This window comes from Cinclus cinclus, chromosome 2 (genome assembly GCF_963662255.1).
Source record: "Cinclus cinclus chromosome 2, bCinCin1.1, whole genome shotgun sequence".
Classification (NCBI taxonomy): Eukaryota; Metazoa; Chordata; class Aves; order Passeriformes; family Cinclidae; genus Cinclus; species Cinclus cinclus.
The window spans coordinates 69,472,686-69,616,864 of record NC_085047.1 but is presented as its reverse complement, the minus strand read 5'-3'; the positions used below and the strand labels follow the sequence as shown (position 1 = coordinate 69,616,864).

Here is a 144,179-nt window from a genome sequence, read left to right as displayed (position 1 = left end):
AGTTTTTACGTGTAACTCATACACCAGATTACCCTGAAGAAACAGATCAATGGTGAAAACAAGGGAGTTGGACAATGGCTCTCATTTGAAGTTATCAGGAAAAAGAATAATAACAAATCCCAAATCCCTCACATATTCCCCAGATAAATGGGTTCAACACATGCAGCCTTTGCAGAAGCAGGAGAGAAAAATGGCAAGTTAACAAAACCAAAACTAGTGAATTTGATAAATTTTCATGGGAGTTGCAAGTGAAATGGCAGATTTTGAGCAAACTGGAGTTTTTTTTAAAAATTAAACTGGAACAAGTATCATAATTGCTAACAGGTGTTCACAGGACCAGAGGAAGCTTCTTCCTGGAATGCACGTACAGCAGGTAGCACATCCTACAAATTTGGCCCCACTGATCTCGAGGAACTAGCATAGATATAGCATGAAAGTTTCATATCTGCTGTAGTCAGATATTCAACGCGTGCAGTAACCATGTGCATACACTTTTGATGTGTATTTTTATGAGTACATAGATAAGAATACATATGTGTTTATATATTTATACCTGTACATATACAAATGAAATATATTTCATATTATGTAGTATAAATTGTGTGGTATACAGAATGCTTTTCATTACTTTTACCTGAAAAAGTTTTCAATTAAATAAAAGATTTTTAAAAACCATATCAGTCTGAACAAAACATAGCCCACTGTCTTTAAAATAACCACAAATACACCACCTGTAATGTGTTTTATCACTTTAATCTCATATTTTGAATTTTAAGGGGGCTTAAATATATTTGGAGACAATCTTATATTAATTCATGCCATAATATGAGTAATACAAGCTATATATGTCACTCATGCAAACTATGAATGTCTGCCAAACCATTGGACTTGTCTATTGCATTTTTAACCTTCGTGTTCATTAGCATGAATAAGAAAGACTGCTGAACAGCAATGGAAATATTTTTATCATTTTCTGATGTGGATATCAGTTTATATTAATAAAAATTTGAAATGCTGATAAATCATGGACTATTCATACTGAATTGCTAAACTATGAAATGTAATGAAAATATGTGTAAACATTTATTAAGTGATATTCATAAATTCCAAAGAGATTTGGTTAGGAATATTTTTATAATTTTGTCTTTTTAATAATTTATATTTTAAATAATTCATAGAATCAAATTTGTAACATTTTTTGCCATTAAATGGCAACAGAAAAGATACTTTTCCAAAAAATTCAGAACTTTATAGTTCTTTATAGGAGATGGAAACAGGTTGTGAAATGACCCATGACATTAATGCTCTGCGTTGAGCACCTCCACATAGGATATGAAGACACTTCCTGTCAAACTAACTACTAAAATTCTCTTGTTAAATTTGTTTGCCCAAATTTCACATTAAAGAAAAAATAGACAAAAAATATGGCAAGCTTATTAATATTTGCAACTCATTATTTAGTATCTTGGAATTATTTGACCTCTATAACAGTGTTTATACTGAAGGTGAGATATATCACATACAAATGTCTTCAGAGGAAAAACAGTATGTCACAAATAGGTGAGGCCATGTAATATTTGTTTACATATGCACTCAGTTTATGTAAGAATTCAACAAATTATTTTTAGTTGACTGAAAAATAATAAATGGATATTGTAATAATGTGCAAGTCAAGTGCCTTTAAATTACTTTATAAGCATATCCATGCATATATGCATTTTTACTTCTGTGTGTGTGTAAATACCTACACAAATATACATAAATTACGTAAGTTAGGATAATGGTCACAATATAAAAGACTCAGAAAAAACTAGAGAAGAAATAGCTGGCGGTAAAAATACAAGAAACAAATAATGTGTGATTTGCTGAGACTTTTACTGTGCTTTTGCATTAACAGAAGCTAGAAGTAACCAAATTTTCCAGCTCTTCAAGGTTTGACCATCCTTACTCCAGCCTTCCCAATGAGTTGCAAAACCTGCAGTAGAATGACATTTCATGGCACTCTTACAAGAAAGCAGGAATGCCAGCCACAGTGTCTTGGCCAAATTCCAAATTAAATAATTACAATCTGTTTCCTCTGTTCCTCTCTTTTCCTGCCAATTGCAGCATAGGTTAGCAGAGCATCCTGCCCCACTCTTCAGTTTCACACTCTGCATGGAGACATCTGCTCTGTCACGTGCTGGAGGTGACCATATTTCCCTGCTAGAAAGTGGGAGTTTCCCAAATCTGTTGACAATTTGTACAGTATCTGGGAGTGTTTCAGAATGAAAAGTGAAATTTAAATGTAAAATCACTATCTCAGAGTTTTTTTAAGCATATACCAACTCAAGGTTAAATCAATCTAAATCACCCCTTTTTTACTGACTTTGATATGTTTTATAAACTTGTCTTAGAAGGCTTTTAAAACCTTTTGTATCATTCATTTGTATTGTTGGAGAGATTTATTATGATCTGGAATTTGTTAAATAGTGTTCAAATATTTGAAAATGTGTTAAGGGTGTCTACAAGGTTGAGCGTAAAAAGCCATGAACTGCAGAGATCAGTGTTCTCCAAGCTCAGGCTGAAGTAGTTGCACTGCTTCCAGAGTAAATCAGACTAACTTCTATTCAAATCAGATCTTAGGTAGACTGAGCTAGCGTCAGTCTGCTGTTGTGCAGGTGGATCCTAAGTGGGGGTTAACTACTTAAAAAGGCAAGACTAAGTGTTTGAACCATTAGACTGTAAAAGTATAACGAGGTCATCATCTATTGCCTGTTTTGGTTGTTTTCTTTTTTTGTTTGTTTGTTTGTTTGTTTGGGTTTTTTTTAAGAGCTGCTTGCTTATATACAGAAATTTTATAGACCGGTTTGGGTTGGAAGGAAACAGCATTAGTCATCAAAGCTCCATCCAGCCTGGCCTGGAACTCCTTGAGGGATGGGGCATCCAGAACTTCCCTCAGCAAACTGTTACAGTGCCTCACCATTCTCATGGTAAAGGAATTTCTTCCTAATATCCAGTCCAAACCTGTTTCAGTTTAAAGCTGTACTCCCTGCTTCTATCACTATATGTGTAAATAGTCCCTCTCCAGGGCCTCTCCAATATATTTGATTGCATTTGTTTGAAGCAATCATAAAAGAACTGGCAATATTTGCTTTAAGGTATCTAATTAAATGTGCTTACTTAAATGTGCTTTTGGAGGATTTGACAGATAAAGAGAGGCTGAGAGAAATGGGACTCCATACCCTGGAGAAAAGAGGGCTCAGGAAGATAATAACTGATGTGTACAAATACCTGCAGTATTCAGTGGATATTTTGGAAAGCTTTTCTTATAACGCACCAAAACTGACTTCACAGTGACATAGCTGGACAGCTGAAATCAACAGACATCTGGCAGACAAAGATGTGTTGAACTTCCTTAGATAATAGTTTAGTTTAGTTCAGTTCAGTTTAGTTTAATTTGGTTTAGTTTAGTTCAGTGTGGTCAAATGCATATCACGTATAAGCAAGTATGATTACTTTTTAGCTAAATATTCAAAATCTGCATGTCTTCTTTCTGTGGACTACCTGGGGTTTGTTTACCCTTTTATATCCTTCAGCAGGGATTAAGGTATGATGGTGCCTCTCACTACATTGTTATTTCATTGTGTAGGAAATATAAAGCCCTGGTCTCTCAAGAATTTCTTTTTCTGGATAGCTTTTTTTTTCTATAATTTGATCAAATAAGATGAACCTACTGCATCTTTTGGAGGGTGAGAAGCAAAGGCATAACGTATTTTTAAGGCAGTGATAGTGTATACACTCTCCTCCATTTTGTTCCATAAACAATTCTATGGATTTCAAGTGACGTAGAAGTACTAATTCTGTTGTTCAGAAACCTTTGATTTTGTTGCACTCGAAAAGCAGGAAGGAAATTGTGAAACACACATCACATACTTGACATAGATGTCAAGTACAGTTAATGAAGAGAAGCAGATGCATTCCTTAATAGCAATTAAACAGGAGGAGGGAACATGCTGTCCGTTTCAATTAGGAATTTTCTCTTCAAGGTTCCTTACTTGACAAGGCTTGTCAACTCCTTCACCTCATTTATATCAATATTCTTTCACATTACTCCTGAAAATATACACCACATTGAAAAAAAACCCCACCAGACTTCCATGTAAGACAGGGTTGTAGAACTGCAGCTGCAACTGCAGTGTAAGTACTTAAAATTGTCACATTTTGTTGTAACAGGTACCTGATGGACACTGACAAACTACTACACAATATTTAAAAGATATTAGTATCAAAGTTATCTTACACTGGAACTTTATCATACTTATGATTGTCCTTTCAGTATTCAGTTCAGAATGAGATTTTTGTCATTTTACAATGATAAAAAACTTCAAGCTATCTTTATGCATTGGTCTGATCTTTGCTTCTTGTATCAATGTATACTACTCATCTTTACAAAGTTTCACATTGATGGTTGCAGACCACCTTAGGTCTCTGATTCATCAAGACGGTTTTGAATTCTAGAACCATCTCCCAGACTGTTTCCAGAGTCTATTTTATACTCAATTTCTTAAGTGTGCACCGTGTATAAACAGCCCAAAACTGCAAAAGTGCTGAACAGAACCACACACACAAATTATTCTTGCAAGTCTTGCTTGAAATTATCTACTAGTTTTACAGAGATAGCTCCTGCTTGAGGATGTTTTTAGAACATTATGAGCTCAGAACAACCTTGGAGTTATTACTTTTTAGATAAATCTTGTTCAGGGTGTTCACAAGGACATTACATGAGACAAGGTCAAGGAAAGTTGAAGTCCAGCCTCTAAGCTAGTCATTATTTCTATCTCACGTAAATCAAACACATCACTTCTCGAACCACCATGGAATATACAGGTCTCTTGAGCAGACCCTTCCTTCTGTTCCTGTTCATGCTGTATCCAAGTGATTCTGTGGTGCCTTTTGTTGAAACTACCTTCCCACTCTGAGTTTGGACAACATGGATTGTGAGACACAGTAAGGAAGAACTGAAAACAATCCTATTACCACTATGACTATTCCAGAAAGACACCTCTTTTAAAGAGCTGTTTTCAGTGGTATCCCTTTCTCTGAGGCAGAAGATAACCAGAACTGGTATCCCTGCCATGGCTACTACTTTGAGCACAGTCAGCTGGAGGTTCTGGACCTGAAGAAATGGCTTCTTGTTTGTGTGTGAGGGACAGGATTCTCAGTACTGAATGGAATAGTATTCAAAGGGGGAAGGGAAGGGAAGGGAAGGGAAGGGAAGGGAAGGGAAGGGAAGGGAAGGGAAGGGAAGGGAAGGGAAGGGAAGGGAAGGGAAGGGAAGGGAAGGGAAGGGAAGGGAAGGGAAGGGAAGGGAAGGGAAGGGAAGGGAAGGGAAGGGAAGGGAAGGGAAGGGAAGGGAAGGGAAGGGAAGGGAAGGGAAGGGAAGGGAAGGGAAGGGAAGGGAAGGGAAGGGAAGGGAATTTTCATCATATATTTGTTTACTGGCATTGTTTAGGGAAGCCTTTCTAGAAAGATTTTTTACAGTTCTGAGTGATTGTAACACGTAGGAAAACCTTGTTAAAGGCAGAGTATATAATATACTCCCCTAGCCCACACAGGTATCACGGAATCAGAGAACATCTCTGGAAAATTCCAGGGATGAGACCCATTAATACAAATAATTACTTGCACTTTGCAAATATTTATCTGGAGTAAATAAAGAGGAAGAGAGGTTCTGGTGCAATGACTCACCTACTGACTGATACGATAAACAGTTACAAACAACTGTAAAAATGTCTCCATTAGATTTTTGTCATTTCACAGTTTTTCACAGCAGAGTTATTCATTTCCTCATCATCTATTTCCTCTTCTGAGTATGAATAATGTCACAATAAATCCTCTGATCAATGTTTCTCATTAAATGATAAAAGTAGGAACATCAGAGCCAAAAGAACAGCTAAGAAAACCAGGAATAATGTGTCATGATGTGGCTAATATGCAGAGGGAACCAGACACCCTGTAATGTCTCAGCTATTTCTGGGTACATAAAAGACTTCAAAATACCACAATACAAGTTACAGTAATGACTCTACCTTCATTAAAAAGAGAAGCACTTTATACTGCTTTATAGATCTTTTTTTTAATACATGAGAACAAACTTGCTTAGGGTCTATATTGAACTGTACATACATCAAACAGCTGCACAACCCTGGACTGTGTAGAGTCAGCTCCACAAAGGGAAGCAGCAGAGTCACATTACCACAGATGATTGACTGGCCCTTGTGCGTGACACAGTTAATTAGCCAGAGCTCATCACCAGAATAACTCTGCTATACTGCTCATCAGATCTAAGGTAGCATCATTCCCATGTCATCACATACAGATAACCAGCTCCCTCAGAGTACATATCCATACTGTCACAGATAAAGAGCAGCAAATACCCAGTCTGATCCCATCAATGACAGAGTCCGCAGACTCTCACAGGGTTTGTTCTGATTCAGGATACTTGCCTTTTGAGGCATGCCCAATCTAGATTTAAAAGCTGCCAGTGATACCACACTTCTTCAGTGGGTGAATATAGCCATTAATTTAATGGATTGCTTAAAAAAAAAAAAAAAAAGGGTGCCTTATTTTGTGTTTGAGTTTTAACTTCACCATTTTGACAGAGAAGTTTGTCAGACCTCTGACTGCGGGACTGAACAGTTCTTTGCTATTTGTCCTGTTTTGTGTACCATGACCAGTTATCCATAAGTCATCATGTTGATAAGCTGAGTAGATTGAACTGCTGGAGATTTTCCAGGTCCTTAATATTCCCATGGCTTTTTGTTGACCCTTCTCCAAATTATTCACATCCATCATGAATTCTGAGCACTAGAACTGGACACTCTATTCCAGTAGCAATTGCTTCTCTGCCAAGTGTGGCAACCCTGTAACCTTCCACTTCTGTCTGGTGGATATACCTAAGGATAGTATTAGTCAATTTTTTTTCCATGTGGTCAAAATAACATGTCCTCTTCAGAATCTCTATTTCACAGGAATGTCCTCTTTCTTGCTTTTATGGCTTACTTTTCTGTTCCTGATCTATTGCTCTGACAAGAGACCCCCTATTTGGCTGTACAGAAATGTCTCTTTTGCAGAAGAGACATTTTTTTCAGAAATGTCTCTTTTTTTAAATAATCTTGCTTACACAGTGTCCCTGGATACTCTTTGTTGCTGATCCATCTCTTCTTAATTTTTCACTCCTGTTATTCTGTGTCATCATAATTTTTTTTCAGACAAAATGTGATGTCTTTTTGCCCAGTTATTAGTAAAAATGCTCAATTACACAGAGCAAAAATTTTCCCCCCAGCACCTCTTGGAAAGCACAATTAACCAAACAAGACAAAGGTACACTCATATTTACAATTATGTTTGGAGATTAACAGTTTTGCATCACTGTAATGTGTGCTGCATTGACCTGTTTTCTGTGGTGTTTTAGTGAAAATCTCACACAGTACCAAATCAAACCTATACCAGAAGTTCCTCAGTTCTCCAACGAAACTCAGATCTTCAGTCAAAATATTCAATAACTTTGCCAAAATATATTTCTCTCAAATATATTGACTGAAATTAATTATATTAACATATCTTAATATTTTTAAATTGTGTATGTATACTGCTCCATTATTTGTCCTAATATTGTGCTCTGACTGCCAGACCTGCATTATTTCGGTCTGGGCTTTTATCCATTTTCTGTTTTAAAATAATTGCAGTGTTATCTTCTCTGCAGTCCTCTGGAAATTCCAAGGCTTCTTGAAAAGCAACCAGAGGTTCTTTACACTAATCTCAACATTAATCTTGACAAGGGTTTTGTTGCAAGATTATTGGAACTGCTAACTTAAAATCATGTGATGTCTTGCACCTGCTAGCTGTGCTTAGTACCACTGCAGGATATTAGATCAGCACCATCCAACAAGAAGACATAATTTGTTTTTCACCCCAGTCCATAATAAAGAACTGAAGCACTTATGGAATGCTTTTGCCTTTTCTATGTCGGTCATTGCAATTCTATTAGGGTCATCCTGCCTTTATTATTGCTAGTATTGGTTTTGTTTGGATCTACTCAGAAAATACTTTAACCCAGATGATTACTCTTCTATTCCATAATATTTTTTCATTAATTTTCTTTATTTGCTGGCTTCTATGCTGTTCACTGACACCACTCATAAATATGTCTTCTTTTTATTATTTGTTCTGCTCTGATTTCTCATACATCAAAACTGCTTCTTTTCTTAGATACAGCATTGTTTTGTTTGGGATACTGTAGCTTTCTCAACCTCTAGTAACATATTTTGAAGCTAGCCTAGTTCTTCATATTTCTTTTCATGTTTTTTCTTCTAACTGGATATGTATATCATATTGAGAGATAAGAATCAGTACTGTGCATAGAGCTGAGAGATGTAGACTGAGCAGCAAATGCTGCCACTCCCAGATGAATCAGGCATCCTGCCTCTTCAGCTATCTGGCAATGGACCAGCACAGGTTTAACAAGAGAAAACCTCAGAAGGATCTAGTTACCATTGCTTTGTACAGAACGCAGTGAAAGCCTCCCCACCACCAGACAACAGTACCACCCTCACATCAGCAGAAAAAGACATATAGGAAAGCTTTGCTGACACTGAAGAATTAAAGTCATGTAGCATTCAAAAGCTACATCCTCATAAGAAGATACACAAGATCAGTGTCAGATATGAAAAAAAAAAACCTCTATTAAAAGTTGGTTGCAGTCCTTGGTAGTCTTTTTATTAATGTGTGCTGTTTGTGCATGCTTAAAATGTGTTTGTTTGGTTGGTTTTTTTTAATATGCATTGCCTACTTTGAGGCAATGAGAGGAAGCAACGAAATAAAAAGAAAAATCTCTCATACAGTATTGTTTTTTCTCTGGTTGTAGTAAGTAGAAGCTTTAGTGTGCATGTTTGGACACAAATATGAAGGCTTGCCTTACCCAGCTTACCCTGTTGTCTGATCCCAGGAAAGGGCAGAGTATCATTTCATTCTTTTTTTTGGCTCCACACATCTAGGCTGCCAGCATGAACACTTCCTGTAGAACCTCTGTGAAAACGAACTGAACGGTTACAAATCCCAGTTGTTCTTTTGATGTGTGGCTCTGGTGTTCTTCCCATTAGCCTTCCATACCAATTTGCTTTCTTCATGGCAGAGCAGCATGGTGACAGAGGCTAGGTGGAAATTAACTAAAACTACAGCTTTTGTTAAATGTGAAATATTTTATTTTGGATAAAGGATGTACCTATGCAGAAACTCTGAGATCCTTAGAACAGAATACCTCCAGTGAAAACTGTTACTGTCTACTATGATGACTTGGCAATCAGCTGGCAAGAAAATGAAGAATAAACTGAATTATAAGCACTTACTCATCACTAAATAACAAATTTAACAAACTAAAACCCTTAATGCTTTCTCATAGATTAAATCTGTCAATTAAATTATTTCATGTATTTAAAAAACAAAAAGCAGTATGTTTTAGAAAAGCTATGTAATATATTGTCTTTTGCCTTTTTATAAGTCTATTGTCTACATGCCAATACTTCCAGAGATCCCTTCAACTTTTTTCAGCATTCATTGACACCCACTGCTTTCTCTTTGACAACACATCCAGCCATTCTATTATAGAAGGCAATCAGATTTGGTTAGGCATTATTTACCCTTGGTAAATCGTATTCTTTTCCTCCATGTACCTGGAAATGGTCACCAGGAGGATTTGCTGTATAACTTCTCCACAGACTGAAGTGAAACTGACTGGCCTGTAGTCTCCCAGATCTTCTTCCTTGCACTTTCTGAAGGTGTACATGACATTTGTCTTTCTCACATCTTCAAGAACCTCCTCTACAGCACTCTCTACTGCTTTTCAAAGACCATGCTGAAGAGTATCACAATGCCATAAACCAGCTCCCTCAGCAATCTTTGAGGTTTTCTGTCCAGCCCCTTGGACAGAATGCACATCTCCAATTTGTTTAAGCAGTCTCTAATTCCAACCCACCCTACTACCCTACTATAGGCAGCAGTTCAGTCCCCCCACACTCTGCCACAGAGATTTGGGAAGCTGCAGAACAGACATTGCCAGTAATAACCAAGTCGCTCTATCAATCTGTCTTTATCCTTCATCTTTAAATCATCCATCCTATTCAGTGGAGGATTTGTATTTTTCTTGGTTTTCCTTTTGCTCCCCATGTATGCATAGAAGTCCTTCTCATTGCCTTTCCTATCACTCACCAGTTTAAACTCCAGCCCGATTTGTGTTTTCATGACTTCACCCCTTCAAGCGCAAGCTATAATTTCCATATTCCTTAGCTGATCCCCACTTCCATTTTCTGTGTATTTCCATTTTGTGCTTGAGCTTAGCCAAGAGTTCAAATTCCCTGTTCAGCTGAGTTGGCTGCCTGCCACACCTGCTGTTTCCTGCATATCCGGATGGTCCTCTGTGCTTTGAGGAGTTGCCCCTGGAGATCACTGCCCTGCCCCGCTCCTTTGAGTGAGGTCTTGCTATGGAAGTCACTGCCAAAGAGTTAAGCATTTCTACAATTCTGCTAGAAGAACAGTTTATATTAAGGTTTCCTAATCCACTTCAGACAAAACAAACCAGGTAAACTGCTTAAGCTAAAGAAGTGAATCCAGTCAATTTTTCCTGAAATGAGTTAAGTATTCACAAATTGCTTTAGGGCTGGGTATGGGGCAGTAAATATCATAGAGGTGATAACAAACAGCTGGAGGGAAATAGACCACTGTAACTTGGTGAATCTATGTCTTAGCCCAGGCTCAAATGGGCAATGCTTAGAGCAAAATTAGGAAAGGTTGATCTGGCACCAATCAAAGTGAATGTTTTTCAAGTTAGGTGGCAAAACTCCCACCCCCAGCACACAATATACATATATACATATATATATGCAATTTTTGAACAAATAATTTTAAATTAATTATGATATTTTAAATACCTTGTATACCTCTAGATACCTGGGGTATTTTGATATTTTCTTTCATTGTCTTATACTAACACTGTTTCATTTTCTCTTAAATAGTTCAATTCTTCACATGTGAGAATGAAAGGTTGTTATAATATCCCAAACATGGGGTTTCAGCCAAATGAGTGGCAGGAGTCAAGATCATCTCAGAAAAGGGTAATACACAGAAATTGCAGCTTCATGATCTGGACTACAGGATAAATTCTTAAATTTCAGGGGAAGAAAAAAAAGTAGAAGCACTTTTTATTTTTTTTTTTTCCGGATAAAGCCCTGAAAACATCTGAAAAATAAAAACTAGTCTGGCTAGTAACTGCTCTTGAACTAGTTGTATCCTCTCCTTGCAGTCCTACTGGATATCTGTACTCCTTGAGCCAAATGCACAAGCACTCCAGCAGTGATTGTGGTGATTTCTGGTTGTCCTCACCTTGCCAGCAGGCTTGGAAAGGTTGAAGAATAGTAGAGCTGGAAGAAACTCTCCGCAGTTACACATGGGCATTGTCATGGTGCAAAATCACAGCTCCTGGCCTTAAATGTGCTACTGCCTTGTTGCTATAAATGCTTTGCTGGGTGGTGTGTCCTACTGAACACAGATGCCAATTTTGTGGTTGATAACCACGTGGGAAATGGTTTCTCCCACACCCTAACCAGACATGACATAGAGCCTTTACTAAACCCTTGCTGGTGCTCCTCCATCATGGCTCTCATTTTGTTGGGATGGCACAGCAAGCAAAAGCTGGGGGAGGCTTAATTACTGGTCCTCATGTTGTGGGATATACCAGAGGCCACCTCAGCAAATGGGTCCTGTGTGATACCTCTCAAGAGATGGACGGAGTTCATCTACATGTTCCTGACTAAACAACCAAATTTTGTTAGTTGCAAATATAGGTTGAATTTACATGTTTGTTTACATTTCAATCATGTTGCTGGCAAATTAATAAGGGAAAATATTATTTAATTCCAGCCTTATATTTATTGCAACTTTTTTATAAAATTCAGTCACAAATAAATTATAAACATCAGTGCTTTGGAAAACAAAATAAGGCAGCAATTTTTCTCTTTCTTTCAAATGCATACATCTTTTTTCCCAGTTATTTCCTGGATAAAAATTCTAATGTTCCTTTTCATAAAGATTTTGCCATTGTTAAATCTCCTCCCCTTTACTGGAAATAACATTTCATTTTTCCCTCGCTTCAAACATCCTACTCTGCAGATGAGCAGGATACAGAAAAAGGCACACCTACTTACTGAATCTAAACATGCCTGAGTTATCATGACATCTTCAAAGTGCTCCTCTTCCTTCCACTCTTCCCCCCACCCTTGTTGCCACATACATATTACAATTGCTTTTGATGTCAATGTGTCTGGATTCCTGGTCCTAGTGACAACCATCATTTAGGATACTTAAAAGAAAAATTGAAAGAGGAAGAACGAGCCAGACTAGGCCTATGTATTGTTGCAGGAAACCTTCAAAGCATAAATCATTTTAGACACAGTAATAATTGGATTAAAATCAGGGGGATTTAACCCATTTGCTTTAAGAAGCTGTGAATATATGTTACAGGCTCAAGGTCTAAGGGCCAAAGTTAGATGCATGGTTTTGCAACCGCAACATAACTTCACATGTTGAGGTATGCTAGGAGCCAGGAAACAAGGAGAAGATTAATGGTATCAGCCATGCTAAGGCCTGAGCAGACGTTTTCAGATGCCTAAACACCAGTGACTAGAACACCTGGAGCTGTCCTGCCTGCTCTCCCTAGTGTCTTCTTTGTGTGGCATAGCTGATGTGCTCAGTGTAATGTGTGATGAGAAACCTCCCTGAGGTTTTTGGGTCACGTCCCACACATCCCCTCCCCAACCACCCTCCCCTCTGCAGTTATTGACCGAACAAACAACTCGACAAGGGCAATGACAGTTTGGATATGGTCCCACATCTACACCAGTGAATGTCCTGGGACAGTCTGCATCTAAGCAGGCACAACATTGCTACTATTTTGGCACAGCTGAGCAGCTCAGCTCATGTTTATACATAATTGGGATTTTAAATTATGCCTGTTTTCCGAGAAACCCAGTCTGGCAGGTATAGTACGCACATATAACATGCTTCTAAGGCATAAACTCTATGAAGAATATACCAGTCATGACCACCTTTCTACTAAAACTCAAAACCAGAGTATTTTCTATGCAAAGAAAATGTATTTATTATTTAAAAAAAAATATTCACTGTCTTATTTTTTCCTTACCCTTTACAGAGCAACTTGAGAGAGTACCTTCTAAAGAGCAGGGGATGAAAACACTGTTTTCAAATGTCACTTTGCCTTTTCTCACCTCCAAAACACATACCAAACATCAGGCTGCAGGCTGCTTATGTCAAGAAGCAAAGCTTATCCATCCCTGATGTTCATCTGTGCTACTACACATAAATCAAAAGTGCAGCAAAGACTGATTAGTCTGGAAAACAGCAGAAAATGGATTACTCTTCTCCAGCAATTAGGATACTCACTCACAAATACAGGCTTCTCATTCCTGCTCCAGTGTCTGCACTTGACACAAAACAGTCACAAGCTAGCATGAGCACCGAGTGCATTCATGATTTTCTTTTCTTGCTAAATTTTGCGAAGCCCGGAATGTAAAGAAAAAAACCCAATGAAATCTGTCTTTCTTCACCAGAAGGAATACCTCATCAACACACTTCAAAAGTCATCACAAAAAAGCTGGATTTGCTGTCTGAGACTAAATAGGATCTATTCAAATCTCTATTTAGAACAAGGATGGTAAGGTCATGGCAAGTCAGTCAGCAGAAGTATTTAATTCAGAAACCAAATTATTTTGGATTGCTATTTATATTTCTTGTAATATATGAGAAGAGAAGAACCCCATTAAGCTGCAACTTGTGAGACAGGCTAGGTATTTGCTCTAAATTCAGATTTTTTTAGGGTGGCATAGATAGTGAAGATACATCAGTGTTAACACTGACACAGACACAAACCTAAAATTCCTGGTGGAAAAAGTAATACACTTTTCTTAAAGCAAAGTGTAAATAAGACGAAATCTGCTGAACTGTCATGTGAAAGATTGCTTTACAAATCTGGGTTTCTGTCAAAGTATTTATTTTGTTTTTCTTCTGCACTTAGAAGATTTTCTAAGACACTTTGGAGGGGAGGGTGTGTGTCTAATATTGTGGGCATTTAAAAAAACATTTAAATTCAGTTTAATTTCCAGTACCATATATTATCTCTAAAGCAAAATAAACAATGAAACTTGTCTAAAATTTTAAACCTATAATTGCGTACATGGGTTCTTTTTCTTTTAATAAATTTATTTAACGTCTTAAATTTTAACAAGATCAGTGGAAATCATTATGACTTCTTGGGATACAGGTTCTTTGGGCTCTTTTAAATAGATTAATTAACTTAATTTGAGAGTATGTTATAATGGGTGTTTTCAGTCCCAAATTCCAGATTTAGTCAATCCATGTGCGCACACTTCTGCAGAACATCACACAAAACATCTGGGAAAATCCAGCCTCTGCAACCAAGGGAAACTACACTCTTATCACCTTAAAACCAGCAATGCTCTATCTGTGTCAGCATCTGGTCTTTCACTAAGGTCACGGAGAGCAGACCACAGGCAACATTCCTGCTCCACAACAGAGGACCATTGCTTCCCAAGCTATGCATTACACACAGCTTTTCCCCAGTCCAAGCAGCTAACGGAGAAGTGTGCAGGATCTTTACTGTTCCTCAGAATTTCTGAAAATACACATAGTTTTCAGTGGCCATGTTGCCTCACGTGGCTTAATTTTCTGCCCGGAAACTTCATTATGGTACATTCAAGAGAATTTTTAATGTCCATATATGATTCAGTGTGGAAATCCAGAATAATACCCTGATCTCCTGTCTACATAACCTGGATTTGTTTGCAGCGTGACTAGAGGTCATCTGCACAGGAGGTTCACTGAGAATATGTCACATTTGCAGCATGTTTCATCTTTACTTTCACATTTCAAACATCAAGAAGGTAGATTTAGATTAGATATTGGGTTTACTCTGAGTATGGTGAGGAGCTGGAATAGGTTTCTTGAAGTTGAGGATGCACCCCCCCACACACCTCTCCACCTTTCCCAAGATAAGCAACAGTCACATTCTCAGGACATTTCTTCCCAGATCAGGTATGCAAATGCTCCCTGGAGGAGTTTGTGATATGATGCATGCACCTTCTTCCACAAATTTCTCTTCTCCCAGGGATTCAGAAGAAGCACCCGGCTGACACTGCCATTACTTCCCAGACATGGCCATTCATCACAGAATAGTTAATATCGGAAGGGACACTGGAGGTGGTCTGGTCCACAGCTCCTGCTCAAGCAGAACCGCTTACAGCTGGTTGCTCAAGACCATGTCCAGACAGCTTTTCCATTGGGGAAGACTCTATAATCACTGTGGGAAGCTGGTTCCAGTGTTACAGAGGAATTTGGCGAGGGAAGAATGTAATTAATCAATCGGGACGGCGAGCTCTCCTCTACAGGGTCAGCCCAGGCACGGAGCCACTGCGTATGCCTGCATACAGTGGTCTTCAGCCCTCCGAGCGCTGCTTCTCGGAGCTTGCCCACTCTCTTACCTCCCACGGTGGGTCAAATCAAGGGTCCCTGTTCGGGCACCAAAATGTTGCGAGGAGTGACCAGAGTCAGACACGTAACACTCATAGAGTTATGTTGAATGCTCCACTTGTTATACAAGCTGTTGTCTTTTATAAAGTTCTAACATACCTGCACACGCCCATGCGCCTAATACTTATATTTATTGGCTACAAGTAACTGTTCACATGCTGCGACTACCCTACTAATTGGTTACAGCATTTTATGTTTATGCTCTATTTTCTTGCTCTTGTGATTAGCACATCCTGGCTTGCTTTCTCACTCTTGCCACCTGTTTATCTCTTATTCTCAGTCCAAGGTCAGCATGCCTTTGTTAGCACGAAAATAGCCCAATTTATCCCAACACTGTAAAGCAAAGCTCTCTGCGGCCTCACTGGCCCAAAACTCCTCCACAGTTCCAGTGCTCAGTATTTCTCACAATAAGAGTAGACTTACCTGATGTTTCAGTTTGTGCCCATTGCCTCATACCTTCATCCCTGAACAGAGATTCAGCTTTAACTGCAAATGAGGACCAACCCTGCATATTTACTTTGGCAGTGATTACATAAAATAACTACTAAGGATTCAAACCTCTTTGTAAAAAGAAGGACTCAGAAAACAAAGCTCCCATTTCCTATTTCATGAGTTCCATGTCCTATCTCCATTCATACAGTGAAGTCAACTAATTGTTTTCCAAGTACTCGGTGGAACACAGGCACCTATCAACTGCAGAGGGATTTTTCTTCATTTCTTGCAGGTAGCTAAGGACTTTCCAGAAACAGAAGGGCTTACAGTCCACAGGAAATCACAGGTACCCCAACTGGTGGGGTTATTGGAGCCCTACATGTTCTCATTGGCCTGTAAATGGATCAAATAATGCATCAATGGAAGACATAGATTCCTTGACATACCAGATGGCAAAAGCTATCATATAAAATAAATTGTTAGTAGTATCCAGCAATCACATCAGGTCTTCAACACTATCTTACTTTATTGGAATGTAACAAGGATTGGAAGACATGAAGACAAGTAGCAATTAAATTTATAATTTTGTTTATTGCTTGCTGAGTCATTTGAGTCATCCTGAAAGAGACTGAAAGACCAGTTTGGCAAGTCTCTCTGAAGAACAAGTACTTAACATTTAACAGAAGCATTATTAGTTTGCCCTTTAATACCCTCTGTACTTCAAACCTGACAGCAGTTCAGCGTTCAGCCTCCCCTGCACTCAATCTAAATCCCATTAAAGTCAATGCAAGTCTCTCCCATTTTAATGGGATTTAAATCAAGCCTTTAATCCTCAGTGTCTCTGTCCTTTGTGTCATTCACAGACAGAAAATTATGAATGTGTGTTCATGATGTAGGTATTGCTACAGTTCGAGGTGAATTATAGCAATCAGTGCAATTTAATGTGAAAAAGATACCTTTGTGTCTCTTTCCTATTGAGAACAGAGTATCTTGTACTCTTTAAGAAAAGTTAAAGAAAATATTTAAGTCGTAAAATCTTGGAGCCCTCGACTCTGCTAAATCTACACCTCTGAAGGGATTAATCTGCATTAATAAACTTGCCTAAATATTGGAATCTACTCCTTCAAGTTCCCTTTACAGTGCAAAAGAGTCACCTCCAGAGGGCAATTCATCTGATCTGTCTTACATGTATGTTTTCAGTTGAGATGAACAGCTTTCTTCTGATGCCTATGTCTTTCCATTGATCATACTGATTGAATGGATAACTCAAATATCACGTGTTTAGGTGTCTATAATTAAGGCAGATATATCTCACCACTTACTGGAGATTTTTTTAGAACAGTAAGAGGTACCCTTTAAGCCTGGAAAGTAGGTAATCCACCTTCACTGTGATGGTGTTCAGTTACATTTCTAAGACTAGATGCAAAGAGCATAACATGCTGGTTTTGAAAACTAATTTTTTCTTTAAACTCAGATGCATATTTTAGGGAAAAGCAACTCTTTTTGAACACAAATTTTGAATTACAGAGATATAATCACATGTCTTGTTAGGTTATTGCTATGATTAATTATCCTTACTGCTAAACATATTGTTCCTGCTCTGGTTAATAATTTCTTTAGTATTTGATGCAAATCATCTCTAATAATTTGGACTCCATACATGCAAGGCTTGATTTACCCTTTTAATCACAGGAGTATGTGAGGAGCACAGAGATAATTTGTTCACTGAAATTCTTTAGTGCTTCTGGCATGTTGTTTTTCAAGGCATATATCCTTGAATAGTAATATGGTCTACATTCACTTTTCCTGCAGTGAGTGATTCATAATTAGCTATACTGTCAACCTGTTTCTCTCCACTGAAGAGACTCTGCTAGCAGAGGTGTTTCAGCAAAACAAGGTGTTTTTCCACCACTGTGTCCACCACACCTGCTTTAATGATGATCGCTAAGCCAAGATTAGAGCTGCATATTGTGTGGACAGATAAATGAGTTTAGGGTGTGTGATCCTTTCCCCCCAGCTCAGATGAGACATCACACCAATAGAAAAACTTCCAGTCATAGCCCATATCCATACCTAAAATTTTGCCCACAGAGCTTTACAAATAAAATTATACTAAGGGCAAAACAGCAACCAAACAAAAAGAAAACTTAATGTATATATATAGCTTTCAGTATTAACACCAGTATAAGAAATAATGCCTCATTTCTAAGTATTCTGTTGTTACAGAAGTTCCACCCCAAAAATCTGTCCCTTGATGCTATCACAGCACTGAAAAAAGTGTGTGACACCTGTTTGAGTCTAGCATGCAACATGAGCTGCAGGAATGATCTTTCCTCCTCACAATTTAGCTATTAATTCTCTGCATTACTGACAAAATATGACTTCTATAAAAACTTACTCTTATGGGAGTTCAGTTGTGGACATTGTGATGATGTTCCTTTGTTATACACGATGCAACTACTGAACCATGAATTCTTTTGCTGTTTTCCTGACTTGTATTTGAGGGGGAAAAAACACAAAAGATTGAATAGAGGGAGGGGTGGGTTTTTTTCTGAATTTTCTGAAAGTATAAAAAATATGTAGTTAGGATTGAAACCCAGGAAAATTACTAACCTTTGAGTCACATAAAAGACATATAGCTATGAGCAAGAATGTTCTTCAAGTCACATGTAATTTTTACATACGGCACATATATTAATGGGTATGTTTTCAGCTGAGGAGAGAGTTACGGTGACATAGAAATGTAAGGATCTTGAACAAGTGAACAACTTAATATAAAGAAGTTTTTTATGAAACACAGAAAGACCTGTATGTGGTTGAAAGGCTCTCAGATTTTTCTAATAAAATCGTTATCAACCAAGCTACACTTGAGGGAAAAAAAAAAAAGAAAAAAAAAAACAAGTAGAAAGAGTGAAGTATGTAAAAAAACCTGAGCATCAGGAGTCAATTTTTAATTTGTGGGAATTCTCGAGTGCTTACAGCTCACAGCTACTGGCAGATGTAACCGCAGCAGTTGCAGTAGGTTGCTTGTGCCTTTTCTTCACAATGCTTCCTTTTGTGTGATGGCTGCAAATGTTTGACAGTCATTAGAAAGTCATCCAAGGAAATACTTCCTTTCCATGTACAAGATCCTTTTCGAGGGTTTTTAACACTGAGCATTCTCAGTAATTCAACTATCATTAGCAAAAGAATAGTTTCTTACAGCCTGCCTCTGCCCTTAAGGGTCTTTTATAAAGAGGACAGAAGTTCTTTGTTGTCACTCCTTCACACATTATTAACAGAGGTTTAACAGAAAGAAGAGGGGCTTGTTACGTGCCTGCTGCAATTTGTTCCTTTTTGGGTTCATTCAGATTTCATGATGTCCACCAGAAGATGGATTAACCCAGATCCAGGGAGACTCTTTCCATACTGAATAGAAAATGAATTCAAACGAGGCAGACAGAATAATCTCTCCCTGGAAAGAATCAAATCAGCTAACGAGATGGTGAATATTCCTGCATGCCAGACAACATTTTTGTAAAACAAACTGCTGTTCAACAAAGGAAAGTAAGCCCCAGTAAGATATATTATCTTGAGAATTTGATATGATCATCGTTTTGCCATCGTTTTTACTTTTTTGTCTCTGCTGGTTAATTCTTTCCATGCTACCTATGCACATCCGTTGCTAAGCCTCCTGACTGTTCTTCACAAAGCAGTAATTTACGGTGATTGCTTCCAATCCCATCACATTTGGGTCTGCAAACTGATAGCTGTGATGGGGCTGTCAGCTGGTATAAAACGGGAATGCTCTACTGATGACAGCAAAGTTGGGCTGACTCAACACTAGTTGAGTCACAGCTTCCTCAGTTCAGCCTTTGGTCTTCTTCAGTCCAGGCCCCCACAGTGACTTGCCACTTTTACAATTCTAGCAATATTTTGGATGAATTTTGTACCATGTCCAGTATGAATAATACACAACTCTCCAGCACTGCTGCTCAGGGCAGGAAGTTGTAGATTTTTCCACCGTGGCCAAATGAGTCATTTAGGTTTTTATGAAAATTTCTGTTGGTTCAGAATTTCATAAAGGAATGACCAAAGACACACAAATATGAAAAGGGAATTCACAACTGTCAAGCCAGTGTTACACATCATGCTGATATACTAAAAACTCTACTAAAAATCTTCTTGACAGTCAGGAGGTCTCAGCCTCAAATATTTTAAGAGTAGCTTATGAGTAAGGAAGCTTAAAGACATGATTGCTTATGTGCAGCTTATCCAGGAAAAGGTATCTAACCTATCTTTTTCTTAGAACCTCTAAATCTTCCATATCAAGAACAGTGCAGTGCAGGTCTTCTGATTTAGTTCACAGAGAACAAGTAATTAGAGGACACGCCCTCCTTACAAGTAAAGTTCTTCCACCTATTGGATGGGTTTAAGCAACCTCCTCAGTTCAAGGAGTGCAACAGTCTCAGAGCCAGCATAGATTTGGTTATGTGTGTACAGTGCAGGATGTTTTGTAAACAGCCTGGCAAAGACAGCCAACAGGGCCATGGTGAAGCCTGTGGATGAAATTAAGTCATCTGAGGTTGTGCAAGCAAAGAGAAGCATCCTGAGCAACTAAGCAACTGAGCAGTAAAATGGCAGCTGGAATTCAATGCAGATAAATGTGAAGTCATGAGGAAAACCATTTGGGAAAACAGCTTTAGTATCACATGTAAAAAGATGAGCTGATGTATGCTGCAAAAAGATTCTGCAGAAAAGCTTAGGCTATATAGCACTGTGAAAGCACCAACTCAGTGTTCTAAAATGAAGTAGAATATTAGGAAACATTAGGAAAAGATAACCAAACATAACAGGAAAACCTTTATGTCACTGTTTAAATCCATCATTCATTCACACCTTGGATAAATATTGTGTACAGTTTTGATGTCTTCATCGTAGAAGGGATTTTAGGAACTGACAACATTTTGCCCAATTTTTCCTTCCTTTCACATCCAGACATGGACATGGACATGGACACTGGTCGGGCAGGGTACTGTGCTAGACAGACTCTTTGTCTGAATCATTCCCATGCCCTTATGTGAAGATCATTTTGTGACTGAGGGGTACGGCTTACAGTTCTGAAAAATGAGTGTTGGCAGCCAGTTCCTGCTGAAAAATGCAATTTGGCAATGGTTTGCCTGTTGTATACTCAACACCATACTTCAGTGTGGGGATGAAGGGGAAGAAGACTCAATTACAAAAAGAGCGTTTGAAGCACTAAACATGTGAGTTCATCTCAAGTATAATCAGCAGTCAGAGTAAACAACTTGCTACGCCACCTATTCAGAGTGTAAATTAAATGCTTGTGCACATGGAGGTAATGCTATAGAATGCAGTAACTGCTCAGGACTGTGATCAGGGTTAAAATACCACTCAAAATCTCCAGTGTCTGTGATCAAGCCATGACAGGTACAGACACATATTACAATCACCTAAAGCAATGCTCTAACTGGGTTATAAAATAACCTCAGGCTGCTGCACAGACAGGGCTTTTGATGCCATTTTCCCTTGTCCAGTTCAAGCCCAACCCATCTTTCCCAGAGCTGCATACAGGACACCACCAATGCTGGAAATCTCACAGGCAAACTTATGTGAATTCTCTATTAATGGTTGCAAATCTCACAAGTTGATTATTCCCTCTTTATACCAGCAATATTTGTGATGTGGGAAAGTACAAGCAATTCAAAGGATAAATTTCTGCTGCAATGCCAAAATAAAATGTCGTTTTCAGAGCTCTGAAAATCTCACAGACTCTGGTAACACCAACAGTACCCTATTGTTGGTGGTAATCGCAAGTAACACACGCCCCATTCACTTGACTGCTCAGACACTAAGGGAAGTATTCTCCTCCTCATTCTGCTTCCCCTCCACTCAGCTGCTAAAATGACAAAAGGAGGGCAGCTGAACACTGTGGGCATTTTTATGGAGTATAAAGCTAATGCCTTCACACAGTCTTAGGAAAACTGTAGTGCAGACACAGCTGCTTCAGACAGACCGAATAATATGGAGATACAAGTTGGACTAAGAGAGATCAGCATCAACTCATATCAGTACTGTGCCTATGCTGCTTGCTGACAATGAAAAAAATGGAGCTGAAAACCTAGATATTGCTGACAGTCTCTTCCTCAAATTTTATTTGGATTAGGATTCACAAGCAGTTTGAATAGCTGGTCACCCCTACTACTGGTATTTCAGGTATCCGATGGGAAAAACGTGTTCAAAATCAAGCAAGACCTTGATCAAAGCAGTGGTGAGTTCTGGTGGAGGAAAGTCTAACTGGTGGGAGCAGGGAGAACAGTTTTTCTGAAATGGGACTTGTGTACAGTATTTATTTTAGAAACGAGAATGTACAACAATCACTGTGGCAGTAACCATGAAATACACCCTTAGGTATGTATTAAACAATATGGCCCACTGTAAATGAAAAGCAACATCCATAGTGCAATAGGTGTCAAAAATGAAGGATCTGGAATAATAGTAGTAAAGAGAAGGACAATTACCTCTGTAATGCCATTCACTAAACAGTCATCTTAAAAAATCTGAAAAAAGAAAAGTCTGAACAGTATGCATGTAGCTAATAAAAAAGCTGCAGTTCACCCCTATACTGGCATTTAACCCAGGATAGAACAGTGAAGGGAGAGGAAGACAGCAAAGCATAAGAAGGTGGAAGTAGTACCAATAACAGAGGACCCAAATCCCAAAGGTATCTTCAGCCTTAAACAGTATTTATGCAGTACCACCACATTTTTTTGTATGTTTTCTGGTGAAATTAGTGCTCCCCAGGTGTGCTAGCTAGCCTGAGCACGGTAAATCAGCTTCCAGGAGTTCAGGTTCCTAGAGGTCTAGATTGGGAAACTTTGGAGGTTACATGGGATCCTGAGTTTTCAGTTCTTAGGGAACCCTGCACTGCAAGTCCAATAGAATTAGAGATTTGCAAGGGCCATCAGCTATCTGTTGCAGACATCCTTAATTTTTCTTTTGAATCTTGGCATTAAAACTCAACCTGAATCCAGGTGAATACATCTCAAATCTCAGTGTGAACATTCTAATCCAATGCTGAGCATGTCTTTCTGCACCTAATCATAGTCCCAAACCATATCAGTTCTCAAAACATATTTAAAAAATTGCACAAATGTATTGCTATTGCAGATAAGGTGGCGCAAATAAAACTTCAGATGTGCTAACCTGGTGCTTTTCTCTCTTCCACATGATAGGGCTTAGAGAAACCCTCCCACAAATTATGTGATTTTACTAGATACCTGAATTTACGTAAAATAAACCCAGAACACACAGGCTGGACAAAAGGGTGTTCACAATGACCAATATCTAGGAGAAAGGTCACTTAAGTATCTCAATGAAGTCAGCTATTCATATACAATATGTATGTGAGAACGATAAATACTTTCTACAGAAGAACATTCACTGCTGCATTTCTTAAAAAAAAAAAATAACAAAGCAGATCATCCTTCCAGGCAGTGTTCAAGTTTGAACTCAGAAGGGAAAGCAGGAAAATGAAGGAAAAACAACAGCAATGACCTCCATATTATACTTTAGGAAAAACTTGTTTGCAAGAGTTGCATGAGAACATACAGAATTAATGTTTTTGGTTTCTTATCAAGCTGGACCAAGCTCAAACCAGTGACCTCAAGGTTAAAAGACCTACATGTATTTTCCATGTTTCTAAACAATCGAACCCTTCCTACTAATAAAATGCCTTATTTGGAAGTCCATACAGCTGAATTACATACAGCTTGTAAAAACAACTAAGTCTAGACAAGGATGCTGTGAGGTTATGCGGGCAGAAAATTTTAAGTCCCAAAGCTCAACTAGAACTTAATGTGGTTACTGCCATAAAAGACAAGTTAAAAGGTCCCTATAAATAGGTGGGCAAAAAAAGGAGAATCTTCATCCTTTATTGGATGGATATTCTGGCTGGCTGGATGAGCTCAGAGGGTTGTGTGAATGACGTAAAATCCAGATAGCGGTCAGTCACAAATGCTGTCCTCCAGGGTTCAGCTCCAGGGCCTGTTTAATATGTTTATCAATGATCTGAATCAGGGGATTGAGTGAACTTTCAGTGAGCTCACAAATGACATCAAGCTGGGTGGGAATCTTCATCTGCTGGAAAGTAAGAAGACTCTGCAGAGGAATCTGAACAGGCTGGATTGAGGAGCCAAGGCCAGTTGTATGGGGTTCTAAAAGGCCACGTACCAGGACTTTCACTTGGGTTATAACAATCCCTTGCAGAGCTACAGGCTCGGGGCAGAGGGTCTGGAAAGCTGTCTGGCAGAAAAGGACTTGGGAATTCCAGTGGCAGACTTGGGAATGCCTGTCAACAATCGCTGATCATCACTGTGCCCAGGAGGCCAATAAGGCCCATGACATCCATGACATCCTGGCCTGTCTCAGTGTGGCCAGCAGGACCATGGAAGAGTATTTTGGGTGATCTCAGTGCCCACGGGTATGTCAGAGATCTGTGTGAGCAGGAATTGTTTTGCCAAGAAAATGTGGCTGTGTATGCATGTATGAGCACACACATGTATGTGCGTGTGTGTGTGTACACAAGAGAGGAAATTGGCCAAAATCCATTCTGATTTTGTAGTGTAGTGGGCATAACTGGCAAGGTCTGGGGAGCAGAAGGCTACAGGAATGACTTTGCTGGGAGAAGGCCATGAGCTACCCTGTGCCATCACAGCCAGTTCCACCCAGCTCAACAACCAGTCCAAGCTGTGCCAAAACCTCAGCTGGTCAGAGGAATGTGCAGTGCCTCTGCTCAGACATATTTAGGAAAGGATAGGAGCTGCCAGATACCCAAAGTGCATGTGAGGAGACCCAACAGGAGGCACAGGACCAGACACAAGGAGATACAGGAGGAGGGACATTTTGGAGGGCACAGGGGGAGATGTGCTCGAAGGAGGCACTACTTGCCAGAGGACTGGAGCCCATGGATAAGCCTGTGCCTGTCTGGACATGCCCATCAAGGAACAGTGGCCTGTGGAGGACCCTACACCAGGGCAGAGCAACTAGAGCAAGTAAATGTTTAGGAAAAACCTGGCCTGGGTCAGTTGGTGTTTCATTGAAGGCCTAAGTGATCCCGATAGACAAGCAGTCTGCTCTCAGTAGGTGTAATTTAGACAGGGAGTATAAAGAGGCAGGTTACAAATGTCCACAGTAAACCACAACTTAGTCTGGATGAGCACAAAAGATTCAAGTTCATCAACATCAAAGAATAAGTCCACCTCATAACAACTTAGACATTTCAGAGATAGGCGCTTTAAAATGGTTGAAAGATAAATAGTCTTTTATGACTCTTTTCCATGTAGCCACACAAAAAAGCCAGACGATTTTGTTATGTGAATTAGCTTGACAACTCAACTGGATAAATTATGAAAGAAGCCTTTGCAACACATTCTGCATACCTGAATTCCTATAATAGAGTTGCTCATTAAGGCATATACTATGTCTGAAAATTTCAATTTTTTTCAGTTTAATGAAATTTTTGTTTAACTAATTCAGTTCTCTGTGTTCGGCTGTAAACACTGCATATATTAATATTGAATACAGCTTGAATCAAAATGCTGTTTAATTACGAAAATTTTACTTTATTACAAAGAAAGGTAGTTCAATATATAGGAAAATGAATGTGTAATTACTTTGATGTTACAAAGATGAATGAGTTGAGGGAATGACAATAATTTTATTGGGACACATTCCAAAAGACACTAGTTGAAAGAACTTTATGACTATAACTTTATTGGGAGCTCTTCCAAAAGATTCAAGTTGAAAGAACTCATGCCATTAATGTATTTGGGAGTCATTCCAAAAAACAGCAGGCAGAAAAATATTTTTGTAGGTTGATTTATTTGTTGGTTGAAGCAGGTAAGTTAACACTTTTTTGGTATTAGAGGCTGGATTTTGACAGAAATTCACTCTACTCTTGTAAACACAGCTAGGGTTTCCTGGACTAATATTAAATGTTGAAATTAACCACTTGAAATCAGGTAACTTTTCTCCTATCTTCTCCAAGCCCCTTTACACAAATTTTTAATGGCATGAACACATTTATTTGTTTGATTCTTCACATCTAAGCCTGTCTATATTCTCTCTGTCCTGTACTTATCACTGACATGAGTTGCTATTATTACTTTTCCATTTGAAGCATGCTTTTTCTGCCATAGCAGACAAGTTCTCAAAATTCTTAATTTACTGGCCAGTGCTTCTGCACTGATAGTAGCTTGAAATGCTCATTTGTCTTCTTCCACTTCATGACTGCCTGAAAAGAGCATATACTCTGCAGTACATAGAGTGAATCCAATGCTACAAAATTTTCTGCAGTCTCTTACACAATCAGGGAGATACATTGTGTATTTGTTATGCTGGATAATATTGTGTCATATCACCTTGTTTTCATATATTTTCATACCCCCTTTCAGTTATTTTCTCAGATAATTTTGGGACAGGATTTGTGTTTTCTGTCCTTTTTGAAAAGCATTGAATAGAGAGAAGTCCTGGGCACTGCCTAATTCCTGATAGTGTCCTATCTTTGTAGCAATGGGGAACAAAGTCTCCCACATATCTTTACTGTTGTGTTGCTATATCCCACGTTTCACATTCCAGTCTTAGTCTATTGATCTTCCTGGTCAATGCATGTTGTTTATCATCCAATATTCATTGTGGGGTTGTGTAGGAAGGGCTGAAGCCTAAGGAGTTTACTTGTGAAAAAATAAAGTGCAAGCATGAACTAGAAAACAGTGAATGCCAGATTTTTGTTCCTATATGAAACATAAAAATAGATCCTGGCAGATCTGGTTTCTTCAGCCTGAAGGCTTCATGGCCTTGTGTGCCCTTCCTGATTCTCATGCTATAGACCAAAACATGCTTTAACCTTGGCAACATGCTACAAAACATTCCTGTGTTAGATTGTGAGGCACTTGTCTTGTTTTGTCCACTGCTGAACAGAATGGTGCCAAACAGCATTTAAAGAAGTGGCAGCTGGAGCCAAGAGGAGATCAACACTCATGGTTTCACCACTTCAAACTCAGAAAACGTCATCTGAGGCCAAAAAAAGAAGATGGAATTTGAGGGAAGTTTCTGTATTTCCAAAATATGCACAACATCTCAGATGGATAGTTAGCTATGGAATATACTTATGGTGCCATGTGCTCAGGTCACACCCTATACAGAGGTGCTAGAGTCCCAGAGATATCTCTGTGTCTCAGCATCTCCCGACTAGCCAAGGCCCAGCTGTGCAACATCCCACAAGATTAGCCTCCAGATGGTGGTCACCATGGTGATGAGGGCCCCAGGGATAACTGGACGAGCACATGGCCATGACATTCATGAATCTCCTCGCTGATCATCAGTGCTCTGCAGGATCAAGAAGTGATGCCTCTACTGATTCATACAGTTTTAGGTCTTAGCACCAGGAAATCTGAGGGAAAGTGTCCCTTCAGTATCTTATATGCACAGTGGGAAGAAGATGCACGTATTGCTTCAGAAAGGCCAAGAGCCCAAATCAGAGAGGACAGGAGAAGGGTCTTGCCTTACCTTTCCTCTGAGTCAGCTGAGAGAACTTTCTCCAAACCATTGGGAGACTATTCTCCAAACCAGCTCCCCAGGGCCACTTCCTATTCATTACAGAAACGTTTTGATGATGCCATGTTGCTGCTGCAGGGCATGAATGAACTCCCCCATAAGAACTTAATATGTTTCCATTTCTAACTTCAAGTTTTGGAGGTGCTTTGAGCATTCCAAGCCTAAAATACAATGCTGCCATTAGAGTGTCTCCCCATGAAAAACTGTTCCTCAACAACAAAGTCTGTGGCTACCCTCCTGACAAAGTGAGATAAAGGTTTGTGTCACCATCAAAACAGCCTTGTCTGAGAGCACTGAAGACAAGAGGGGTCCACCTGGCCAAGGTCTGCCCATCCTCTGCTAGACATTTTTCCTCCAACAAAGGGGTGTGAACAAACCTGAAATATCCTTCCCAGTCAAAAACATAACACTATCAATAAGAAATCAGAAGCCACATCAATGGACCAATTACTTAACAGTAACCAATTACTAACAGGTCCAAAGAAGAGGCTAAGTGCCTGTCTCTGTGATACAGAGAACTGGAGATATTTAAAACCCAAGTGGACAAGATCCTAAGCAACCTGATCTAAGCTGACACTGCTTCAAGCAGAAAGTTATATCAAAGAACATCAAGAAGTCTCTTCCAGCTTAAATTACTCTTTTATTCAGTGATTCTAACATACATCTATGATAGAATATCATCACACTCATGTGTAGGAGAAAAAGTAATTGCCTAACTTAGAAGACCAATGTGCATTGCTAGTGACTGTGATACTACAGTATAAAGCTTGAAAGCTCTCCAGAGGCTGAACATAAAATCTTTCTCTCTGCCTTCACTACGTATGTGAAAAACAGAATGCATATAATAAATAGCATGGAGTAATTTTCAAATTACTTTTAATGTTCAGCATTTTCCTTTGCAGTAATTCACTCACTATGCAAGATAGACTCTGACAAATAATATGTGTAGCATGAGACTGTGATTTTTTAATGACAGTCTACATCTGGGACTAAATTTCAAAGGAGAATGCACTTATCTGTAGACTTACACATGAAACCCTGTTCTGCAGTCTGTCCTTCAAGACTAAATAGTGCAGTATAGTGTATCTAAACACAAGAACACCTATTAAAAAACCCCTAATTTTCTCTCATCCAGTACAGAGCAAAATTCTGCTTCCCTTTGTCATCACAATCTCTGACTCTGCATTCTCTCCCTCAAAGTTTGATTGTGAAATGTATATATTTGGGATGTGTATGTATATATTGTGCAGACCTAATAGAAGCTCATACTATGCCTTAAGAACCACTAAGAAACATGTGTTTTACCACACTTGTACAAATATACAATCAGAGAAAATATCAGGACCACAGGACTTAGACACGAGATAGACAAATGGCAGAGGAAACAAGGAAAATACCAGCACAGCAAACAATGTGGTAATAGCAAATTTTATCTCTGTTAGCATTGCTACTATTTGCTTTATTTGTTGCTTAAACCTCTTCAGTGGAGTTCTGAGAGGAATTAGGTAGGTGGAAAAACAAAAGGATAGGAGTAAATCTATGAGAGCAAATGGCAAATCTGTATGGACAACAGGCTATATGAAATTAAAACAGCAGAAATAAGCTTTTAAAGTCATTACAGCTTCCAGCTTCCACAGTTTCTGAATTGACTCTGTCAGCTTTACTGGTTCAGGTCTGCTGCTTATTTTGTAGATTTTAAAACCTGTATGGTGAATGAAGGAAACATTTAAGCTGTGTCCAATTTACCATCAGTGATGTACTCCCACATGTCTGTTTAAGCAGAGTAAATTCTGCTCAGTCTTCATTCCTACCTTTCATAGTAAGCCAGGAAAGCTGTGCCTCTCCATCACCTCAGTCCTAGATGCACTTTCAAGTCTGATCATCTAGACATAACCTTAGTCATCCCTAGTCCTTACTTCTCAGTTTAGAAAGCTAAACAATTTTACAGCAATCTTTAAACATCACTTGTCTCTGCGCACTATATAGCAAGGCTGAGTACTAGCTGAGGATAAGGCTTTCAACATATAAGAAATGCAATTAGCAGAAGGTGGTCTCACCAATCCCGTAAGAGGGAATTTCAGACTCAGATGGAATTTTGGACAGAAAAAGGAACATTTTTTGCACTCCTGCTTTTATAAAAGAGCATACAGGTCATTTAAGGACTGAAAAAAAAAAACTAAGAAATGCTTTATATTGGCTCAGCTGAACAGAGATACTGAGCAAACTTCCAAGATGTATTGCATATGCCAGAAGAATAAGCCAAGTTAAGCAAAAGAGCCCCTATTGGTGGCACAGGAAAAATTGTTCCCTTGGAGGAACATAGTCTGAGATTTGTTTAGATTGGCCAAAAAATTAAATGCACTTTTTTTCTAGACTAAGTTTACTAAGAAGCAGTATTTTGTAAGTTTGGGTATGGACAAGTTACTGCTAGTATGCCCTTGGTTGTAATCCAAATGAATTTAAAAAATTACAGGATATAACAACTAAATACAGGCTGTCACCTGTAGGTATTTTTTTAGTTGACAGGGAGAATTCTAACATTTTATTGATGATAGAAGTCTATGTCAGAGTTTTGTAGAAGTATAAATACAGCATATGCAATATGATCAACCACCTGACTCAAAGCATTGTACACGCACATGATGGAAATTAATGATCAGAACACTAAGGGGATGGAGGAACACAAAGCCCAAGAAAAGTGCCTCATGCCATGCACTCTAACCATTTGATGATTAATCAAATTTCCCCAATTTCCCACCTTTTCCTGCTTAAACTGTGGCTAGACAGAGATGGACTTCGATACTGTTTTTTCACATGCTTATGAGAATGACATCAGTAGACAAATGCTGTTGCCTCCAGTTTCAGGAGACGATGTAAGAGTCATTCAGTGCTTTTTTTTCCCTTTTCTAGTCATGCTTAGGCATGATAAGACATCTAAGCCCCAGGTCCTTAATACTATCTAAATAAACAACTTACAATTTCCAATTAGCAACAGTTATGATATTTCAAGAGAGACCTGTCATCTCAGAGACTAGTCAAAAATACCTCAGTGCATGATGACCAGTTTATGTAGGAGGTTCATTGCAAATATTTGGAGACAAGCCCCATACATGTAGCTTAAGGATTAATATATTAAGTGTTTTTTGTATATATTATGTGACTGTAACTGGAGTAAAAGGCCTCCTAATCCTTCATCCTAAACTGGGAGACATATTAGAGCCTTGGTCCTGACACCTGGATGGTTCCACAGTGCCTGAGATACAATCAAAAGTAAGAATCAAGTAACCAGAGCTCTGAAGTTCTCAAACTAGAAGTTGTGTACTTCCGGGGAAAAGGACGTACATGGTTTCTGCTTTTTTGTTTCCCCCTCTCCCCTTCCTCTTTCCCTCCTGTCTGCACTGTTTAATCTATTAATTTGTTTGGTTCATCACAAATATCTGGAGAACTAATTTCCCTGACAAAATATGTTTATTTTCCCAAGTTTCTAGGTGAATATTCATATCTCACTTAGTAAAGCAACTTCTAGCAGCCTTTTTTTGCTGCCAGTAAGGCCTGAGCAAAAGACTACAGTTATTAAGTTTTAGCTTGGAAAATAAACTGTGGTGTTTGAAATCTTGCCTTTAAAGCGTTAATCTTGAAAAGTGTGTCACTGATCAAAAAGGATCTCTCTCCACCACCACAAACCTTGAGGCTGCCACATTTGCCTGTTGACCACAAACTGCTCAACAAAGGAAGCCACTTTGGCTGGCACCAGCATGCTTACCTCAAACTGATTTAGGAGTAATCTCCTAGAAGCCTGTCTTGGAGATGGCTGGTTGAAGCAGTCTACAAGAAAGACAGGGAATGAACTAGGAATTAAACCATGTAGACCATGTTTGGTATAGTGCTTGAGCTCGTTCCTCAGCTCTCTTCAGCAGACAGAAGTCTGTCAGCTAGGATTGAACAGAGGGTGTATCATCTCTGCTCATTGTTTGAGGATTGCTCCTCAGAAAGCTTTGGTTATTCAAAGCCATTACCTGCACAAAGATATTTGTACATTACTTTTAACTAAGGCTGTCACACCAGCCTTGCACCACAGTTTACTCCTCTGCATGCAGTGCGCTGCCCCATTCACAGGACACTCAATAAAGTCACAGGGAATCTCCTGCAAGTAGTTCCCAGAAGCTGACAGCAACACAAAAGTTCCTGAGTCTAGCTGTTAGCAGGGAGGGTGCTGACAGCTCTTTGGAAGGGCTTTATGATTAGGAAGGCTGTCAGCCACCCTGCCCAGAGGTGGTTTGGAACCATCTCATTGCATTTGTCTTTCCAGATCCCCTTTCAGATGGATGGTTTGTTTATCCAGAAAATGTCTCTTTAAGAATCACCTCTCTTTAAGAGTCACTGTCCCCTCTGCCAAGGCAAGGAAGGGACTGAGTTGTGACCTCAAAACCTGTGCTATACTCATGCTCCTTAGGTTTAATGCAGATTTTTAAAATGCTCCAGGAACTACAGAACATCCAAAGGACTTCTGGCCTAGAAGAAGCATATTCCTGGACCAAAGCTGCTAGAGGTATTACGTTACATGAATGGTCAGCTGTCAGTTTGTATCCAGTTGTGTTTTCTTTTGGACATGGGAACATAGCCACTTAAAAAATCAAACCCAGACTGTTTCACCATGTTGGTCATACTTCTTAAAGATGTTATTAACTGCCCTCTGTGACAGAAAATAATTTTCCTCATATAACAGCCTCTTACAAACATGATCTAGAGATGATTTTAAATAATATTTTTATCACACCTTCAGGCATTACCTTTCTACAACATTTTGGCATGTATGAGGTATACTGTCTTGTCACAGAATACAATATGACTAGCAGTAAAAATAAATTGATGTATGGAGTATGTCTGTTCTGCAAAATTGCTTCAGGTACTGCATAACTGAATATAAACATCCTAAATGTATAAACATGTACTCGTTAAAACCTACCACATAAAATTAAAACAAATGAGAATGAAGTGAGCATGATAAAAAGGGTTTATGAGCTAAATAAACCCCAAGTCACTGTTATTTAGTTTTAACATAGTCTTATTTATCTAACTGGTACTGAATCAATTACTTTAACATAAGTCAACTGTACACCAATTGGAAAAGTTCTCTTAATAAATAATTCTACTGCTCTCAACTAAAATTCCACCATATGCCTGCTAATGGAATTTGGCTTCTGCAAGTCAGATTAAAACCCATTATAATCAGCAATCTATTTTTCTGAAAAATTTCAGTTAAATTTAAATAACGTCTAGGTCTTCAGACAGCACTCTAAGTAGTAATTAAACATGCTTTGATTATAAAGGGAGCTTAGACATGAATTCATTTGCAAGCATTACATTCAGGCATCTACAGTCTAAATCCCACTCCTAAATGGTTTAAGTGGTGAAAACTTGAGAATATAGGACTTGATTCAAAAGCTTAACTACAACAGGGTATCATGCTGGGCCTCCTGCCTTGTATAAGGGAGAGCATAGACCTCCCACAAATTCTGGTACTTTATCTATCAGCCTGGTGTGTATGGCTCAAGGTACCTTATGGAGCAGGCAAATATGTCTAGACAATTCAATTGGTTCCGACATTTCAGCTTCTAGAGGTCATGAACAAATGCCTGCTTCTCTCTACTGAGTATAAAGAAAGAATAGCAGGTAGCTCGGGTATCAAAGCTGAGCAGAAGAATCCCGCAGTGAATGAGATGAGTGTGATGTGATGGTGACTTAACATCAGCTGGAGAATGAACTCTTCCCACTTGAAAAATCCTAAAGAGAAGTTCAGTATGTAAAGTTCAGCCCAGCCTTTGTGCATATCCAGAGACAGATAAACTATCTTAAAAATGCATTGAATGTATCATCCTGAAGAGAAAACAAGGGAAGTAACAATGTCTTTTCCTATCTGTGGCTCATTTTGGAGAGAGAAAACTCTTTTTTAATACCAAGCTTACAGTTTCCAGCTACATTCCAGTGCTTCCATGTGTCAGTTGTTTATTGATTGATTACCAGCTCACAAAAGCTCCTGTACTGCTCTTTACCCTTCATGTTGCCCTTGGCCTTACAGCATGACTGGTGAAGGTACTCTCCAGGTATAATCTCACCCCAAAGAACCTGGTCTTGGGCCAGGGCAAGATGAAACCTGCCATTTCCAAAGCTCAAGTCTATAAATAAAGATTATGTATTTCAGAAGGAAATTAATTTTCCAGGGAATTAATGTTAAAACGCACTCAAAATAAAATCTCCACAACAACAAACAGCAAGATGTGTCATAAGAAATTTCATGTAAAGAACTCATTCTTACTAAGATGGGTTTTGTGGTGTTATATCAGAAAGGAAAGGTAAACAAGGATGAGGAAATCATGTATGTTTGTATACACTGAAAGTAGCTCAAAGCTTCTTCACCTTCATGGAAAAATACTGTGAATACTAAAGTAAATGGACTGGAAAATTGTGAGTTACACAGTAAGGATCATAGTTTTATTAAAAAAAAAACAACAAAAAAAGAAAAATCAGAGCAAAAATCACTCTTCCATTGGACAATTAACATGTTGTGTTAATCTCCAGGAAAGCTGGTATTAGACATTTCTTTTGCATCTTGACACCTCTTCCAGGCTAAGTTTTTTTGAATTTCCTTTACATAAGTACCAAGAGTTTCCATGTTCTATAGCCAGTCTCCTAGAGAAGAGTTAAAATTCCAGCACTGTCTTTGCTCTAAAAATTATAGTCCTCATTTTTTCCTACCATACTGAAAAATCAATTGTTTTTCTTTACTCCCAGTTAACTCTCAAGGGCCATTCTCCCACCTTGGAACCATTTTTGGACAGAGAATTTGATTTTACTTCTCTGCTCCTAAAAATTATTCTGTGCGATCCTCAGAGTCTTTTAATCAATGGCTCTTTCCTCTGTAGCAACATTATAGACAATGCAGAGTATTTCTGCAAGCTCTGTCTCTCTCAAATCTTACCTGCTATTGGTTGCATTGAATTCTCTGAGTTTTCAAGGCATATGATAACTCCTACTCTTTCCATTTACTCACCTGTACATCATTTGTCTGCATTGGATCCAGCACTTTTTCAGAAGGCATCATTTAACATAAAATCTGAATGTACAATAATAGAGCCAGGATTCATTCCCTGTAGTTATTAATATTTTGGTGAGGAACTGAGACAGAAGTGTAAATATCTGATGCTGTAGTCAATGGAGACAAGTAAGCATTTCAGAAAATCTGAATTACCTTCCTTCTAAGTATTTCCCTCTATTGAATATATAGGAAATGAAATTCATATTTAAGATACTGTAGTTAGATGCCTGACTTTCATGAGACTACCTCCAAGAAAAAAAGATAGAAATTATACTCCTAACACAAAGTAAAACGGCGATGTTAAAGCCAGGAATCTCCTGTGGAAGTACCTCTACTTATTTTGCATATATTACAGTAAAAAACCCAACAAAAGGGCTATCAGGCTGAGGTACCTAACTTGGTTATTGCCAAGCCTTGAATTTTAAGGTAACATCTTAAAATCCTTGAAAAAACTCCCTTTAGTAAAAACCAGAAAATTAAATAATGTGTAATTTCCGAGTATATTACTAACATCAATACAAAATCTATACCTCTTTATTGTTGTGGTTCTCCCCCAACAAAATTCTGAAATAGGTAATAGCTTTTTTGTACTAGATTCTAATAAAAAGAAAACTCAGTTCGCAGATTTTTATTTTTGAGATTGCAATAAAGACAAAAGACAGGCAATTTTACCTGATTTTCTTCTCTGTTATCTGTTAAGAGAGTACTGCTTCTTGTATGTAGCTGTTACTTTGCAAAGCCACAACACATCAGCATGAGATGATTTATTCAACATTTGTATCTGTTTAGGAATGCACTAAATGTCAATGACTCTAACCACCAGGGAAACAAGTGGTTCCTATAACTCCAGGAATCAGAAGTAAACAATTTGTGAGCAGAAACCACAGAGAAGCATACTGAAGTGGATGAGAGCAAATGTAAGTGATGACAAATTGACATTTAAGGATAAGAAACATAAGCTGAAAAGAGAAAGCAAGAAAGTGATGAAATAAAAAACTTGAGGACAAATGTCTGATTTCTACATAATTAGTGTGATGGGTGCCTCCCCTTTTGCCCATCAGAACCTTATTTATGCACAAACTCCAGTGGTTACTTGAGCAGTTACTGTTCATCATATTTGCTTTAATGTCCACAGTAACTTAGAAATCAGGATGCTTCAGACAACACATTTACTATACAAGTAGTATAAATGTTATACGTGAGTAGCTGCACAAAGAAGACAGAGAAAGTTCATTTCCAGCACCATTTAAGTCTTTCTGAAGTTTCCCATGGGCACATATCAAATGACATTGAATCACTTATTTTAAATGTGCAAATCCACCTTCAGAAGCTGTCACTGAGAAGAGAAGCAGCGTTTGGAAGAAATGCACCTTAGTTGTGTAGATGAAATAGTCTTCTAATTCATTTAGTGTCAACCCTAATGTTCTAGTGGCAGCAATCTTGAAAGCATGGGTAATACTCTTTGCAACCATCCCAGAGGCTCTAGAACATGATAGGAATGTGGTGTTAGGTTGGGGACAGGATTCCTCTCATCACAGACTGAAATCTAGATCCTAGACCCTCTCTGGTCCTCTTTGCTTTAATGAAGAGACTCTTGACACTTCCATGGGGAAGCCGACCTGAATAAAGGTCTTGGTGGAAGAAAAATTGCTCCAAAGAGAATCTTATATATATTTGTTGAATATGGGAAAATCCTGTATGGGATAGCTTGAAGGAGATAACTAACTTTGGGATGGCTAAATTTCATTTAAATATATCATCCCTTCAGAATTTTTTTTTTTTTTGCTATATATTTTTTGGCATTTCAGAAAGAGAGAAGTACAGGTGACAGAACGACATTGATGCACCTGCAATGGCACTGAAGGAGTGAGAAACACAGTGGGCCCAGCAGTGGTATGTAAAACAGAGTTGTTCTCTATCAGTTGCCCCACTTGACAGTTTTTATCTCCACTTAGGTTAATAAATCAAATAACCAAACCGCCTTTCTTGTTTTATTACTTGTTTGTACTGTTTTATGCGTTTACTGGTGCTGAACTGTGAATACATGAAAGCAACGAAAAACCAGGCATATAGAGTGGGCAAACATACAAATGAAACAAAAGAGAAAGGCCCCTTTTGTATTCAAACTAGCAAATTTCATTTTAATGCAGTCAGATCTGCAACTGGAAACTCCATCTCATACTGACTGGACAGATTATGCCATTGTACTGTTCAGATGTTACTGTTAGCTGGGAACTGCTAAAATGGGTTTGCATTTCCACCAGCAAGCTGATAATATTGACAGACTTAGGTCAAAGCACTGAGGAAGCAATTCACACCTGGTCTGGAGATCTGGACAGGCTAATACATACTGATGAAAAACTTCACTGTATTTAGACTAAGTTTTTTCAGCGCTCTTGTGGTTTGCTCACTATATTAGCAGTCATGTACAGACAAGTTACCTTCTAAAAGCTGAAAGGATTTTCCTTCCTACACTTTGTGTTTTAAAATTGGCCAATTGCCTTTGTTGGCTTTCGAGTTTCTTTTGTATTATTTAGCTACTGTTTCATGTAAAATCCTTAAAACTAGTGAAAACAAATAGTACTCAAGAAATCCTAGAAGACATGGAAGTAATGATAATAAGCACCAGGTTATCTCCACCAATGAATTTCCTCTCTTCCTGTGTTTCTCGTAAACTCTAAGCTATGCACATCCAGTAGTAGCGTGTATAGAAAGTATTGCAAATGCTGAACATTGTTGCTTGTGTTAAACCAAAATCATCTGTTATGTTATAGCAGACCTCTAATTCCTGATCATGCTTCTATGGCAAACACAGGATACAGATCCATCAGTGAGTTCCCACATTCAAAGCCTCTGTCCAGAACAGGTACAGCAGTTCAACAACTGAACAGTGCCAGCTGTGAGCAGGCAGCAGGCCATCCAAAAGACAGCCCAGACATCAGTGGGCACTTGTGTAAAGTACTTTCTTCCTCACTTCCAACCAAACTTGAAAGAACTGAGATGTGTGAACACTGTGTTAGGTCTTCCTTTAGAGGATCTTCATTCAGCAAACTGAGCAGCTGTGTTTTGCTCTAGCTGAGTTTTCCAGGTGGCTTTTTCAGTGCAACCCTAGTGAGAGAGCTTTCCAATGCCACAACCCAATAGAATAAAAAAGGACATTGCTGTGCCTGGATCATTGCTCCAAAATTAGGCACACAAGCAATCCATTGAAATCAAGAGTAGCTCCTTTGATTTTGTGGGATGAAAACATTGAGATTAGACCTGAGGCACAAAAGTAAAAAATATTTCCACAACAATTTACCATTGTTTTCGAGATTTTCAAGGGCAAATGAGACCAAATAAAACCCTTAGTAAGCCAATGCAAATAATGACCTTTTAATTTTAAGCACTTTTTCCAGCTGACTGGGTTGTATCCCTTGGTCAACAAACAACACACCCGTTTGTACCTGAATTTAGGATTGCGCCTGGATATAGGTTTCCTCAACCTGAAACCCAGTAGCTGGTACAGAGAAATGCTTATCAGGAAGAGAAATAAGCAGAAGCACCATGAACACAGGGATACAATTATTTAATGCTCAGGAGAGATGCCATGGAAAGAGAGACTGTGGAAGAGCCCCACTGCATGGGGTTGAAATGTTGACAGAATTCAGGAACGAGGAACACAGACATGACACAGGCACCTGCAATCCTTCTTCCTGCCCTGTGCTACAACTTCTCTCCAGCCTTGGAAGAGCAGTGCTCAAGGTCTCTAAGTAATTTGCACAAGACAAAACAAAAGAAAAGCTGGATTAAGAAGAAAAGAAAAATCTGCAAATAATTTTCTAAGTAACATTCTTTCTTAAAGATATGGAAGAGAATGCATTGAATGCACTAGTGTACTGTTTTGCAGTAAAGCAAAAATGAAAGGATGCAAGAGAATTTGTATAAAAACAATCCTAGAACAAATGAAAATTCTTTGTGGTATACAGTAAATGGGAAAGATACACTTGGAATTAAAAAAATGAGTTCCCTTTAATATAGTAAAGAAAAACCCTCCAAAATAATGAGCAAACAGAAAGGCAGATAAGCTTTATTAAAGATTAAACAAAAAATAAAAAACCAAAGCAAGCCCATTTTCCTTTTTCTTTTTTTTTTTTTTTAATAAGTGTACTTCTTAAGCTGGAATTAAGGGACCACACACCACGGCCTTTCTGGGTTTGAGTGTGCCTTAGTGGCACTCAGTATTGAGAAGCAATTCTTAGGTGCCTTAAAATCCATGCATACTTTGAGTTTTTCTGCTCAGGACTAACAGTGTTTAATTAGAGCCACTTGGGTGTCATTTGGATATACATAATTGTGGTTTAGTATAGTTCATTCTGCTCAGATGTTTGACAAGATACTCCCTGTCCTAAAGGAAATGTGATTTACTTCACCAAGTATGAAAGATCTACAGACATACATTGAGGCAAATTTCACCATCTGCAAAATCATTGAGGTAAGGGGAGTACCACAACCCTACAAATACTATAGCTTTTATTTTCCCTACCCCAGGAATTTACACATTCAAGGGGGAAGGACATATGTATTTTACATGTTTAGGTGCTAAAGTATCCTATTATCTCAGAGTAAGAGCTTTCAAACCTGAGCATGTTTGCTCTCCCTCCTCCAGTCCTCTGGGCAGTGCAGTTTACCAGTGCTCTCGGGGGTGTGTCTTGTACAAAGCTTTAAAAGTTCCTGTTTATTCTGAGTGGACATTTGACATCCTGGGACACAGATCATAAAACTAGGCCTTTTTTCTTTTATACTTTGCCAGCAGCAGACTGTTCACTCTTCTGTGGTAGCATACATACATATATAACAGTTTTTGCATCATCTGAAAGACCACATAAATGTAAGCCATAAGGAAGGCAGTGAAATTTGAGAATCATGTGTAGCTTGTCAGACTGGGAATTATGACAGCCATCTACTTTAAGAGTGAGACTATAAAGATCTCTTATGAGGAAATCAATTCTAATTAAAGCATCCACAGACAGCTGCTCACGTTTTCTTTTAAAAAAACACAATTACCCTGTGCAGTACTAGCAGTTCTAGTTCTAGTGAAAAAAATCCAAAAAACTCAAGCAAAACCAAAACAAACAACAAAGCTGTGCAGTATTACTGAGTCATATGTTAGTGTGACAACTCCTGTTTATCTTAACTTTCTGCAGCTTTAAACATGAAATCTAAGAGGGAGGAAGCAGGAAGACAATTTAGCGGTCAAGAATAGCTGGTGTGAAAGGAAGGGAGGGAGCTTTCCCCCTGGGCTGTGAAAGATAACTTGCAAAGTCTTGCTGTTCCTTTCAAAATCCACTTAAAACTGGGGATGGTGATTTACTGGATACACAGGTTCTGATACTTAATATAAATAATTTATGCCAACTTTTTTTTCCAAAATTATAATAATCTTCTTTTGGTCCAAAAGATTTTTTAAGAAAGAAACAGGTTCCATAAAATGAACAAGATTGTAGGTGACCTTGTGCATGTATTCATATTATTTTGTGGTATATCTTAGAAACATCAACTGGCTTGTGTTGGAAGCGACCTTAAAGATCATCTATTTCCAACCCCTTTTCCATGGGCAGGGACACCTTCCATTAGACCAGATTGCTCACAATCCCATCCAATCTTGTTTCTCTTCCTTTATTTTCTATAATGATTTTGAAATTTAATTTCTATAGCTCACAGTAGCAAAAAAAACCAAACAAAACCAACCATAAAAGACCAAAACACACACACAAAAAATCCCAAACACACCAGCCAACCAAATCAAAAAACCAAAACACAGACACAAAAAATCCCCCCCCAAAAAAAACCAAACCAAACCAAACCAAAACAACAAACACCCCAAAACAATAAAAAAACCCTGGTAAGTTCGAGAAAGTTCTTGTCATTCAAGCTAAAAATACACATTCTTTCCAGTTCTAGGTTTTAGAATGTATCTTTCAATACACTTTGATTTCCTTTGGGGAAGGGGGAAGATATTCCAGTATTTTAGACAGCTGTGAAAATGTCCCCATTTTGGGGTTTTTGCATTCACCAGTTGTAACGAGGAGCAAAACTGACTCAGCTGTGTTGCCTTGTACACTCCCCGGATGGATTTTCTCCCCACCATGAAATTAGTAACGAGTACAGAGTTAAGTTTTGGACATCAACAAACAAGAGGTTCTACAGCTCTTCACATGTCTGCATGACTTTGAGGACCTAGTCTGTATAAATCTGCAATCTTGCCACCAAGTGGAATGAACATTTAGAGGCATTCACATTCACATTTAGAGGCGTGCACATTCACATACTCAGCAGCTACAGGTGCTGCTGCCTGTGGCATCTTTTTTTTCCACCATGATAATTAAGTTATGCACACTGTTGTAGTACTTCCACTCCAAAATTCATTTCCATAGCTTCAAATCAAGACAGCATGTGATTAAGCAAACTGCTGTCTGTAAAAGAAAATTTGGGACTTCCAGAAAAATGCTCTACAATTATTTTTAGTGATGAAAAAGTCACACAATAATATAGCATACATGCAAGAGAAGACTGAACATCTCTTGAGTATTGGTTTTGGATTTACATGGAGGCTCTCAGGTAGACATTGTGATTGTTTGATGGTGACCTCTGATGTGAATGCTGCTTTTCAGAAGGCAGAGCACTTGGCATAAATCTGAAAGTCATGAGACTTGCATGAGACACAGACATTACCATCTGTACCTTAGACCTCTTTTGTAAAATCCTAAGAACTGCCACTGTTCTCCCTTGAATGGCTGCTAAAAAGCTTAACTAATCACTGTTAATAAAATACATGGAGGCTTTCTCACAGTATGAATATTTGGTTCTCTGGGACAGAAGAAGATGAAAAAAAGAGCTATCAATGCAGAGTCATAGTTCCCTCTCAGAAAATGAAATTTTATTTTAGGACCACTAAGATACACAGAATGAGATCCTCAGAATGGCAGCTTCATTGAAGCCTGCTGAACTTACTGGATGTAGCTCAGTAAAATATATGGGCCTCAGTTTTTAAGAAGTAGCATTTAAAAAATGAGAATTGAAAATTAATACATGAATGCTTTGCCTTTTCAGATTCAGAACAGCCCATATACAGTTTGCAATTAAGTGTTTATTAAATATACATTGCAATCAATGTTAGGCACCTATTTTAATACTTTGCTAATAGGAGAAAAACCAGTGTTAAGAGCTTTCTCAGTCAGTTTCTTCCAGCTGCAGTTATTAAAACAATCAGATAGATAGGGTTGTTTCTGAGGCTTCAAAACTGAACTCCATGTCCCCTGTGTGTAGTGAAACAATATCTATTTAATGTTCATTTCACAGAATACAAGCTCTCTAAAGTATTTTTGCAACTGTATTTTCACAGTGTTCATTTCCCCGGTATCTGGAAAGGTTAAAGAGCCTTGCTCATCTACAGCAAAAGCAATAATGTTTCTGCCAATACCTGGAATGAAAGCTGAAACAGCACTCAAAATACATCTTGAATAAATGTTCAAAAACATATCCTTAGGGTAGTTTCCCTTGTTACTGGCAAATCAAGTTTGCGTGTGTCTGATAAAATGGTTTGAACTACGGAAGTTTAATACTGCAAAGAATGTTTGATGATGTTAGGACATGCCATATGACAAACTCAGAGCAACTCACAATTCTCCTAGGGCACCAGTCCTTGCTACTAAAAAGAATCTATCAACTGTATTGAGCTGGACACTCACTTTCTTCATCTTTCTAGTCACTGGCATTTTACATTTAACTTCTGAAGTTTTGCTTCCTACACTTTTTTGGTAAGTTTGAGGATTTGTATTAACTTGTCTTTGTTACAGCATGACATAAAGCTCCTCAAACTATTTTTCGATGGGCATCTCCATTTTTAATTCACCGTCAAATCCTTCTTAAAAGATTTTTAAATGATCAAAATTATACTCAATTGTGACTTTTACATACCTCAAATGAGAAACAAGGTACATATTTTTGCCAGTGAGGAGGACAATCAGCAAAAGAAAACTTTATGAGGGAAAAATTCTTGTATTTTTCTCCCTCCTGAGCACTTCAAATCATTGCTAGGTAACTTTCCAGAGTTTCAGCTAAACACAGAGGTCAGTGGTGAGGTAAGTGGGTAAACTTGTAGAAAACAGGAAAGATTTTAATTAATATAAAGTCATAAAAGTAAAGCAAAGCATACTAAGCTAAGCCAAATGAAAAAAAGGCTAGAGTATTACTGCATTAAAGAAATTTATTGAATTTATTGAGTTCTAACAATTGAAATGGAGGGTTTTACTGGGTAGAGATGCTCTTCCACAACTACCTCTGTAATTGTCAACCCAGCAATATTTTATGTTCACCCCAGTACGTAAAGTGAGGAGACCAAGCCAGTTATGAAAGACACTGCAGACATTGGAGGCTCTAGGGTGGTGGGAAATACAGATCCAGTTTATATTTAGTTAATTCAAATAGGAACCCCTAGAAACTGAGGAATTATATCACACAATATTATTTTCACTTGCAACACTAATTCCATTTTCTTCTACTTGTGAAAATTCTACTTTTCAGAAATAAAAAGTTTCTCAGTGTCCTATCAACTGCTTGTCGTGGTGTCAGAACCATAGAGAACAAAAAGAGGAAAGCTTTTCAGTTCCCTTTTTGGTTTTCAGCTGTTGAAACATTTGGCTGACACAGAGCTCTGGTCAAAAGAGAGAACTGGGATGATGCTTGATGACAAACCAGTGCTCAGCAACAGCTTGATTGCATTAGGCTCGATTTGGTGGTGACTCCGCACCATTTTAGGTAGCAAAATATTCCTTGATTTCTTCCAGGACACACAAACTGCAGACTTTTTTTTTCTGGAAACTTTTCAAAACCAATGCACACTGAAAGCCTCTGAAAGCTGAGCACAATCTTTTAAAAGAGGTACTCCATAAAAGTATTTGCAAAATATTTGTGGATGGATGCATTTGCCCTTGGCTATTATGTTCCAGTTTCCATCTGCAGAGCAATAAAACGAAACATGTTTGTTTGGCTTATGGCTTTAAGTATAGCAACTAAACACTGAGGCAAATAATATAAGGATTTTAAGACTGCTAATTTTCCTTTCCCTGATCTCCCCCTCTTCTGGTCACATTGGAAATGATAATTATAACTCTTGTAAGCCATGTCCAGGAATAAAACCCAGATAGAAACCACAGGTTCTGTCTGCTGATGCTAGTTACTACCACCTGCATAAAGATTTGCAATGGTGAGTACATCTAACAGCTGCAGCCTCTTCCAGAGGAAAGCAGTGAAAGGGGCTATATTAGAACAGACACATTTCAGATTCTCCTGCTGAACACAATTCTTTCTGTGATAACATACATAGCCTGCACCTACATTTGTTATGACTGCTTTACAGTAACCTCTTAGGGGATTTTTCCAAGTCTTCTTGGGGTTTTTTTTTGTCTTTTTTTTTTGTTTGTTTTGTTATGTTTGTTTTGTTCTTGTTTTAGAAAGAGAGCCAATAAAAGACCTGTAGGCATTTAAACTGCATGGTAATTCCTGTATTTAAGACATGTTTAATCTACAGAAATAGTCCCAGGAGAAAAGCAACAAATCAAACTAAATCAAACCCACATGGTGTTTCCTTTCCCTTAAGTGTTAGCATTAAATATTATGCAAAATTATTCTCTCTTTCTGGTCTGAAGTTTCTATTCGTCTTTTCTGTCCAGTTTAACAGGAGAGGTTGAGAGAACTTCATGCCAGTGGCACTCCTTGGGAACCTTTAAAATAGTTCTACCACTTCTTCAGGAAGCATTACAACCCTTGATGGCTGCATAGAGAGGGCTACTGTCTTGGAGGCTCTTTTAAGGCTGGTAGTTCTGTCCAGGTCTCACAAGACTTGTTCTTTACTACTAAAATATGAGAGACAAGATTTAGGTAAAGCAGCAGGCCCACAAATAATGTACAATATTTAAATGTTAGTTCACACCCCGGTTCCCTTTCAGGCTGCTTCAGGTAACTCTCTCTAAATTTAGTTCCAGAAGAAGCCTCAGCTGTGCATCCATGAGCCAGTTTTTGCCATTTGGCTTTGAGGCCAGGGGTTGGCTCATGGCTCCTTTTTAATTAGCAGCATAAACACCTCTTTAAAGAACATATGTGGGTGTCAACCCTCATTAGAGGATTTGTGGTTGTGAATCCCAAGTGAGCAGTCATCTCTGTTGAAGACTTAATTCAAGCACCTGCAGTCTAGAAAAAAGGAAGGATTTAATTAGATTTTTTTTATTAGTTAGCCCTAATGGGAGCACTCCTCTGAGATGTTTCTCTTTCCCTCAGCAATTAGGATGCTTCCTTACTTTACTTAGTATTTTGGATTGCCAGCTAGATCAGGAATGCCAGAGGTAGACATCACATTTTGTATCATGTAGGCACCCACCTCCACAATCAGATCCACCCCTATGCTCTCCATGAAGAATTTTTCCTTTACACGTTTTCACCTGTAAAAGACTTAAGTCTCTGCTCATTCAGCCTCTGCTGATGCAAACTTAAATGAAGAACAGAAGCTTCCTGGTTGGAACTGCTTAGAAGTGGTTAAGAGGCCAGGCAGGACAGAACCTCACACACTAGGAAAAAAAGAGAGCACCACCACAAGATTTTATAACATCAAATAACAGAACCATACTCTTTTTTCTCTGCTTTTCTTCAAGTCATCATAGATGCTATCACTCCTGTTCTTCCTTTCCCCTTTAAGGGGTCAACATCAGCTCAGGGATAACCACAGTTGTGTGGTCTCTGGCTCAGAGTCCTTGATCTCAGAACAAATACTTCAAGATCAGTTCCTGTGGCAAATCCAAAAAAAAGGATGCCAAAGAAAGTTGCCAGAGACCTTTCCCTTTCAAGTACAAACAAACTAAACCATATCTGATTTGCCCTATAAAATTACACATGCTTTGTTTTGTTTAGTACTATTTTACTTTTTTTGTCTGTCTTTTTAGACTTTGAAACTCTTGAAGGCAGGGACCTGTTTTTGACTTGATCCAGTTTTACCTCCTCACCAACACCATGTGCACAGCAGATGAATGGTAATTCAGTTCAATTCTGCACTTTCACTGATTGCCCTGGATATCAGAAAACAGAATGGTATTTTTGTTTAGATATTGTAAACACACAAAAGACCAAAGTGTCTGGGTTGTGATGGAAAGACCAGTGCATGCATAAGTAATATATACTATCAGAACATCACATGTTCTAGCCCAGATGCTCCAGTTCACTATTACATTTGTGAGCCATCTCAATACAATGTAATATAATAACAAATACAGAGGAATCAGAATTGTCCCAGTTTTCTACCATCCTCTCTCTTTCTTCTCCTCAGTCTTGACAGCTGTATTAGCAGCAGGCACCTGTAAAGTGGACACAAGAGAACACCAATATTTCCTCAATTTTCTGCTACATGAATTCAGGTCATACCTATATCATCTTGACTCCCCAACATCCTAGGAAAATTCACTGTCCTTTGGGACATGAAATGTCTGAGATTAAGGATGAGTAGCACCTACCAATGCTTTTGATATCTCTGGAGATTTTTAAAGCCAGCTCTCTGTTTACAACTCAAAGGAAACAGCATAGGGAAAAATCAAGTGGCTCCCCATTGTGGCTTTTCAACTGTTCGTGCACATGAGAGACCACTACCTTCTATAGAAGTCTCCTTCTCTTCAAAAAAGTGCTGTTTTCAATTACCTTTATTTCTGATTTTCCTTCTCCCCTTTCCTTTCACTTGCATTTGTCCTACTTTTTGCATGATGAAAATATGAAACGTAATCAGCATACAGAACAAAAAATCCAAAATGTAGCAAGCTGTGCATGATTATTTCCTTATGGAAATTTCTTAAACTTTCTACCCAGGCTTTTCTCATTGACTAAATGCATTAATAACACAAAATAATCCCATTTACACAACATATGTCTGTACAAGATTTTATTTTCAAATTTGAATTAAAAAGTTATGCTATTCCACTTCTTTTCTTCATTGCTACCTATTCAATAGAATAAAAAAATATTTATTTCACTGTAGTTCCCATAAAACCTAAACAATAACTCTATGAGTACATGGGAAGTTTGCTAAAACAAGAACTGTATAGAGAGAAACTCAATTATGAAAGAATGCAAAACGATCAGCCTTAAAGAAAATGTATAGGAAAGTCAATCCAGTTTTTCTGATTTTCAGTTTACTGTCCTGGCTGTTCCTGTTCTGCAATTCACTTGCAGCTGGAAGAGTTTTATTCACATGACAAGGTGCACAGAGCTTAGGCAATGGCCTCACTTAGACTGCCAGCTGCTTTGGACAAGGCTTTTTGGCTTTATTCCATGAAGTCCAAGTTGCTTGCAGCCCACAGACACTACCAGAGCACAAACATTTAATCCCATTACTCAAGTGCAAGCATGTCAGGCAGGTTTTCTGGTACTACTGAGGTTTCAAGAAAACACATTCATTTCTACTGCTTTGTGATTCTATCCGCAGGCTAACACATGCCATGAGACAGTTTTTCCCATATCTGTTTTTCTACCCAGAGGAAAGGTGAAAAAAAAAAATCCAAACTATTTCACAACAAACTTAACCACTCTGTGGAATTCAGGAAAAGTTTCAAAACAGAGGGCAAAGCCACCATTTACTACTTCACAAAGGATTAAAGGAATATACAGGAGACGTACTTTGTAAGTTCTCTTCAAGGAGATGGCCAGCTTTTATGTAAACTGCCTTTCATCTTATCATATATTGTTCACACTGAGGATATAAAGTAGACAGGATATCGAGTGAGGCTATGAAATGATGCAGAAGGAAACAAGGCTCTTTTCAGCAGTTCATGTTCCGAAACACTGCTGAAACACTCCAAGATTTCCACATCTCCCTATCTTTCTTGGAAATATGCTTGTGCTTATGTAAACCCCACATGCACCTGTGATTTATATTTTGAAGCAGTACGTGAATTTCTTGAGCAAACTCTTGGTTTAATCTATATGGAGACAGGAAGTCTACTGTTGGGAATGATGCTAAGGCTTTCCATGATGGAGTCCTCCATTATGTTACTGTCCCTTAAGGGTAATTTTTTCTCTGCTACATTATAAATTTAACTTGGATTTTTATGAATACCTGATACTTTTCAATCAATATTGGCACTTACACTCAATTCCGTATAAAGAGATTGTGTGCCAAGGAAAATGATAATCCCAATTGTCTGGAATATCTTGCCAAATAAATAGCACATTTCTTCCTGTTTCCTTTGGAAAACAGATCATTGACAATGCAAAACAACCTAAACCACTATTTTTAACAGAATGTTCTGTGCAGTGAGTTTGGAATTCCACTGAAGTACAAAATATTCATGGCCAGACGGTGGATTTTATTCCAAGTCATTTTCACCCAATGCAGTTGAATAAACTGCTTTCTGAGTAAACTTTAAGATACTGACCTGTGAAAATGCAGTAATGAAACTTCATTTTAAATGGGACCTTAGTAAGACAATATCAGGAAGATAATTTTTTTTTCCCAGCACCTAATTTCAGAGGTGCTAAAAGTCTTACTGCTTGAACTAGATGCAGTTGGAGCTGCAAGTACTCAGTGCTTCAGAAAAGCATGCCCATGCTGTCAGAATGTGCATAATTACATTTGGCTCCTCATCAAAGAGAATCACTCAGCTCACACACAAACCACAGGGCTGGATAACAAAGCCACAGATTTGTAATCAGCTATCAGCTACCAGGCTGATAGTACTGAACATGGTAATGGTAAGGCAGATGCATGGTCTCCCCTCCACCCAACCCATCCAACCACAGACCTCCTCCTGCACAGGATGAGCCAAAGTAATAACACGTCTTCAGAAGCAAGATAAGCTCCACTAACACTCACACAGCTTCTGGATCAGACTGCACTTATCAAAGAGATAAGAGCATAATTAAAAGAGCTGAGCCCAGCTGCACCAACCCAAGTGGCTGCATCTGTAAATTAAGTGGGATGGGACTCATTTTGTATCATCAATGCAGTTTCTCATTGATTGAAAAGATCAGGTGCTAAAAGTGTTCCTTTTTATAAGGCAGAAGTAGGTTGTTTAATGTGAATTCAGATCCAGTGAAGAGCGAGTTGTTAATACAGCTACACATTTTTGTCTGATGCTTTTTTCCTTCTTTCATATATTCCCTTTCCTTTCCATTGAATATGTATGCCTACTTAGAGTTGCATAATTTACTGCAGTCTGACTGCCTAGATAACCATGGATTAAATCAAAACACACTTTTCTGATATTTTTTTGGCTTAAAAAAATATCAGCTCTTCTAAGTATTTTTTTCCTTCTGAGCTCCTGAATTTTCATTTCAATTATTTACATTCTACAGGAACCGAATGGGATATTAGCAACGTTATGTTAAGAAACTATACTACACCCTGATGCTAGCATTGCAATATCTCAGTTTTAAAGACAATACAAGTCTTCTAAAGAGGTCAGTATTCATGAAACACATTGCTGAAATTTAATTCAACACATTTGTATTGGCTCAATGAAATTCATGAGAAAGGAAAAAGCACGCATTAAGGGTTCAAAAAATGAAGTTAGTATAACCTCCTGCAGGAAGGGTTGAAAAGCAAAAGAAACATTAGCAGTACCTTTTCTGCTTTCTATTACTGCAGAAAAAAAAATGGTTCAAAGAATTTCAATTTAGGTGTATTGTAGTTGACATTCTCATGTTATCTGCTGCTTCTATTACTGAAAATTTCAGTCTTGGATACAGATAATATACCCTGTTTAGTAACATCTGCGTGCAGACTGCAAAGTATTAAGGGTTGGCTGGATTGCTAGAGCACAGTTTGGGAATTCGGCCACAGGCTCATTCTTTCTATATGTCTGGCCACAAAGACAAAGGAATATTTTATTTTGCTAGGGGAACAACAGAAATGTCAGGGGCAAGAAGTGAACAGAAACAAAGAAGATATATTATTTCATTTTTTTTTTAACACAGAAGAAACATTATTTTAATTCTTCTAACTAAAAAAAAAAATAGTCTAAATAGAAAAATACAGCAATAAATGCATTAGCATAGTGAAAGAACTCTACAGAGCAGAAAGATCATTTCTAAAAAGGCAAAACATTATCTTTTAGCTATGCTCATAGAACAAAAATAACTTGAGTATCACTGTCTAGTTGGACTCTGCCCGAGAAATGAGACTCTTTTAAGCACTCAATCTTAGCAAGAAATGGATGTCTACTCTCTGGGACCTTCAGGGAAGGCAGTGAGCAGCCAAGGATGCATCTGGGTGCCAGGTTTGCAGCAGGCACCTGTGCTCCTGGGAAACAAGAATTGCAGAGCAATTGATCTGCCCTGTTGATCCATACTGCATGGCCAAACCTACTCCTTGCTCAACATCCACAAGGCTTTTTACTGCCCAGCCACAAGAACAACTTGCACAGCTCAGTTGCTTTCAGCTGTTCAATCCCTCTTTAACAAGGGCTGAATTGAGTAAAGCGGTGAATACCTAACAGAGTTGCCTTCATTTTGTGTATTTGCCACATTTTTTTTTCAAGTACAAGTAACTTAGTTGTCTGTGAACATCATCTATCGTCTAACTGTAGTTTCATACAATTTTGACACCTGCATCTGGGAAATGTGCACACTTTTTGACTGTATTAGATACCAAACTTCTCTCTACTTTAAAAAGTCAAGATAGATTCACTTTTGAAGTATTTACCTTCAAAAAGTTCAAAATTCAACCACCATTCAGTGTCCAAACTTCTTACCGTGGTTCAGACAGCCAAATCTATACATTTATCCATTGTTCACAGGAACCAGTGAAAAACAAGACTACCAGCTGCTGTTACATGCATCTATGCCTGCTTTTATTCCATAACCTGCTCAAGGTAATGCATGAATTAATAAATGTGTTTACTTTTTTAAATAATGAAGCAAAAATCATACAATCATAGAATCATTAAGGTTGGAAAAGTCCTTCAAGATGACTGACTCCAACCTTTGTCCAAATAACAGAAAGTCAAACATGTCCTGGGCTGCATCCAAAGCAGGGTGAGCAGCAGGGCCAGGGAGGGGATTCCGTCCCTCTGCTCTGCTATGGTGAGACCCTACCTGCAGTGCTGCATCCAGCCCTGGGGTCTGCAGCACAGGAAGGACTTGGACCTGTTAGAATGAGTCCAGGGGAGGGCCACCAGCATTAGAGGCATCTCTTCCATGAGGAAAGGCTGAGAAAATTAGGGTTGTTTATGTTGCAGAAGAGAAGGTTTTGGGATAACCTAATTGTGACCTTCCAGTACCTGAAGGCTGTACAGGGCTCAGAGATACCTGGCCTAGTGGAAGGTGTTGGAACTAGATTATCTTTAAGGTTCCTTCCAACCTAAACCATTCCATGATAATGCCAAAAACAACATTTGGGTAACAAAAGCTTCTTGTTTGTTTATGGGTAAGGGATTCATAATGCTTAGGTCACCTAAGTAATTATGGTTTATATAAACTGGCTTATTTAAAAAAGGAATGAGGTTTCAAAAATAAGTTTATCTAATCACTCCCTTCCTTCCATGAGTTTATATAAAAGTATTGTTCAACTGCACATGTAGAAACATCATCTCTTGGACCTCTTCAGGTCAAAGATAATCCCCCGAATTCCCCTTGCAAGAACCAGGCAGCCTGGTCACATCCAAGTGCAGAGGTATGACCCATACCCACAGACATTAATTCAGATTAAGTGTAACTACTTACCCTGGCAGGTAAGAGCTGAAAGTCCTACTGATGGAGACAGAAGATACACTGAGGACCTTTTCCCCAGGCTGGAGAGTGAGGAGCAGAATAGCAGGGTGGGAATCTGCAGGTAGATGGTCAAGAAGCCACATGAGAGACAAGAGCTTGTGCAATCATTAAGAGAGATTACAAGAAAGGTTTGAATCTGGGGAGTACAAGAGGTGAAATTATTGATGAGGGGGAAAGATGGCTGAGCAGATGGGCTGGTCATATATGAAAATTATATCAGATTAAGCAGAACATACCTTTTCCACCTCAACAGGGACAGAGAAAGTCACCTGGGCTTACTCACTCTCTTTTTTAACCAGAATTTCAAATTAGTAAATAATGCCTGAAGATTAAGCACCACAGATCTGCTTTCAAGAGTGACTGTGCTACTACCCTAAATCTTTTTACTTATGAAACCTCACCCATCATTCACAGTGGATATTTAAATAGCATTTTCTGTATGAAAACGCTGATTTTTAGTATGTGCATTACAGGCATTGTAATGGTAGGCCTGAAATACTACTGGGCTTCATGCCTTAAAAACCCAAAGGAAAAAGACTAGTCTATGTCTCCAACAATTCGCAGTTTAGGTATAGCAATAACCACCAGTCAAATTTTAAATTATGGGCTTAAAAGCAGAAGATGACAACACTGGTAATTTAACTGTTTTCCTGCTTTGAATGCTACAGTGGCAAAGAAAAAAATCTTTAAAGAAGGATTTGACAGTGAACTAAAAAATGGAAATGCCCAGCAATCCCCTACAGGGAGGGAAAACACAGAATGAGCTAGGTAGCATAGCAGGTGCTTCGCTTGCAGCACACACAGTGCAGGCAGCTATCATGGACTTTGATAGGGGAATTCACTTCAACACTCCATGAGAAACTAATAGTGGGGATGGGATAGGTTCTGTGGCTTTGTACAAGTGTACAACTAGATCACAACAATTCTTTTCAACAGAGAGGGGAAAATCAGCAATATACATGAACTGGTCAAAGCAGTGACATTGTCAAAGAATAAGTATCTTAGCAGTTTTACTTTGAACAGATTTCACATAATGAAGCCATGACAAAGCAGATTACTTCAGGTGAGGAGGAAATGGATAGATTTCATATGTTGGGGTGAAAAAAAGAAATGTGTATCTTCAGTGCAGGACTTAGACTTAACCAGAATATTTGCTTGTGGAAAAGTCAAAAGATAGTGCCCCAGATTATGGGGCTCAAAGACTGGAAACATAGAGGTTTTATCCCCAGTGACTAAAGAGAGCAGAAAAAAAGACCTTTGAGAAAAATGTCATGACTCACCCAGTAGCTCAAGAGGTGAGCTCAAGATTACAGTTTGGACTGAAGGAGACATGTCATTTTTGGGATGCAGCAGCAAGGAGGCAGGAGTAGAATTTGCATTCATAGACCAGAAGAAAAGAACCAGAGAGAAAGAATACAGTTCTCAAAAGCTCCCTTATACTTAGAAATTATTTTTTCCTTGCAAAGAAGTTAAGTTTGAGTCATTATTTTTAAAGATAATTGTGTTTTCTACTGCCCTGGAGGAGATTCTACCTCTTGCAAAATTGAGCCTGACAGAATCAACTTTGTGCTGCATATTCCAGCCAGTTTGCTCCCACTGAGACTTGTGGTGAAGTCTGTGATAGTGTGCAGTAGTACCCTGGTTCACTGATGCAAATTTGAGGGGAGACAGCCAGCTCCACCAGCTACAGGTGAACAGCAATAATACCACAGCCCATGGTTGAAACAAGCATGATTCTGTTGGTTCTTAGATCCAGCTGCTCAAACCTTGGGCTTCCTCTTAGAGCTTGATGACATCCAGAGTGACAGATACTTGACAAAAACACTTAGAGCAGAAAAGCTGTAAGGTTACCAAATCCTGACATGATGTATTACAAGGGAACAGGGAAATTAAAACGGGGAAAGCAACTGGATCTTCTCAAAGAGCTCATAATATTCAGAGCCTGGAAAACAGACGAGCTACCAGAAAAGAAAGTATTTTCGAAGTATATACTGCCCTCCTGTGTACAACTTGGTATTAAATCCAACTGCTGCAACCTATTTCAAAATTGAAAATAATGTGGTGCTGTGGTCTCTCAGATAATGCAGTGGTAAAATTCTGGCACTAGGGAACAAATTGAAGAGATAGTTCAGACCAGGGCTGTCATCAGGGCTGAGAAACTAATCACTGCAATGGATCCTCATCCATCTTTTATGAAGATGCTGCTGGATCCCTAGCACCAGAAGTCATGAGAGCTGCAGAACTTCTCACGGACAAAAGGCAAAGCACCCTTAAGCTGCCCCTGAACCCCACCACAATCACAGATTGTCCACAAATGAATGACTGCTTTAACTAAAAGTATTTTTTCCAATTAAAGCTTCTAATAAACAATGCAAGTTTGGCATACTCCTGCTTAATTACTTACCTGTGCAGAGATAATTTCTTTTTTTTGATTACTCTTGATACCTTCTTCAACACTTCTGCTCTTTTGGAAAAGAAAAAAAAAAAAAATGATTTTAACTGTATTAAAAGAACTTCAGTGTGAAAAATGAACTGTTTATTTCTGTTAAACAATGCTATGTTGTGTAGAGCTCCTACTGCACTAGTATATATCACTTCTCAGCGTAAAGGAAGTTTTATTCACCACTAAATACTTCCCCTCTGCTTTTTATTTTAGCTTGCCCTTTTCAGAAAAGCAGGTCCTCAAGCAACTGCAGAGCAAATTCATAGCCATAGTGATAGGTACACAAATCTCTGTTTCCTACTGCAAGTTGTATTTGCACTTGCACACTCTGAACATTAAATTGAAAAAGGCTATTAAGATCATAGTAAGATTCACTTGAAAATAATACATGTTTGTCTTCTAGGCATACCACGACTTTCTAACACAAGTTCAAAAATTAATTTTTTTGGGTATATCAGTTACTATTTGCAAAAATCAAGCATTACCTTCATAGAAGCTAAGCAAAAACTTCAGGAACTAAGTAGATGTGAGTAGCTAAATTCTCACAATGTTTACATTGCATACTGAAGAAGAGCATTATTGCTGAAATAGATTCTTTATTTCCTGAAACATTCCAAAACAGCAGTATACACAGTTGTAATCAAATATTAAGTCATATGCGATTATAAGAAAGCATCGATTAGTGCAATTGGATTTTGTAAAAGTTCTATCAAAAAAGATTTATTTGCATTAAAACTCATTTTCCATAAGCAACTGTTAATAAAACATTACAATTTTATTCTTTGTAATAAAGTATTGAAAATCAACAGTAGTTTTAGAGATCACTGTACCTTTATAAGTGCAATGTGATTTATGCTGCCTTTTTAAATACAAAACACTATGACAATAAATTAACAATTCAACAAGTGGTGACAGACCAACAAAACCATGCTGACCCAGCTGGATGGCAATTTCCAGTGAATGCTACCTTTTTTAATGTGCTTCTGCAACATAAATTAAATGCTTTGTATTGCCAATTGTAAGATTTCGTAAGATATGTTCCTAGTGCTAAAAAAGTACATTACCCCAAAAATATCATTTATGGCACAGAAAAAGTTAAATTATCTCTCTGTTGTTCAAAGTTCAGGCAAGTTTAAATGAACTTAAGTATACAAAATAAAATGTACTGAAAACACTAGAAAAAAATTCAAGCACATACATAAGTACCCTGAAATTCAAAATAAAATATGTGATGCCTTTAAACTGAATAAATTATCTCAGAACTTCAGTACGGTAAAGCTGCCCAAAAGCAAAATCTCCGAGTTGGTTCCAAGGAAACATTCTTGTATTTTGCACACATACAATACTTTCTTCAGTTCCAAATACCAACACTGCCATTGTTAGTCTGGTAACAATACAGCTGTTCAGGTAACCGATTAAGTGCAATATCTTGTATTTGACAAGATGTTCATTTTTTAAAAATGACATGGGGTTGTAGATGGTTACAGATTAAGATCCTGGGGAAAATAATACTGTATGACCCTCCTTTTCCAAATCATTGCTACCCAGCCAGCTGGGTAATGAAATCTGCATTATGTGTTTTCCACTGCTGAGGGGCATCCTTGCTCAATAGCAGCCGTCTCTCCAGTTCCCATCCCGTATCGTGCTCAGTGGTGACAGTGCCTTTGGAGGCTGAAGAAAACTGTATTAACCAAATGACAGGAGGAAAAAAAAAAAGGAAAATTAGGTTTCATTTCTTGTGAAAGATCAAGGTAAAAGACATCATTTACTTCTGCAGCGAAAATGGCTTTGGGGCTTGCTTAGAGACATCCCTCTGGTATATTTCTGGCTACATATTAATGCACATATAAAGATCTAAGGTGAAATTAAGGTCACTTCCAATGAGAAGAGCATGAAAGATTCCTAAGAACGAATTGAGTGAATAGCTATAATCATGAATGAGATGCCTCTAAATGGCAAGATTTGGTTTTTAAGGCTAAAGACAGTAAAAACATATTTTTGTCACTATGGGCAGCAGAGATCTAATGGGAAACACTTTCCAAAAAGCTATTGTGCTCAGCATGCTCATGAAAAGCCAGCAGTTTTATAAAAATACTGTGCAAGCAGTGAAGAATTTTATCAGGTGAAGAACTCTGCTCCAGATCCTCTTTCATCTGTCACACGACATGTGACTATGTGTTTCCACAGCCACCAGTTACAGCACTGCAACTCCTGATGGGAACTCACCATCCCCTGGGGTCCCCACCCTCACACCTAGGCTGCATCTCTCACACATCAACAAGGACTGCTAAAACACTTCCCGACTGTCTTTCAAACCCTCCAGGTACTACTGAGGCAACTATTTCAAATAAGACTGAAAAAAGGAAAAACAACCATTTCACTTGATCTAACTGCCAACTCACTGGTAATACAGCAGGCTCTCTATCTAATCTGCCACAACCAAAATTTTGCCACAACCCAACTTGCTAAAAAGATGCGTTCCAATTTTGTGAAACTATTTCATATAAAAGCAGACCTTGAGCCTTGTTTTCATAGTACTCTGCTTCTGTCACCAGTTACTGATGCCTCCTCTCTCTTCTAAGTGCTTTTTGCTGTAAAAAGGCAGAGGTATCTTGTAAAGCAGGCAGTCAGTAAGTTAGTCATTAGAGCAGCTTCAACTCTCTGCTGCAACTGCTTTTTTAGTAGCAAAAACACTGCAATTAAGTAGAAGCAGTTGGTTAGATTCAGACAAGCTGCTTTTGTGCAGCTCTACTTCAGTGCAGCATTATTTCCCTTTGATATGAATCCAGTTACTTGAGACTAAGAACATAATCTGCCTCTACTGTTTTCTGCAACTGCTGCTTTTGTTTCCAGAGAAAAAAGAATAAAGTATGGACAATAATCTTCAAAAAAAACCCAAACCAGAGAGGGCAGGAAAAAAAAAAAAGAATAATAAGAATAATTAGCTAACTTGAAAATAATTTTAAGGATACTGCTATGTATCCAAAGGTGAATCTCTGCTGCAGGGCACTGACAGAAAAATCTGCCAGCAGTGAAAACCATTTCAAACGAGCACAAGCTGTCGGTATGACATCACGTTGTTTGAGACAACACAGTTTTTTTTTTTCTATCACCAGCTGGATAGCAGCAACTGGCTCCAGTACAAGGCAGCCAGAATAAGCATACCTGGCTCCACAGGTATGCTGACATTCCTGCCACGCTTGTGCCTGGTATCCAGCATGATCCAGACCCTGAGCTGCTGACTGACTTTCTGGCTTTAGCTGGAACATGTCTCATCACTGTGGCCTCATCTGGAAACTGGGAGTGCTGGTTGACCTTGATCACCATTAATGCTGCTCTAGGCTGGGCACTGCAGGGCAGCCCAGCTGTCCCACTCAGTTCCCTGCTCACCCTTCCCTAAGGGCAGCTGCCCCCACTGCCCTTCACATTGCATAAGGTTAAAACACAGAGAACTGAAAGGTGGGGTCTCCAAGAAGCCCCAAGATTGAAGTCGGAAAGGGCTGAGAGTTATGTGGATCCACTTAATAGGAGTCAAAACAAAAGATGCTGTCTGACTTCTAAGGCTAAGATGAGATGGATTACACCACCACAATTTCTTTATGTTGCTTGAACCTTTGATAGTAAGGAGAAAACCAGTTAATATTTAGCAAAATTACTTATCTCAGCTATTAAAATTTTACATTACAAATTATTAAAAGCACTCTCTCATCCTGTGTTTTATTCTATACAGTAAATACTGAAATTCCCTAATGCAACCCCAATATAATGTGTCTAAGAACCCATTTTAAGTATCTAAAATACCAGTAACTTGGCTACTTAACAGTCTGGCCAAAAGTAGGAAGACAGATTTGCTCTGAGTGTGCTCTTTTCCTTGAACATCTGATTTATTTGAACAAATGATCTGTTCTATTTTTAATCAAGTTATGACTACAAGCATTATTTAAGTTTAAAAGAAGCTAGACTCTTAAACTGAAATTAAGAAAAAACATTCATTAGAAAATAACACAGTGAAAAAAACTGACAACTGAATTCCTTCCAAGAAAAGTCTGTATGAACTGAAACTGCTGTTATTTTTCCAAATGAATCAATAGATTTGAACGAGGATGTCAAAGAACTGTAGGCTGAGCTCCAGTCTACCTGTGCTTCTCAAGTCCTATGAACTCCTCATGGCCACAGTGCAAAGACCATCCATCTTCAACAATCACTGTTTTGGCTCTGTGGCAACAGAGGATGCTGCTAAGGCACATTTGAAGGAAAGGAGACAGGAGCCCAGATTTCCTGGACTACAAATAGCTTTTTTACTGATTTGAATCAGCTTCTACTAAAAACAGTGTTGAGAGTACAGTGTCTCACTCTCCCACCGAGAGAGTGTTTTTCTTTAATATTGTCTGTTGTGTGAGAAGTTACCAAATAGCAAGAGACTGGTCTTCAGGACCCAGAAAGGCTTCCTCACATGTTGCTATGAAAGATTTAAGAGCCCTGCAGAAGAACATGAAGTAGAGGAAAGGAGAAAGAAAAAAAGGAAAGAAAACCCTCAACTATAAAGAAGTCTAACAGAGAGTTTCCAGCTGAGAGCAAAGAAGGTTGTAATAGAAATCTCATGGTACAGTCTTCATCAAAGAAGAAATCTGACCTCTCTTTATCAAAGTTTCACCGCAGTTGGTCAAAATCTGCACATCAGTGTAATCCCCAAGTAACTCAACCAAAGAGAGAATGTGAACATACTGGATCTGGCCAGTATGTAGTGAAAAGTACAAAAATGATGATAGCTAAACACTGACAGTTCATACAATGGAAAATGAGGTGGTCACACAGCAGGGCCTCACAAAAGGAGGGATGTCTGCAACAGGAAGAAATAGTCAGAGGAGATAACACAAGTTGAGAGAAGGTTTTCCTTGAGAAGACTTAATTCCTATTAACTACAGAACATACAGCTAAGAGTTTAACTCCCACCTATGATAAGGTGATCAAAACACAATCGCTGTCATCAATTCTATTTTATTGACTGATCTAAAAATAATTAATTCGAAGATTAATTTCTCTCTCTTTTTTTTTTAATGCAAAAATTTGCATTTGCTTAGCAGTACAGCTTGTTGCAACTATGTGGTACTCCAGGATTCCCTGTGTGCCTATTGTCTCCCAGATGGAATTGAGAATATGCTGGTTCAACCCAAGACTGTACTATCCAGGATATTTCCTTCTCCACAATGCTGTAATGTCACGAACTTGCATTTTTACAACTAACGCCACTTACAACAACAGGGATACAGCTCTCTCTATGTGAGAACTCTAAGACTGGCTCATGCTGTGATAATGAAATAGCAATAGGCACAAGTCTGGGAGAAGGTAAGTCACATCAGTTAATTATATGAGGTTTGTGTTTGTTTGAATTTCTTACTGACAGGTGGCAATCCATTCCTTTTTACGTGTGAGTACACATTATCCATTATCAGAGTTTATTAGGGGCTACCAGCATGCATTTTCCATCACTGTTTCTGGCAAACAATCTTCACCCATTCAGTGACTCAGCACTGGGAGACAGAAGCTTATGTTCCATATTCAGGAGGTAAAAAAATTCCACGATTTAAGCCTAAAATATCCACACAGAGACTGAGGCCTGTTTAATTCTCACCTTCGAACCGGCTGTGCAATTTTACTTCTGGGAATGCCACTCCCATTGACGGCCAGTGATGGTCTTGGAAGAGCACTGCGCCCTACAATGCCTTGACCAGCAGTCTTGTTTGGCATTGGGATCCCAGTGTTGGAATACAGCTGCGAGTTGCTGGACACTGGAATGCTGCTACTATTACTGCTCCCTTGTACGGTTGGGCTTACATAGGCAGTAGCTTTGAGAGGCTGTCTGACAGACACTGGAAAATGTCCCACACTTTGAACTCTGTGTTGAAGCTGTCCTGGTGATGGAACTGTGAAGAATGGTAGAAAACGAAGCAACAAGGTCAGTATGCAATAAAAAAGACCAAGTAGTAATGCTAATTTCTAGATAGATCTGACTAAGGATAAACACAACATTATACAATTTACTTGCATGAATACAAACTGCTCAAAAACCTCTTGAATCGAATACTGTATCCAATAACATCGCACTGAACTAAAATATCTTGTTCCACCCCCATCCTGGAAAAAACCTCAGTCCATATTCATCCTTCTTTCTCCCCTCAAAGAGATTAAATTAGCCATACAAGCACACTAAATCCACCTACACACTTAGAGCTCTAAACAGGTGAAACTGCTGAAGGTATAAATTAGTCACTGTTAGGTGATTTTGATTTTTGTGTCATGGCTTGAACAAGATGTTGTTATTGCATCTTGTTCAAGCAACATTGCATTAAAGCATCATGAAGCATCACAGAAGTTTAAGCTTTATGCAGGAAAACAGTAAAAAGGCTATAAAAGGTAACAGCATACTCCACAGCTGATGTTATGTAAACTATCATTTAAAATCAATGCTATGAGCTCCAGATGCTTTATATATAGATTTTTTTTTACCCAATCCTGCCCTCTGGTGTACATTTGGCAGGCATCACTGTCCGAGTCCATGTACCAAAAGCAAACTGTCAAAAGCCTGAAGCGTACGAATTAAGACACTACATTTAGAGCAATCCTTTTCCAAGTCTTTGAAAGAAGGGCATCTTTTGACCATTTAAAGACACAGGAAAAATTGCAGGGGAGTGATTCAATTAAACTACACACTCAATATATTGTTATGGAACTGTTACCATATCACAGCTTTTAAAATACCACAGTATAGCCACATAAAATAAATGGGTTTTTAAAAAGTATTTCAGAAAAATTGAATTTTATACACATATATATGTAAGACCATGAACACATGAAGAAATATGCACTGCTAAAATAATAAACAAAATTAAACTCTCAATGCACGACCATGAAAATCCATGTGCGAACCTGAACTATTTCCATTCTCATATTCAAGCGACAAGAAAATAAACCCATCGGTCAAGAATATTTTCCAGAACAGAAGCAATTTAATTGTTTTGAAGACATTTGTAACTTCTGCTCAAATTTGAAAGAAAACACCCACAGGAGAAGTTTTTGCCAACTTCTCCCTCCAAAATCTCACAGGAAATGGAGAGCATAAATTAAATCCCTTCTTCCCATATTATTTATTTTTTTCTCTCTGCTTCCGCCTGTGTCCAGTGAAATCCACTTCTCTTATTTCCACTCAAGAACCTCAACCACTGTGCTAGAAAAGATGAGTTTGGATCTTGATCTATCTTGCTCACATTCTACACTAACAGTTCATCTACTAGATCAATACTCCGTTCATCCTGCCATTAAGAAGTCACCTAAACTACACCTAAACTACAGAGCAATTTTCAACAATCAGCAATATCATACTTGAGAATATAAATCTCTGTTTACTGTAGTTCCTCAGAAGAAAGTGGCTCGACTTCAGTAGATGTCATGTATTTTAAGGTAGTATTTATACAGCGTACTGTACAACCAGCATTGTATAAATTACCAACAAATACAGTTTTCAATTCTAGTATCAAAACTAAAAATGTGAGCTTGCATGACTGGCAGAATTTGCTTTCCAAAACATGAACTTTGAAAACTCTGAGGTATATTAAAATCTGGTGCAAAAGAACATTTGCTTTTAATTTTTTATAGAACAAGGGATCAGTGACCAGGACACGTATTCTAACACTTTATCAATCCGTTGCACTCAGCCAAAGAACACAGGTACTTACTACATGACTGCATCCTTGAAATCCCACTACTGGCTCCATGCAAATTGGAGTCAAAGCTCTGACTATTCCTCACAGTGACAGGAGAACCAGCAAACCCAGCAGTACTGCTAATGGTGGGGGTGCTTGGCATCCGAGCGAGGTTAGGCATGCTTCTGCGGAGTTTGTCTGGAGCAAAAGAGGACAACACCCATAGTCAGGTCAGAATTTCCAACAAACACAAGCAGCCTCAGCATCATTTCTGTAAAAAATCAGAATTATAACAAACTATTTCTACAAAAGAGAGGTTTTGCTCTACCAGAGGAATATGAATATGTTGCTGACAGCCTTCAAATTGAACCATTATGACTATTGTAACAGCATGATTATTCACAAGTGATTTTATAGACACCAAGAGGCAGTACATTTGTGGAACTGCAAGGATTTAAATGATAAATAATGATGCGTTTCACATAGATATGTAAAGTAGGTCAGGTGAACCATGCCCTAAATGCTCCTGTTTCTTTGCAGTGAATACAAAAGCAAGTCTGCACTGGCAGTCAGACACAGCTATTTACTCTATGGATGAATAAGGACAGGTGAGAAACCCATCGTAAGTGACTGAAGTCTTGCTTTCAGGTGCCAGCAAGATGCCATATAACTCCATTCAGAATCTAATCTTGTTAGCTTGTTAAGTTTCTGCAGGCAGCCACATGCATAAACTGAAAAGTTTTGATGCTGTTCAGTTGCTTGGAGCCTTGGGCTGATACAAGAATTTTCAAATCTGGTGTTTCTCCCTCCTATCTCACTTGTGGTACCTGATTTGGCAGGTGTTTTCAGAGTAGGTTTTTTTGTAGGGCTTTTCACAAAAAGAAAGCTGCAAATGCCCCAGATGTTTTTGGGACGGGTACAACAGCTAAGGCAAGTGTCCAAGAGGTCAGAAGATGTCTTCAATTCCACTCACACCAGTTCATTTGAAGAAAGAAACTGAAACCTTCCTGTCACCTCAAGGCGGCTTCCCAACCACAACACCATGAGGTAATCTAAGGGAAAACTCTTCTGGTCTCTTCTGCTGTCAGGCCAAAGGGAGATGACTCAGTTTTGTACAACCAAAAGGGACTGGGAGAAAGGCACAGACTGAAGGACCCGGTCCTTTGACATGACAAGACCAGCAAAGCACTGCTGTGGGAAAACAATGGGCATTTATTACATTGTCACTGATGACATCACCAAGGCTTGCCTCTTGGCCAGGTACAGAACAAGCACAGTGCCCTGCCAAGGTGGCTATGTCCCCCCCTCACAGCATGGCCAGCACAGAGGTCACCAGTTCCCGTTCCTGACATAGGTTCCACTGGCCATGGTTTTATGCATAGGAACAGCACAGCACACTGCTTGGAAATGCTGGCATCAAGTGACCTCCTGGCTTGTACAGGGCAAGTTCAGTTCACAGAAACAGCAGATTTATTTAGAAATCTCTGTTGATCAGTACACAAATATACAACCTATTTAGCACCATCATTAGCTCATCTAATCCTTAAAGCTGCTAATAAGTGAAAAGTAATAAGACATGACAGTACAGTTCTATCTATACTAGTTATTAGGAGTCACTGACAGCAACTTCAATGTATGTGATGCCTACATAACTCCAGCAACCTGTGTTCCAGAAAGGCTGTATCTCCAGCAGGAAAAGGAAATGTAAGGCTTAGATCCTTGGAAACTAGAGTACAGTCAAATCTTAATAGAGAACTACTGTACAGACAATCTTTCACCAAAGAGTCAGAACTGTGCTTCAGTGACTACTTACTGGCAGTGGCAGACTGAAACTGTCAACGGTACAGCAATGAGCATTAGCAAGGGGATTACCACTGTGGTGCAGCCAGGTAGTAAGTATTAATACCAGTGATGTAACAATGATAAAACAGTTCTCAGGCTTCTAAAACTGTCCTGGGGATGCAAACAATAGCACCCATACAGCTACTGTATGTACCTGTTTCTAAGAAACAGCCAAGAATTTTGCAAACTGAAGAGGGAACTGCTACCCTATGATGCAATCCATGGGCAAGAGTGGCAAAAAAAATCATGAATATGGGATGTCTGTAGCTATAGTTAATTCTGGATTCCTAGCCTACCCTCTTAAAGTCCTATGTGCTGAAATCCTAATTCAACATTACAGAACTTGGAAAAAATGGTTTGAGCAGCAGGATGGTGGTAGGGAAGATGGCACTGCATAAACCAGCTTTTTAAGTATCATGTTGTAATTCTTTGGACTCTACATGCTCTTCCAATCAGGGACTGCATCAGCCACTCCAGGTACTATTTGTGCCTTGAATTGTCCAGTGAATGCAGCTACAATAGCAGAAAAACAGATACAGAAGTAGCGTGGATTTCCTCCATGTGGGTGGCCACATCTTTTGCCTCCTGTTCATTAGTCCCTTCTTGTTCCAGCAGTTTGCTCTGCTGCTGATTCATTCAGTCCTCAGGCAGCAGATTCCTGCTAGACCTGCAAATTCTCATCCATCAAGCAGCTGTGTTACTTCTTTGCTGGGTCCTTGTGTCTGCTGAGATAAATGTCCCTGAAAAGCAATGAAAATAGTGGGTCAGTTTTGTGTTTGGGGGAAAACCTAGAAATGTTCACCTTGATGGCATTTTGTAGCTTTTATCTCCTTGGATGATGCATCCTCTTTCATCTCCTTGAAGTTTGTTCTGTCACCTACTTCCCTCCAAAGAACAGTGGAAATAGACTTACAGATGTTTTGTTTGTAAATGAAACAATGGCTCTTGTGAGCTTAATATATGGAAGCAGAAGGTGGGAATTACAAGATTTTACTATTATTTCAGGCCACTGAGACATGACTAGATATGAACTTGCTGGAAATACATGGGAAGGAAACAAAAAAAACTTTCCAAGCTGTTTTCCATTCCAGACCTCTTTGCTCTAAGACTGATGACAAAATTAACAGAGAGGAGAAGGAGTAGAGATGTATTCTTAGTTGAGAATTAATTTGCTCAAATAGCCATGTTTGTGATGAACACTGGAATTTGCTATGGTTTCTGCTACCTCTTCTGCACTAATCTAGTTCAGTAGCAAACCTAAAAAAAAATCATCAGATGCTTTCAGTTTGTTTCATTAGGAAGATGTCGATAGTACCACCAGTAAGGGACTTTGAAGGACCTACACCTGTTCAAGAAATGACTGGATGTGGCACTTGGTGCCATGGTTTAGTCGGCAAGGTGGCCATCAATGACTGGAATTGATGATCTCCAACAGCATCCACAGTTATAACTGTGACCTACTACTGAGTCTCAAATATAATTTAGGCTGAAAAAAATACGGTATTTAAGTAGAATGCAGCCATGTAAGACATCACAAGTGTATCTTCACCTTTCCCAGCCTTCTTTGAGATAAAATATCATGACCTACATACATTGTATTGTTGAGGTATATGTACGTGTGAAGAAAATTCAAGGAAAGGTCATGCAAGGGGACTTAATTGGTTCCTGGTTCTTATCACCTTCTAAGAATAATTCATGCATATACACACATGCTTGTCAATTCATGAGCTTTCTTTAGGCAGCATACATTGCCCTTTCATGTATCTGCAGAAACTGCCTAATGCATCTTTACACTTTTCCCCATATGTGGCATACACGCTGCATTTGCCCATTGCCTCTAAAGCACAAGAAAAGCTGGGAATTGTGAAACACAGGATCCTATACCCTCAACTGAAAATGTATATGATAAGGCAACCCCACAGCACAGATCGTTTCAGTACTGCTAGAAATGGATAAAAGGCAGGAGAACATGTCCCTTCTTTGTCAAACGTTCCACAAAATTACAGTGAAGACAACAGTTTGCTTCTCACCCAGCTGCTTTGGTTCTGATTTCCTGTCAGGAAGTTCTCCCTCTGAAGCTGTTTCTTCTCTGAAGTCAGCTCAGATCAGTGGCCCAGCTTCTTTCTGGCAGGACACCAGAACAGGCAGCACATGCTTTCTGTCTTCTGATTCCCGCACTGCTGGTGGCCATCCCCATTCCACTGTTTTGTTTTTTTTTCTGTTCCCTGACCTAATACTATCACTGGCCGAAGATTAATTCCATGTAGCACACAAACAGACCTTGTCCTAGGAGCAAAGCTGCCCCAGAAGAGGTGCACTTTTGATGGGCTGCCGGATGGGGACTTCTGTAGTAGTCCTTGGTCAGTAACATCTTCTATTTGCCAAAATGCCTCATCCAACGAGGTTCTTCTTGCAAGGATGGCTTAAGTTGACTCTACAGTGAAGTCTCTTGCAACACATTTTTTCCTTCACATTTATTCTCTGCAAGTGTTGTCAATGCTTTATTTGAACAGAACTCCCAAACCTCACCAAAATCACAGAAGTGTGATACAATTAATCAGAATTATTAGTGCCTCAGAGAAATCTGTTATCACTGTTTGAGCTACATTAGCAGTTTCTCACACTTATTTTAATCCTTCACACAAATCCTGCAAATTCAATACTGCCCTATCTGTACTGTATGCACAAACAGGTCAAGGTAAGACCATAAGGAAAAAACCATGCTTCTCAATTTTAAAGATTAAGTTCTATATTATGCAGACATTCAGAGTGTGTTCTGAAATCCTTAACGAACTTGTAGACTCTATTACAACTTCTCTTGTAACAAGACTCCACTACAACTTCACTTTATGGGATTAATTTTTCTTCTTCATCTCTGAAGACATGAGTATCTGCATTGTATTTGTCACAGTTATAATATCAATCAATCCCAAATACACCAAGGTCTTTTTAATGGTCTATGTAATCACATGCAGATACAACAGACACATCAGTGTGTAAAAACACAAATACAGATTAAAGCAAATCCTTCAGTTTAGTGAGTGATGTCATCCTATATAATGTCAATACCTACATTTTATTTTGAATTATACTTCATCTTATCCTGGCTTCACATCCTGTCTCATCATGGCTTCACATGCATATATCTCCTGCCACAGATAGAGCCAATTAAAGATTTTTCCATTAGCCTTCCATTGAGTTCTCCCACTAATCACTGTCCTCAATATAATCCAAAGGTAGCAAAGTATGATTATTTTACTCCTCTTCTGTAATAAAGTCTGCAGCAACTTCCTGGAGAATTCTTCCTTTCTGACTGAGCAAGACAGGCTATGAGCAGGAAACACTTCATAAGAGAACACATATCCGAACACAATGTACTGCTGCTCTTCTATGTCTGCCTGGAGTTTGCTCAAAAAACCCAAACAACTAACAGAAACCACAACTGCAGCTTTCAAAATAACTGCCAATGATGTCCATAACATTTCTGAAGTGCAGAGGAGAAAATTATTCATACCTAGTAATTTCTGGAAAATAATAGCAAAGTTTTTCAAGTGAATGGTATCTACAGCCTGTTATGAAGTTATATGCCAAGCTAAAAACTTAAAAAGTAACATGAAAAGGTAAAAGCAAATATACATTAAGATTAACCAAATTGAATGCATTAATACTCCATCAGCCATATATTTTTCATCCACTCCTTACTGTATTATAATAAACTCCTCCTTTACCTGGAATAATTTGCCCAAAATACAAAGTTTCCAATTTTCACATATTTTAAAAATGGACACTTTAAAATGCACATAAAATAAGTGGTGCCAGGATAAAAGGCTGTGAGCAAGCTGATCTCAAGAGGTGGGAAGTGGGCCTGAACACAAGAAAATAAATCCCAGTTTTAGCTTCTTGTCTATCCTGGATTTTGATTACTCTGGATGATTTCACAGCACTATAGTTAACCTTACTTCTGGTTCCAGGAAATCAGAAGTATAAAATACTTCTGGCAAAAATACTAACAGCTATGAAAAATTAATAAAATATTAGGCAGAAATAAAATATATTTTTAAAAAATTGAAGTGAAAGCAGTTACTTTTTGCATTAAACTAACAAAAAAAAATGTATATTTATGGACAACATAAAGCAGAAACCAGCTTGGTTTTATAACTTTCAATGGTATTTCTTGTATGAAAATGATTATATGTAAAATATTATTGATATTAATAATTAGTAGTGTTTTAAGTTCTTAATCAGTAACTTCTTCAAATTAGACTAAGGGGAGAGAGACAAGTATAAATCTTTCCACTGCAAACATATTAAAAGCTTTATTATAAAACACACATTAACCAAACAAACTCACTTCAGCTAATTACAACAGATAAAAGCTGTTCACATCCTGTCTCCCTCAGATTTTCTTTAAATTGTCTATTTCTGACCCACCAACCAACTACAAAGTCCCTGAAAATCAGAATACCTTAAGAAGTTTACAAATGGAATTTTTCTGATGCAACTCATCATTACAGAAAATTCAGCTCATTTAGGAAGAGGGTGTAATTAAACAAGGAAAACAAAACCAAATAGACTTTCACAAGCTTACCTAGTACTGTATTTTTGCCAGAACTGGCAATAAAACCTATTAGAAAGCAAAGATAACACACAGACACACAGTGGCTGTGAAAATGCTGTTTGGAAGATTAACAACAAGTACACTGACAGCTGATGCTACAACTGGCCCCAACTTCAACATATTTCACATCTGAACATGTAAGACTGGCATACATGTGCCACTTTATGCTACTGTTTACCAGGAGCCTTTCAGTACAAGCTGTTGGGGACTGGCAGTAAATGTGACTGGCACCATTCACTCAGACATGAATGGGATAAGGAGAGATAAAGAACCTGGGGACCTGAGAGTGTGGGTTACATGGCGTAGTGTCGTCCAGAAGTATGTAATTTTCTCTTCAAATAGATGTACAGCAATTGAAAACAAAGAGCAGAGTGTCAATATTACAGCAGAGGCAGTGCTTTGCTACAATACATTGGCAAGAACAACGTAAAACTCAAAAATACAGCTTCAAACACAGCTGGAAAATGTCTGAGAGACCATTCTCATCCCCAGAAAAGGCAGATCACCAGCGTATGTCAGTGCCTATGAGAAGGTGCCCCATGGCATCCCACAGATCCTGGGTTGTTTATGGAACCTAAACAGCAGTGACACAGGGTGTTGGTGAAGCCAGGGTGCATCAAAGCACCTCATGCAGCTCAACCCAGGGAACTGAATTAGGTCCCTCATACACAGGTGGGCACCCACATCTCAGCATTTAAATGTAGGTCCTTCTCATCAAGCAACCATCATTATGCTCCTAAAGGAATTATTGAAGTTTTCCAGGTTTATCACACTTTCACCACATATTTCTCATGCAGTTAATTAAGTATCTCAACTAGAGGACCATGCCAAACAAATATCACCAAAAGCAAGTAGGGCAGCATCCCTCAAAATATTTGCCTAAAGGCAAAAAATTGTAATAAAGCTAAATATTTAAACTAATTTAGGGAAAATATTGTGTCAAAGCTAAATACTGGGGTTTTAACATCAGACTGAGTGTCAAAATTCAACAATTACTTGCTGTTTATTCTTCTTTCACGAAAAGCTCTGTAAATGCCCAAATGAAGCCAGACCCTTGGCAGCACATATAAGAACCTAAGTGATCTCTTTGGGGGAAGACAAAGGAATAAAGATTTTGGAAGACTGCTGGAATGGCCAAGAGCACCACAGCATGTGGTATGTGTGACTTAATTACTAATTATGGATCATGCTTTCCACATGATGGAAACCTTTAGTTTGCCACGGTGGTAAGTGCTGATGAGAAGATGTTGTAATACTCAGTACAGTGAACACTTGACTCCTTATCTCCTTGTCTGCCAAAAGAACACAATCAAAGTAAAATGTTTCTCACCATCAGTATTTGCAACTTACATGGATCAGAGTTATGTGTTAGAGGCTGAACGTGTAGAAGCTGAGGAGAAAATTCCCTTCTGAAGACAGTGGTGCTGACTATTATAGCACCGTTTGTCATTCCTGCAAACAGGTAACTGAAGTCATGGGTCCAACTTCTGGGTTATGCCAAACACATTACCCAACACCTCCAAGTTCTTGAGAAAAAAGTCAACCAGGTGATAAAACTGGTGGTCTTTTACATTTATACACTTTGTAGTTAATAAACTAATGTTTTTAGTGCCTTAAAGGTTTCCATACAGGAAATCCGATGCTTAAGTTCCACTGACATGGAACATGAAAAAGTCATTCAAAACACATTTGGGCGCCACATAAAAATATGGCAGCAACATTATCATTCTCTTATTCCTGAACAAAAATGCTCCAAAGCCTTCCTTTCCAAGTCACAACATTTCTGTGAGCCCAGCATTGCTGTCCCACTCTTGTACCTCCCTGACAAGAGAAGTAACATTAAAATTAATATGGCACAAATGCTGTGCCAACAGGTACCCACACTGCTCTACCTTCTGTTAACATCATCTTCCTTCTATATTGCCACTTGTCAATTCCATGCCATGGCTTACTTTGAATAGAAGTGGTTTGGGCACCAATCTGTCATGCCTTGTTTGTCAGAAAAGCAGCATGCATACCTGTAGCACTGCAAATAGCAACTATATGTTGTTTTGAACAACACATTTATTTTCTTGCCCAAGGGTGAGCTGCAACCTGTAACCTTCTTTATAATATTACAAAGAAGATCCTGGCTGGAAATGGACTGCTTAGAATTAACTTGGGGAAAGACTGAAGGTATAGAAAAGTAAAATACAGCAGAAAGAAGAAAATTATGATTATAATAAGGAAAGAAAAGAAGTTAACACAAGAAGGGAGGGAAATTTAAATCATGAGTAAGCACTGAGAGACAAATCTTCCAGACTCTGGAATGTATCTCAAATGCAGTGCAAAAAAGCAGCAGTATCTCAGAATAGTTTGGGAGTGACATTATCTCCAACTGCTTTAACAATCAGCCCTATCAGATCTGGAACAGAAGCAAGGTGCCTTAAGCACTCATCACAGCACAGCTGCATTAACAACAAACTCAGGAATGAGAATGAAAATTCAAATCTGAAAATCCGGATCTGTATTTTACTGCATCCACAATGGACACATGCATATCAAGCTTGAAAGTCCCAGAGGTTCTTCTAACCAACTATTAGCCTGCTAAAACATGTTTTTCTTTACTTGCTGTTTTTTTCTTCACTTGTGGTCATCTTTGCAGCATTTTAAAACAGACTAAAGCAACAATTTTCATGACCAGGTCACAGATTACATTTTGTAGAAAACTGCTTAACAATAACATTCCTTAATCAGTTACGCAGGCTTAAATTATTTGTCACAATTTATGTACAATTCACCTTAAAAAGGGCACCGGCACTTGGCAGAGAAAAGACCACTTCTCAGAAAAGCATGCAACCCACCTCCATTAATCCTATTTGGTTGCTGCTCTGGAGTTTGGGCTTGAGGAGAGTAGAAGGGCTGCTGATAAGTATTTGTAGGGAATTGTGGGGAAGTAGGGCTCCTCCTGCAGTCCCGGATACTGGAGAAAGTCTGTGAGTGAGGAATCCCTCTTTGGAAGGGGGTGCAGCGAGTCAGACGTGGCTGCGGAGGTGGAAGGTGGTCAAACTCTTCCTCATCCTCAAGACTATAGCGATCATATTCCTGGTCACTGCATGGCCCTTTTTTTCCCGCATGCAGAGATACACTGGAAGTGTGCCTTGACACAGATGCTGAAGTTGAAGCATAATCTTGCCTAAGGCCTGTAAATTCCAAGAGGAGGATGATTCAGCTTCTGCTAAGTGATTAACTCTTAATATGCACCTCAATCTTGAAAACTATGTGGGAAAATAAATAGAATTTTACAGCAAGAATTCAATTTAAAATGTAACCAGGCTGAAGATCTGATGTAGGATTCATCTGATCAACCTTTCACGCATCTAATCTACCTTTCAGGCATCTAAGCCTGAATTCTTTCTTTAAAAATCATTATTAATAAAATCTTAAAGAATACAAGAGTCTCCAAAAGATGTCTTAGATACCTTTCTTAAAAAGAACTGCTCTCAGGAGAGCCAATAAAGACTCTCTCTCTGCCAATAAAGACTACATGAGTACTAAGTTTTTAACTTCACAATACTCTTAATTAGAGGAATTAAACTCAAAGTTTTCCAAGCTGTTGCTATTGAACTTCTGTATCCACACAATAAAAATGTTTACGATGACATTTCTTAAACTTACAACACATCTAAATCTACTGGCTCTCCAACCTCCCCGAACAATAATTAGTTCCTGACAGCATCCAGTCTTGTGGACAAGGCTTAGTGGTAACACAACTGTATTTTACACAGGTAGACAATCCTACCACTCCCTTCTCAGAATGCCAGGTTTTGAAAACCATCTCACTATAAGCGCTACCCTGTAAGAGCCTGTTTACTCCAGTCAAGTGGGAGAGAAACATTCACATCCCTTGCAGATCCCTCCTTTTTCCAGATGCACAGCAACCAAAGAAAAAACACTGCACTTCCAGGAACCAAGTAACTTTGACAGCAGCTTCAGATAACAACTTTCCTAGGCTTACAAGAAATCCTTATTTTGAACAGAGTCTTTGCTTCATAATGGAGACTTCTTAATATGCTTCCTCTCCCCGTTCTCGAGGGGGAGTTTCTATTTGTGGCTGTGAAGAGAGTGTGCCTGCATGCATGTACACAGAACTGCCACTTTCCACGGGATTAAGTGGTCAACAACTGTCATGTGCTCAAGCATTCTCCGCCAGCTGCTACTACAAGGATGATACACAATCAATTGCACCTGACACGGATTTGAAGAAAAAACAGCATTTTTCTTTCCAGTCTGCCAGTGCCTTGATTCCTTAAAGAGCTGAATACCTGAAGTATTTTTTAAACCTCACTCTGAAGGAGATGAGCACAGCTGTCATTTAAGTAATGCAATCCTTTGTATCTTTGACAGTCATAACATTTTTTCTTCTTAAAATTAGAACGCTTGCTAATTTTTCTGCTAAACATGATGCGTGCCACCAGATACTCAGCAAGTTCTCCTGCTCACAGGATCAGTCTGGTGGCTTCAGCCAGATCACAGCTCTAAAATTTCCATTTTATTATTTTTGTTTTATATAATTAATTATTACTCGGCATTTTTACTCAGGCCTTGTCTATGAATTCATCTTGCTGTTTATCTCATCACTTCCTCCTTGATATCTCACGTGGCACTAACAGGATGTGGGAGAAATACTCCACTTACTGTCTCAGTGACCTCGAAGTCAATTTTTTATTTTATTTTATAAAAATTTATTATTTACTTATAAAGACATTTTACAAAACTTACTATTAATCCAAACTATATGTCAGAGAAGACTCTAGGCTCCGATTTGTGCCTAATTACTAGTTTTAAACCAAGATAATAAATTTAAAGCCCCCAATACAGTATTTAAGGGGGATGTCATTTCCAAACTCATCTGAAAATTTAAGCAAATTGAAGCTGAGGCTAAGAAAGCCAAGAGAGCTGCTTAATTTTACCTTTTTCATGGAATGCATGCATGAGAAAAATGCTTTAGCATCTTCCCTCTCCAGAAATAGAATTATTTCTTAATACTCAGAAAAATATAAACATCAAATTTTGAAAGATCCAGTACCAGTTCAGATTAACCTGAACCCAACAATATGCACACCTTCTCCATGCAGGTGAAGAGTATTTCCACCTGCCACTCAAGAAGCAACACTATTTAAAAAATGTCTACTTGACTGAGACCAGACTGGTGCAGTTTTAATTGTTACAGGCCATCTTCCTCAGACTGTTAGGAAAACCAAAAAAGTGACACCTACTCTCCTCCTGTAGACGAGCCATGATCTGAACATCAGTGAGGTCCTGCAGCTTGTAGCCCATGGAGATAGAATCATCTTCCAGCTCTGAAGTGCTCAGTTCACTGTCTATTGATGACTGTGGACTCAAAGGGGAACTCCTAGAAATGTACCCTACGTAAGAAAACATACACTTTTAGGCTACAAATATGGTCACCTTCACGCAGAATCATCTGCTCTTTACACTACAGTAGCTTAAAACATTTTCTGAACAGCACATAAAATCTTAGAGAAGTGTAGTTCAATTCACTAACGATTAGCAAAGAGCTTTCACATTCATAAGAAGTAGTAAGTGTAGGAATGGATCAAGAATTCCTCACCTTGTTCCCAAAATAGCATTGCATAGCCCAGACAATGAATAATTTACCCAATACTGTTCTGATACAGCTCAGATTAGTGTAGTCTAACCAACATCTGCATTTGCATTTCTCTTATGGGACTATGGTACTCCCTACTCTTGTTTTTGAAAAACAACTGGATATGTGCCACTGATTTCTGCCCAGTACTCAAATGCTGCATCAGAGCCATTTAGCTAATTTCTACTATTCTTTTTTTAATCTATACTTATCACATAAATCAATCACAGCAATAATTAAGGTTGAATATTATGCAAAAGAGAAGGCATTGCTTCCCCCACAGAGCTACCTTTTCAAAAGGCTCTGAATTCTACTTTTTCCCTCTGTGTATTAGTAAAATACAAACTAATTTGCAATAAGGTGTATGAGCTAGTTGTTGTACAACTTCAAGAAAAATCCCATCAACCAAAAGTAGTAAAACATTTTCTAATATCCTCTGGAACACCAGAGACAGCCTACAGGGCAAGAGCTGCTGTGACTACGGCTTACCAGCTGTGCTTGTATCACAGGTGTGTTTGCATCCTCTAGCACTGCTGAAAACAGCCACCTAAAATTCATCCTAAATTCAGCTATTTTCTAATAATATCTCCAAAAGAAAAGGACAGGCAGGGGATTGAATGCTTTGGAAGGTCTGTATGTAGTAATGTGTTCGCTTTCTTAAATGTGCAAGTTAGAGCAGTCCCTAAGGTTCTGCAGAGGTATTAACGGCTGTGCTCCTTTGGAGCAGCAGAGGGAAGCCAGACAAGGTACCTGAGGGTATCTCAAATAGCATGAGTTAATTTAGGAACTAGGCTTCATCCCACTGAATAGTAAAGACATTTCACTCACATGCAGACAACTACAGCAGGCACTGTCTGGAGCTGTTTCTCACCCACAGTGCCCATATCCCTTAAAATGGGGCTTTCTGCAGTGTTTCCATGCATTGTAAGGAACACTGCACACAGATCAGCGTGACACTGATCATCAGCCCATCCTCAGCCTACGCCTGCTCCTGCCAGCAATAAAATGTTAATGCCTCTCCCCCAGAAGATTATTTTCTCCACTCCCGGTGCAGTTTAAGAGAAGTCACAGATATAAACTGACTCCTGATATCTGTAGTGAAGAAGGAAAATGCACATCCTTGTAATTTACAGGCCACAGAAAGTTCTCAATTTTCCTAGAACTTGTGTGTTCCCTGAAAATCAGTGGAAAACATAACATAAATCTTGAACACTAGCAACAATACCAGCTTGAAGACAGGCATGATTCTGCCAGCTCTTATTATAAATTCTCACTCTAATTCTATTACACAGCTATACGTATGTTTCCATGGACACAAAGAAGGGGTACCGTGGGGCAGAAATGATCAACAAAGCTGGGGAGTGTTGAAGCTGACAGTCACAACTGAACTACTGGGTAAATCATTAGTGGTATTTACTAGCATCACTTTCCTGTAACATGCTGCATAACACTTGTAGTTAACAGCCAAATTTTAGGCTTAGAATTAAAAAAATAAACAAAAAAAAAACAAAAACCAAAAAAAACCAAACCAACCAAAAAAATGAAACATTTCCCTCTGAGATGTGAGTTCATATACAGTCATCCAAAGAGAGTATTGTTGTTAAACGCTAGCAGGATTAGATTAAATCAAGCACTTTTGTGAGCACCATAAATCAATAAAAAGATAAGTGTTACCTGTCCGTTCAGGTGTTAGTATTGCTTTACTGGAAGTTTTAGAGAAGCTGGGACTGTTACAGCCATTGGTATATGGGGTGAGTCTTGCAACAGGACTATAGGGAAAAGCCAAGGAGACAGGCGTAGAGAAGAGGCTCCGCCATCGGCTAGCTGTTACAGATGTGAGGGAGGGGGGAAAAAACAAGATTTACAGTTATTAATAGAACACTACTGTCAGAGAGAAAAATCATTTCATCTTAATCTGTTCATCACTTCCTACTTATTACAAGGGAAAAATAATGATGAAAATTCAGCTGCAAATCAGAGGATCATTACAGTCTTCTGCATGTAAAAGTGAGCTCTAAAAGGTTTTCCAACAAATACATCTGCGGACTATATTTTACATATACACCTTTTTGGTATATATTCATCGCATACATCACTGGGTGACCAACACACAAATAAGAGGAAGTAAAAACTGCTACAGTTAGCAGACAAATGAAAATGAAATTTGTAGTGCTCTTCAAGGAATTGTTCATGGCAATTAATCATCATACAATTGAATTAGCAGCTAAATTATCAGTTATGTGAGTTCAGAGACAGAGCAGTAAGAGGCGCTTAACCATCAAGTGCTAAAAACAACTGTAATCCCATATCAAGCTTTTAAACTACCATATTTTCCCTTCTCTTTTTACACCATCACATTCCTGATTGCATAAGCACAACTTAGTTTTTTTCCCACTGCTTCTGGAATAACAGAACAAGGCATCCCTTTTTCTACACATTGTTTACAAAAAGCTTGCAAGGCATCTGGTCTTCTAAGCAGTACCACAAAGTGCTCAGAGTAGGCAAAAATAAAGCTAAAGGCTTATTTCATTTACATTTATTTAATTTACATTTTCTTACTCACCCAGTAAAAGTATTAATACTTTGTTTTGTCTATTTTTACACACCTTGAAAAAAGTAAAATGAACAACATTCACATGCTTTACCAAAAATAAATAAATATTAGTAATAAAATTGTTTTAAGTAAAAGGAAAATTTTAAAATATATAAATTTCAAAGAACTCATGCATATACAAAGAAAGATGAATAACATGTGATGGGATTGCTTTTTTTTAATATAATCTATTTACTACTCATAGATGTTATGTGCAGTGACAGAAGAGGGGGAGCAGGAACATACCTACAACTAGCTTTGAAATTAATAGCATAACCTCAATGCTTAGCAGGTGTACTTTGCAGCGTCAGATGCCACAAATTGGTTTTCAAAACCAGAAGGGCCCAAAAGCTCTTGAAGTTCATTCTCCATTGCACGGCTACTTGTACCACAATCTGTTGTGTTATTTGGACCTGTTCATCTGGTCATTTCACCCACTAACAGCCATTCAAATAATACTCAAGTTTTCTGTTTTCCAACCTCCCTATCACCCAAATGATTTAACACGACATACAAACTTTATTCCTCCTTCTTGCTAACATCAACTCCCAGTAGCCATGGGAAAGATGAAAATCACATCCACACAAGCTTTTGGAGTAATCCATTTGTCACCAATCCAAACTGTACCATTTCTCCTCCTATTCCTTTTGCTTTGACCTATTTAAATGAGTCCTGGGTTTATAAGGAAGAAAAGCCTTTTCAACCCTTCCCACAAGTGCTACTAAGCTTGGAGTGAAGACAACTAACTGCCTGGTTCCAGCACAGGCACAAAGCAGTCTGCTGGGGACAAGGACTACCTGCAGGGCTCAGGCTCTGAGGAAGGCAGCTAAGTATACATTAGTAACACATAGGAATTCAAACCGTCTTCCTTGCTGTCCCCTCCTCAAAGAATTGTTGCAATTCTCATTTTTGTTATTCTAGTTCCTTCAAGCTCAAAGAAACACAAAGTTCTGAGATCTTTAAAAGCAGCATCAGCATCACTTTCAGGAAATTACTCGATGCCAAGCCACACAACATTGACTGGATTGTTTATCCTCAACATACACTAACCTGATCAGTTCTGAAGTGAAGCATTCAAGTGTCTCAGGACAAAAAGGAGAGCAAACACAGAAGAATATAATTCCAAAAACTAGATATTAACATGAGTCCCTGGGGATGAGATTAATTCACAAGGTGTTAATAACAGCAAATTGATCTGAGGCATTCACTGAAAGAAATCCATACAATAAAGAGTAGATCTCAGCATCACATCCACAGCTAATGCCTGTCATTTCCACCAGGAACCATCAATAAGAGCAAGGGATGACAGCTCCTTGAGATTTAATTTTCGTGCCTAGCACAAGCTACTGCTTTGTAGCAGCCTGATCATTTGCCAGGCCAATTAGCTGCCAGCATGTTCTCACCCCCAGATGTGGTGGGGCACACAGCATAAATAAACATCATTCATTACCCTCTACAATAACCACTGTGAGCTGGCCCACTGAGCACAAGGCAACAGTTATTGCGACTCTGAAAGCAAGAACCCACACCAAGAATATAATTAGTATTTATGGCTAACCAGATTTCAAATTCCTTTTTCAAACAGCATGTGTTCTCAGGGAAGGGAAGGGAAGGAAGGGAAGGAAAGGGAGGAAAGGGAGGAAAGGGAGGAAAGGGAGGAAAGGGAGGAAAGGGAGGAAAGGGAGGAAAGGGAGGAAAGGGAGGAAAGGGAGGAAAGGGAGGAAAGGAAGGAAAGGAAGGAAAGGAAGGAAAGGATGGAGAGGAGCCAAAAAGCTCTACCTACACTAACCTCTATATATACTAAACTTTTAGGCATACCAATGTAAAATGTTCCCAATTCTACAAACTTCTGCCACTATGCTTAAAATAAAACTTTCTAGTTTAAGCATTAGGAAATGACAGAAAATCCTTTTTAGGCATATGAGTAAATCCATCGGTTAGGATTGAATCTAGGAAATGGCTTTCATTAGGTTTCAAATGGAAATATCAATGTACATATTGAGCACTTTACTGCACTAACCAAGACAGCAATATTAGACTTTCTGAAGTCTTGTGCTTATGCCAAAACCATAAAACAGTACATAGGAAGCAAGTGCTTACAGACATGTAGGCAAATATTTAAATTCATGAAAAACTGAAAAATCCTAAAACTGTGCAATGGTTAGTCATTTTTGAAAAAGTTCTTTTGCTCCAAACTGAAGGTGAGACTGCCCTGGTTAGCATGATAAGCACCACACTGCTATGCATGGAACAACATGCAATGTTGTTAAGAATTTTATTTTAAAATCCCAGCTGTTCAGCTCTGAATTTTACAGTTTGTAACTACTTCTTAAAGCCCCAATGCCAGTTACCTGCAGATGAAGTAAGATGATCAATTCCCATTTTTAAAAAAAGGACGTTTCTAGTCTTTGCAGTTGAACAGAAAAATAGATAATTCTGCTCTGAGTAACTCATACTGAAGATGCACTGAAGGAAGGAAGATTCAGCCATGAAAAGGAAAGCAGGAGCATCTAAAACAATCACCAAGGGAAAAGAAGCCAGAAAATCCATTTAATCTACTGACATCAGAGATAAATGCTTTCAATTTGACTTCTTGAAGCATTAAAGTGGTGGAACAAATATTGCAATAAAATAAGCATAAATTGTCCCAGTCATCTTACATCTACAGTTACTAGAAGTGTCCAGCTTTTGGGTATGATTTCCTTGGTTTTGATAAATTCTTAGTAACTAGACTGCTGATAATGCACTGTGTTGCACAGTTCTAATATGTTAAAAAAGGACTTTCAAACTGATCAGGTAAGTTAGCAATAAAAACCTTTCTTTTAACAAGTGAGACTGCTCATACCTTTTAAATATTTACTAACAGAACTGAAGGTTTAAAAATTAATTAACCTTATTTTTGTAACATCCCTGGAGATATCAAAATGCTAAAACAGATTAAAATAGTAACTCATATAGGAAAATATGAGCAACTAACTAAAAAATAAAAACATTCACCATACTGACTCCTGAGAATAATCAGCATTTAATAAGAACTGTTGCAAAATTTCACATGAAAGCCTGAACAAGTAAACATCAACAAAATTGCAGTGCTCAAAAGGAACCACACACCCTGCAAAATCACAGGATTCTGTACCATCCTTAAAGTATTTCCCTTCCTAAAAATAATTCCTCATTTAAGCTACGTAAGGTAAAAAAAAATCCTAAACATATACAGAAGCTTGTTGTTGAAAGGGAAGATGATATTTGCTATTTAAATTAATGGAATTGTTCATCAGCTAGAACACAAGGTAGTAACAGTTGGAGATCTTCATTAGGTTGTTTTAGTTATGACAGGTTACACTGGTGTGAACAGGGGCAGTTGAAGCACAGGTCCTCTACCTGAAGAATCAGATGCCCCTAGAACATCATATATGATGTATCCATATGGGTGACCAAACACTGCAACAGGTTGCCCAGTGAGGTTGTGAAGTCTCCCTCACTGGAAACACTTGAAAGCCATACAGACACAACCCTGTGCAATGTGTTATAGGATGACCTTGGCTGAGCACACAAGTTGGACCAGATGACCCACTGTGGTCCCTTCCAGCTTGACCCATTCTCTGATTCTGTGATCGTTATCAGCAAAGGCTATAAGGGTTTCCAAGAAACCAAAACCAGTACATGCACATTTTAAACACCTTCCCATTTCCATAACTCCATAATTATGAAACTCAGTGAGCTCAGCTTCCCAGAACAAGTACTTACTTTCACTCTAAGCAACACAAATAAACAATATTTGTTTTTACTATAAATACAGAAAATAATAAAAACATATATATCAGTGTTGTACTACTGACTAAACATGCTGAATTATATTAAGCATTATCTGGCATGTTTATCGACTCAATTAGCACAACTCTTGTATAGGCCTCCAGGCAAAGTCAAAAATACTTTTTAACTTCAAGCTTAAAACAAATTGCATTGCATTCATGCAGACATTTGAATATGGGTCCTAATCACATAGCCTGAACAAAATCCTCTTTCAAGCTAGCACTGGAGGAATATTTACAATACTGTCAATCCACAGTGCTGCAAGTCATTGCCTGCCAATTTCTTTAGAGCAGAAAACCCAAACCACCTACACGGTGTGTTCCGCATGTATGTGGTTGCACAGCAGCCACACTTAAAAATATTTCTTATGGGAGTAAAATACAGAGACCTAAATGGAAAATAGAAGCATTTAGTTGACCACAGGAGAAAACTGGGAGTACTAGAAGGGAATTCAAAACACTTTTTACCATAGATAAGAATGCCTAAGCCAGCCAAGAGGCATCACCTCAGTGAGGCACAACTATTATCTTCCTCCCAAAGACAGGTATTTAACTTTCACTTTTGGTTTCTGTAAAAAAGCAATTCAGAGTTCAAAAATTACTCCTGCAGACAGATACACATCTGGGAATTACTGTGTGTCTAACATGCCTGAAAAGACTGACAGAGGAAAACATGAAGATATTCCCCACTACTCACTGACGAGTGCTGTTATTGGGACACTAGCTCAAAAAGCAGGAAACATGGGCTCCCACTAATCAGCAGCCTGCAGAGATTCACATGAATTGTCCAAAAACCTAGAATTCCTGTAAGAACTTGAGGCAATATAAGGCAGAAGACAGGTGTTAGACATTTAGCAGGAACCAACACTGTTGCCCCTATCCAATAAGAGAACTTCAGGGAGCCAGGCTTTCAAAGAAGCAGAATCTGTGTTTCAAGTACCTCAGCCACTCCTGAACACACAGACCTTGGAACTACGTGCAATTCTTTGGTCTGTTTCAAAGGATGAGGCATTCAGCTTCTGTGCTCAGAAGGACTGTAGCCCCTTTCAGAGTTTATCAAAACACAGTGCTTCAAAGCTTACTTTTGCAATTTTAAGTTAAAAAAAATTCACTTTTTGAAAAAAAAAAATATCATTTACAAGACTGTAAAATCTGGGCTTAATACAGCAATGTTTTCAGTTCTAGTAACTGTGAGTAAAGAGCATTGAGTTGAACCTGTAAATCTGGAAGATAGTTTGGGGCACATTCATTTTCCCATCTTGTTGAATGTTATACAGCAAACTTCTTGACTTTTCAAGCAGCACTCTCCTAGTTCCAGTCTCCCACAGCCATCAGCTTTGGTCATCCCATCAGCTTATTCCAGCTTGATTTCCTAACCACAGCTGTAGCTCACTCAGCCATCCTTCCAGTGGCAGGAACTTTGCCATCAGGCACAGTCACACCTCATATGCTTAATGCACATTTGCAGTCACATTGAAACTGTCATTCCCTAAAACTATTTCCCTGCCCTGTCACACAGAGCTCACAGAATGCTTGAGGCTTTTTTGTCATTTCTGTCCGTTGATTTCTCCATCACGAGAGGGAGAGCACCCCCTTATCCCCAACTGCAATGAGAACAGAAACTTCCCAAATACAGACTGCACAAAGGGACTTCTTTCAAGAGTCAGAGGAATTGAGGGGTAGGGGGAAGGTGTTTTAAGATTTGGTTTTATTTCTCATTATTGTATTCTGATTTGATTGGTAATAAAATAAATTTTTCACCAAGTCAAGTCTGGTTTGCCCATTACACTATCTAGTTACTGATCTCTCCCTGCCCTCATCTTGACCCACAATCCTTGCATTAAATTCTCTCTCCCATGTGCAGTTGAGGATGGGAATGACAGCATAGTTTTGGTGTGCACCTGATGTCTAGCTAGGGGCAAAGCACCACATGGACAAACAGCAATAAATTAGGAGGAACTGAGAAAATTAATAAAAGAGTGTCCACTTGGCTCTAAGCCTAGGAGAACTGAAAAGCAACTTTAAGAGTATGTGAGAACTTCAATTTTAAAAATATGAGAAAACTGGGAGTACATGAAAAGTTTGTTTCCCAGTTCATTCACATGAAGCACACCCTCTTTTGAAAAATTCTATTAAAAAGATCTAATATTAGCACAGAATGAGAAAGCAGTTCAGTTGGTAAGTATCAGTACAAAATTGCTTGATATCCAGAGCTACAGCATATACCTCAAGAGCTACCCAAGAAAAAATAGCACAGACCTCTTTTAAACATGGATTCAGAAAACCTATCTAAATTGCAGCAGCTCCTGTAACTTTCAGCTAGCACAGCAAGTAATGCAATCAGCAGTGGTGTCCAGCATACTGTTTGTTATTGGTGACAAAAATGTACATCTAAGACTCAGGACTAATACTTTGCATGACATAGTCCAGTTGTACCAATGATTGCCTATCAGTATGAGCAGAGAAGTTTCAAAGGTAAACGTGCAACTACTCTAGTTCTATGTATTCCAGTGAAAGGCTGACCTGAAAAATTGTTTTTGTACAAACTGAATGCTGAAAACACAACCACAGCACTGTCCAAGAGCAGCATGCTGAAGAGCACAGAAACGCCAACCATCATTCTCTGACCCAATTTTGTCACAAAAATGATTTTATGACATCAAAGAATTCAAAAGACTAGAAAGAAAATGGAATCGCAAGGTGTAAGCTACCTCCTACAAATCCTGAAGAAGGATGCTACATTTTAACTATGGAGGGTAGGGTTGTAGGTTTTCTCTTGGTTTGTTGGATCTTTTTGACTTGGCTCCTTTCTTTAAGGCAAACCATTTGCTGTGAAGATAGTAAACAAACTGTTTACTTTATGTAAACAAACACAGGGGCTTTGTGAAAAATGCAACTGTCTCAGCATTCATTTTCCTCCTGGGTGCACAACTCTTAACTCCATTCGCACACACAAAAGCAAATTTTCTGATCATAGCTAACAGCCAAACTTGGGTTTCCCAGCTTCCCTCTTTTGAGAACTTGCCCAAATACTATGCTGAAAGATTAAGCCTTAGGCATGACCTAGGGCCCAAATCTCTGTTCTGTCCCCAGCTCCCAGATTTTATATTCAAAAGTCAATCTGGTGCATTTTTATTCTATTTGGTGAACAACTTACATTTCAGCTAGTTTGAGGAAAGACAGACCTTTCTCAGCAGAAGATTCATTCTTGTGTACCACTACATAGAGTAACCCGGAACAAAAAATACATACCCCAGATTGTTCTACCAAATTATTAGTATTTCATTCATTAAGAAGGGTGTTTACCCCACTTAATTTTAGAAGCTTTCAAATAAGGCATTAAGCACCTTCAAATACAGGATTTTGGTAAGGGGCACTGTGAATGCAAAAATTAACATGGGAAGATTACATAAACTCACAGAATAAGAATCTACCAAAGGTTAATAAATCACATCTAATTCAGAGCTCATATCTGGCTCTGTCAGTCACTGAACTGGGTATACAGCTAGGATGGTGTCAGGGAAGACATGTATGCTACTCCCCCATTTTCTCACTCTTCCAGCATTTATTTATGGTGCTTCAGGATGCTGGATCCTATGTCCCAGACACAATGAAGGTGCTCTTACATACAGAAAATGATGGCTGACCTAGTCACCTCAAGATACTATTTATTTCCAAGAGAAAGGACAGGGCATGATTCATCTCACCTCTGCCTGCAAAGGACATGAGTTGTGCCCCTTTGTCTGCTCTGCCTACACTGGCTCCAACACAGATCTTTGTGTACATTCAAAAGAAACTCACTCTGACTGCATTCATTAGAGAACAATAAACAGAGATTAAAAAACGAGTTCAAAGACTGCATTTAGTTTTCACTTTTCCTAAGCAACTGAAAAAGACAACTCTTGCAGCCCTAGAGTGCTGCAATGCTTGCGTACATACTAGTGAAACTAGCTTGTATTCAATTGAAGTCATCAAACAATTTTCTCAGCAGCAGTTCCAGTGAGAAGAGGACCTCTGTGTTGATTATTTCTTTAAAACAAGGAAGAGTTTCTCAATCCCCTTTACCAGGAAGATGAAGCTCACTTGTATCATTGCATTTAAGGGCGAGATGGAGATGTGGAGAACACCAGCAGGAAGGTGGGACTGCTGAAGTAATACTGCCTCCAAAAGGAACACATCAAAGAACAGCCCCCAGGATGTAAGGGCCGGCAAGATGAACTCCATGTCTGACACCCCTCATTTATTCACCCAAACAGCGTAAGGCAACAGCACTTTTATACTATTTCAATAACTAGCAACAAAAAAGCGAACAAAATCATAGCCACCTCATGATGTCACTCACTGGATAAAGATCTACTACCATCATGTGCAGACAACGCACCTAAGATCACTGAAACTTCTTCCTCTAACTCTTGCTGGGCCAGCTGGATAGACCTCCTGTCTCTGCTGGTTCTGGCTGCAAATTCCCAAGTCTCTGGTAAGGTTCACTGAGCAGGTACTGACTGAAATGGGCAGGCAAGTTATCATCCAACCATCTCGGCCACTAGATCTGAAGAGGCAGCAAATTCTGTAGGCACAAATGAAAAGCTCTGAAGAAGCTGGTGTGTCACGCACAGGAAGGCAGGACTGTGACAAAAAAGGAATACCTCTTCCACCATCAGCATACCTTCAAAGCAGCCAGCTGCACCCAGTCTGGTGGGGGCAATAAATCTGTTGAAATTACTTCGCCAAAAGCTCCACACCACACTAATTTAGGAGTTGTGGTTCAACTCCTCTAACGTGGAAAGGGTGTCTTCACAAAGACATTGCTATTGCACTCTATGGCACTAAGAATTAAGCAGAGCTGTGTCAGAAGTCAAGACATATACCACTTGAACATTGTTGGAGCATTGCGATCATCACGAATCAGATTTTACTCACTGCCTGTTAATCCAAAGGGGAATCATTTCTGCTGGCACAATTTGTGAAATAGTTTATATTTTCCTTAATAAAATGCAGGTCTATCACTGATTACACATGGACACATGTTACCATAACATCATATACAAAATCCAAACTCTCATACTCAGTTTGCATAAACACTGTGAAACTCATCCCAACCTGTTTTCCCCTCTTGAATTTGTTACCTTTGGCAACTGCTTTGTTTGCATTTCAGTGACAGGGTGATATAGCAAAATCCCAGAGTACTGTGGGAAGGGTATTTGCAATCACTCAGAATTGGTTTAATTGTTCTGTTTGCCACAATACTCCACAAGCAATAAAAACCGGTATGTTCTGAACACAAATAAGTCTTTTAGTCTTTTTCCTTAAATGCCGGTCGGGGCTGCAGCATCTCCCAGGTCTGACAGACAGGGTGTCTGGGACTCAGGACATCACTGCCTACTTCTTTGCACTAACAACCCTTGTCTGCCATATAGTTCATACCTTTTAAACCCAGTGGAGATTTGCTTTTCAGACCAGTATGTCATACTCTAAGTCTGAAACAGTCAAGGGAATGTCTGCAGATATGCAGCAGCAAGGAGTATATGGCTGCAGGCATCACCTCCACAGCTGCTGTAATTCAAAACTTGCAGCATCTTCAGCAGAGATGCCTACCCAAGATGCAGGTCACACAGTAAAACACTGGTGACCAGTAATTTGATAGCCACTGTGCCAGATTTATTACTATCACAGTTCTGTGGGTCCTGGCCATTAGCCAAATTATGAGGAGGTAGGTAGATCTGTTTTCTCTGGCTCAGAACTGCCATACTGTCATCATCATGCAGAGAAGAGCAATGACATATCTTCATGGAGGAGGAAAGAGGCACAGTTTTGGCAACCTCACCAGAAGTGTTGTTTGTAGGGTTTTAATAAAACACTCTAGAGGCATTGTCATGGACTAGACAGGCTGTCTCAACACAAGGCAAACTTCCCAGAACAAACATATGTACAGACCAGGGACTTTGGCCAAAGTAGGTAATGGATTTACATCTTTTCACATTCTTGATGAACAAAACCATGCTGCCTTCGTATCTTCAACACAGACTTGACTATCCCAACACTTGAACAAATGGCAAGAACACTACACTTAGCTTTGTTACATGAGTCAGCAGAACCCCATGGTGTCCAGGCAAGTTTTGCAGTCCCCCTGAAGTAAAATCTCTACACACAGGACATCAAACTCCAGAGTTTGAAAAAATGTGTACTGATCATTGCTAGCCAAATCTAGAGCATAAAGTCAGGTTATTTTAGTCATGTGGGAAAAAAACACACATGGAATCTCAGCTTATCACATTTTTAACCTCAAATATAAAGCAGAAGACTCATTTTAAAGTTATTTGACACTCATCCCCAAAAGCATACAATTCGTAGGCAAAATACCTGAAGGAATATAAAGATAATGCACAAGCCCCAGGTAAATTAAATACTGCCAGTTACTTCAGTAGGCTTTGGATCAACGTGTCTCTCATACTCCATTTCCACTATTTTAAGTTTTCCCACTACTTCTAGCTAGAGTATGTTAGACACAATTACGAACGATTTTTTAAATTGTATTTATTTAGTTACCTTCCTTTGTACCATGAAACTGGAGACACTTGATTGTTCTCTCAGTTTAGTCCTCAAGTTATAGAAAGCCTGTTTCCAACAGATTAAATTCCAGTATACCACAGGGTAAGTAAAAGCTGAAAATAAATTTTACTTGACGATTAAAATTTTTTTTGAGAGTTACAGTATGGAAGCCAACCTGAATTTCAGTCACAGAGAAGTAGAAGAACATTTGGTAAAACACAGCATACCCTCCCTCTTTTAAGAAACTGTGACCTGTATTCAGCTCAACTAATGTACAATATTCAAATGTGACTGTCAGGTAGTCCTACCTAACCAATGATGCTACTCGCTCTCACTGGAGGAAGACAGATCTCATGCCCCAAGTATGTTGCTATTTTTCAACTAGTCATGGATTTCAAGCCTGAAGTTTAAGATAGCTTAACTAAAGTAGTATGAACCTTATCTTGAAAACACTTATAACTAACAGAGAGACAGAAAACTAGAAACCTGAAAGCCAAAATATGACCAGTATCATGCCACTCATTCAGGCTGAATCCCAGTGGCAGCTGTACCAATGTGTATTATTCATGGAGCACTGCACTGTGTGGATATACTGAGCTAGGCAGTTTGACATGCTCTGCAGGCTGTAGACAGGCTGTGTACACTGCCACGATCAACTCTCTGGATCTTAGGTACTTATGTTTTGGTAACATAGGGCGTGAGGTCTTCTGTGTGCCTGGATACGCTCTGCACCCTCCAAGGCTATGATGAACACGAGAAGCGATCCTACATCTGCAAGCTGCTTTCTACATAGTAAAAGAACTATGAGTCTTACGGTATTTTCTTAAGTTCAACCTGAGAAGGTTGAACGTCTTTTCAAAACCAGATAACCTAATCAGGTTTTTTTTTTTTTTGCTGCAGAACTAAATCTTCCCACTCTCTTAAAACTGTATGTTAGACTTCAATTGGCCAACATCAGATTTAAAACCCCACTGATAGCAATTCATCCACTCTTTTAGAAATGTTCTCAGTCCTTAGAAGCAACAGCTGGTTTGTAATTTTCATTCTTTGTATTGTTAGGGGATGAGTTATTGCAATCACAACAATCCCAGAGAATTCTAGTGGACAGGCTCCCTTTCTACAGCTTTGGTCTTAGGAGTTGAATAAGTGATGGGAGAAGACAATAGTAACTACCACTGCAGAAAACAAACTGAGATCAAATCTCAACTGTGCAATAATCAGGACAAACATTCAATCACAGTATAAACCATTTTATTTTTTAAAAACATTGAACATATTTCAAGAAGATCTCAGCTGCTATTGACAAAATAAATGAATATAAGAATGTCTCTGCCCTTTCATTCTGTAAGTCCACGCTTAAGGGGTTCCTCCAGGATAAGGAGCAAGGCTTCTCTGTGTGATTTAAAGAACAGATATTGGTTAACTCCCCTTGCAGCCAGAGCTCAGTTACTACACAAGGTACTCTCATGCTGAAAACATACTGGTCATTTAGTCTATACACTTCACTAGTATAAAAAAAAAATGCTACTATGAACTGCTTAGTGGATTCTTCAGAGAGTAACTACAGTTAATAAAAGAGAACTTCATCTCTACATGCCACAGTACGATGTATAACACTTCTAAGTGGACATGTGTTATACTGCTAATCAGATATGTTAGCAAGAATTTGAATCAAAAGCATATTTTTGCTCTGAACAAATTGTTGGAGGAAAAATGTAGGTAAAAATACAGAATTAAATCTCTAAAATTTAAATTTCCTGGTAGCTTACATAATTTTTGTTTTCTTTGTTGCATTACCATCAGCAAAACAGAAGCATAAAGGGTGAGGGATCCATTCTGTAAAGAACAGATTCACAGAAGGACAATTTCTCATTCTTCCCCTAACAGTATAGGATTTTTATTATATACCAGGGAGAATTCAAATATATGTGTCCATTGGGATTTAACTCTCTTGATCATTTATGACAGATGAAAAGACAAAGATAAAATTAGTCCATTTAGTCCAAGATTAACCCTAAACTGCATTTTTCCTAACATTACTGTTTAGTCCCAAAATTCCTCTGCATCCCAGCAACACCCATGCAAACATTACAGCTCCTCCTAAAACTGTACCTACTTGCCATCTGTATTCACAGGTTAAACTTCTGTCAGGAGGCTTTTGCCAGAGAGCTGAGTTTACAGTTTCTGACTCCGATTCTGTTCCAAGATGCCACATTCCCTCTTTGTTCAAGTACATCCACTGCCTATATTGAGGCAGACTGAAAAAGCTAAATCTTAGACTCAAATCAAAGTCAAAAGCAGAACTTACCCTCCAGGAACCCTGTGGCTTTTGGATAAATATAGCAAGTGTCACAGTTATGTGATTATCATGAGAAACTGTTAACCAAAAGCAGCAAAAAGATACAAACACTTAAAAAATAAAAGCTACTGAAACAGATTTTTCATACTTCTCAAACACCATAAGGGAAAAAAAATCATTGGAGTTTATGATTAAGGAACGTTCTAATAGAGGTTTAGCTGACTGCCAAATATAGTAACACATTCAGAATATATATCCTCACACAGAATTAAGATTCAACACCACCCTTGAGTCAAATTAAGAAGCACTAACCAAAAAATTGCTACTAGAAAAATGGAAGTGACATATAAATGTTTGACAAAGATACCATGATCATTACTGTCATGGTGGTTAGGGCTTCTGCAACAATTTTTAAGTTAAGCAGATCAGCCTCTTTAGATTCCCTCGAGAAAGGCCAATGTCACCTGACACTAACTCAGTGCACATTCCTACATTTAAGCTCCCCTAGGGTGATTTCAGGTATCTCAAGGGAGACTCCTTCAGTAAACTTTGCCTTTTACCTTCCAGATGTACACTGCACCAAGACTGTACGAGCATTTAACAAAGAGGCATTCTTCGCTCCTCACTAACAAGCAACACAGGCATAAGCTGGCAGAGGAGGAGAGAGGAGTGTATCACCCAAGAGCACAGTAAAACAGGGAAAGCACAAAAATAGCACAGAGTCAAAAGCACACAAATTACATAAGCACCCTCACTACAACAATGACACCGCTGCAGCATCCTACATGCCCCTGTCTTACGGCTCAGGATAAAAGGTAGTCTGCAGCATCTTTTAAGTGTTTCCATCAGTTAACCTGTCACGTCCACAATAAGCTCAGAAAATACAGTTTGAGATGCTTCTTCAAACTTCTCTATAAAGAAACATTTTATTTCTTCCAAATAATTATTTCAGATTTATCAGCATTCACATAAACCAAAAACAGGTAAAATATTTTTTAGACTACATGCAACCAGCAAGACCGTATGTGCCTATTTACAATTTGAGATTTATTTTTTTATTTATAAATCAAGACCCATTTGTAACTATAGTGTATTTCACACCCAGTTTCAAAAGAATTAAGAAACAACCATGAAGCAGTCTGAACACTGGCTATACAACTGCAATACATGAAGCAGAAATGACAAAAAAATAAAACTGACACCACGAAGGAACAGGCTGAAGCCAAGATTCTGCCACTCCACCCTGTCCTATTTCATGTTGTCCTGCAAATCCCTCTACATCCTTCCTTTCCTACAGCTTAGGAAGAAGGAACAAAGAACATAGAGAAGGTTTGCTAGCATTTTACAGAGCTGCTTCAAGGACATGGTAGAGTTCTAGGAAGAAAGGACATTAGGATGCTGAGCCAAGTCCTCTGTACCTGAAGGCAACAATACAACAGATGACTCAGTTACTATAACCCATGCCACAAAACCCTGCCCTGCACTCACAACAGACTTTGAACACGTTATGAAGAAAAAACTGCTTGAAGACAAAAGTCACAAATACATCAAGTGGCAATTAACTCCAAAATAAAAACTTAAAAAATATATGGTACCAGCCAGACAAACTCTAAAGACTACTCCTCAATCCTACAGTTTTATTAAGTCTACACTGGCATAGGACCTTGAGCCCAGTGAAATTTGAACTACATTGTATGAGCCACTCCTAGAGAATAAAACAAATTAGAGCCCCTAAGCCTAAGAACTTACTTTAATTTCTGGCACGAATCTTTACACAATTTTCAAGTGATTTTAAATGAAGTGGCAAGCAGCTAATACTACTTAAAGCAAATTTGCAGTGGCATACTTTTACCACGAGTGATCTTCCACTTACTTTCTAGTGTGCTGGTAATTCTTCTGTAAAATGACAGCATCAATATAAAGTGCATATTGTATTTTCTTACATGTAAAAAACAATTCTAAACAGAAAAGATGAAACTATGCATACATACACACAGAAGGGCCTATTTGTAGACAGACTCATTTTAACACCTACAGTGTGGAGCAGAACCAATCCTTCAGCATAAAACAGCAGAAGGCCATGATTCAGTGATCTAAAACCAGAATGTAATGACATTTTAGGTGCTCCAGCTAGTCCAGTTCAGTAAAGCTGCTGTGCAGATCCTGTACCATACCCATCTGCCCACCTAGATACCTCAAGGAAGCAAGAGAGTGCCAGATTATGCTTAGCACCCTTGCTAAGATCAGTGGATCGCAGTCAAAGGGACTGAACTTCAAGCTATGTATTTCCCAGACACAAACCAAAATTAGGTGGAACAAACCTGGACCATTAGATGTTCTATAAATTCACATAAAAACCTGCGACCAAATAACAAGGTCCTTACAGTCAGACACAAGAGGAACAGCTCCACGTCTGGAGATGGAAATTGAGACACAAAAGATATTTCCAAGGAAGATTCAATCACAAAGATGTTCCTCTGTGATACAGATGCAACACAAAGCAGTATCCCATGTATCTAACTTACGACTAGCAGACACAACAATAGACTTTACACCATTTCACCAGTGACTGGAATGTGGAACAAAACTTTTGTGCCTTACACAGAAAGATACAGATAGCTACTAGTATGTGAAAACAAAAAAATTCCCAAGCATCCTGTGTCCTCATTTTGAGAATGAACTTAGCTTCTAAACAAGTGATCACAAACAATGTCAGAAGTGCCATGACTGAAGAAATAGGAGACTGTGAGAAACCATCTCTGAATAAAGGGCACCAGGGATATTATTACAAAATGCAAAGGTTATTCAAAACTTGTTAGAAATATAAAGTAATATTGCATCCAAATCCTTCTGATGCTATGTACTCCAAGGTTTTTTCCTAATTAGTGGAAAGAAATTACTACCTTCAGAATCAATTAACAAAAGTGTTTAAGAACAGCTGGGTGGACTGTCCTTTGGCTTCTTCAGAAGCAGTGAACAGACAGTTTCTCCCAGGTATCTATCTTAAATGACTAAGGGTCAATGAAATTATGCACAACATTTAGTACTAAAAAGAGCTCTTACAAATCCTTACTGTACTTAACTCAGAAACAATCTGTCCTCCATCAACTACAGACAAAACTAAGGAAAAGCAACTGATCTCTCCAATGCAGAAAGGACACAATTCATCAACCTTTACAGAGGAATTTATCTGATCCACCTCTAACTCCCTGAGTAACAATTTTAGAATTGTTCACTTCAAGGTACAAGTCTCCTCACCCTGAATTAATACGGGGCAGGCAGCAAAATCAACACTGGTACTCAGTACTACCTAATGGGAAAAGACAAGTGAACACAAAGAAACTGACTTACTTTCCAAAAGCAAAACTTGTTTGTTCCAAGCCACACTGCAAGTGCAATGGCCCCTTCTGCGTAAGGGGGGCACATGGCGTTAGCTAAGCTGAGCAAGCAGCCACCCACTTTCAAGCAAAAAGCTCTCCCAAAATCGTGTTTTCACACAGATTTCTCTGGTGTTATGAAGTGGGGTCAGTCTGAGCTCAGCCAGCTGTGTAGACCTGGTTAACAGGTACTTTACATTGTAAGAGTGGTAATGGTGGTCTGAATTTACCAGTGAAAATCATCCAGTACCTCTTCAGTCCTGATAACACAACAGAACAGACTTAAAAACACATAAAATGGAAAAACAAATAAATGCTATGCCCTATGTTATTTTAAAAATTGCTACCCCATACAAGCTTTCCATGACCTCCCATAGCCAAATACTCCCATCATAGTATAAAACATTCAAGAACTTGTTGCAGTATACTTTGTGACTTAATTCCTACAACATTACCAAAAATGCAATCTTCAAATGTTGCAAATCTTTCTTCCAAACAGCAACTGCCTAGGCTGCAACTACTTTTTTTTAAGACAAAAGTATATTTTTTGTCCCACAGGCATACTTTTACTACTTCCCCCCCACCGAGGCTTTTTAAGCGTGAAGCTTCCAGTGAAGTGTTCCATTACTGTGATAAATCCACATGCAAAAGACTTTTAGAATAGCTTATGATCTCACTAAGGGTAAATATTACCCATGACAACATTTCCGGTAATTAAATATTTTACAAGAATATTCCATTCTGGAAGTAAAATTAAGATAATAGTACTTTAATAGTACTTTAAAAGAAGTTCATGAAGGAAGAAAAAAAAAAAACAAATAGAACACTCAGGAACTTTGTTTTTATAAACTCCTGTCTATAATTTGCACTAAGTCGCCTTCTGTCCCGCAACATTAAAAAAAAAAATCAGGTAAAAGATTACTGACTATATTTCATTATCAGGTAGAATAAAAAGGATTTTATTTTATTACAAGAACTGTTGCATAAACCCTTAGGTAAAAGCAAATGACTGGTGTAAATGTTTTATTTCCATGAAACATGAACAGAGATGCTGAATGTGGAACAGTTAGGAAAATAAATAATCAACTTCTTTCTAATATATTTGAAACACATGGTCAGTTGCCAAGAAGAATGACTGCATGACACATTTACACAATTGTAGACTATATCCCAGAAATAACCAATCAAGAGGTACTTAAGGATCATGGCATCAAAACACAAAAACACACACATCCCAGTGTGAACTAAAGCTTCCCAAAAGATGCAATATTTTGAAGACAAGAACCAAAGCTCTCCCAGAAAGAGAAAATACAGAAATAAACCTTTTATTAAAGAAGCGGTGCTACCTCTATCACACTTGTCTGCATTCTGAAATGTTATTCCCAGCTCTCTTCTGCAGACATCAAAAGCAGACTATGAAAGAAAGACAACATGAAAGACAAAAGCTGTAACAATAATTTGGGGAATAGCAAACAGTGAGCAACTACATAAGACTATAAGAAGCAAAAATGAAATGACAGCATCCAGAACTGTCCAGTTTTGAAAAGATCCTCTTTTCAACAGAAAAAATAACTCCAGGGGATAAGCTTCCAAATGCCCTCAAGCCAATTATTAAAACCTAGGTTTCTTTTTAGTTTCTATATAGGAAAGTAGTTGCACACTTCAGAAGCCAGCCCAGGGATGGCTGGGTGTACTCTGCTAGGTAACACTAAATGTACCGGTACTTTTAGCATAAAGCAGTGTTGATGCTACTTCTATTGCTTTTAAACACAAACATCATTACAGGCTTTGAACTCACATTGTAAGCAGAAGTTATTTTAAATAAGTCTACTGAAATTGTCACATGACATTTAAGTGTTTCTGGCTGTTTAACCACTCATGATGAGATGACAATCCCAGCTCAATAGTCAGCATGGATTTTAAAAAAACACTCTAAAATGGGATGGGCGTCTCTTCTCAATTGAGGCAAGATCTAACACTACCTCCCTCCCTTTACAGCCACGTTAAGAATTCTGCTTCCTCTTGCAAGTAAGATAACCAGAACTCTATTGTAAGCAAATAATTATAAACTGCACAACAGTCAATCATCAAATATGACATTAAATTCTTAAATAGTATGCATATTGCAATTGAATAAAAAAGTAGAATTCATATTGAACAGCTGCAGTAAAAAGGCAAGAGATATCTCTGAAGTTAATCAAAAGTGTCTGATCTCCTATGCATTTGTTGTCATAAGATTTTATGTTTTTCCAAATTGAAATACACAAATCCTCAGCAGTTGTGCTAGAAAACCCAGATAGCAGCATCTGCAAAACCTCTAAGAAGTACTTGGAATTATGCAGCTGTTACAACAAATTACTTCAAATAAATGAAATCTATTAGGAAGTAACTGCTGTGCACATATAGGTGCACTTCAAGCACTCATCTTGCACTGCAGCAGATGCCTAAACAGCCTTGACTTCCAAGATGTCACATTGCTCAAAAGGTACTAAGATGTGCATCAGAGCTACAGTTGCTTGTCATGTTTTATTATCAGAAACATACACAAAAATGAATCAAACCTCTCACGCCACTTTCTTCATTCCTTCTAGAGCTTTAGACATTTTATTTATGATAGAAACAACAATCATCAGTAACATTCTGCACATCATTACTTCCTGCCCCAAAAGCATCTTACATAGAACTAACCTGCATTTGCATGAGGAAAAGCTATTAGAATTTTTTTAATCCAGTTCTAAGTATCACAATACACATATCTGATCCATCAATGGACAGCAAATGAAACTAAATCTAATAAATCTACTTTAGGAAAAAAAAATCCACCTTGCCCTTGTTTCAGCACTGGACCCAGCTCAACCATACAAGACAAAAACTTAAGTTCACTTACAGTATTTTCTGTTTACTGTTGGTGTTAACAGACTATAGCACAAAAGTTCGCTATGACAGTGGTTTTCAACAGTTAAGTGCATTTTGTATCTTAAACACTCAAAATAAATTATTTCACTAAGTACCCATGGAAAGTAGAATAGAGTAAGGGTAAAAGGAGAGAACACTGCCTCTTCCTGCATAAACCACAACTTACACATCCAGGTAAAACCTTCTGCCTGGGGCCCTACCAGCTGTAACCTAACAGATTTTCTTTTATTTTTCTTAACAGGTAAAAGTAACACAGTACTGTCAAAATAAATCATTTAAAATAAACTCCTCCCAGTTTTTCTTCTGGGTATGTAGTATGTTCAGATATCAACCTTAACTAATATTTAACACTGGGATGCAGCACAACAACGAATAAAATTCCTCTGAGAATCTTTGCTTTGTGGAATCATAAGCAATGGATCTGCTCCACAACATACCTTGTCATCCACAGATAACATAATAGCATCCATCCTGATGCACAATAATAAAGAAAACAGAGTTTACCTCTTTAAACTATGAACTACTGCAGCCAACTGCAAAACCTACAGATTTCAGCTGCCTACTGTTCTTAAACATCTGAAACGTTATTTCTGAATAAGAACTTATCTAAGCCAAATCCTGAATCTATCCAACATTCCGTATTCCCCAATAAAGAGGAGCTTTCTATCTGTTAGGCTGAATTGGATGAGTTACACTTTGAGGCCATGCATAAAAGCTGAGCTCCTACAGACTGACTCCTTGCTAAGCCTCTTACGCCCTCAGTTTATCCACCTGCCTGCTTCAGAGCGTTTTTGCAGAAGTGAAGTTAGGCAGGGTATCTTCAGCCAGGGTGTCAGTCAGTCTCAGAGGGGTTGTACCCATTCATCAGCTAGGAAGTTTACACGCCACATCTCTCTGCTCACTGAACTTACAGCATGTCCCAACATCTGCAACTACTGCCAAGAAAACACAAAGAGGCTGTATCGCACCGTTAAGACTCTTAGGTGGCTCTGTTCACATCAATTAACCTAAAAAATAAAATAGACAGCAAGATTAAAATCCAAACACTGAGCTAACTGACCCTACAACATACTGAGAACTGCTGTAAGCATAACAAATCAGAAAGGTTTCAAACAAAAGATAATTGACGAAGAGTAAGAAGAAATATGTGATCCAGTCCAGCCCACAGAGATAAAACAACTTAAATAAACCACAAACCAATGTTACCTCAACACTATAACTGCTCATGGGAAACAGGAACGATTCCAAGCAAAGATCTTATCATATGAGGTTACATTTAATTTTCATCCTCCTTAAAGCTAGCATGTTTAATTCACAGAAACAGGGTTTGTAATAAGCCTAGTTCATTATAAACATTATAAAAGCTCTACCTACTTAGTGGTAGACCAAAGGAATGTTGAGAAGCTTGCCCAAGTTCTCACAGTGTTTCACAGAAGAACCACCTGCTGGAGACCACCTCTGTGCTTATAATAAACCTTAAGGATTTATGCCAAGATGAATTCTTAACTTCCACCATGAAATACTCAAAACATCATTTTCAGTAGAAAAGGAAAAAGGAAAAGGCTGGTGAGCAGAGCAAAGTGAAAAGAAAATACCACCATTCAAGTGATTTTTTTGGCCTGAAACACCAAGTAGCTGTTGACTATTTCACTGCCTTGGACTGGACTGCTTTGGCAGAAGCCTCTCACAAGACTTTTAGCCTTGTTATGAGATATCCTAATGCTGGGATATTTCAAAAAACAAATGAAAACTTTAATGAAAATCAGGATGTAATGTAGTAAGAAAAATTCACACAAGCAGGAATAAAAGAAGATTAAAAATCTTAGTAAGAGAATAGTAAGAGGACAGGAAATAGTTACAACTCAAATATAAGACTGGCAATTTTTTTTTCTTTTGGCTCACAGCTCTTCTCTCTGCATGAATTTATTCAGATATGCTGACTTTGCAGTCAAAAACCAATTTTTACCGTTTTTTATTTCCATGTGCACTCTGGTGTCTGAAGAGCTGTAACAACTAAACTGGTTTAATTCTTGGCAAATGCACCATGCACTAAGTGAATTCTACCAATAAACCATTTCAGAAATCACTCTGGTACACTATAAATGTTTTCTGACTACTCATTTAATAGTTCTCAAGTACGTCAGTGTTAACCATTGATTCAGAGCCAAGCAGGAGAGGCACAACTAGATTTCAAAATACATTGAAAATTACCTTGGCAAGGCATACGGCTAAAAGGGGAAAACACAAGTATGAAGTTTGAAACTTTAGTACCAGAAAAGAAGAATGCCATACTTAGTGAGTCACTTGCAAAATCTGGATGGATTATGTGCATGTATTTCTACATGTGTATTACTGATTGAGTGCATTGCAAAACAAAACATGGGAATGTCAGGTTACAGGAAGTTCTCTGTACTTCAGAAACCAAATTATTTGATTCTTACAGAAGTCTCAGTTTTTCAATCTGGTTGAAGAACTGAGGAATAAATAAATATGGTGAAGTCAACTTCTAAAAATTTAAGAGTAAGAAGGATAACATTTGCTTATCTGTATTACTTATAAAAGTACAGGTGCTAAAAGAAAATACTAAGAAATATGAGTTAATTATTAATTAAAGCAATTTCACTGAAGAATTGCTGCAGTATAAACACAAGTCTATTCCCTTCCGGAACATACTGCTTCCATAATAAGTTTTATTTATGGCATGTAATTTGTCAGAAACTTTTTACAGAGTTCAGGAAATTCATGAGCCAATTGCCACGAGCAGAACATATGGATGAGAGTAACTCACTGTCAACATAACTCGGTGACATATGCCATCTGCTGTGACTTCAGAGAGAGAGACTGAACTGATAACCATAGAGTGGTTTTAATTTGAAACTTTTATTGCCTATTCAATTTAAATAAATCCTTTTAAGGGGACAAAACAGGTCTTGCTTGTTTCTACTGACATTACAGGTTTGACTCAATGGTCCATACTCAGATGTGCCTACACACCTGAGAGGCCCTTGGGAAGGCCAAGGTATTACTGAAGGACAGTAAAAAGTACAGGATCTTGGAAGGTCTGCATCTGTCCTGAATAGAAAACAGGGTAACAGGCCATGTCAAAGGGCACTGGTTACCTGTGTGGGGCAATATAAACAGCACTTCTACACCAGACTGCATTACATTGTTGGTTGCCCAACTACACACAGATGTACCTTCCGGTGAGCTGGGGTTGAGTGCCAAGCACCCATTACTGTCAGTGGACTTGAGAGAGCTAGTAAATTCATTCTACAGTCAACACCTAAACCTTGTCACCTGAGCAGCTCCCCTCATCCCTCTGACTCTACACGAAACTTCCATTGATAGTCAAACACAATGCTCAGCTCACCCTACAGACACCTGAACTCAGCTATCCAATTAATGAGCCAAAGTTCACCCTAAAACTAGATGGGATGATTACCAATACAGGAACCACAGCTTGGCCCACGTAACTTGAGGCAAACCAGCTCAACTAAATATTTCAAGATCAATAATCATTGTAGCATCTTTTACAGTCAATACAAAGAGACCAATGCCTTCAAAACCCGATTCAATTAAATGCCTGATTTTGGATGAGACTTTTCCACTGCTAGCCATATTGTCCAAAGCATACAGGAACATGCTCAATCTCTCTTAATATGGCTGCACCTAACTTATACAGCCATATGTTCATGCTCTCATTAGCTTTATTCCTTCTTCTGTCATGTTCCTGATGCCTGTGAGAGGCTACCTGGAACAGAGGCTAGACAGTGTTAAAGGAATAAAGTAGGTATTTATTACAAGGCCTTTAAAGGATACACCTTGGGCAGTACAAAATCCTGGCCATGGCTCCACTCAAGATGGATCCCAGTCACAAGTTTTCACTTTTTTAAGTTTTGGTCCATTTACATATTTGGGTTAATTGTCCAATTAACCAGCTTCAGGTTATAAAGTCCCATCCTCCCAGACTGCTCTCCTCAATTCACTGTTGTTTATGCTTTTTAGGCCTGGAGCTGTAATGGTGTCCTTGGTTCTCAGGCTGGAAAAGGATTATTTTGTCTATCTACTCTGTAAAGAGAACTTGCTAACACTTTATACGAAGTTCAGAGTAACACACTAAGGCATCTGGAAAATATAAAAGCTAAAACTTAAGGCATCATTCCTGTTCCTTCTCTTCTTCTTTCCTAGTAAGTTACAAACCTTACAAACTTTCCTTAATCGCTTACTTCAACAATACTTAACACAATCTTAATGAGACCCCAGATGGTAAGAAAATAAGAAAAGTGCTGTCTGGTATTTATTTAAATCAAAAGTCAGAGCACACAGAGAACTCTAAGTTCACCAGCACTGATCAGCCATCAGACGTATTCCAGCACTTGAGATTACAGAGAGGCCAACAAAACAGCACTACAGTCAAGTTAAAGCTCTTCTTGGTATGGGCTATACTCAGCAAAGTTCTGACACTACATTAGATATTTGTCAGGAAAGTAAGTCTGGATGCAGGAACATTATTCACTGATGGTTCAGATATTGACAAATATGCTTTTAAAGACTTATAGCCCCATGATAATTTCGACTTTACAAGAAATGAAAAGCACCCTTTATCAAACCTCAACAGGTATACCAATAGTAAAGTTAGCATCACTATTTCCTTGCCAGAAGGTCCTCTATTTTCAGCCGTGGATGAAAACTAACAAGTCAGAACACAAAGCTGTGCAGGATTAAAAATGGGTAACAAAGCAAGCAAATACTTTACTGCATGATCAGAAATGAAAAAGTTCAAACATTTGTTAGCATTTATGTAATGAAGGAAGACCTGCATACATATGAAGAAACTGTACATCTGCCATGTGTAGAGCCTGTTAAATTGTGAAAACACCAAAGACGAGTGAAAAACCAGACAAAAAAATGCCAGCCTGCTAATAATGAAATCAACAAAATAAGATTACCTTGCTCCAATCTAAAACATAGGGAACGTTTTGCAGCTTCTATCTCAGGAGTGGGATGATCCAGAACACGTCTGCACCACTGCAGAGGACTCAGTGATTTCTCTTGAGGAGCGCGAGTCTTGGTAGGCAAGACGTACAACCTTAACCAAAACACACAGAAGTATCAGCAAGATACGCAATACTGCCAAGTTTGCTTTTGTAAGCTCACTTTCCTACTAGATCACTAATAATTTATAACATCCAAAGCCCTGCAAGATCATATCTAATAAAAAGAAATATATCCTGAAGTAGAAGAGTTTACATTAGTTTTCTTTCTTCCCTCCTCAGAAAAGTGGCAAAATATGAGCTCTACAGGTCTGGCACATCCAAACAAAATTCAAGTAGATTTCACATTAAAATCTTCTATCTAATCACTACCATTGTCTGAATTTCAGCACTGCCCAAATTTCAAATGTATTATGTGCTGTACACATTAGGTGCTCTTGCTTTTCCCTATACTTATACTGGCAATTCAGACAATTTCAGTAACTGATTTTATCTTCACCCAGGTGAAACACATGTTATTCAAGTAGTATTTGCAATAATTAAAAAACATTCAATGAGAAACTGAAAATCTATTTTCAACATTCAACACCAGCAGAAAAGGATAAAAAAAGCACATATGCAAGAAAAGCTAGTGTATGTGCATTATTCTCAGACAAGCGTTGGCAACTGATCAGCTGCACATTAGGAAACCAGGTTTCAAAGCAGCTTTCATTGGAGAATTCTTGAGGCTGAGATCTGGGTTGCTGCTGTTGCCCTGGCAGATTAGCAGGCACAGCAGATGCCAATTCACCTGGGAGAAAGCAAATCTTCCAGGAAGCAAACTATTCTTGTCTGCCGGACAAGACCCTTGACTCACAGCTCCCTGGCCTGACCACCTCCGAGACATGGGGCTAGGGACACCCAGAGGAAGATCTTCAAGGCACCAGAAAAACACTCCACAGACCATAAAGGGATCTGGCCTGTACGAAGGGGGAGTTAAAGGCAAGAACAAAAACAAACAAGATTTTGCCCCATGGGGGTCACTAACAGGTAGCAGCAGCCCTCCACCTTCACAGTTTTGGCTCGAGCTACCCAAGTCCCATTAGAGCACCTCTTCTCCAGTGTCTGCCCCATAGAGTTTTTTGCCTTTTAAGTCAATCAGCACTGTCTATCCAGTTCACAAGTAATAAATACCTTCACTGCAATTGCTATCTCCACATCTTGGCGATTCCAGCAGAGATCAACTATTGAATTGCTCAGAGGAGAAGATTCATTTGCCCAGACTTCGTGCAGTGCCTGACCACACATTTAAAAAAATGATACTGAGAAAGCCAAAAAGCAAAGAAAAGCTTTCAGGTTTCCTGTTAACCTGCAGAAGTGCTTCAAAAGCTGAACATCTGACTGATGATCAGACTTTCCTGCGAAAAGCTGAACACTATCAAGTAGTTCAACTTGTCCGCAGTTCCACAGGGTTGGTTGGCTGGTTTTTGGTTTTTTTTTTTTTTTTTTTTTGTAACTGCAGTTAAAACCAAACCAAAAAAGCAGGCAAAACACAAAGGTATTTATGGGTTTTTTTAAAATTATAATCAACAACTAAGATACGCACTGGAGGCTTTGGATTTCCAGATAGCAGCCTGCTTTAAAGACTGAGATTTCAAAAAAGCCCCAAACAACTGGCATCACACATCTGACCTCTCATGAACAATAATTTATCCTCGGACTGAAAACATTCAACAGCTAAAACAACTCACTCTTAGTGAAGTTTATTAACAAATCCCTGTCATGAAATTCTGTCTGTTGACACATACATGTGTGACAAAGGCAAATTCTGGTACCCAAGTCTAGGATTGCTCCCAGGGAGGAAATTAAATTGCAAATTCCACTACAGTACATAATGCAGTGATAACTGACTGTTACCATAAAATGCTAACCAAAATGCTTTTTCCATTAACAAGACATTATCAAACAAATTTGATATTCCCTAATGCTAGTAAAGCTAGAAGTTAGAACCAATGGAAAATCTGATTTAAGTCTGGACTGACAAGCACAAACCAGCCCCGCACAGACCAACCACATGCACAGTGAAGTGACGCTGACAAAATTTCCATACAATTTGTACATGATTCTCAAAAGGCATTTCAGAAACATGGTATTGTGTACCATGAAGCACATACAGCAATCAGGAACAATTCTGACATTTAGTTCAATTTTTGAACATTTTACCTTTGACCAAAATTGAGGAATTTGAACACATCTCAGCTTCTTTATACTGCATTTTATATTCTTCTGACATTAACTTATAGCTTGATTCAAAAACTAACCTCATAAAAAAGAAAACTACATGGAAGCTCAGACAGCTACTCTAAACTTCTTTAAATAAAGGTAATCTATATACTGTTATTGACATTTGAAAATAAATTGAGGATGAATGTCGCTCCACATGGTTACACAGACAATACAGTATTCCAGCATTCTCCCTGCGATGCTCGCCCACGTTGCTGAAACAGCTTTTGAGGCTGATCTAGCTTTACTGATCTACTTACATCTCTACCTTGCCGCCTGCCGTTCCGTTTCTTTTTACGGGAGTATAACCATTCCAGGTTACACAGGTTAACCACTCCAGGTCGATTTTATTTTTTGCTTTATCCATACACTAATCATTTCCGATTGATTCCATTTACTAGCACCCTGCCGTGCCTTTTGGAGCTACATGGACGCGTAAGACACACACTTTAGATAACGTCTGAAAGACAAAAGCCCTCCCAAATCCCTGAAGATGGGAGACGATTTGGCACAGATTTTAGGATGAGGAGGCAGCGCTGCTGAGATCAAGGCTTTCCCGGAACGAAATTCCGCTATTTTTAATTCCTTATGTAAACACGAGGCTGGAACTAGGTTGGTATCTGAACGCGAGCTCGGCTCCCCACGGAGGGCGCGACGCCCCGACCTGAGCCGCGTCCCGTACACGGGGCGGCAGGGTTTGGAGCGGGGATGGAGGGGGGGGGGCAATAAAAGGGAGAAAAAAGCAGATTTCAGTCTAAGCAGGGAGATGAGGTAGATCTGGGGGCTAATGCTAATCAGAGCCGGGAGATCGCAGTGAGAGGCCCGGCCGGGCGGCACAGCCGGGCCGGGGAGCAGGGCAGGGCCGAGCCGCATATGTACCATGTATCTTCGTCCTCTCCGCAGCCGTCCTCCAGCTCCAGCACCGCCACCTCGTCCAGCACCGTGGTCGCCGCCCCCGCACCGCCGCCGCCTTCCTGCCCGCCGCCGGCTGCCGGCGGCCCGGGCGAGGGCTTGAAATAGGCGAGGGGCTCGGGCGGGCACAGCAGGGTGGGCACCGGGCTGGGCATGCACGGCGGGCCCGCGGCGGGCGGGCTGGCGGGGCGCAGCCCTCCCGGGGCCGGCGGCGGAGCCAGCAGCAGGTGCGGGCTGGGCGGGCCGGTGCCCACCGCGGCGGCGGCGGCGGCGCGGCTCCGGAGCTGCTCGTTCTGCTTCTCCAGTTTCCGCACCAGCTCCTGCAGCTTCTTCACCTCCAGCTCGGCGCTAACGGCAGAGCCGGCGCCGCTCCCCTTCACCTCCGCCATCATCGCCGGCTTCAGCAAGGCAGCCTCCATCCTGCCGGTTCGCTGCCGCCGCCGGCACCTGCTCCGCCGCGCCGCCGGAGGGCAGCGCCCGGCGCCCGGCCCCCGGGGGAGGCGGGAGCGCCGCTCGCAGCACCGGGGTCCGGCCCTGCGTCGCTGTGCCTACCGCCCGCCCGCCCGGCCCCGCTCCGCCCGGCCCCGCTCCGCCGCTCCTGCGCCTCCCGTTAACGGCGGCGAGGGCGGGATCCCCTCCCACTCCGGCAGCCCGAGCGCCGCGCACACGCACTCGGCAGGAACAAAGAGCCGCCCTGCACCCCCGCACTCCAGCCCCGGGGAAGGGCGGCGGGGGCCAGCTCCCCGGGGAGCCCCGGGTGTTTAAAGGAAAGTGCCTTCCCCCCCCCCACCGCGCCTCGCCCCGCTCCGCCCCGCCCCGCCCGCCGGCTGCATCCGGCCCCCGGCGCCGCGCCTCTCGTGAGCCGTGTAATTAGAGCGTGGGGGTGTCAGGGCTGTAATTATGCAGATTGAGAGTGTGAGGGGAATGGGAATCACAAATAGAGGCTTTGTTGGGCTTGAAAGGAGCTAATTCAGCCAAAAGCCGCCGTTTGTAGGTTTGAAACGTGCCGAACCTGGGAGTTTTGGCGCAAAGCGAGGAAGGCGACGCGTTTTCAAAGTTGGGTTGGTGGTGAAGCAAAAACTGAGCCCAGCGTTGCAGATAGCTACGTAGCTATCTATTAGTTATGTGTAGGAGAGCACGTGAGGTAAAAGATGCCCTCGTGTTGAAATGTCTTTCTTAACACAATCCAGATACATAGGTGGTGGTGTAGCTTGTGGATCTTTGAGAGGGAGAGGGATGAGTGATGCTGACTTAAGGTGGTGTTTTTGCGTTGTTTTTTTCATTGCCCAGCACTGTAAGAAGCCGTTTGCTTGTGTCCCTTGTGTCACCTCGCAGATGAGCAGAGATTCAGTGTTGCCCAAGACAGCTCAGGCATCACACAATCCTCCTTCAGTTCATTTCCTCTGGCTACAGTTTTAGTGGACAACCTTCTAAGTCACAGTCCCAAGTCTCCTATAGCTCTGATATGAAATCGGGAACAAATCTCATTAATTCAGGACAGGTTTAGATTAGATATTTTAAAGTATTTTTTCACCAAAAGTGTCATCAAGCATTAGAACAAAGTGCCCTGGGGAGTGGTTGAGTCACCATTCTGCTGGTATTTAAAAGATGTGGCACTTGGGGATGGTTTAGCGAGGAGTTGGCAGTGCTGGCAGAGTCCAGGTTAAGAGACTTAGTGATCTGCGATGTCTTTGCCAGCCTAAATGATTCTGTGAATCTTAAGGGTTGTAAATTGCTCAGCTACCCACTAAAAATAGCCATTGGTCAATCACTACTCAATCATTGAACATCAGATTTGGCAGAGCCGTAGTACTTCACTCTGCTTTGTTTCTGTCTCAGGTTTCTGGTGTATGGTGGATAAGACATTGATTCTCTGTTCAGGGCATAAATCAACTTTGAAATCATCCAGACTATTGTAATTTTGTCTCCTTTGTTTATCAATCTTGAAAATTTCTTCTGCATGTGCAGAGGACAGCAGTGCTATTGTTTGTCAGTCTTTCAAGCACACTTGCAGTATAGATAATAACAGAGGTGGGCACAAAGCATTGACTTCCAGATGATACAACTTCTAACAGTGAGGAGAGTAAATACAGTCCTCAGTGTACTACTTTGCAACCAGGTAGCACTTAATCCAAAACTTTGGTTGTGACTTCTCTGTCCGTTTGGAAGAAAGAAGGGGCAAAATGCTGAGAGTATAAAAACCATCTGGCCCCAATTCTGCCATGTTTTATTAGAATGAGTAACAGAATCTGTTTTTCACTACTACAGATTGCTCCAATCTTTATTCCCACAAGTAAAAGGAGAAGTGAACTTCTACATATTTAGTCTCAGGCAAAATGAGTGTTTCTCAGTTTGTTATCACTAATAATAGTACTAGCCTTAATTCTTAGAAGTGCATTATTAATCCACTAAGATTGCAAAATGATAAAAAATATTATTTGGCAGCATATATAATACTGAGTTTATTAGACATCGCTAGTGTACAGTGGGAGAAAAAAAATGCCAAGAAGAAGTTTATTATAATATCAGTGCTGGAGGATACAATGAGGCAGTAGAAGTTCAGTTATATATCATAATTATTTTTTTCACTGAAAGAATAGTTAGGCATTGCAATAAGTTGTCCACATAGGTGGTGGAACTATTGACTCTGGAAGCATTCAAGAGGTGTCTGGATGTGGCAGTTGGGGGATATGATTTAGGGGTGATTACAGTGGTATCAGGTTGATGGTTGGACTAGATGATCTTGAAGGTCTCTTCTAACCTTGATGATTTTGTAAAATACTCAAAAGAGATTCAAAAGGGAGGAAATACTTTTTCAAAAAATTTGAATCAAGGATGCGAAGTCTTTTAGTTGACCAGCAAAAAAACCCAGTAAAGAAGTTTTCAGTTGTCAGAACAGGAACATGACAGTGTGGTCTGGATATTGTATCACTAAAAATATCTTGATGCAGACACCAGTTTGGAGATGGATCAGGAGATACATTTGAAGACAGGGTAGAGCATATAGCATCATAGCACAGGATCTTAAAGTCACCATGGGAATGTTTGCCCTCCGTTATAAGTACAAGTAGCAGAAAATTTTCAAATACACTCTACTGTTCATGCCATCTACAGAAATGTTGCATGCAGGCATTCATTTCAGAATTCAGTTGCCACAGAGAAGAAGCTTAGGACTTGATGTCGTGCCATAGCATGGGCACAAATGCACCTTTTCCAGACAGATGCATGGATCATAGACATCATATCACCAAGGAAATGGTCCAGAGATTGGCTCTTCCTTGTCTGGGACTCCTCAAGTGAGATACTCAGTAGTATGGGTAGAAAGCAGCTTAAAGTTGTGCATATTTCAGCTACCATGCTCACAGTCAGTGTGAGAGGCTGTCTTTTCCAGGTGTTTCCTGTACAAGTGGATTTAGTAAAGGGTAGAAATGTATTTCACTATGTTGTATTTGTTGCTCTATTTTAAGTGTACTTGTAATTTCACTAACACATAATTCCATTAATAACTTAACTTCACACAGGTGCTGGCAGGTAGAATGTATGTTGATGAATATGCTGTCCCGTGGTTTTCAGGTTAGTCTGCTTGAATACTGCAAAGATGATTTGAACACCTTAGTCATTTAAATAGTTAACATCATTGTTTGGGTTTTTAAACATAAATTACTTTCCTCCCAACATTGACATTACTAATAAATTGTCAGTGAGTTCCATTCAGTGTCCCAGCAACAGATTATGAGTTTGATCAACTCAGAAGTTTATCAGCACTTTACAAACCACACTCAAGACTTAATGGTTCCATTCTCTTTTTAAGGCATTAATAAAATGTGTCTAACACCAACCCCAAACATCCTAATGTGCCCATGAAACCTGTTACTCCTGGACTCGAAAAATTATATGCCTTGAACCAGTAGAAATCTACTATAGGATGCTACTTACACAGTATCTTATAGTAGGAGTTTCGGAATCAATGTAGTTCCTAATAGGTTGTCAATGGAGAGAACAAAGAAGCAGGAAGTCCGCAAATCCCATCTGCTCTTTTCTGCTAATAAGCTTGTTGCTTTATGGTGCAATAGCTGCAGGCTAGATCTGCCTTTTAGGCAAGCCAGTAAAGAATTAATTGCTGTAATCCAGTCTGGGCTATACAAAAGATATGTAACAATAAGGTCAGAGCATGGACAGTAAACTCCAAGTCTCATGAGATTATTTCAAAGTGCAGTTCCAGTCTGAAAAAATGACTGTGAAAATAGTTTTATAAAAATAGAACTACTTTCATGCCAGCAGAAGTCTATCCTATCCAGTATTCTCCCTTTAGCTAGGGCTGATAGTAGCTTTGTAAGGAAAATATCTCAGAAACAAGAAAAATATTGAGGGATATATTCCCTCTTTCAGAAGTCGTTGAATCAGGACATCTGGATCGTTTAATTTTGATAGCAACCAATATGTAATAGTATTCCATTTGCTGAGACCCATTTTTAAGCAATTTAAACATTAGGGCTCTACAGCCCACTGTGGCAATTAGAGCTGAAATTTAATAATGTATTGTTAGAAAAAATACTTCTTATTATCTACTTTAAATCTGCTGCTTAGTAATTTGATTGGGTGCCCCTTCGTTCTGGTTTTCTAAGAAAGGCAGAATGATTAATCATTCTCTATTCAGCTTCTCTTTGTCATTCATGACTATATAAAATCTAGATACTTCTCTTCCCAGCTGACAAGCCCTAATTTATATAGACTTATCCCCACAGAAACCAGGCCAAACCTCCCATTGTTTCCTGTCTCACTCCATAATGGAGTTTTCTAACCCATTGTTTTCTTTCTCTTCTCACTCCATCTTTTCATATAAAACAGTCAAAGAAATCAGCTTAACCAAAAGCATCTTGGCTTCTTCAGAAACACTCATATATTCATAAGCATGCCCTGCTTTAAAAAATCTGTGCACTCTCCTCCAGTATATCATACATATTTAGATGCTTCTGTATTTTTATTTGTTCCAATTTGTACAAATTGACTTGATAAAAAATTAAGACTAAATGAAATGTGGTTCCCTAGAGCAGTTTTCATGGATTTTTCAAGGCTGATGTCCTAGCTGATGCTTCCAATTTGTTTGGCACCAAACCTGCTTTAAACAGTAGGGTCAATGTTTGTCAGAACTTCAACAATGTCACACTTGAGTTGCCACAGAGGTTTTGCATAGATGCTACCTAGACCCAGCAATTTTTTATTGTTAAATTTATACGTTTACTCTGTACTATTTGAGCAATTAAGCACTTTCCTGAAGTTGCAGCATGGATTCTTCATTCTCAGTGTCTCTTCAAGCATTTTGACTTCCTAACTGTTGCTAATTTCATGCTAATTTACTTTCTCTTTATTTATATACTGTTTCCTTCTCTGAACTACCATGGTTCTTTTGGGCTTTTTCCCTTATTTAATTAATATTAAATTGAAGTGCCTTGTAATCACCATTAGAATGGATTTACTATAAGAACAAATCCAAAATTGCATCATTTCAGTGAGCTCAAACTGCTCCAGTGCTTATGGTATCCAAAGATACTGTCTGTGAATTATGCTTAGAGTCTGCTAGTTTGTAGATCCATCTAGACAGAATTATCCATAACAGCTCTTGTTCAAGGGGTTGTTTTTTGATTATCACTCTGACTTTCAAATGCTTTAGAGCCCCCTCCCCCCTTCCCATCCCTTCTGTTATAAACTGAAAACATCAGCCTGATTCTTGAAAATCAGGATGGGTTTCTTTCTAATGATCTTCATTGATAACAAAGACTAATTAGACTTTCAAAGAAGTTTGAATATTTACATTGTCTCCAGTACACAAGTATATTGGAGAGTGTAATTTGGTTTACCACTGATGAATAAGAGAGAGAAGGTTGAGGGGGAGGTGTGGTGTTCAAGTTTGTTAATAAATGATCTGATAATCTAAAAGCAAAGTTTTTGAAACACTGTTTGAGTGTGAAGTGCTGAAGATCACAATGACAGAAATACAGCTTCTCTCCAGGAGTCAAAAAATCCATGACACACCTTCTGCCAAGACTCCAGATTTCAGCTTGACTTATCTTCAGAGAACAGTGGCAGTTGATTTAGGAAAAATGCCTTATTTCCTGTTAACATAGTTACACTGAATAATCTAATCCTGGTTATGTTTTTTCTTTTTCTTTTATTCATCTTCTGTCATCCTCACTTTTGTCTATTTGCATATAGCTGGGGAAAGAGATTCAAGAAATTCATCAACTTTCAAAAACAGTGGAAAAAATTACTATCCATGTTAGCAAGTCCATCATGTGGATACATAAGAGATTTTTGCAGTTTGCAAAATGTTAGTAAGCATAGGCTAAGAGACTCAAGGCCTTACGATGCTGCAAAGTGGTTTACAAGTTATCTTAAAAAAATAAACAGCAGTATACTTAGCATTGGTTAAGTGATGTACGTAGGAAAAATTAAATAATACAAAAAACCCTCAGTCCAGCAGTAATTGTGTTTGAGAAGGCACATCTGTGTAGCACCATGTCAAAAGAGCATGGAAAATTTGTAGTTTCTTGAAAGACTTTCTTGTACCAAGGTGGTTGTGTTAGCTTTCCAGATAGGGAATGGTTTAAAAAAAATAAGTACCTGAACATTCATACAGGTTTAGTTTGGTCAAGCAAGAATCTTTGCTGAATATCCAGAAAAGCCCATGTAATTTATTTTTATAATTTATTTTTCACTATCAGATGGGATAGAAAAAAAAAAAGCTTGTAAAAATATCAAGTAAAAACCCGTGTGTAAAAACTTGTCATTGCACTATCTATAACCCACTTAATCACAAAAGATACAATAAAATGGCAAAGACACCTAGAGGATAGTTTATTTGGGCATGGTTAGAAAACTTACGTCCAAACTTTTATTTCTGGACCCACTGTTCCATAAGCTGTATGACTTACAGAGTACTTGAGATCTTTCCTGCAACATCACTAGACCAGCATGAAACCCCTTGCCCTTCCTTCTGCCATGCCAGAGCTCCTGGGTCTGGGTAGTGATGGATCTATCACAGGTGGTGATGGATCTATCAGTCCTACTCCTTCTGGGTCCCTTTTGTCCATCCTGGAGATGAGCAGTCAGTGCAGGACACACTTTCAGGGCTGGGGGAGAGCTGGTCTAAAACCAGCCCTTTCTGGGACAATCTGGAAATAGAAGAAATGCAGTACAGCAAAGGTATTTCTTGAGTATGTTCACTGCATTGATGAAGGGTGTATGAATTGTGGTATTACAAAAAGAGTGTATTCTTCTTAGCTAGATCTTTCCTTGTGTTTGTTCCAATTTCATTGTGAGAAGCAAAGTCCCTGCCATCTTCACTGCCTATTTCATTTATGTTTGAGATTCTTATTCTGAATTAGAAGGCAGGGGAGTTTTTAAATAGTCCTAGTGGTCTCCAAATTAAAATCCAGAAACCACAGTTCTCAAAGCATGTGCCCTCCTCTGACTGGGTATCTAGGATGTCTCTCACTAGAGTGGAAGAGGCAGCTTTCCTCCAGCTTTCCACAGCCATGTGAGAACTGGTATGGTTGCTCCCGACAGAATTTTGCTGTGAGAAAACTGGTGCTTTGTTCAAAAGGCTTTACTTTACTTTCACATATGTCACTTGGGCAAATGGATAAAGTCAATGCTCAACTGTGAAAACAGCTAAAAACAGTGTTCAAATGCGTTATCAGTCACATACCTCTGTAGATTTCCCAAATATTATTTAACTACTTGGCTATTTGAAATTACAGTGCTACAAATATGGTTAGCTGGATTCTCATTCTTAATTCCAAGATTTGAACTACATACAGGGAGAATATAATTCAAAGTACCATGGGTGGAAACTCCCTGGAGGAGCCAGAAGCTATGAAAACAGACCAGTGTTTTCTGGAATATTCATTTAACAGTCAAGTTTGACTATTAATTTCACTGGTGCCATTATTTATAACAACACAAGTACTATTAAAATTCTAATTAATTTTAATACTATTACAATTAATTTACTATTTGCATAATACTTTCATATTTTTCATAATATTTTCTCTCTTTTCTGTTTCTTTTAGTATTTAAACATGTGGAAATATGGCTTGAAAGCTGGAAGAAATTTGTCCTTTCTTTCCAGAATTGATTGTGTCTTCTATTTTCCTGAGTAGATAGTTTTAAAATGTTGGCTGCCAATTGTTTTGACCACAATAGCTGTCTAAGCTCCCTAAACAGATGTCTGATGACTGCACAGCAATGCTAAGACTCAGACAAATGCTTTTGGCATGATTATATTCAGATACTGATTTTAACAGGACCACACTATCACTTTTAAGTCCTGGCACAGCCTACAAGGCTGTAGCTGTCAATAATTGACACAACTGTTAAAACCCCACGAAAAGATATTCCATTTCCAAGCAGTTTGCTTGGAAAGGGAGGTAAACTCTGGATTTTTCTTGGGTCATTCCTACAGGTGCAGCAGTACCACCCAGAGGCCACTGCTGTACTGGACATGGCACCGACTAGAGAGAACTCCTGTCCGAAAGGGCTTAGAAGCTGGAAAGATAAAAAAGGTACTAAGGCTTAGAAGAGAGTATCATATGAAGATGTATTTGTAATAGTCTTCAGATAAAACACCCCAAAATTTCACTCTCTCACTTTCTCTACTCAAGCCAAAACTGATTGTAGACACCCCCTCTAATCATTCACACTGCTGTTAGTTCTTAATTAGACCACTTGGATGAGATGATGAAATTACAGGATTTGGTCTTTGCTCCCAAGACAATATATTTTTTGTTCAGGAGTCATTCCTAAGTTACCAAAAAGCATACAAAGAACGTGCAGGCAGTGTGGCTATCCAGTGGAACATGGTCCATAAGGATCCAGCCTGCACTAGGCAGGGAATGTGGCAAAAAGACTACTGGGAACATCTAGTTTATTCCACACACCCAGCTGTTCCACTGTATTACACAACCTGCTTAGGTATGTTGGGGGAGATACTGAACTTGGCACTCACACTTTCCGGGCCCAGTTCATCTGGTCAGAGAACACCATCTCCATGTTTTTAAAAGTTGATAGTTACTGAGATGCTCAAGAAGGTCTGATTGTAGCAGATTGTGCCAAGCATATTTGACAATATCTGCAGATTCTTCTCTCTGAAATGCAAGGAATAAGTCCTAGTTTTACTGATGCAGGATATTAGAGTTGAGTTGCTCAGACTAGGCGAAGCACAAAACAGGAGACCTTTGAAGTTAAAGAAAGACCTTATCAGTTTAAGAACTCAGTTATTCTGCATCAATTAAGCAACTAAACAGAGCTATTTTGGTCAACAGTTTCAGACTTTGGCAATCAAAACTACCCAAGTATTTAGTATTTATCTTTATGGAATGATGGATGTCTCTGCTGCTGTGAAGAAAAATGAGGTGGTGTGGTGCAGCAGAAGGAAGAAAAGGAGGCATTTCTCTCTTGTAGTCTGGCATCAACTAGCCTGAAAACTGAAACCACCTCCTGGTGTTACAGGGTAGCTACAATGAGCAATGTAGAAGTATGATCAGAGACCAAAAACAAGAAAATTTGTACTTTGCATTCTGAACAAGTATCAAGGAAGGCAAGCAGAGTAGCAGAGTTCTGACCTTATTATTGTGAGTAAATAAATTGAACACCTGAAGCTATCCCAACACTACACACACCCCTATATGAAGAGGTGAAGAATAGAGATGACCTATGGAATAAATGTGAGATCCATTTGATGTTCTTTACAAGCCTAGCTAAGGAGACTCTGTGAAGTAACAGAGACTATGTCTTGTCAAACCGACACGTATCTTTATTCAAGAGGATGAGGGGTCAGCATTACAGATGTTTGTCACTCTGTGTGAAGCACTGATAGGGAGAGATGCTCAGGCTGAGCATTTTGTGGGAACCTACACAGGATACAACAGAATATATTAACACAGCAAAGATGTTCTTATGACATTCCCTGTTCTTGTAAATATCAGCAATCTACATATTTAAATACATCAATATGTATTATATGCATTATTTCACTCCTTTCCTCTGATTGCTTGATTCCCCTCCCCATAGAGCAATGCTCCAGCTTTGTAAAATAAAGTATCCATTACACACTGAAAAAATTGGGCCTGATGAATCACAACCCCCCACATAATTTAGTACATCATCTCTCAATACAGCTTTTCAGTCTAATTTAATGCATTATTGAAGATAACACATTCATTAAAACAGCTGCCAGCAAACTCTTCATTTGGATTGTTTCATGGAAGGACTAGTCAAAGAGAAATGAAACACCACAGGCTAATGACATGCAAAAAGGACAAAAAACATTTAAGTTTTGATACATTGGTATTGAGATGTTAATACGATTTTTCTTAATGAGTACTGCTCTGCCAGATTTTATATGGTAAATCACAAACCTGGTGTTTCTTCTTAGCCAACTTACAACATATAATAAAAAATAACAAAAAAAACACATGGCAAAATTAGCAGGGCTGTTCAGTTAGGATGACTTAATGAAGACAGAATTATTGTTTATTGTTTCTTATAGCTACTTCTCTGTCAGAGAGCATTTAAGTAGCAGATATTTTCATCCAGAGCTCTTGGTTTCTGGGGGTGTGAACTAAAATCATTTATCCCCTCAAACACTAGGAAGTCCTAGATTCTAATGTGCTGACTCAAATGAATGTGTAACATCTTCCATTGTAACTGGGCTTTACCAGTAAGTGTTGGTCTCTCAACAGCACCAAATTTGTGACATTAAAATTTTGCCATTTTCACCCCATTGTGCAAATCATTGTTTCCTGGTAAAGCACAGAGTTTTAACAATTATAATTTAAAAAGGATATGTCAGCAGCAAGAGACACACACCAGAAAAAATACCAATAATTGAAAATTTATTAGAGTTACTGACATTAATTAATAAGATATTCATACAATTAACAAAACATCTACTGTCTCATATCTCCATTGTATAATCAGTCTGAACATCCTTTAAGCCAAACATCCTTACTCAGCTGCAAGCCCAGTGGTTTAAATTACACAGACATCCATACCTCCTGCTCCCCTATGAAATGTGCAGTCAAGGAGAGAGAGTTTGACTGGGACAACCACTCACCAGTCTATTATTAACCAATGGCTTTAATACTTTGCATGCTTTTAAGTTCTTGTCTAGGTCCAGCAGCCTCCAAACACTAACTCTGTCATGGTCATATCCAGGAAGTCCTTTTAAACTGAGATGTAAGGCAGAAAAATGAGTTCTGAATAACCATAATCTAAAGCATCTCATGACAAAGACTAGTAGTCAATACCTTTGTCTGTCCAGTAAGCTACTGAACTATTGATTATTTTAGGTAACATAACAAAGCATGAATTCTTCCAGTTTCTATACTTGTATACACATACACTCTCCAAAAGGGAAAAAAAAGCTTTCACTGTAGTCTCAAGTGACGTCGTGGAGATGTCTAGAAATCTGAGCTGTTCGTTACAGGTTCTTTTGCAAACCATGGAAGTAAGATGTATATTGGTTCACGTCACATTAATTAAATAGAAGTTTGCAATCTGAACAACTAAATTGCTTACTAAAAATTTCTGCTTCTCTCTATAAGATAGAATAGATAAGTAACTCAGAAACAGAAGTCTACACTGTAGATGTATAAATTTACGCAAGATGAATCCATCCAGAGTGTTTAGATAGTCAGTTTAATAGAGTAGGAAGCATAAATGCAACAACATAATGTCATGCAAAGTATTTATTTAATTATTTCATGGCAACTATTTAATGTGCACTTCCTTTAAAAATGGTGATTAAATAGTTACCAGACTTACAAACATGGAGTGGGATAGTTTTACTTAAAACCATCTAGAATTTTTGTCTAGAATCCTTCTGCAGTTGTAGAGATGCATTTTCCAAAGATGAATTGTTCCATCTCAAATTTATAATTTAAGTTACTTGGGAAGAACCTTTCTCTGGAGGTTGATGTCTCCCCTTGAAGGTGCAGTATGAACCCACTTCCCTCTGCATGAAAGCAGTAGTTTAAACTGAATAGCTGACTTCTAAATGGCTAATCTTGATGAGGTGAATCCCGTTCATGCTATATGAAACTAACAGATATTTATATTAGAGGAAAAGAGAATACAGCCCCTTCAAAACAAATGTGTAGGACATTCAGAAAATTTCAATAAATTATCATTGATTTTATATACAATTTAGTGATATCACAGATCTGATAAAGATACTGACCAATATCTTGTTTTGCTTCCTGCAGTGTGTGTATGAAAATGCATCTAAATTCTCGTTAAATTAATTCCTTTGATAACTATGCAGTAGGACTTTATTCAGAGAATTCCCAGCAGTAAAAATGTGTAATTTCCCACAGTGAATTAACAGGCCAATACAGTTAACTAAATAATAGTAACTTCATCATATGCTCTGTATGTCAATATTAGTAGATCCATTTTTCTGCAAGAGAGAAAAGATTGGTCAGAGATGCCAAGCAAACCAATATGCTCTAAATGTCCTATAAGGAAACTTTAGATTTTTTTTGTCTTTTTTTAGATGTCTACTGAAGTCTGTCTATCTTGTAACTTGATGAAATAGGACATGCCAATTTATTGTGCTTAGTACAGACACCCTTGGTATGTCTTTCTACAGTTTTATAACTGTTACTATGCTTTATTAATTTTCTAATCAGATTATTTGTAAAATTCCCCATTCCCATCAGTTTTTGCAATGAGTTAATAACAAAAGTATTTTAAGAAAACAGATTTTTAATATAACTTTAGTTAACATGATCTTATCTCAGAATTACATCATTTAAAACCAGCTTATCAGAGTATTTCATCTACATCTCTGTTTGTCTTATTTTGGTACAGAGGTACTGATTTTATAGTATTGTGAAAATTGCCATGAAGAGAGAAGACTTAAAATCTAGCAACTTCTAGAAAAGTTAATAAAACAAAATGTTCATTTGTCCCTGTCTTGCACATTCTTTTACTCTTTTTTCTCCTCACAAAGGTAAGAATCATAATCACAGTGTAATATTTTCATTATGATTTCATAGGTTTTGTATCTTCTCTCTACTGATCACAATTATTCCACTATGTGAAAATACCTCTGCACCCTGTCTTATTTGTTTCAGTAGAAGAATCTGATTCTCAGATGGCCTTGCAATTTAGTCTCACTTCCAGGGCAAGGTGTCATTGCCTCCCTCTAGGTGTCTCTATTAATTGCACAGGTACAACTCTACAGAAGGCCTGAAGAGATGAACTTGCAGTGGAACCAAAAATCTCCTTCACAGATACAGAGTAATTGTGTTTAGAACCTGGGGTTGGATATCATCCTAAGTACCCAGACTTGCTGAAGTAGGTGCTTTGAAAAGGTTTAAGTACACACAAAAGAGCAAAAGCAACAGCTGTGCTGTCATATATTGAAGTCTTTTGAATGAAGTTCAATAAATGGTTTTTCCCATGTTCAGTATTATACGTCTTGTGCCTTACCTTTAACTTTGGAATAGCAAGGCTCACAGTGCACAGTTTGTTTGTAAATCCAAATGCTGTCCCCTGCTTTTAGATCTTCAAGAGGTCTTTTACATACTTCACACTTCAACACACCAGTCAAAGAAGGAAGAAAAATTAAAATGAAACATCTCTCCAATACTCATACCAGCATGCTTTCCTTTAGGAAACAAGCAACCCCAGACCAGAATGGGTGTTATTAGTTCTGCAACATAAAAACTGGACTCTGGAAGAACACTTTTAGACAACAGGAAGTTAGATATCTGACTGTCTCATCTTTAAACATCTAAAAATCAGATACCAATGTCTCAACTGGTTGCCTAGGTACTCATTATACTCAACAACCCTGTCCTTTCCCCCAGACATTTCCAAAGGGTACTTTTACTTTGTCTGTGTTAACTTAGGGGCTTATCCTAAAATAAGATTAAACACCATTTTGAGATCCTTTTCTTTCTTCACTGAATAAAGGAAGAATGATCACACATAATCATCCAACTCAGAGTAGATCTAGACCTGTTTATTTCAAAATATCTTATGACACTTAATTTTAACAGCTAACTGTCTCCCATTCTTGTAGAATCTGGACACTGTTTTCACAAATGTCTCAAAAAAGCTAGTTTTTTGAGATAGAGACGCATTGCCCATGTTTCACATGTGAAAATGCACAGATACACACAGAGGCTGACTACCAAGATCACTAGGAAGGCCTACAGTGGATCAAGGAGCATGGTGATTTGATACAGTAACTAGGATCTTGATACCCAGATAATTTTATTTATTTATTTAAATCTAATAAAAGAATAGTAATTTCTGGTTTCTTAGGATATTTTATCCACTGATAAGTGAAAATCAGCATTATTATTAAGGTGTTATTAAAGCAATCTGCTGTCTTCACTGATTTTATATTTCTCTTTTTAAATCAGCAGAAGGGTGGACATGTCTTTAAAGTTCTGATCACCAGTATTAACTAAAATTTTTACACAGGAGAAAAAATGTAAAATTTGGGTTATTTAATTACTGTACTTTTTGTATACACCTTTACAAGGAAATGAAGATGGTGTACTGCTGTCAGCTATGTGCAAATCTTCAATGGACACAGGGTATTTCTAAGGAGCTAAATGAATATTGATTATAAGAAATTGCACTGCTTAGCTAAATACATAACTACAAGCATGAACCACAGATCTACATCAATTGTTTACATTTTTTGCCAATGCTTTCATAAGTTTGTAGTTATACAAAAATTAAGCTGAATGTTTCTGGCCAGACAGGTCCCCAGTTGACAGTAGGTAAAGAAAAATATAGTTTAAAAAATAAGCGTAAATATTTAATAGATAATTCAGCCACCACCAACATGTTAATACTCCCAATGGAAAGTCCATTCTTCTTTATGTGGGTCTGTCTAAAAAGAATTGAAGCAGACCAGAACTTATATTTACTTGCAATAATAGTATTGAGGACGTATTACATAGTAGTTCCCATGGAAGAAAATGCCTTTCTAGTTCTCACAGAGCTCAGAAAGTCCACAGTAAACAAAAAGCATGTGCAGCTTCATACATGTGAAGTGAAACCTTACTGCTGTATTCTGATTTATGTTACTTCTCATGTAGCAAATAGGGACAAGAGCTACTATCAGAAGCAGAAGTAAAAGCTGTGTGGGACTGGGCGGTAATATGAGGTATGATAAAGCAGTGATTTTCCTGAGTATTGTTGGTTAGAACAACAAACCCTGTGTGTAGATGTAAGCAGAAATAAGACAAATGAGGCAGAAAGAAAACAGACTATGGAACTGAGCACTGACAGGCATACCCTGAGAAAAGTTTTAGAGCAAATTTTAGGCTGAGGCTTAGGGTTTGAAACTGCAACAAAGAAATTTCTATTGTGCTTTCATTCTTAATGGAAATAGCAAAATATTACCCAGTTTTTAATAATTAAGACTGTTTTCAATGTCAATCAAGAATATCGACAAAACTTCACAAAAAACTGAATAAAATTTTACAACATGAAGAAAGTGTAACTTGATATAATTCACTGTATCAAACTTGAAGTGAAGGCTTATAAATGTGTAGGACTTGAAGAATACGTTCAGCTACATCCTTTGTCCTGCTTGTGGTTGCAAGGGAGGAGGGGCAAGGAGAAGGAGAGTAGAGGGAGAAGGAGAGAGGGAGATAGAAAGAAAAAAGAAGGAATTGTGTAGGGAAGAGAGGGAAACAGAGAAATTAGTATTTCCTACATTAATCTTTTCCTCCAGTCTCAAGACTTCTTATTCTCCCAGGTGGAGAAGACCTAAAGCCTAAATAATCTCTTATTGTATGTGTACTATAATGCAGGTATTATAGTCAAATTATATTTCTTGGTAGCAGGTGAAATCTTACCTTGAAGCAAGTTGAATGACAGTAAATTTGCAAGGCATCTAAGATCATTTTGGCATCTATGCCCAAAGGCTTCCTGCAGTATGTACATATATCTTTTCCAATTATACTCCTGTGTATATAATATAACATCAGCTGTCAGAAAAATAGCTGCCATTGAAATCTCAAGCAGAAAATTGATAAGGTTAGCACACTGCATGGGAAAGACATTTGTATACTGTACAATGGCAATTAATGGAAAAATATCATTTGTGTATTCTCTCCATTCCAGTTGACAGGTGTCATATACATGCTCCTGTGATGGGCAAATTGCTGAGCATAATTGTCAAGTAGCAAAAATACCTGGGTAGAAAGAATGGTCTTCTCTGCTGAACTGAATTAAGATGCCGAGTATCTGGGAACATGTATAGTAAATAGGGATAAAGTGGAGGGGAATTATTTTAATGTTTTAATCACAAAAGTAAACTGGTAGTTGAATTCAAACTGCCATAATTTGATGAGTCTTGTTCACAGAATTCTCTGTGATGCAGAAGTGTCTGAAAGCTTTTTTGACTTTCTGCACTGCAGAAGGAACTCATACCTTCATGGCAATTACAGCAAATACATGTATAGAACAGCCTACAAGGTATTTGTGACAATGATACTTCTAAAAATTTTCTCAGCTCTTGTTGTACTCCTATGTGACATCACTCTGTACTTCGTCTTGATACAATAGATGGTGTTGTTTTAGCATTACAGAATCAATGGCTCTTGCTCCTTTCCTGTCAGTGACAAACTGCTGCACTAATATTTTATCATCCCCACACTTCCGTATCCTTAGGCTGGAAAGGATACAAGTTTTTCTGATTAGATATTTTCAGGTAGTAGGGCTGTCCAAATTGAACTGAAGATAGTGGCCACATTTAATTTCTTTTTCCCTGTGAGGTAAGTGATTACAGATTGAGCAAATATCTTGCTTATATTTGGGTATGTCTTACTGGTGGGGAAAGATAGTTTTCAACAGCAATGTCATTCCTCCACACTTCCACATAAATTTGGTCATTACTCTTCTCACAAAGGAAGGAAATTTTGCCGAGTAAGTGGCTGCCTGAGATAGAAACCTACAGAATCACAAAGCCAACTCTGTCACTTACAGCTTTGGCTCTTGTTTCTATAGATATTTTAAATGTCAGCTGTGACAAGCCTAACATAATATTAGGCTGCTGAACTGTGGTAATGATTTGATGGAAAGATCTCACTGAAAGAGAGCTTTGTGTGAAAAGCTGTCTCATGATGGTGACTTCCACTGCTCTTTTGTCTGAAGACTTGAATGCTTATGTAAATGTCTGTGTCCTTTGGTACGCTACGATGTTATTAATGTGTACTTACCGATCAGAAGTAGAATAAACAGTTTTGATAGTATTTCCAGTTGTATTTTCTTCATAGGCACCAAGTGATGATTTGCTGTGAAGCAGAGAGTACATAGCTATCACTAAACAGTACTATGTTTTTTAAAGGTGATGATAATATGCAAAATAAACTACGACAACAGGCTTGTAAAAAAATCATACTTGGTGATGAGTTATTTTTCTGTTTTTTTCGCAACCATCAAAACTAATATAACAAATGAAAAGTGCAAATTAGTAATATCATAATATCTGTAATGTACTGTACTTAGACTGTTCTATTTTTGAATGATTCTTCAGTATTTCAATATTAAATCCACAAGCCCATTGAGCAAAATTTTTCATAAGGGTATTTGGTTTTCTGTGCTGATATTTCAGCCTAAATGATACATATCAGAAAATGGCGACAGACTACATTTTTTTCATTTTTCTCTGCTTCTTTCACTTGTCCTCAAAAAGCTGTCAAGCAGCCAAACAAAATTACAACATGTCCCTAGAACTGGAGTGAGGGTCTTTATATTACAGGTTTTTCAGTGTATGATTTGTGTTCACTACAGTAACTGTATTGTTCCTTAAATCAGAGTAGAAAGGAATATACTGAATTTAATTATTGGGGAAGTGAAATCTTCCATTTTTAACAGTCCCATTACCAGGGATGTAACCAGTCATGTTACTTAAATGTCAGTTTTGTTTCCATGGAAGGGATGAACATGTATATGCCAGTTGAAGAAGTAATCTTGCCATATGTGTTTTGAAGACTTCTGAATTGATTTATTTATCTGATTCTCCAGAAATTCTTAAGGTATATAGTAATTATACATGTTTCATATCACTCTTGAATAGTGTTCTGCAACGTTAGGAGCAATTGTTTATAATCATGTGTATTTACCAAACCTTTTTTTTTTTTCCAGGAAATATAACAGATTGAAAATGTGTGTGTTAGGTTTGTTATGAAGCTCAGATATTCTTTTCTACATACCTGTATTTTGTAAAGTACATATGTCTTTCTGATTTCTGTGCAACACCAGAAATGTATTTAAATTGCAGTTACTGATAAGCTGAAATTATAAATGTTTTATTTATATTTCATAGAACATAACAATGGGCTTGTTATTTAATCAGAATGTAACAAACCTGGGTTTGCTCATCACAGAGGAAATATGTCTTCAAATGAACACCCAGTGCTCCATTTACATTTCAGATGAGATGTGAAAGTATGCTTACTAAGTAGGAATGCAAACTAAAGCTAAGTGATCATCTTTTAAAGGAGTTTCTCTAGCTGAGAAATTCTCTTGACCAAGAATGTGCACAACACAAGTCACAGGGAGGAGCATACTGGTAGTGCAATTGCCTCCTAGAGTTTCTTGCTACAGTGAAAAGTGGCAAAAGAATATAGTTTCTCTGTTCCTGTACAGTGTGAACCTGTTCTTCTTATTTTTGTTAAACTTATTTTTCCCAAATCTTCCATTTAACTCATTGTATTTAACTGCAGAATCTTGGGCAAAGTGAGTACTGTGCATTGCACACTCAACATAATATGGGCATATACATGCTGTATGTCTGAAACTAACATTATTTTACAGGAAGTTGTATGGAGAAAAACACTTTCCTCAAGTGTCCTAGTGTAGACAACAGCATCCCTTGAATTTTACTAACTGACTGGAGTATTATGGTTGAAATACACAAATATATATATATATAGCCATACCTTTGGTAGAAAACCATAACTGGAGTATATGATACAAAAAATAACAAAACACTGAAGGTACAGCAAAAATACTTCCAAAGCATGAATTTCTAACTTTGTGAACTGAAAGTGTAAGGAAACTCAGAACATTTAAATAAATGCATAATCTGACAGCTTGACGAGACACCAAGTGAAAAGTGAGTCCCAGTGTAGCCTGAGAACTGTGCACCTGATCACGTCCCTTCTTTCAGTTCGTATCAGCCACTCCTTTACTTGCTATGGTGTGACTTGTTCATAGCAAACTACTCAACAATAAATACTCTGTAGAACCTATCGCATAAAACCTGAAAGAATAAGCTATGAAGACCATTAATTTAATTTAATTTATTTTTTCATGAATTAGTATGGGATTAGTGCTTCAGGTAGAAGGTATAAAGTCTACCAAGTGTAAGGTAGCATTGCATATTACAATACATTCTTTGCCATGTCATTCTTCTATTACTGTTCTCTATTTTAGCTTTCAAAAATAATCAGAATATTGAAACTCAGAGCCTGTATGTGCACAAAATTCTGAAAAATGCTAATTATTTTTTCTTTTGAATATTCATTTTTTAATCTTGAATTATATGCTGTTTGACTTTGCTTTTATTCTCACCCATTTTATGGGTTTGTCCTTCAAGTCATGCAGAATTTTCAGAATACACAAATTTCAACTGTACTCCAACAGCAGATGTAAGAATATGAGGGATTAAATATTCTGTGCCTATTCATATCCACAGTAAGGATTGCGTGTGCATAAGGTTAAGGACGGGGACATTGGCCATAATTCCCATAAAGCACCAGACTGTGACCTTTACTTTCCTGGTCAGTAAGGCTCAACTGAATTTTCCTCTCCCTGCTGAGTCATGAGCCCTGACTCAGGCAGTTCACAAATATTGCACAGCAACGCAACATACAGGTTATGTCTTTAAACAATCCTTCCTACATAAATAATTAATCTGTATATATAGTGGATTGATACTGAAGAGAGGTTTTGTTAATCCAAAATGTTCTTTCATTTAAGAACTATATATTATACTTTTTGTTGTCGTATTTTGTGAAAATCATTTTTACCATGAAGAACAAGATAACATTTCTTCTTATTTCAATTATTTCCTGATACCAATAGACCTGGTGTGCAGATAGTTCTAATAAACATCCCTGCATCACATTTTTCACTCAGATTTTCAATATGTGGGTTTGTAGAGGCAGAACCCAGCTAGAGCATGAGTACTGCAAGAGAAATAGTTTTTAAAATAGTTTGTTCTTGGTCAAAAAGTCAGAATCCCATGCCACAGTGTCAGTAGGTGGATGACATGTAGGTTCAGATTCATCACATAAAGGTTTAGGAAGTTAAAAAGGCACTTTAAGTGAAGAGTGTAAAGCTCTCCTTACAGTCTCATAAAGAAACAAATTCCTAAGAAATAAGGGCATTCAGGAAATGTCTTTCCTCTATTGATTAGATAAGAATTCTGCTTAGCTGCCCTCCTAAATTTTGTTTCAGCTGTATCTCTAGAGCTACAAAGGGTGTTGCCTGACTAGAGTTAGGATTTGTGACCTGTGCCTGGGATCCTGGAAGCAGATTTTGGAAAGGGGTTGACACGACTTCAGAGACCAATGTGAGCTTTCTAAGCATTCCTGAAATTTCTTGCATAAAAAAGCTTTATATGAATTTTTGTCAAGAAATGGCGCTTTAGACGTTAGAGTACCCAAATAATTTTCCACAGTACCTGATCTTTCTTTCACTGTCACTAGAGTAGTTTTTTTCTGGGAGATTGTTTGGAGCCCTTGGAGGATTTTCACTTGCTTTCTCAATTATCCTAAAATAAAAAAGAAACCACACAACAAGAAAGTAAACACTTTTTAGAAATCTTTTTCAGCTACACAGTTTTAATTTACACATACAGGCATGAAATAAGAAGCTTGGACTAGAAAAAGCAGATAAAAGAAATTTAACTTATTTTGGTTAAATTGTTGCTGATGCAAAATAATGCAGTCACTGGCCTATAATGTTTAGTCCTCCAGTTTATGCTGATTTATTCATATATATTCATATTGGAAACTTCATCTAACTTTGATTGAACTCTAGTTTCCTCAAAGTGCCCACTGGGGTTTTCAGCTATGCAATAATGTCTCAGTTGTTGATAGTATTGTACATTTTCTTGTCAGTATTCCATAATGTTGTATTCTTAGGCTTACTATATTTTAGTTCCAAATTTTCTTTTTTTGGATATACTACAGTTTTGTTTTTATAAGAAATTACCAACTAAACAGATACGTAGGCTCATTTCAAGAAGCAGGAGTATGATTCAAGCAAAAGAAACCTTCTGCAGTTTTTCCTGCCACAAAACATGACAGGCAAACAAACATAAAAATAGACCTCGTCATACAAATATGGGATTTTGGGAATAAGTGCTAATAATGTTTTTGATGATTTTACAAAGCAGCTTAGACAAAGCCTGCTCTTGTTTGGCTTTGCCTAAGGTTATATTCTGGAACAACGTGATCATTATCTGCCTCAACTCTGAATGTGTGGGCTGCAACTTGATTATTTCAGTAGCTTGCCAAGGACTGGGCTCTGCTGAACGACCCTCGCTCAGTGCTTGTTGTGCTTTATATGCAGAGCAGTGCTGCAAGAAGCAGCACCTCCTTTGTGACCAACTCCTGATGGGGTAAGCCCCTGTCAGAACTTAAAGAGAAACTCATTCACTGGAGATGCTCCGTATATCCTTCCCTGGTCAGACTATTGAGTGGAACTGCTGGGATAAAAATATTTTCTATTTAAGAATAGCAAAACTGCCTATATATTCAGATGACTACATTCTTCCTTTTCATGTGGATATATAACTAAATGGAAGACTCAAAAAGACACCATCAGAATGGTACCTAAAAACATACTACTAACCTCATTTTAATTGACCAAAATGGATCCTACCTTTTGTAAATAATGAAATCTAGTAGCAATAAAGCTTTTATACTAGGAATGCATTTTCCTATATTAGCTTGAGATGCCAGCAGCTGAATTCACAGAACACTTAGATAAGCACAAAAATACTTAGGAGGATTTTGTCACTAGTAATTTTCATTCTCCATGAGAGATTATAAATTTGAGTCATTGCTTATCAAAATACATGCAGTTTTATTGTTACATTTGGTTAATCAGGCACATTTTAGAAATAATGCAGATATTTTACATTGGGAAATTTTGTTTGCTTGTATTAGGAATTAATATTTTCTGGTTCTACTAAACTGCTACGAGTCTTGATATTTGATCATTAAGCTTTAGAGAGAACTATGGATTGATTCTCACCGCTTTTTACTTTGGTCATCAGCAGACTTTACTTCAGTATGATCCCCAAGGTCCTCATCTCTGAAAGTGAGAAAGGCCTCAGAATTAACAGAAGTACTTTATTTAATCTAAACATAATAAATGGACTAAATTATGTTGAAGGAAAAGCAAAACAAAACAAAAAAAACCCCAAAACAAAACAAAACAAAAACTCTATGCATTTCCCAGGTAAGATTCCTGACTACGGCCAGTAAGTTATCTGTTCAGGCTTTGATGTTTTTCTGTTTCTTTCCAATGTGACACTGCAAAAGAATTAAAAATTACTCAAAAATATCAAATCCATTATAGTATTGTAGGATAATTCAGGCTGGAATTCAGGAAGTTCAGGACCTCTCTGGTCCAACCTTCTACTCAAAGCAGGGACAGCACTGAGGCCAGACCAGGCTGCTCAAGAATTTGTGTAGTTGGGTCTTGAAAACATTCAAGGAGAGAGATAGTACAACCTCTCCAAGCAAGCTGCTCCACTGCTGGACAGCCATCCATACAGCCAGTCAGAATGTCACATGTTTCAACTTACATGTCACATTGTGGTGCCACACTACAGGTGAAGGTCCTGCCTACATCTTCCAGAATGACTGTGGCTCTGTCATTTTAGCTTGATAACAGACTTTCATTCAGTTCAGGCATCAGTACCATGAGCTATGGAAATGGCTGCCAAAGTATGTCCCTTGTTTTGTTATCATATCCAAATCTCTCTTCCAACTGCTATTATCTAGAGTGGTATACAATCTTTAGTTCTATATGTTCACATTTATGCCTCATCAATCATTGGCTGTGGAAAAGCTGATTTAATATAATAAATTTCATGTATTATCTATGTATTAATATATGTTACAGAAAATATAATTGTAATTAATTTTATTAAATGTTCTATTGTTGGAGTGTCTAAAATAGAAGCCTCTCTGAGTCCCTCAGAGAGAGAAAAGAATGCAGGGATTTAATTAAAGCCTTTAGAGAAATTAAAATATATTAAACCACACAGACATGAAGTAGAAGTGTAAGTCCTAGTTTTAAGTAAGTAGGAATATACTTTGAGTGCCTTAAGAGAATAAAAGCCCTAAAGCTTAAAGTTCAGTAACTTAGCCCCAGAAATAATGAAAACATAGCAGATAAATTTCTAGATAAAACAGATAGAACCATTTACATGAATAGATAGAACTATATGCATAAATTATGTGTAAGAACTGGCACTACTTTCATACTTTTAGAATTAAGTTCTAATAGGTATAGAAAGAATGTTTTTGGTTTGTGTTTTTAGCTGATTGGATGATTTATGAATAAAATCCCCTGTATTGGGGTGAGAGGATAGAGAAGAAAAATGATAGAAGAAGAAGAAATGGAAGAAGAACAAGAGGAAGAGGAATAGAGGAGAAGAAATGGCAGGGAGCTGCTGTTGCCACTGCTGCCTCTGCTAGGGACTCTAGGCCAGAAAGCTTTAGCATGGACTTTAATACTGTGAACTCTTTGCCTTTGAGACCAATGTGTTTCTGCAATAAACAAGTTTACAGCCAACAACAACTGCTCTTGCCTCTTTGAAGGCCCAGACCCATGAAAAACTCGACACTCTATAATTAAAAAATATTACTTGTCAACAAATTGTTTAAGTTAGAAAAAGGGTCACTGTTGTTCTCATTTGAAAACAAATAAAAATCTGATTATTTTTACTGAACAGAACCTATTAATACCAATATAGAATCATCCATAAATATTTTATAAGTATGTAAAAGGGGCAGATTATGACAGACTTGCCTCTTATTTTTCTGATCAGCAGTATATTTTTTAGTCAGATCTGAAAGGTCTTTTCCTCTGAAAAAAAAACCCAAATAGCACTGTTAAGATATTACTCCTGTCTAGGAAGGGATAGTGTCATAAAATAAAAAAATATATGTATGCACACATTTAAAAGAGTAAAGTAAGTTTTTAGTTAATTTTTTGTTCAAAATTCGCAAAAAATTATGTTCTTGAAGAAAATATGTTTGTAATTTTACCCTAGCAATGTAAAGTTCTGCACTATTTATTTATTTTTAAAAAATATTGTGTAGTACATCCAAGAAAATAAAAATGCTATTAAAAATTGTATTAATGCCCTAGTTTAAGATTGTTCTTTAAGTAAAGACAGTGAAGAAGAAACATGAACTTTCAAAGAATTTAGAATTAATTTACAGATTCCAAGCAGCTTAATCCATGTTTGCATAATTTATTTGCAAAAATTAATTTTAATTTAAACTAAGAAATTTCAGCTTCTGAAGATAACACCTAAATATATGGCCAAATGTCCAAAATTTTGCTTCTGGAATGACAAGAAATTACCTCTGTCTGTCATCATGGTTAACAATTAAAGCACTGATCACGTCTGCATTTATATTGGAAATGTTAGTATCTGAACTTAGAGTTTAATGCAAATGTGTATCTGTAAGTATGTGTATGTGTGCACATATGTAAGATTATCTACTGTAAAACAGATAATCACATGTTGGCAACATTTATCTGCTGTTACTGTTTAGAACATGGTTCTTGTAATTTATCTATAGAGTATGGGTGCTCAGTGTGACAAATAATACACAGCTCTTACTAACACAGTAGCCCACCAGTTCCTCCCTTTCTCTGTGCTGAAGGACTGCTTGTAGACCTCCAGGAACTTAGCTTGGAACTCACTGAACTGACACACTATTCAAAAAAGAAAGCTGTTCTCTGGATCACTTTCCTTTGCTGATTGAAATGATTTGTTACACCTTGCTGGGAAACACTTGACATCCATGAGTTCTACAATATTTTGTTTACTGCCCTTTCTCTAACCTTATAAAAATATTTCAGTGATAGTTTAACTGTGGAAGCATATAAGGTATGTATGGAAGCTTGCCATAGGTAGTACTTGTTCAACTGACAGTGCACATGCCAGTGAATTAACCTGTATTTCTGTATTCATCTTGGTGTGTAAACAATGCTACTTATTAATCTATAGACATTTGACAGATTAGCAACATTACCTTTCCTGACATTCTCATAGTTGCAAACTACTCACTGCCTTAGAAAAGTAGGGCCTGAGGAACTTTGAACACTTACTGCTTGTCACTTGTGAAAGAACTTGGATTCGCTTTGCTGAGATTATCGAGGTCTTGATTCCTTTAGAGAAAGAACAAAACACAGATGAAATCACATTTTTTATAGCCAGCTGTCAATTAGTTAAATTAAATACTCATTTTTAAAAAATGCTATAATTGACACATTCCTTACGAAAGAAAAAATTTAACTGATGACCATCATTTTAGTAATTCAAAGGTATTCATAGAAACAGCAATGCCCACCATGTGCACATTAAGCACATACTATTCCTGGAATAAAAAGACCAAATTATGTTTTGGAAACAAAAAGTTATACCTAGTACTTTTGTCAAAAAGGATAATTCCTGCTGAACATGCATTGTGGACAACTTCAAAGAGTGTCCGACCTCTGACATGCTATGATACAGCAAAAAATCTTTACCAATCAACCAAGTACTCCCGATATGTGTGTGAATCATATCTTACCTAAACTATGATTATGGACTAAGTCTTTCTGTCTAAATTAAAAAAAAAACTTCCTTTTGTCTATTTGGTAGGCTATCTAGACCAGCTCCTTCCCAATTAAACTCTCATTTCTCGCAATAAATTAAATATTTCAACTGAGGGGTGCTGAGATCTGGTTACATCCAGATACATTGCACTTCCACACAGGGATAGAATGTCATTTATCATTACTATCTGATGTAAGGAAAAAAATCTTCCTTGAATTACATCTTGTTGGTTAGTTAATTTATTTTTTCAAAATACTAATATTAAACATATATGTATGTAACGTAACTATTAAAAATAGAAATGTGAATTAAGGTATTTTATACTTTTTGAATGAAACTTTTTGTAGTATCATAGCAAAACATGGAGTTTTGCTTTGAATATATTTATTTCCCTTCAAAGTACTACGCTAGTGTTAACATTTCTATGAAATGCTTTGTTTCTGTGAAAATGCATTTTCAAAATGCAAACTTCTCTACTTGAAAATTTCCCGGCAGCTTTACCTAAAAAGCTACCAGCTAGTAACATTTGCTCACTAAAAAATTATAATTTCACTCCTCAAAAGAAAGCAATGGGGAAAGAATAATGCCTTTGATGATATGACCGCCTATAGGACCTGTAATACAACCTAGCAGTCAACAATGTTCCATATGTTTCTTTACTGACTTTTCATTCTGACCTGTTCTGTCATGAAAAAAACATCTCCATGAAAGATAAATATAGCCTTTTCAGGTTTCTTCTTCATATTTGTCAGATTTGAGGCTCCCTTTGATAAGATTATCAAGATCTCCATTTTTTAGGAATTAAACAGTTAAGTGCAAGGAGAGTTGCCATTTAGCTAGAATTCCATACCAGTCATTAATAAACTATATACTTGTGGAAATTCTATTTATATTATCACAGGTGTAACACTTTTCAGAGTATTCCTTCAGAAAATGAAGCTTGCAGTTATCCAAAAATATCCTTTACTTGGTGAACTGGATGGCAAATTGCCTTCTTGCTATGTGAAGGTAGCAACATTAAAATTATAGTAAATAAGATCTCAGGTAGTTACTTAACTTACATTTTTTGCAACTTTTATTTAAAAAAAACCCTAAATCCAGCTGTGCATATGTCTGAGTAAATATGCATTATTATTCTTGTCTCTTGCATCCTCCATTTCTTTCTGTTCTTAGAGGTATTTTAAATATTCATTTCAAAACTTCTCTAAAGTCTACTGAAGGTTTGAAATTGCAGCAATCTCAGTTATGATCTTTATGAGCTGTACAACCTGCACGTATATGTCAGCCTCAGTGTTGTATATTCACCCAAAACATAGGAAGTAGATTTGGGGCTCCTGTTCATTCTGTCTGCAATCACAGGATTATCTGCAGTTTACTCAGCACAGTTATCAGTAGCCTCTCTGCTGACTTCTGCTGCCTTTCCCAGCGTGGAGCAATGGAAAAGCTGTGACAATAGCAAAGCTGTGCCCTGCAGGCCACTGTGTACCCTCCTGTGTCTGATTGTCGAAGGCATCTAAGCATTTGCAGAAACAAATCCCAGTGTGCTTCCAATGAGATTTAGCTCAATAATACAGATGTGTGGAGTTTTTACTCATGGTGTAGATATAAAATATTCTATCCACTTTTTAATGATTTTCAATGTAATATTTTAATAATTCCTATGGGCTCTTCTTTCAGAATTAGACACCTTAACTGAAGAAGCCTTCCTATAAAAATATTCCAATACAATGCATGTAAAATATACTCCCAGAACAAGGCCCAAATACTAGAACTTTCTGTGTTAATCTGTATAAGAAATGTTAAAATATCCCAGTATTATTGTATTAAATACTACATAATTGAATGAATAATGCTATAGAAATATATTTCAGAACACCAGGAAATTATATCACCTATATATTTGTTCTTGTAGTTAATAGTGTTCTGTCAAAAGAGGAGGAAGAAACTGCTTTGAGATGATCAGGAAAGATTCTGGCTCTAAGACATGTTCTTTTTAAGTTTTCACATGTATTTTAACACTCTTCCCACATAACTTCAGATTTCTTTACCTTAAATTTCTCTGCTCACTTAGCAGAGTTTTTAAAAAAAAGAATGAGGAGTTATCAAAAATAGTTCAAACTTGGCCTACTGCCTGTTTGTAAATAATAGGGGAAAGAAATTTTCCAATTATTTTAGACTTATTTCATCAGAAATGCATGTACTGGCCTACATTAATCCTTGGTGCAACTCGAAGGATAGATGTATTAGTTCCCTTCTGTAATCTTTTAATTGTCACGACTTTGCAGCCGACAGCATATTGTTACTTCCTCACATTCTTTTGTTCTTGTCAGTGCTTTGGGTATCCCAGGGCACTGACTGACTTGCAAGGAAGATTTTACTTGCTATCTAGGTGAGGCCACATGTGCACTCCTTGTCATCAACAGCCTGATTCACAGAACACCAACCCTGAAGGGTCCTAATAAGTGAACAGAAACAGTTGCTGCAGCAGACTGCAGCACAAAAATACAAGCAGACTGACCTGTTCAGCTACACATTATGGTTCCCATAAAAGATAAGTTCTATAAAACAGAACCTTGGAAGATACGAATCTATTGTACACTTCTCGGATTTTTAGCCCCATGAAACATCCTGACATGACTGCAGCAAGTAACCTTGTACCTTGCAGGACTGATGTACTGCAAGTTCTTTGCCTTGAGGTGGCTGGCTTAGTGCAAAGCAGAGGTCATAGAATGCACAACTGCAAGCTACTGGTTCGAGCATAGTTCAGGTTATTAGGAATTAAAGTTAAAGAGCTGCTATTTATAAAATGACAAAATGTAAGGTAGGACAAGCTAAAGGACATGGGGCATAACTCAGAATTCTCAGAATTTATCTGATTGTGCTCAGGGCATACTTCTGCTGACTTTTTTAATCTCTCTTTGTTAGCAAAGCTACATTTACTTTAGCATTAGCACACAGCACTATCAAACAGTGTTGATATTAGAACATAATCCAGCCTCACATTAAAACTTAGAGTAGATCTGCATTACAGGACCTAAACAGAATTTCAGGTTAGATTTCATTAGAGAGTTGTTACTGTGTTAAAAATCAGCAATATAGCTTACATTTTTTTAATACTTCTAAAAGAGATGACAAGTATTAAAGTAAAAAAAGACTAACCTATATTCATACATTTAAAAAGCTCCTTGAATATCAGAGTACCAGATGCAGTGAAAGGCTCCTGTGGAAAAGGATTTCCAGTTGCAAGTATAATTTTTACTTGAAAAAATATGCTATTTTGGTGTCTGAGGCTGGCTGAATTGAATTCTTACATTTATCAACAACTTTTTAAAACATAGATGATGGTGATGGAAAACAGCAGTGTGGAACTTCTATACCAAGCAGTATAGACAAACTAGAGGAAATATCTTTCAAATACGGCAGGTGGCCTGTAATAGACGCTGACAATTTTCATTGGTCATTCCAAAGGATGCCACCTCCAAGTACAGTATTTTCTGAGACATCCATTCAATCCCTGTGAACATTTTGCCTAGGGTGAATATTTTTGAAATGGATGAAACTGAGGTAGGTCAGAGAGCCTGCAAGGAGGGGACTATATAGTTTCCTCACAAATTCAATAGGATGAAATATTTTAATAAAGACTCAGGACATGGCTGGAAGCTTTTAGGAGCAGCAAACTCAGGGTAACTAATATGCATTTTTGCAATCTACATAAAAAAATTTGGAATGTAAGTACAGAAGAATTTGCATTGTATAGTGTACAAAAGGAGCTCAAGTACTGAAAAAACCAAAGTAATTTATTATAAAATAGAAACATTAGGATTTGGATTAAGACCTAGGTATGCTTGTCATTATTTTTAAAGTATGGAAGATTATTATTTTGATTCATTTACTTTTCTGTTTGTAAGTGACCACCTCCTGGAAAAAAAAAAAAAATCCTATTCTGCCTTAACAACATCTTTGCAGAAAAATGCACATAATAGCACTTTGAATCCAAAGATAGCCCCACCCTGAAGGATAGAAAAATTCATGTGCAGCTGGGCTGCTGTGGGCTTCATGCTGTAGACCTATTAGCCATGAAATTTGCTGCTCTCTGCTATTTTGCCTCTAGCTGCTTGTGTAAAATAGGATTAGAAATCTGACAACTAATGAAGACAGTCCAGCAGAATAAAAGACTAGCAAAGAACATAAATAAAGTAGGTTTAAAAAAAGCTGTCAAGGCAGGCTGCATGTAAAATATATGGTTCAGTTTAGCCGGGGACTCCTATTCTGCCATATCTTGGATCCCAATGCCTCTCAGAGACAAACAGAAAGAGAAATTATATAAGGCTTGTGTGACAACCTCTACAGAAATCAGCTAAATTTCAAAAGCTTAAAATCTCTGATCCTATATCAACATCAGCAAATGTTCATTCTTTATGGAACAAAAATTCTATTAATGTTAGCTATCTCATGCCTTCATTTAATGTATGAAAAATCTATGGACGTTTTCAGTAAGCAATCTTTAGAAGTAGAAAAAGTAATGTAGCATGTCATCACAAAGTGTTATTTTTTTTCCTTGTATGTTCTGTATCAAAATGTTAGAGAAATTGAATTGTCTACATTTTGCTTTGCTTTTCAGTCTGCATTTGATTTCTAAATCAGTTCACTTGAGATAGAAACCTAATGCTTTTCAGTCCTTCTGCTCTGTGATCTTTGCTTGTGAGCCTCACTTATTTCAGATAGTAGTTCTGAAATTCTGATGTAACTGGTGACAAGTCAGATCACCATCAAAAAGAAAAAACACAAATTAATCCGATCTACACATTCAAGCACATCTCATAGTTCTTTCTGATTTCTTGGGGGATTTTTTTAATATTGAAAACATGCAGATAACGTTTCATGTATCACACACAAAAAAGCTTTAGTGACATTATTCTTTAGTGAAAGCAATGAAATCTTTCTAATATTTGTATTTGAAAATTCTGAAGGCAATGAAGAAAGCATCAATGCAAATAGACTGTCCTTAATGCTGAGGTGAAACTGAAGTTGATACTAGACATGTGGGAGTGAAAAACGAAATTTTAAACAGACCCCAGTTAAGCTCTTGAACCTCAAGCACCAGGAAGCAGAGTACAAGCCCACAACTCTCTCATTATTCAGTGAAGACTTACCTAACCTGTAAAAGTCCTGAGCCTCTATCTAGTTCCAAATTTTCCCTAATTCTTGAGGGCATTCTTACCTTATTGCCAATAATTTTATCATCCATTTTTGCTGATGCACCAACAGTTGACACAATACCCAAGCACCAATATTGTGTTATTTTATAGACTAGAAAACCGAAGGACCATGCATATTTTAGACCTGTTGGAGTGCCTTTAATGACTGGGGCACTTGATGTCAAATCCAGGGATAATTAGTGAGGTTTTGAATTTAGTCACTCTGTCATCATTGACATAATCATGAGCAATCCAGAGGCAGCCTTATTAAAGGAATCATGCACAGTGTTTTTATATATCTGTATCTGTTTTCTGATTAAAAGCCCTGAGCAGAATTATAAAAATTATCTAGATTACTCCTTATTTCTAATACAGATATATATAATATTCTTAAATGTGATACCAAACAGATTGAATCTGATTTTCCCTTCTTCAATGATCTCTCCCTGCTAACCTACAAAGCATTCTGAAAAACAGCTTCTTCTTCTGACATGATGGAACATGAAAAGACCACACGCAAAGAAAGTCTGGCTAAAACCATAAGGACATTATTTAATTAGTCATGTCAGAACAGGAGAAGACAAACCCAACCAATTGCTAAGTGGGCCTTTCAACTCTGGAACAAAGGAGTTGGTCTAGAGTATATTAAAGAAGTCAGCCATCTTACTGGGTAAAGTTTGGCATCATGGGTCCAGCTGAATTTTGATTTGCTGTTATGGCTGTTTTACTGCCCCTGTATCAGCTTTTGTCAAGTATAATTGAGGATGAATAAAGGAACTTTTTGAGAGAAGATGGGCATTTGTCCTGGAGCAGGGTGCATTTCCTTCCACATTGCTATGCTCACTAATCAGTGCCAGGAGCTCTTGCTCAGACCTTTCATCAATAACAGCTGAGAGTTAGGGGACAGAAAAGGACTGCAGTCAACTGTGAAAACCAATTTATAATGTGCCAAAACAAGTGTAATGCTTAGCCCAGAGGATTTTGGAGTTAAGTACAGAGGAAGAAGCTGTTGATCTGAATGCTTTATAGGAAATAGACTGGGAAAGATCACTGGATAAAGACAATTATTCCATTTTTCTGGATATATATGACCCTGTGAATACTGTATTAAAATTCCAGTTAGAAATAAGGGGCTTGGATCTCTTTACAGAAGCTGTGCAACAGTGAATCATTTGTATCAGCATGCAGAAAAGCTGCAAACCAGTATTACAATGAATGCCAAATCTATCAGAATTGAGAGACAGAAGGAGCCTGTCACTTGGAAGGGCCTTCTGCTAAAATGCAAAACAAGAAATTAAAAATTACTGTATTGATTTGTACTATCAAAAACAATTTAGAAAGTGCAAAGCAACTTGACTTTAGCATAAAGAAACGATTGTCATGGTAACAAAAGCAAGCTAGTGAATTATGGGTGTACTTATGTGAGTTCTGTTTCAGTATCCTTGCTTCCAACAGCTTTTAAGGAGCACAAGTGGCCTCCAGAACATCTGTATGTAGAGGTCTCTAGATGGTCTAGCTAAAAGTCAAAGCAAAAAAAGGACATCCCAAAGGAAAAGTCATATGGGAATTACTCATGTAGGAGCCATGCCTTTAAATTCTGGCGATCTAAACTTTAGACCCACCTAAGGTAATTCCTTTGAATATTTCTCATGGCTCTTTAGAATTGTGTATCTTACAAACTCATAGAATGGTTTTGGTTGGACCTAAAAGACCATCCAGTTCCAACCCCCATTCCGTGGGCAGGGACACCTTTCACAAGACCATGTTGCTCAGAGATCCATCCAACCTGGCCTTGAACACTTCCAGGGGTGGCAATCTAATGAGAACACACAATTAGCCAATGTCTTAAAATGCATCCACATGTTCTTTCAATTTTGTGCTTTATGCAGCTCTAGAACAAGAAAAGTTTTGTCAATAAATGTTTGTTTAGGAGACCCGATATCATGGTTTTAGTTCCATTGGTTTGGAAAATTTGAAGTCAATAACAATTCACAATTATTTTTTTTTTAATAGAACCTCTGTATCTTGTATTTTTTTCACTTTTAAAAGTTCCCAGGTGTTGATAAACACAGCAATGTGAGTCTTTATTACGAGAGTTAGTTTAAGCACAGATAATTAATGTGTTGGTTCCTTCACAATCAATTGCAATAAGTGGGAACACGTCTTGGGTCAAATAGGAATATCATGAAAAAGGAGCATAGTACACACAGATTTACACTATTGCCTGAATTTTCTACTACCTGAGAGGAGTAATAGTAGTGAATTACCCTGCATACTAGGGGAAAAAGTTATACAGGAGCAAGAATATAGCATTCTATTAATCATGCCAGAAAAATTTATTCTAGTCCCTTGTTTCTGTTCCCTAGAAATTGCCTCTCTCACCCACATACTTACAAACATACAGCTGAAATATTTTCTTCAAGACAACTTCTGTAGCTGGCATACCAAAAAGACATCTTTATGTAAGGGTTTCTGCAATATGCCCTTTGCCCCTACAGACTAATAGTCTTTCCCTGGAAGTGGACAATCTCACTACAGATGAGCTGAGTGAGATCTCTTTCTAATCTCTTGTATAGCCCCTGATATTATCACATCAAAGCTTTTCCTCAGGTATGTTCCACATGAATTAATTCTGATATATCTATGAAAAATAAAAGATAAATTAATTAGTTCTACAGTTTATGAACTTATGGAAATACAGTTTTTTTATTATTCTGCATTCTTTGGTGGTCATAACTTTGTAAATGCGTCAGTGTGGCTCGCTGTGCCAAATGCCATTACTTTCTGTAACAATGTGTAGTTGAATACATGTGAACTTCATTATAAAAGCCTTTTGATAGAAGCACAGATTTGTTTGTATCCAAACTGTAATCATTAACAAAAGACTGACTAAAGCTGTATTGAACACCCTCAGAGTGTTTGAACTGGTTTAACATAATTTTCTACAGAACACTGTTCTTTTAAATATGCCAGGTTTTAAACACCCAATTTAATGGTTACTACAATTACAGTAAGGAAAATGGCAGAGTGAAAATCTTGCAGCTTCACTGATGTGGAAAAAAAGCACAAAAAGGACTTGATAACCCACAAATAAAAGGCCCATTGAGGAAATCAGAAAAATGTGTCTGTACATATCCAGTGTAGTGCTCATCTCCTGATGCGTTTGTGAGATACCAAGAGACCTGATTTGAACTGCTCTGAAAAAGGCACAATTTTTAGGCAGTAATCTTAACTTCTTCTGCATCCTAGCCTGCTTATGCTACCTAGAGTATCTATAGATGCTCTAGCTAATCATGAGATGCTTATTCCATTCTCGCAATCACATCCAACAGGTGAAAGTCCATATGTCCATGCCTTCAGATGTGAGACATATATATATATATATATATGCCAGGTCTAACTGTTGTCCTTAAAAACAATGCAATAATTGCTGCTTTTTATTTTTATTTTTATTTTTACAGTTTTAGCCAGAAGAGGGTATCTGACCTCCTTTTCAGGTAAATCCCTTCTAAAAGATTTTTCTTGTATCACTGAACAGTTTGTTAGAAAGCCAATTGCCATCTTCCACTTATTTTATACTGAAATTAATTCCTTATTCATTTAACATCCCTATCAGTATCCTGAATGGCAGACAATTAATCAAGTCTGGCTTTAAAGCATGACCTGAAAATCTTTCTATTCCAGGTCAAAATATAGGTTACTAAAGGATGTAAATTAAAACAGTATTCTAATACAAATTGGTATTACTATATATTATTCATGTAACTGTTTACTTACCCTGTGCGACACAACCATTTTTGCCAAAAATGTAATAATTATGTGACATCTTTAAAATAAGGGAACTTTTGCTGGCAGCTGATTAATGCTTTTTTTTTTTTTTTGGCTAGCAAAAATGTAATAAAAATCTGCAGTTTTGTGAAGCTAACCCATCAGCACCAGATGGATGATATCTGAAGCACCAGCCAAATGTAAAGGAATTATAGCAGCAGTAGAGAGGGCTGAATTTTGCCCACTAAGATTACAGACTACTTACAGTTTATATACTGACACAAATAGCAGTGCAGTGTTGCCATAGAAACTTGTAGACCAGTAAAATATTCCTCCAGCTCTTCACCAATGAAGGGACAGGAATACAGAGCTTGATATGGTAATGAGTGCAACGAGGGGATGATGAATGTGAACTGATTGAGGGTGAGGATTAAGTTAGACCTTAACAAGCCCTTAGTAGGAAAGAATGGCTGTGACTTCCCTGGTTAATACTAGGCACATTTAATTCTCTAAGATCTCCCATATTTGGAAGATAGCAGGAAAATGTTCCACTGAAACATTGCCTTTTTTTTTTCTTTTGTTTTTTGCTTTTTTTTTTTTCTTTTTCCTAGGGATTACACTGTCAGACATCTTTTGGATGCTTTCTTAGTCATTTTGTACTGGTTTTACATTTTTAGGACTTTGGGGGATGGGAACAGGATTCAAAATAGTATAGGCTGTAGCTTCAGGTCTCACAAAACTGCACTTTATGAAACAAATTAAGTCAAATTATCTAATTTAAATTTATTTTAATGTCTGCACCATTTAATATTTCCACATAAAAACTGCAAATGAGCTATTGTAATTCTCAGTGCATATCTAGAAATCTCTTTCTAATTAAATTCATTTTATAATTGCATATTAAGGCATTTTACTCTAGTCAAGGTCACAGAGTAAAATTTTTGCATGTTTATAGAATGATAAAATGCCCTTGGGTTGGAAGGGACCTTAAAAATCATCCAGTTCCTATTCCCTTCTCTTAGGCAGTGCATCTTCCACTAGAACAGAGTGCTTAGAGCCCCATCCAACCTGGCCTTCCAAGGATGGGGAAGTTATTGTTGATTGCTTTGAAAAATAAAACATCTTTATCAGTACAGAACATTACAACTTGCTGAACTTTTAGTTTAAAAATGTTAATAATAAAAAAAAAGTCTGTGTCTTTTCCACCAACAATTTTTATGGTATTCTGCAGACTTTCAAAGATTATTTGATATGCCATATAACTCATCCTTCAAACACAAGTCCATCTGTTGAAACGTGCTAATTTTGTCACCCTAAAGGGTATATATTTGGGTTACACTATTCAAAATGCTAACACCACAGTGCAGAAGTTGGGGTGTTTTTATATACATAGTAAAATAGTAGTTGATACCTCTCCCATAATGTCTGCAGAGCAAAGAAAATGCACTGTATAATCCATACTACCCCGATTATTCTGTTTCCAAACATTTGCAGCAACTTAAAAAACATATGCTGCTTTTTGAGATGCAGGCTGGACAGACTGAAAGATTAAAAAATGAAACAACTGAGATAACCTATCAAGTCAATGAGAGGGAACTCAGAGTTTGGACTTCTAGGCCAATGGTTAGTACTGGATAAATGCTGCATTAATCACACACCATGTCTAAACGAGTTATCAAATATAGAAATAAAGAAAATTGAGTACTTAATATCCCCATAATCAATGCTTATGAAAACATTGTTTTGATTGTGCTGTTTATGTTACCTTGCTGTAACTTGGTTGTCCACATCAGTCTTTGATTTCTGAGGAGTCACACGTCCTGATGAAAGGGCAGCCCTGCGACAGGAATGGTGAAAACATAGTTAAGGCACAAGAAGATAATTGAAAACATAGTGTATCACTTCAGTGGTTTATCGCTGTAAATATTATCATTCTTTCAGGTGTAACTACAATGAGTTCACATTGTCTGTGATAATTTCTTTCTGTTTTTTCCTTTAAAGGAAAAAATATATATAATGCGTGTATAAAGAATTCTACAGATATAAAAAAAAAAGAAATTTAATACTTTAGCTCACTAGATTCCCACATCCACTGAGCCTTTTGAAAAACTAATATCTGTTAGATATTTTGCTAATATGGATATAGTAATAAAATGGAGTTTCTTTACCGTTCAAAAATTATTTTAGTAGTAAGAAAAACTTGAAAAAACATTTTCTCCTGCCTAATATATCTTATTTAGTAAAGACAAAACTCTTATTTAACTAGCAAAGTAATGATTTTTTAAAAGCTAAATAAATAAACATTTACACTTTCCTATTTTTCTTTTATTATGTGACCAATCAAATTGGCCACTACAGGGATACTAAAATTACAAGTAATTATAAGAAAAGGAGAAGTTGGCAGATAGAGTTGATGAGGGTTACCTGCTTCTTTAGAGAATTTTTCTATTAATATGGCAACTAAACCATAACAAGTTCTGTAGCTGCCTTAATTATAATTCATGAAATTGCAGGCTGGTTAAGTAATCTTTTCTTTATTTTGACCATGTGAAATGTGCATTTAATTAATGAATCATTTATTTTCTAAAATTAGAGCAATCTTTTCAGACACTCAAGTTTAGGGTACTTTGCATAAATTCATCTTTAAGCCTTTGTCCTGGTTTAGGGTCTCTGATAACAAAATCTGTGGCCTCTTCTCTCTCCCTTCACTCTTGAAACCAGTCTTAAACTTTCAGAATTTAATATCCAACACAAACAGAACAGATGATTTGGGATACAAGCATCATAAAATCATCCCAGAACAGCCTTCTATTACAAGCCTTTGTATATGCAGAGCTGCTTGATTTAACTTTCTTTTTCTTCACATTGCTTACACACTCTTTAACAGTTTCTTTTTCTTTTCATAGCTCACACTCTCACTGACTTTAGAGCAGCAGTTGCATATAAAGGAGTATTTGCATTAGCAACATATATGACTACAAAACAGTTTTTAATGTTTTAGGCAGTTTAATGTTTATTCAGTTTGAGTAAATATCAATGAAATATTCTAAGCTATATGAAAATAATTGCATTTCTGCAGAGAAGGAAGTCTTCTTCATGCACTATTGCAACATCGACTATAGAGGAACCCTCCCAGGTAAATTATACTCCGTTTGTATTTTAAATAAATGTAAAATAATAATAGAGGTTTATGCAAAGGAGTGTGTCACATTTCTAAATCTACTAAGAAGCAGACATACGTTGTTGAAGCCTCTGAATTTTCTGAAGTGGTTCTAGAGAAAGATAAGAGTAAACATTTCAGAAACCAAGTAGCAAAATGCTAGCATTGAAGCACTTTGAAAGATTTAGATCAATCAACTGCAATTACTTTTACTCTCCTTCCAAGGTTATTTTTTTTTATGTAGAATATATGTTTAACTCAAGTAGCATAATACTAAATTCAAATCATATTCTTTATCTCACTAAGACAATCATTCTTCAATTAACATTCTCCAGTTAATCACTTTGATTGATAGTGTTTTGTTTTCAGCACACAATCCACAGCCATAAAACTCAAATACAGCGAGCTGCTTGTAGTCTTAGATTCAACTGCCATAACGTTCAAGTGTTCTGTACTGTGTTCAGTCATCTGGAACTGAGGCAAAGAGCTCTGCAAGTTTTACATCATGTTTAACTACAAAAGCCTAGAATTAGATCTCAGAATTTCAAAAGTATATAAGTAACCCTGACCAAGAAAACCCACATATCCGTGATTGCTGGACTCCCTTCCAGGGGATAGCAGAGCAGCAGAGCAGTCAGCCATTCTCAAATGTGAAGAAAAGGCATAGCTGACATAACTCTTTGCTCAGTCTTTAAGACTGATATGGACCTTTAGGAACTGTGCTTATTACCATCTGTGCATGGCACTTTATTTCCTGAAACTCACAGGCAAGTAAATGGTTTTCCTTTGATAATTATTTTTAGTTATTGTAATAGTCACAATTTGAAATAGCCTTCATAGCTTCAAAGCAATTTGAAAGCTAAACCAAGTAGTCATTAAATGCCCATCACTTTTTTACCAACTGTTTGTGATGGCAGCATTGTTAGAGGATTCAGGAAGGGTCATGAAAGCTTCAGAAAGAATATGCCTGTTTTCAGTCTTCTCTGAACTGTGAGACTCGAGGAGTAACTGGATAATTAGTGTCGACAAGAATACAGGAATTCCAGTTTGCTATTGGAAGCTGGATGGATTCCATATAGAACATTATCCTATGCTTTCAAAATTTCTATGATCTTAGCAAGATACTGAAATGAGGCCAGATATATTCTTCTCAGTTGGCACATTGGGGACATCTAGTAAGGACTGACTTCAAAGAAAATTAACTTCAACATCTATGAGCCATCTTTCTGCCTGGTGGAGAGTGACTTTGAATCTTGGCCAAACAGATAGAGGGTAGTAAACAAAGAATAAGATTAAAAATAATTGCTGAAGTTGGCTTTAAATCTTCCAGTGCCAGACATTCCATAAACTCCTGGGGTAATAGTCTACCAAAGCTTATATCTAACATCACAGTGTATCCATTCATTTCTGTTTCATTTAATTTTCCTCATTGCTGCACATGAGACTTTTGTTGGAAATTTCCCAGATTAAAACTAGGGAAGCAGAAGGCCATGCTGCCGCAAATAGAGGACATAAGCAAAGAATACTATGAAGATTTATTTATTAATATTTTAAACCATCCATATTCTGCTTTTAGATAAGAGCACAAGAAACATTCTCTGTTCTCTTTCTATTCTGCCAGAAAACAACCACAACTTCAGAAAAAAACATCAAACATTCATCTGCAAGTAACTTTTGTCTGATTTGTTTGCTTTTGGATACTTCACTGACAGGGGACTTAGCACATGTTGAAGTTTTATCACACTGATACCCAAAAGGGCCAAGGGTGAGCCCCTGACTGTGAACCCAAATGGCACCAACAGATCCCTGCTGTTACAGCCAGTCTCTCTATTTGCCTTGAGGAGAATTAATTGGAATGGTCCAAAGTGAAACCATGAAGAAAGAATTGCAAGCATGATGAAAAATTTTGGGAGCACTCACATAACCTCAAGTTGCTGGCACTTAGTATACTCAGGACCCAGTCAATACTGGGCCTCAGGCTGCCAAGAGCCCAAACAAGTACTTAGGCATGGGATGCTTTCTTTTTGCATGGCATCTTGTGCATCAAACTCAGTCCATCAAAGAACTGCCATGCTTTCTTGCTCCCAAAAATTAGCTGTAGCCAAGGGTTCGGAAATAACCAGCAATCACTGATACGCACCGTTTGCTTTCCACAGTTTCTGTTGGAGTCTTACTACTCGAAACTGGGGGAGGCATCCAAGATTGCCTGAAAATTTTAATAAATATTTTTTTCAATATTAGTTTAATGCTCTGGGCCTGAACAGCATCCTGTGAATATTAGAATAGGAGCTATGCAAAAGTATCTGGAACTTTTCTTAAATTATCAGTATTTTCAAAGACCACATGTTGATACTTTTTAGACCGTATTTACAGATAACTGAATGGAATAGCAAATAACACAGTAATTTTATCGATTGTGAAAAATGTATTCTGTGACTCTAGTTGGTCTTTTCTGCGTGGTACAAACAATCTGAGTGGTACAAACAAGTGGAAAGAACAACCGGATAAAATGCACAAACGAGTGTCAAATATCAACACAAGAAACACAATCAGGCTATTAAAGGTCACATAAGCAGCACAAGCACTTTCAGTTCCTTATTTGT

At 38.1% G+C, this 144,179-nt stretch overlaps 1 protein-coding gene across 3 annotated transcripts; it reads right to left on the bottom strand.

The window, feature by feature from the left end:
• Positions 1 to 55,631: 55,631 nt before the first annotated feature.
• On the bottom strand, positions 55,632 to 103,969 carry SLAIN1 (SLAIN motif family member 1). Of its 3 annotated transcripts, XM_062514801.1 has the most exons (8): positions 103,518 to 103,969; positions 100,332 to 100,471; positions 75,511 to 75,660; positions 73,445 to 73,594; positions 71,030 to 71,368; positions 61,760 to 61,924; positions 59,659 to 59,950; positions 55,632 to 55,707 (listed from the first exon to the last, which is right to left on the bottom strand). In XM_062514801.1, the coding sequence occupies exons 1-8, from the start codon at positions 103,967 to 103,969 to the stop codon at positions 55,632 to 55,634; spliced, it is 1,764 nt and encodes a 587-aa protein (XP_062370785.1). The 3 variants fall into 3 exon arrangements, with proteins under 3 accessions (XP_062370785.1, XP_062370786.1, XP_062370787.1); XM_062514802.1 differs by lacking the exons at positions 71,030 to 71,368; positions 73,445 to 73,594; positions 75,511 to 75,660; XM_062514803.1 differs by lacking the exons at positions 71,030 to 71,368; positions 75,511 to 75,660; positions 100,332 to 100,471; positions 103,518 to 103,969 and having other exon boundaries at positions 73,445 to 73,505.
• Positions 103,970 to 144,179: the final 40,210 nt, after the last annotated feature.

Bases quoted from the DNA above. Each gene is read 5' to 3' on its own strand.
- SLAIN1 (XM_062514801.1), bottom strand. From the start codon at position 103,969: ATGGAGGCTGCCTTGCTGAAGCCGGCGATGATGGCGGAGGTGAAGGGG. The intron at 71,369-73,444 runs GTAGGTGTCACT...TGGAATTTACAG, and splicing joins GGCTCGTCTACAGGAGGAGA to GCCTTAGGCAAGATTATGCT. The intron at 61,925-71,029 runs GTGGGTTGCATG...CTTTTGCTCCAG, and splicing joins ACCAAATAGGATTAATGGAG to ACAAACTCCGCAGAAGCATG.